Below are 144,179 nucleotides of genomic sequence, written 5' to 3' on the forward strand. Positions count from 1 at the left end.
TGGTTAATAAATTGTTACGGTTGCATTCATTCTAATTTGCTCTGTATTATTGACTCTTCTAAGTTACTATAAAGTATTACGATATCCTTTGTTACCACATATCTTTGATCGGGGTTAATTCATGTTAATTAAGTTCTACCTCTAACTAAGTTGTTACGCAGTCGTGTTTATATGTGGGCCATCAGGGTGATGAGTCATAACCTCTAATCATTTCCTTTACTTTGATTAAGTTGTATATAGTAATATGATTTAACTATATTCGGCTAGACGGTGCTATGCCCGAACCTCTGATCATTGTAAGGCTTTGAATTAAGTTGTATATAACATATTGTGTGAGGCTATATGGATACGTTTTAATGAGAGTCCGTACACATGAAGCGGTATTGTTAAAATTGCTTTAGTCATGAACATCTAGTTATTGCATGGTAGATTAATTATTTAACTTTCACTAAGTTGTTGGGTAATCGTATTTGTATGTGGGCTATCGGAGTGATAAGTCATAACCGCTGGTCATGATTTCTGCTATAATTAAGTTGTATATAGTAATATGATTTAACTATATTCGGCTCGATGGTGCTAAGCCCGAACCTCTGGTTATAGTGTGAATTTTGTACTAAGTTGTATACAAACGATTGCATGAGGCTATTTTGGGACATTTAGCAAGAGATTGCGGGAGCGGCATTGTTAAATTGTGTTAGTCATAACTTCTAGTACGGTCAAATATGTGTTCGGAATCTGCATAACGGCCGATGTGGACCGATACGACATGGGTAATCGAATGAATGAGTTCAATGTTAACATGAGTTAAATAGAATGATCAAACGTTTATCCAAATTCTATATTTACATCAATTTGATTCATATTACAATACGTTTCATATCTTTGGAGTCAGATATTAAGTTGCGTAATGTTAAATCTACAAGCACCGGAAAAGACCGAATGCGCTATAAACCGGCCATGCCGTCTGGATTCCGTCGTTGGGCCAAACGGATGGGTGGGGTCACATTTTTCCCCCTTACACAAGCTTCTAGTTGCTCAGCTGTCTTAGGTCTTCTATGTCGCATCTTCCTCTTTATGATGCGCCAAATGTTTTCTGTGGGTGACAGATCTGGACTGCAGGCTGGCCATTTCAGTACCCGGATCCTTCTTCTACGCAGCCATGATGTTGTAATGGATGCAGTATGTGGTCTGGCATTGTCATGTTGGAAAATGCAAGGTCTTCCCTGAAAGAGACAATGTCTGAATGGGAGCATATGTGGTTATAGAACTTGGATAAACCTTTCAGCATTAATGGTGCCTTTCCAGATGTGTAAGGTGCCCATGCCACACGCACTCATGCTGCCCATGCCACACGCACTCATGCAACCCCATACCATCAGAGATGCAGGCTTCTGAACTGAGCGCTAATAACAACTTGGGTTGTCCTTGTCCTCTTTAGTCCGGATGAAATGGCGTCCCAGTCTTCCAAAAAGAACTTCAAATTTTGATTCGTCTGACTACAGAACAGTTTTCCAATTTTAAATGAGCTTTGGCCAGGGAAAACGCCTGTGCTTCTGGATCATGTATAGATATGGGGCTCTATCTTACACCCGGCACAATGCAGCGCAATGCGCGACGACGCAAGTGTCTTTTGCTAGTTTCCACCCTGCGCAATTATCATTTTCACGTTTAGCGCCACGTTGTTTAAATAGCAAATGGATTTGTGCTCCCTTTTGCGCCCATGGGCGTTCTGGTCTGAAAACGAGGTGTGTTCAGGCGCATTGTTGGCGCGTTGCTATTTTGAGGCTACTAAATCGTGTTTTTTGTTATTTAAAGAGCGCATTAGTAATATACGCCTTTAAACGGGACATACGGGATGACAACGCGGGCGATAATGGCAGCAGCACAAAAACGCTTTTAAATATGAAAGATTAAAGGATTGAATGTTAAAAATTAAATATTGAGTCTCTTGGACATAAATGAGGACTGATTATGAGATGTTAGACGGCGCAAAGAGCTGCTTCACCTGTAGCCGTAAGTAAATAAATGCTTTGCTTTAAACAAATGCATTTGTTTAAAAAAAAAAAAAATTTAAATGCTACCTCACGGATTTATTGTATATGATGACTCTGTACCTGTGGATATGGTGAGATGAGAAACATTTTAAGTAATGCTTAAAAAAACTGACGCTGTTCAAGTGCTGAAACGTGCAGAGAGCCGTTAGTAAATTCTTTATCTCCTGTTTGTTACAAATAAAGTATTTTTAGAGTACAAACCTTTTCTTACATTCTTGTAAATTATGTTTTGATGATATTGGATAGCCATACATTTAAGCAATTAAAAGACTGCTTTTTTACTTCCATGACTAAAAGAAAACCGGTTTTAAAGGTTTTAATAAAAAATAACAATTTCAATACAAGTGAAAAACAACACAATTATTTAACATTATTCTTAAACTGGGGGTCTTCTTCCGCCGCTTAGTTTTTCGGTTTACAAAGTCCGTCATCTAAATAGATATTAGACATAGCGCCTGCGCAACTTGCTTTTAAAGGGGATGAGAGGTGAGACTCTCATAGTTTTATTGCACATTACGCCCAAAATACTCCCATTACTCATTAAAAAAGAAGGACCAACCCTTTTCGACCATGTGGTCGGCGCACAAACCATTTTTCCCGTCGTTAAATTAGCAAAAGTGGATTCAGACACGCCCATTTAGACATTGCGCTGTGCGCTTTAGACAATGCGCTTAAATTGTTAAAATAGAGCCCATGGCTTCTTTTTTGACCTATAGAGTTTTAGCCGGCAACGGTGAATGGCACGGTGGATTGTTTTCACTGACAATGTTTTCTGGAAGTATTCCTGAGCCCATGATATGATTTCCATTACAGTAGCATTCCTGTATGTGATGCAGTGCCGTCTAAAAGCCCGAAGATCACGGGCATCAAGTATGGTTTTCCGACCTTGCCCCTTTACACACAGAGATTGTTCCAGATTCTCTGAATCTTTGGATGATATTATGCACTGTAGATGATGATAACTTCAATCTCTTTGCAATTTTTCTCTGAGAAACTCAGAAAACTATTTTTCGCTGCAGCATTGGGGGAATTGGTGATTCTCTGCCCATCTTGACTTCTGAGAGACACTGCCACACTTTTTATCCCTATCACGTTGCCAATTAAGTTGCAAATTGGTCCTTTAGTTGTTCCTTATATGTACATTTAACTTTCATACTCATATATATTTTATATATATATAATTTTTTTTATTTATTATTTTTGTTTGATTAGCTCACTGATAGCATACGAAAGATTTAGCCTCAAATGTTCAATACAATGTTCCTGTGTATTAATTTTTATACTTGACATATACCTGTGTATATATATATATATATATATATATATATATATATATATATATATATATATATATATATATATATATATATATATATATGTATATATATTATAGTATGATGTTAAGTTCATTTAAAGTAAAGTTGAGTAAACTACTAGTTAACTAAAAGTATAGTAAAAGAATACTTGCAAGTATACCTGCAGCACAAAATTAATAACCTACTAGTTAACTAACACTAAAGATTCTCCATAAAGATAATATACATTTGTACACTACATATACTTTCAAAATTTACTTAAAATATACTGTTTCTAAAGGATGCTAAATAATGTATTTTATAAATATGCTGTCAGTGCATCATTATAATGATAACTTTAACAGATAAGGTATACCTAAAATAAACTTTAAAATAAGTTCAAATTAGTATACTTTAAAAATTGCATAGAACTTTAACTCCAAGTATATTTTTTTAAAGTATACTTTTAGAAATTATACTAAATTATAAATATTTTGAAATATGTTAAAAGTTTAATTGTAAGAAAATATGTTGTAAGCATATTTCAATATATTCAAAGATGGTACATTTCTTTCTAAGTATATTTGTAATCAGGGTTCTAAATTAACACCCGCCAACCCGCCAAATGCGGGTTAAAATTCATTTTTGGCGGGTATTAATAAAAACTTACTAGCCACTTTGGCCGGTGATGCATGAGGCATTGCAAGCATGATACATAAAGCTGCGTTCTCGGTCATTTATCCCTCTGGCAGTACTTCCTACATTTCCCATAAACACTGTGTAATGCTACGTGATAATGTTTCATACGCCCATTGGCTGCGCGCAGTTTGCAGCGAAACCAGCGCGAGAAACCATGGAAACGAACTGAACGCGTCCACCAGAACACAAAAGAAAGAAGGAGAATGAACGGGCAGCGCAGGGAGGATAGACTAAAAGACAGCGGTGTCGCCACACCCCTTTACTGAGGCATGTGCCCCAGTGTAAATCTTTTGTGCCCAGGTGTAAATCTCAAGTTTAAATTTTAGCAGTTAACTAGTGTATTCAGATCTATATGCAATGTATTTACCCAATTTACGCTTGTAAAGCGACGAAGCGTCGCACTGACGCGTGCACGCATGTATCCATGTCCACGCGCGTCTTTGCGTTCATCCGCGCGCGCAACTGCATCCAAAGGGGACGCCACGCAAATGAGTAATTATGAAAACATGACGAGAAGTAAGTTTCTAAATAAAAATGATAATCTTATTTTGACTCGATCATTATTGGCTTCTGTAAATGGACATCATAAATGTTTTGTGCAAAGCAGGGAAAAGGAAGCAGAAAGGAGATATGATGAGATTAAGGGAGGTGAGACAAACTACATCCACACTCAGTCAGTTCTCAAATATTAGAGGAAAAATCTCAGGAAAACCTCTTGTCAAGTCTTTTGAATTGCAATGTTGCAGATGTATGTGTTATACTGTTCTGTATTTACAGATATTGAATTAATATTTACTTTACTAATATTTAATTCTAGGACACTAACTTACATAACAGTTAACAGTAACTATGACTGAGATTATTTAGAATAGCAGTCGTAAAATGACTGGTTTCTTGAAATATTATTGTAAAAATAAGTTATTAATCATTGCTGTTATTGTATAATGTAGAAAATATTTCTCTGCTGTCATTATTACCAAACATTTTATGTCATTAATGTCTCCAAACATGTTAATAATGTTAGGTATGATGAAGATTATACTTAAATATTTTTAAATACATATTTATCTTTCGCAGTACCTGTTGCACTGTAGAATAGTGGGTTAAGCAAAGGACATTGCATAGAACTGTTGCACACTTCTTGCACACAGCAGGCTTTCAAAAAGGCTTTCAGCACAGCCTGTGCCCCAGTTAAGCTTTATGTCTATCAACAGAGAAATGAAGAAAGCTTATGTTTCATCACAAAAATGTTGTCATGTTTTGTCAGGATTGTCGCATGCACGCGAAGGAAAAAACAAATCATTGTTGCATTCAGTGGCACTCATAATTTCTCTTATTTTCACCGGGAAAAAAATGGCTAGTGGAAATGCTGATTGGCTGGTAACTTTAGAAAGTTACCAGCCACTTTGGCTGGTGGTCAAAAAAGTTAATTTAGAACCCTGTTTGTAATGTACTATTGCAAAGTTAAATATACTTGAAATACCATAAAGTATATTTATTTTTCACCAGAGCTATTCATATGGCTGTTTGCAGCTTTCTTGATGTAGCTTTCGTTGATGCATTTTTACTTTATACTTTTAAGTATATGTCAGTAAACAAGTATAGGGCAAATATACTTAGACATTTCGGTCATTATAGGTCAAGTATAGTTTAGTACAATTTATGTATATTTCTGAGAAGTACCTAAAAAGTAAACTAAAAGTATACTTTCTCATTTTAAGTTTAAAAGAAGTATACTTATAGCACACTTGAATAAACTTCTTTTTCGTAAGGGTTATCAGTTATTGAATCCAATCATTAAATAAATACACATGAATTGTTTTGCTTTATTGAGTAGGCTAATTCCATTTTATGCCACTTTACACATTTATCACTATTATTAGTTACCAACTCCACTAGGTATGAAATATATTTTGTACATATTAATCCCCTGGATCCAGCTACAAACATGATAATCTTATAGAACATGATGCATTGCTATGAATATAACAAATGAACATGAATATAAAACATTACTAGAACAACTTATTACATAAGATCATGTTTTTTCAGTAGACACCCAATGACATGAGCGTGAAGGCTGGAAAGAAGGTTTAGGGTGCAAGAATTTGTGATGATGAGATCAAATTGGGTGGAATTCATGTAAACAGCCCCACCCAAGAGAAAAATGCAGCTTAATGGCACCACCCAAGGTTACAAGTTTTCTTTAGCATCATTTTCACTTTCATTCTGTCGCACAAACAATTGAAAAGGATTATCTAAAGTTCAAAGAATGTGTTTATTTATGGGTGGCGTTAAGTTGTGTTTTCACGCAGAGCAAGATAAAAGTGAAAATGTGAAAAGTGCTTTCATTTTTAGTGTGTTGGGAATACTGTATTATTCTTTTAATCTGTGATAATGTAATTCTGGGAAATTCTGAACAGAATAAAGGAATTCCACATGCTAAAAACATTTTTCACATTTTTACTTTCATTTTACTCTGGTACTATAAATCAGTTTGCTGCAGATAACTTCAGACACTGTGTTGAGTTTACAACTATAGGAAACATTAAATAAACATTAAATAAATTTTCATAGAACTTGCATAAACATATTTTTTTTCTGTTTGGAGAATGGACAGTACAACTAAACCTTACAGCTTTCTATCTTTTCTCTCACCTGGTTTTTCAGAAAATAATTGGGAAGATGACAAGAAAGGGTAAGACAAAAAATGTATATGCTTTATGATATTTATTTACTTTATTGGCCTCATATTGTTACTTGGTACCTCTATGATTAGTTTTTAACAAATTATTAGTTTTTTGTGTTGTCCAATAAGATACATCATTAGCCCAGGTTCACTATCCATGAGTCTAAAATCTTATATTGTTAAAGTTATTTATTATTATGGTCCAATTACCTTATTCTATAAGAAAGTAAATTGAATTCCTCCACACTGTGAGAGAGGATTTGATGTATTGACATGGGAAGGTGAGTTGTCTTTAATTTTTGGGTTGATTTGGTCTGGAGGTGTAATTGGCACAAGGAGACAAGTCTCTTTGTGCTTGCTGGTGTTTTTGGGTGGTCGGCTTTCATTTTATCTTTTTATAGTGCATGTACTCAATTGTAATCTATATTCTAAAATTGTCACTGTAAAAAATTATTTGCTTAATTTTTTCTTTAATGAACTCAGATTTAAAAGTCATTTCATCTTGATATTATTTATCTTGACAAAATATAAGTTGCTACTTATAAAATGCAACTTATAAAATGAAGTTGACACATTTTAACTATTTTTCATTAGTAAAAATAACTCCTCTCTAGTTAAGATAAATAATAGAAAGTTGAAAAGATTTGGCAAAATGTAAGGCAGCAAAGAATTTTTTTACAGTGCATGCATTCTTTATTCCTTGATTTTTCTGTAATTTTCTTTGTTTCTATTCCATGTAAAGTTAAAACAACTATATAAATACATTTGAATTTAACTGAAAACAGTACCTACTGAATTAACGGTATAAATTATTCTGTATGAGGATGAAATTCAGATGTATTACATCCATCATGATGATACATCATGTGACATACGTCGTCGTAACAACAAATGAGCTGTTAACTTGAATGTTAACAACTTGACAACATGAATAACCACAAGGAACAGCTGTTTCCTTATTTATTTACATTTGAATAGAGCTACAATACTATTTTCTGACATTTGTTTATCTGACAACGCCTCTCATTCTTTTGCCTTCTACTTTTTCCCTATTGTTCAAACACTATGGGCCCTATCTTGCACCCAGCGCAATTGACTTTGTCAGTGACGCATGTATCAAACCATCCCTGATGCTATTTTGCAGTTTCAAAAAACAATTGCGCCACTGACCAGAAAAAACTAGTCTAAAGTCAGTGGCGCGTTGCGCGTTATTCATTATGCTATTTTAAGGGAGCATGCTTGACCATAATGTATAGCGTGCACAATGCACACACACTTTGCTTATCTAATCTACACAGATGCAACAGTTATTTTCAGAGGTGTAAAAAGTTCTCAAAAATGTTACTCAAGTGAAAGTACAAGTACTGAGTGTAAATTTTACTCAATTAAAAGTAAAAGTATCTGTCCAGAATCATACTTTAGTAAAAGTAAAAAAGTACCACATTAAAATTGTACTTGAGTATTAAAAAAGTAAAAGTAACAGGAAGAATGAAAACTAGAGATTCTTGTTTAAGCTTTTAATCTCTAAAATCAAACTAAAAGACTATCTAATTTCAGTATGCAACATGCTATGCAAAGTTGTAAAACCTTGAATTTAACGTAAAATTCAAGATCTATCAAGCCTCACAGGCAGCCGATGCAGGAAGAGGTGTATTAGACCTTGTTCACACTGTCAGTCCAAATCCAATTTTGGTGCATATCCGATAGGAATCCAATCACATTTAGAACGTGTGAACGGCCAAAAACCATATGAAATCCTTTTTTTCCTAATCCGTTTCAGGCTACATCCAAATTTTTTTTTCAAATTGCATTTTCGGAAATCCATTTCAGTGTGACCGCCCTGATCGCATTTGTGTAGCTTTTCGATTACTTCATGCTGTCACGTCATGTAAACACGTCAGACGTCGAGGCAGCGTGACGTCATTGCAATAGAAACCGTGCAGATAATACGCACAGATCATATCTAAACAGTTGAAATACACAATGTGGACAAAGAGTGTAAAATTGGATGTGCACCAAAATCAGATTTGGACTGACAGTGTGAACAAGGTCTCAGTCTTGATAGTGAGGCTACATATAGCAGGGAACGTGTTACACGGGAACACACTTCATGTGTTGTCGGTTTAAAGAAGCGAAAACATCTTCATCATCAGATGAACTGTTGTCCAATTCCTTATTGTGGTCCAAATGCTCCAGTATATAGACCATTTAAATTAAACTGGCCATCAGCACAATTCAATTGGTTTGGTAAGAGCAAGGGAAAATAGAATGAAGTGTTCTCTAAAAAAGAAGTACTTTTTGACTGTAAATAAAATTGTAAGGAGTAAAATGTACTTTTTTTTTCTTAAAAAAAGTAATTAAGTAAAAGTAAAAGTTTTGATTTTTAATTGTACTCAAGTAAAGTCAAAATCCCCAAAAATAATACTTAAGTACAGTAATCAAGTAAAATTACTCAAGTACTTTACACCTCTGGTTATTTTTGCAAATCATAAATTGTTACAATAAAAAATATTAACACATGAGATAAGGGAAATCATTGTGGTGATAGTTTTTATTTATTGTGTGGCTGCGTTAAAAAATTATCATGCAAATAACGATTAAAATATTTTCATAAGTTTGTTGTGTGGCTGTATTACGTTTATTTTATGTAAATAATAATTAAAATGTTTTCATAAGAAACCTTAATGTATGTGAACTTGATTTGTAAGTGTACTTTGGGGTTGGACTGCTTGCGTTTCTTGGCTTTCAGCGGTGAGGGTGGACGCAGTGATGTCCTCTGCTGGCGTCAGGTCCTGAGGCAGATCCACCTCCCGTTACACGGCGTGCCCGATTTATACTGGCAAGCTTGGGATTCCCCGTCTCCTGACATCATTGTAGCGCTTGCGGCGCAACGTCCTGGGGATGCCAGCTGATGAATAAATTGTGGCTATTTCCTCTCACGCCTGTTTAACCGACGCTGATTTGGGCGGGTTTCTCACATCCCCATACAAAACAACTTCTCTGTCTTTGACTGCTCTTACAAGAACGTGGGTCTCCTCGGCTGTGAACCACTCCTGGTGTGCGCCTGGTAAATCCGTCATAATAATAGCAACCCGCCATGGAACTTGCGCACTTGCGTTTAAAGGGAATGTTGGATAGCGTTCTGATTGGTTTATTTGACATTACATCCAAACCACACCTATGAATAATGAACCTACTTCAGACCAACCCTTTATTGATTTGCGCCTGGCGCAAGAGTTATTTCTCCCGCCGGGAAAATAGCAACAGCGCCCAAGATCCGCCCACAAAGTCACTTGCGATTTGCGCTTCGCACTTGCGTTTCAGATCGTTAAAATAGGGCCCTATGAATTTGTACATACTACTCACCTTGCCTATTGCTTTTTGGCTTCTATATAGGAAGTAGGCTATTTCAGCAATTCTGTTTACCATTTTAGCCAGTTGATTGCTCGTAGGCTATGGTATGAATAGTCACAATTAAACCTATTGTTGCTGAGAAAGTGCATTATCCCTGTGATTGTAACTTGCAGTATTCTGTACTAGAAGTAAACTTCAACAAATGTTCTGTTGTTGTGTGCATCTCTTAATACATCCATGAGCACACACTAGCCAGAGACAAACAATATTTTACTGATGCTTTAGAAAACATTATACAAATACAATATTTAAATTATGATCTTTACAGGAAGGAATTGAGAGGACTGATTCAAGATCATTTAGAGGAGAGAATACGTCCATACATTAATCTTATTGACACTCTGCGGTCAGTTGGCATTCAGAATGATCTGGCCCTGCCAACTATCGTAGTAATTGGAGACCAGAGTTCTGGAAAAAGTTCTGTGTTGGAAGCACTGTCTGGTGTTGCCCTTCCTAGAGGGACTGGTGAGAACTGTTTTTCTCTCTTATAAGCCATACAAGATATTTATGTTCATAACATGAATGCTAATAAATAGCTTAAATAAGAAAACTATTGAGTTTATTTTAGCAGCAACCTACATTACTATATTAAACATGTAGCCTACTAATTACTTCCCCAGTAGGGTCTGATTGATATGTTAGTTGAAGTGTCAATTTTTTATTTTTTTTCTAGGAATTGTGACTAGATGTCCACTAGAACTGAAGTTACGGAAGGTAAGGAGTGGAATTAGCTGGAAGGCATCGTTATCTTACCGTGACAAGAATGTTGAAATCAAGAATCCCTTATCAGTTGAACAGCTCATTGCAGATGGTAAGTAGTCTCAAGTACATTAGGTGCTCAACCAAAATGCCTATTCCGCTATGATAAATAAAATCCATTTACATGTGAAACTCATTGGTGAAAATACAGCCAAGTGGAGTTAAGGGACAGTTTGCACCTTTTAGTCAGAACAGGTGCTGTTATTTTAATATCGTTTCAAGTTCTTGGAAGGTATTATTTTTAAAAGTTCAATCTTGTATTCAAAAGTGTTCTGATTACATTGATATTGCTGAACAATACTGACATTATAAAATTTGTTTTTTGTACTGGAATACATTTTAAATAAGGTATTTTAATGCATACAGATTATGAAACTTATGAAAATTATGTCATTATTTACCATTATTTAAAAACGCTATATGACTTTCCTCAGTGTGTATTTTCATGTGTGTTTCACAGCTCAAAATGAACTGGCAGGGAAAGGGGTTGGAATCTGTGATGAGCTCATTACTTTAGAGATTATGTCACAAAATGTGTGTGACCTCACGCTGATTGATTTACCTGGAATAGCAAGAGTCCCAGTAAAAGGACAGCCAGAAGATATTGGAAATCAGGTTAGTGTTAAATGTCATTGGTTCCCAAACTTTTCCACCGGGCCCCCTTTTCTTACAGAATTTTTTTTTTAATATCCTCAAACCCCCCACCTACAAGCTACCCTTATAAAGACACTCTCAGATATATCCTACACTGGTAAAAAATAAAGGTGCAAAGCTCTCACTGGGGCAGTACCCTTTATAAAATGTCCTAATATGTACCATTTAGGTACAAATATGTATCTTAGAACTGCCAATATGTTCCTTTGAAGTACTAATATACACTCTTTGGGTACAAAGGTGTACCTTTTTAATAGGGTACTGTCCCAGTGACAACTTTTATACCTTTATTTCTGAGAGTGTAACCCTAACAGAAGCTACACTATGGGAACACAATCTATGTGATCTTGAGTGAAATCAATCCATTGGTCAGATGACACGTCATGGGGCATCAGGGGAAGCCAACTTCAACTTAAATGTGCCAAAGCAAGGCATGACAGGGATGCAGGGAATATTGCAGGGAGATGCACGGAGACGTAACAAGACTCCATCTCAGGGAACAAGGGCTACATACATAACCTGAGACATTCCTTTTCGAAGGAATTCGCGCTGTGTCAATAAAGCTATTCCAATAAAGCTATTCTATGGGAACTATGGTTCAGGTGTAGCGCCGCCAACTTACTTAAAGAACCAAATGAATGTGAGCGGAGAGGACCAGCCGGCTGCATCACAGACATCCTGAACTGAAACCCTTAGCCACAAGGCCCTAGAGGCTGCCATACCCTTAGTACAGTGTTCTTTACATCCAACCCCTGGAGAGCCGGTGCCCTGCAGAGTTTAGCTTCAACTTTAATCAAACACACCTGGGCAAGCTAATCAATGTCTTCATGATAACTAGAAAATCACAGGTAGGTGTGTTTGATTAAGGTTGGAGCTAAACTCTGCAGGGCACCGACTTTCAAGGGTTGAATGTGAAGAACACTGCCTTAGTATAATGAGCTCTGGCGGCTATAGACAAAGGCTGTCCAGAGGTCTTGAAAGCAAGAGAAATAGCCTCAACTATCCACTTACTAAGGGTTTGCTTGGTTGCCGGAAGACCTTTCTTGGGTAAGATTCAAGATTCTTGAATGTGTGGTGTTCGACCAGCTCTCCTCTTTCTTCACACAAAATAACCTCCTCATTCTGGTTTTAAAAGCGGTCACTCCATTGAGACTGCACTGCTCTCGGTCATGGAAGCCCTAAGGCAGCCTCCAAAGTATCTGTGCTGATCTTACTGGATCTGTCCGGCGCTTTTGACATGGTCAATCACCACATCCTCCTGTCGACCCTCATAGCTATGGGTGTCTCTGACACAGCGCTTCTATGGTTCAAATAGGGTATCCTGAAAAGGTGATGACTCTAAACCCCAACGTCTCGATACCGGGTTGCCTTAAGGTTCAGTGCTTGGACCACTGCTCTTTTCGATATATATGACATCCCTGGGTTCTGTCATTCATGGCTTTTCCTACCACTGCTATGCGGATGACACTTAACTTCACTAGTTTTTCCACCCTGATGAACCCACGGTTTCTGCCCGCATCTCAGCATGCCTGAGGGACATCTCACTCTGGATGAAGGATCACCATCTTCAGCTTAACCTTGCGAAGACAGAACTGCTTGTCATATCATCTGAACCAAAGATTCATTACAACCTTTTCATTTAGCTAGGTTCCTCGACCATCACGCTATCCAGGACAGCAAGAAACCTGGGAGTGGTCATTGATGATCAGCTTAGCTTAGGAGAGTTATGGGCTGGTCAGATAAAAATAGTGTGAGATGTATGACACGTCTCACAAAATTAGTGTGTATGATACTCCCCCTATGTTTCTTGTGTCAGATGTAGTCCACACTGACTGCACCTGACACAAGAAACAAACGGGGAGGGGTGGTGCCTGTTAAGAGATGATTGGGCCAGCCCAGTGTCAGTATGGAAAATGTACCAATGGGCCGCTGTCCCTGCTTTATGGGCCAGTCGTTGGCCAATAAAAAAATCATATTATAAGTGCGTCGGCCCACCAGGCATTTGCCCGGTATGCCAGATTACAAGTCTAGGTATATCGTATGGAATTTTGAGTTTTTAAAGGTACACTTATCTACTGCTAACAGAAATGAATCCCTCCATGTATTCATTCCTAGTCCATATTCATAATATGGCCTGGAATAGAGTACTACTTATTACATTATCTAAATAGACTTGATTGACTTATGTAGCTTGGAATACTCTATCCTAAACTTTATTTAAAACTGTCATGCTTTGTTTTTCTTTGCTCTTCCTTGTTTTCTTTGTTTCTGTTTTATGTGAAGCTGCTTTGTATAAGGAACAATTTTTAAAAGCGCTATGTAAACAAAATTGAATTGAATTGATGGTCTGCTGCTACGCATTGGGTCATAACCTTTCAAATAAACTTGTTTCTCATTGTACACATATGGCACTGTAATGCGGGGTTAACCCTGCAAAAGCGGTGCTAACCCTGCTTCAGAGATGTGGTGCTTAGAATTACCTGACCTAACAAATTACTTTATATGTTGTAGATTAAACGTCTTATCTTCAAATTTATTGAGAAGAGTGAAACAGTAAACATGGTGGTCGTCCCTTGTAACATCGATATTGCAACAACAGAAGCACTAAAAATGGCACAAGAAGTGGATCCTGATGGTAAAAGAACTATAGGTAAGTAAGGGCACATTCATATACTTAACCAGACCAAATGTAGAAGTAAACCTGTCCCCACTCCCCAGTTTGCATGCATTCACACTACACTTTATGATCAGTACCAGAGTACACTTACGATATTAAATGATGCAATTATTTTAAAGAAATGCAATAGAGTTCATCATAATTATAGGTTGAGGCTTATTAGGTGATTTTGAAAACAAACCATACTTCGGGGTCAAGCCATCCAGGTTTGGGTACCGTATGCCTAGTGTTAGCATGCTCTAATAGATAATCAGTTTACAAACTTGTCTTTAAATGTCATAAAAAGTTAATGCAAAAAAACATCATGTGACCATCATGTTAGATAATGCTAAGACTTGAGTTGTGTCCCAAAGGACACATACTGTGCGTTCACACCAGCGCGGAAGAGGCGGGAAGCGCAAGTGATATACATGTTAAGTCAATGCAAAGACACGAATTGCCAGATGCGGCAAGGTATGCACGAATTGAGTGTTGCCACGAAAAAATGCGCGAGTTGAACAACTGAACTTTGCCAGATATTCGCGTCGCGTTAACCAATCAGGAGCTTGCTCTAGTAGTGAGGGGATTACAGGAAGCGAGCCAAGTCGAAGAAGCCCCTCCCATTACGCAAATTCCACGTGCGGCTTCACATGTGGATAACGCATTTTTGCCACCTCTACCGCATCTGGTGTGAATGCACAGTTACTGCAAAAACATGTAAATCACTCGCGCTTGCCGCCTCTTCCGCGTATGGTGCGACTGCGAGCACACAGTAACGCTGTGCTCTATATACTGTACCAGCTAGTGTATGAATTTTAGGGTAACACTTTAGAATACTGTATCTTACTTACTGTATAACTAATAAGGAATTACTGCAGAATTAATTGTTAGTTCTTCATTAACACTCAAGTCACTACTATTAACTACTAAGGAATATGTGTTAATTAATCAGTATGTCATAGCGTTTTTTAATTATGTTAAGTAACTATTAAGTAATCAGTAACTAATAAATTCAGTCATGCCTCCTGAAGAACTACGATTAAGTAACTACTAATTTCGCTTCAGGAGGAATAACTATTAAGTAACTATTAATGAACTGTGATGCTCAGTATCCGGTTATGGCCTGTCTTCTTCACTACTAATGTTAGTGATTTACTTAGATGGAGCCATGACCTGCCAATACCTCAGGTATGTTTATGGCCTTATATATATATATTTTGTGTGTCTGTTTTTACTCAAGATATTTCACATCACTATTATAAAGTGATGACAAAGAATTCTGTATTTAAAGCGTAACTAAACCCCCGGTCAGAGCTTGACTCCACCCATTGCAATATTTGAAAAATGCAAGAAAAGTAGGCAGATCCCAACGGAGAAAGAGGGGATGAACTAAGCTTGTACCAAGTGTGTGGTGAGATCGTAACAAGGGCGTGGTGAGCTTGAACCTGCTTACGTCACGAGTTCTTTTTTGGACCCAACATCCAATAGAAAAATTCAACTGCAGTAGCCACCGTTCAACCTGAAGAGGGCAGCACTCAGACGTTTTTACACCATATTGTAGTATTGAAACACTTTATATCCAAATGTCAAAAAACTTACTAAAATCAATGAACAGCACTAATAAAGCATCATTCTTTCAGATCATTAACTAAAAAAAAGTTGGTTTAGGGTTTAGTTACTCTTTAAGGCAACGATCAAATAATTACTTTGAACCCATTGATAATTAATGTAGAATTACCACATCATTATCAAGGAATTACTAAGAACCTGGAACAGTATTCTAAAGTGAAAACAATGGGAACCCATTGACAATAAAGAATTACCACATAATTCTCAAAGAATTACTTCAAACCCACTATTAACCCATTTGCGCCTGATGCTGCATGCACCAGCATTAGATGTAATGTTTCGGCGCGCAGAATCAGGCGCAAATGGGTTCATTAATAAAGTAATTATTTGAGAATTATGTGGTAGTTCCCATTGTTTTCACTTTAGAATACTGTTCCAGGTTCTTAGTAATTACTTGATAATGATGTGGTAATTCTTTATTAATTATCAATGGGTTCAAGGTAATTCTTTGAGAATGATGTGGTAATTCTTTGATCATTGCCTTGAATACAGAATTCATTTGTCATCACTTTATAATAGTGATGTGAAATATCTTGATTAAAAACACACACAAAAAATATACGCAACTTTCTTTCTTTCTTTTTTTTATTGGAGAATCAAAGATGTTACATTTTACAGAAAGTGAAACAGTTCTCCAGTTTTATTTTATCTTAAACAACTAAGCCTTAGACAACCCCTCCCCCACCAAAAAAAGCAACTTTCTTGTACTTTTACAGTTCATTAATGTGGTATCTACAGTGTTTGGTTTAATAAGGGTCGACAGCGCATTGTTAAAATGCGATAGCGATGCACCTCTCCGCTGACAGTTGGAAACCCCCAGTCCCATCTCTCTTACAAAGTGGGAGATATTACAAAACTCACAGATATTACCTGTGTGCGCTCAAACTTTAACCTGAATGTAATCAGTATAGTAGGCATACATCTAAGTAAATCAACTAACATTAGTAGTAAAGAAGAAGACAGGCCATAACCGGATACTGAGCATCACAGTTTATTAATAGTTACTTAATAGTTATTCCTCCTGAAGCGGAATTAGTAGTTACTTAATCGTAGTTCTTCAGGAGGAATGACTAAATTGATTAGTTACTGATTAATTAATAGTTACTTAACATAATTAAAAACTGCTATGACCTACTGATTAGTTAACACATATTTCTTAGTAGTTAATAGTAGTGACTTGAGTGTTAATGAAGAACTAACAATTAATTCTGCAGTAATTCCTTATTAGTTATACAGTAAGTAAGATACAGTATTCTAAAGTGTTACCGAATACGCTTAGAACATGTAAAAGAAATGAAAGTAAACACTTTAAACACCTGTTAACTCTGCTTACAAGATGGAATATAGTAGATCTTGCAAGTTATTTTGGCAAAAATGGCATGTAACCAAATTCAAGGTTATTTAGGGTAGGAGTGGGTAACTTATAACTGGACTATATTGGGTTTATATGGAAGAAAAATAATGACAAAAGTTTTTGAATTAAAATAGCCTGTTGAATTGTACTACCTGAAAAAAAATGCTTTGTATTAACCGTACTTGAATTTTAAAGCATTGTATTTTTGTGTTTTTGAATTAAAACAGCCTGTTGAATTGTACTTCCTGAAAAAAAAAATGCATTGTATTAACCGTGCTTGAATTTTAATGCATTGTATTTTTAGGTTTTGCATTTTTAAGGGCTGATTCAACATGCGTGTATATTTTCTGTATTAAAAATTCAATAGTCCACATTCACCTTTTAGATTTCACTTTAAAATATTCGGTCTGTTTAAAAATACAACGTAAAATATTCAGCAGGCAATTTTCAGTCCATTTAAATTCGCGTCCAAAAATTCAAGTCCAAAAATTCAGTCGTACAGATTTCAACATTTAACATCCGGGAACTGCAGGAAAAGCAGTAGAGTATCGAGTATAATCTCATCTGCTGTTAATCGATCTGAACAGCAGGTGGTGCACGTGTTCGCCAAGACTTTATAAATGTAAAATGATTTATCCACTGCAGAAGTGATGAATGTTGGCTTTTATGTTCAGTTTTAGTAAAACAACTGTTATTGTAACACTCATACAGAGAGTGTATTGTTTGGTTATGTTATTGACAGGATACTTAACGGTTTTAATGCCATATAAATTAAATAGGGCTTTCTGCCTGCTATTGGCTTCGTTTCTCAAAAGCTAAGTTGATATTGGTGGCAATCTACCATCTCCTTATGCCTACGAGAAACGAACACGGTTTTATAATTTGTCACCTTAGTATATAAACCATACTCAGATTATTATTAATTTACAAATCGTGCGCGCGAGGTCCCCAACCACGGGGTCGTGGACAAGTTGCCACCGGTCGCAAGAACATCCTGAAAAAATGTGTATAATAGCTACGTTATAGTTTAATCAGGTGTTTTGTCCTTTACGAGCCAACTTCAAATAACATATCAAGGTTGGGGACCCCTGCACTGAACCGTAGTCCCACCCTCATTTTAGAAATCGCTTCCATGCTTTTATTCATGCTTTCAGGAATTAATGAAGTTTATACCAAGCTTGTACTTTCCTAACTGGAAAGTGATTTACATTGTGTGTAATGTTTACGTAATATTTATTTTTATATGTATTTATTATATTTTAATAATATAATAATTTAAATCCGATGCAACTTTCCATCGTGCATTTAAACATTGCATGCAATTTTTAAAGACTTATTTGGTTAATATGTTATTATTAAATAACTACGTAAAATTGCATTCAGCCAAAGACAAAATCAAAGAATATGTCTCCTCTCAAGTTGACACAGTAACGTCATTTAACTCTATAATGTTTTATTAAATTTTGCCTTTGCGAAATGTGTAACAAAGTAAAGAACAAACAACAATGCATTAGGAACATTAATAATTGCTTAATTTATAGTATATTTTCTATAGATGTGTAAAACCATATTTTGGCGGATTATGGTTTTACACATCTATAGAAAATAATGTGCAGTGGAGGAGAGGAGAGATGCCAGAAGAATTGCGGTTGGGCGCGGAGTCACGGGACTCGCGTTTATGCTTTTTGATGATTGACACATGACTGTTTAGTTTCCTTTCAAACCAGTGGCGGCGTTTCAAGAAAACCTAGGGTATGGCAAAAATTCTTCGTACAAGAAGGCCATTTAAATAACGAATCTATGAAACCATTTTATCCATACGTGTACATACTCCACCAACCTGTATAAAATCATATTATAATTGGACGGATGTACACTTACTGACAACAATACGGAAGTATTTGCAATACAAATGAAAAACAAAAATAGAAATCATGGTTGTTTAAAATGCTTTTCAAATGTTGTCATTCTTAACTAAGTGCAACTCCAGCAACAGATAAACTTAAACAAGATAATATCAAAACATACTGTAACATCCCTTCACAAATCTTGTCATGACAGCCGCCAATAAACACTTATAAAAACACAATAAAGACTTTTAATGATGTAAAAGAGCACACGTAGTTAACCCAGCCAGCTAACCAAAGACTAAAACACTAAATAAAACTCTTAGTAAAACAGGGCTAAATGCAAAAACAAGTCTTACCTTAATTGTCGTCGTGCAGTTTTTATTCCACAAGTCGCCATATTCAAAAACGCGCGCAAATAATTAATACACTTCGACTGGGCTACAATTTCCCAGTGCATGTTTATTTATCCACAGAGAACAAAACATATTACGTTTGGAATAATGTATGCAATATGCATTGCGCGAGTGTGGGGGAGAACCATGAGTCTGTTTGAATGTTAAAACAAAAAAAAGGAGTTTACTTGCGAAAATAAAGATTATAACAACAGCGGTCATCATGAAACCTCCTGCACAATTCAAGCTGCGCTGCAAGAATGACAGGCTGATGACATCAAAGTACCGCGAGGGTGAGACGAAAAATCATGGGAAGAGATTGCTTTCAAACCGCTCTCGCGGCACGTTGATGTCATCCACATGTCGGTTCCTGTATTATAGCATGAAGTCGAGCACACGCGTAAATTATCCATATTAGTGATTTACCAATGTTCAGATATGTTCTACTGAAAATATTTAATATTATTTTTAATGAGCTTCATTATAGCCTGTTGATTTCTGGTGTTTTGTCTGACTGCTAGGGTATGGCAACTGCCATACCCTGCCATACGCAAACGCCGCCCCTGTTTCAAACCTACATTAAAAGTGTATCCGTTAAAATATTATTACTGCAGTAAAAGAGTTTAAGTATAATTAATTAAGAGTTTAAGGGTAATTTTTAAGTTTTTCAGAAGCCTGCAATTAGTTTCATTTGCGATATCAAATGAACGTCTTTTTATAAAGTCATACCTTTGCAATTCTTTGATTGTGTTTTAGAAGTACTGTGCGCTTGAACTCTAATGACAGCATTGTGATCGCCGAAGCGCTGGTAGAGAGAGAGAGCGAGAGAGCGGCCCTGTATAGAAGTGGATTGATATGTTATTTGAAGTCGGCTCGTAAAGTACAAAACACCTGATTAAACTATAACGTAGCTATTATACACATTTTTTCAGGATGTTCTTGCGACCGGTGGCAACTTGTCCACGACCTCGTGGTTGGGGACCTCGCGCGCACGATTTGTAAATTAATTAATAATCTGAGTATGGTTTATATACTAAGGTGACGAATTATAAAACCGTGTTCGTTTCTCGTAGGCATAAGGAGATGGTAGATTGCCACCAATATCAACCTAGCTTTTGAGAAACGAAGCCAATAGCAGGCAGAAAGCCCTATTTAATTTATATGGCATTTAAAAACCGTTTAGTATCCTGTCAATAACATAACCAAACAATACACTCTCTGTATGAGTGTTACAATAACAGTTGTTTTACTAAAACTGAACATAAAAGCCAACATTCATCACTTCTGCAGTGGATAAATCATTTTACATTTATAAAGTCTTGGCGAACACGTGCACCACCTGCTGTTCAGATCGATTAACAGCAGATGAGATTATACTCGATACTCTTCTGCTTTTCCTGCAGTTCCCGGATGTTAACTGTTGAAATCTGTACGACTGAATTTTTGGACTTGAATTTTTGGACGCGAATTTAAATGGACTGAAAATTGCCTGCTGAATATTTTACGTTGTATTTTTAAACAGACCGAATATTTTAAAGTGAAATCTAAAAGGTGAATGTGGACTATTGAATTTTTAATACAGAAAATATACACGCATGTTGAATGCCCTTAAAAATGCAAAACCTAAAAATACAATGCATTAAAATTCAAGCACGGTTAATACAATGCATTTTTTTTCAGGAAATACAATTCAACAGGCTGTTTTAATTCAAAAACACAAAAATACAATGCTTTAAAATTCAAGTACGGTTAATACAAAGCATTTTTTTTCAGGTAGTACAATTCAACAGGCTATTTTAATTCAAAAACTTTTGTCATTATTTTTCTTCCATAGGTTTATACTATAGGTAGCGGTCATTGAATTGTCTTAGTTATTGCTTGCTGGATAGTGTCAACTCAGAAGTATAACCGATTTCACAGACGAGGGTACTAAAAGTGCACACATTTATTATTGTTAATAAAGGTTCAATCACAAAGCGCTGAAACTTATTGTAATTGTGCGGATTTTTATTAGAGGTTCAGGTTGGCCTGTTACGTTATGTGAAGGAATTTTCGTCAGGGCCAGCCCAAGCTTTTATGGGGCCCTTGCTTTACAATTATATTGTGTTTGTAAAAATATTTGATAACAATTTCTTTACTTCCAATTTTAGGTGAACTGTCCCTTTAAAATTTGAGCACAGGCCACACAGGGACTTATACTGTACAAAGGTTGTAGACACTTGGGAGATTTTGTCAGAAATAGGCCTAAAGAAATGGACGAATGAAGATAAAGAGTGTCTTTATCAGAATTTAACTAAAAAAAAAGAATTCTATTTTTATAGACATACCACCACCACCCATAAACACACTTTCAAAGCCACACAGTTTATCATTTTATTAAAGATAGGAGAGTGATTTAATAATTTTTAACAATTTTTAAGCGAAAGTATTTACTTGGTACCATTAAATTTATTCACATTCACACATTAATTCCTATAACTTTTTCTTTTGAACAACATTACATGACATTACAACGTTACCTTTCTGTGGAGTGAAAACAGTATCAAAACCTCCCACAAATGCACATAATACATCTCATATTCAGGGGCAGACTGGCCATCTGGAGCACCAGGACATTTCCCAGTGGCCTGGCGGTCGTTCTGGCCTGCCGTGCAGTCAGCTCAAATTGACGTGATATGGGCCGTTTCTCAATTCGAAAGCTACAGTCTCCAGAGGTCGAATATGCAGGCTACATATATCATCAAGCCTGGTTTATTTAAGTTAACTGAGCATTACATTCGCAAGTCATACGCACATTACAATAATTTACGATTAACTAAGAATAATAGTCAACTTTATAATTGTGTATATTCTAAAATAAGGCAGTCTTGAGGACGTATGCAGCCTACATATGTGACCTTTGGAGGCTGCTGCCTTCGGATTGAGAAACGGCCATGATGAATAAATGACAGATCTCTTAAAATCTATGAATCAGGCAATTCCGGTGCAAAAATGCCACCACATGACTTTACGCCAGCAGCGCACTGCCTTTTTGGCTAAATCAAACCAATATGCAGCGCAAACGCTAAGGAGAAGAGAGAGAAAGCAAGTGAATATAAAGAAAAACCATGGTCACAGGTGCAGCAAGATCACAGAAATATGACATATATGATGTCAACAAGTTACCAGTAAAAGCATCTAACTTATGTATATTGCTAACTGCATGTTTTAAATCAGCTGCAGCACATTATTGGGTTTTTCAATAAGTCATGCAACCACAGTGAAACACCATGGGTGATATGTGAAGTATATAACTTTATAAAAGTTTGAAAAACTGTAGCTATCAAACATGCAGATCATGCTTTTTACAGTCATTTCACCTTTTAATTTGGAACTCTTAAAAAGGTATTACAATTTTTTTATCTATTAATATAAGTAAAATATAGATTATTAAATATTTTTATTTAATTTCATTTAAAATATACATATTTCAACATCTGAACTGTGTCTCATCACTTTTAAAAAGTGTAAGCCAACTGTGTATTTGTCTGTGCACTGATTCTTGAAACTTTGGCAAAAACATGTCCCACTAAGAAAAGTGCTAATTCTGTTATTGGAAATTAAAAACATTTTCATGAAGAAATAGAATCAATGTTATAATCAGGGGGTCCTTTTCAAATATGTAAGGTTCTTTTATAGGTTTATTTTTATTTTTTATTAATTTAATGATTATATGCTGGCCTACAAAATCAGCTGTCCTCGGTTAAGAGATAATCATTTCAACTTGATTAAAAAAGCCAAAAGTAATAATTGAATTGAACAATATATTTACCACATGAAAGAATACATTGTAATATGTATTAAAAACTACAAACAGTGAGTTTTGAACAATATTTACTATTATTTTGTGATTGCTCAAAATGTGTCCCACATATTCGTCACCACCGTCAGATATTAATAAAAAGCAATAAAATCAGACAATTAAAGGGTCAACTGCATTCCTGAGGAGCCCATATTCAAACCTTCAGCTCTACTGCATGCTTCAAGATCACTCAAGCTCCTGTATGTTTACTATTTTCTCTTAAAATTGTTCATATTTTTGGACACTGCTATTGTGACAACCATAACATGTCAACACCGTCATCTTTGTAAAAAAAATTAGATTAGATTATGAAATAAATGTATCAGGTCTGAAGTAGCAGCAACAGAGGGGAAATAAGATGGCTAATGTGAACAACTCATCTATTTTTTTTATCTATATTAGGTTTTTGTCACCACCGTCAGGTTTTCTGTCTTTTCTGTCAGGTTTTATGTATTTTAGGAAGTGATGATTTGATATTTGTTCATCACAGTGCTCAGGATTGTTATTTTTTGGATCAAATATTTACATAAAGTTTAAGCAAGAAGCCATTGACTTGAGTGGTATACATTTTGGAATAATGAGGCCAATGTCACCACCGTCAGATTAGTGTCACCACCGTCAGAGTTTTATTTGCTTTAAATGAATATGCTTACAATATGTTTCTTCAGTGCTGCTGAGTTATTAAATTAATAGTCTATATTAATAAAAAAAATCTTTATTAAATAAAAAAATCATTACTTCTTCTATTTAGGCTTAAAGTAAATGTTGTATGAGTAATAACTGGAAAAACGCCTATTTTATGGAAAAAATGCGAACAGGGGAGGTTGCACCGGTAAATTGCTCATCAGCCAAGACCTTGGTCTATAATGATATACCTTCAGATTTTGTAATTTAACTAACTTTTTTTCAAAATTTAAACCCTTTTTATCCAAATTCCCAAGAATCACTGTGTGGTATGATATGAACTGTGTATTCCTATTAAGTTTTAAAGGGGATTCACCTACAGTCATATAATGACAACTCGTTATTAAGATAGATCACTTGTTGGTCTTTTCTATATTTTAAAGGGGCTGAATGTAAGTTATTACTTAAAAAAATCTTTAAGATAGAGTTTTCATTTGTATATTTATGAGGCAACCATAATGTAATAGAAAGAATGACACCTTGAGTGTCCTCCACGGTTGTCTCTATCAGCCTGTAGGCTCTTTTCTGTGTGGAGAAGTCGGGTCCGAATTGGCGCGAAATTCAAAATGTGACGTTATGCGCGTGCTCGTCTACCTGGGCGTTCCATATAGACGCGTACGGCAGTCATTAGTAAACAGCGGCAATCGCTAGAATGTTTCAAATGGACTCTGTAGACGGAAAGAAGCGACCAACTTCCAGCACAATCCAGACACTCACGGAAACTCCTCGTAAGTTTTAAAAAAATCCTTATCTAGTGCGGCCAAAATAGTGCGTGACCGGCGTCGGGGAAAAGACAAGAGTAAACATCGGATTGGCATTTGATTCTTGGAGGGAGCTCCAGTCAGCGCTGGGTATGAAAACAGACCTTGAGCAGGTTTCCTTTTTACTGCAAAGGTAAAACATAGTTACAGGGCATCTGTAATATATTATGTTATTGTTTTTGTGGTGTAATGCTAACGATAGCATTTATTTTGTGGTGTAATGCTGACGATAGCATGTAGCACAGGACCGTTTCAAAAGTTACTTTCTAATATGAATTATCTTTATTCAGAGCATGAGTGCATTAAGATTGTGGGTGTCGGGAGTGTGTTTTACAGTGTCGTGTTACAAAACTTTTAGAAGTAGACTTCTGTTGAAAATATAAAGTAGCACTGCAACATTTTGCTAAAATATGGTCTGTGAAACAATAACCTTACAGTACTGTAACTTTTCTTACATTTGTAAACATGCTGGTGAATCTCAATGAGCTGTCTATGTTGCTACGGCAACTCTGGTTGTTGTGGTCGTGCTCGTACGAGTGTGACCACCGAGAACGAGCATCAGACTGGCTGCAGTTTCTATAACGGCCACTGGTGTCAGTAACGGTTAGAAATTTCTCAACGAAAGTACTGACGTAATTATGCGGATTTAAAATCCTAAATATCAAACATGTTTGATAAGATCGGGGCGGCCCCGATTTGCTTGAGAGCATATCGCAAGGTGTAAGTTTAGACTTTTAAACGTCTCACATTACAGGATAATCTGGGCCGAACTTCGGAGCCGATCAAGGTCCATTGCCCGATTTTCCCTCGGATTCTCGGGAGGGGAAAATCGGGGTAAATTCGGCCCGATTATCCTGTGGTGTGAGCCAGGCATTACGGAGAGCACCTTTAAATCTGCATGAATTTGTTCCCAGTCAGATGAACACAGGGGTTGAGTTTATAATTCATCTGGTAGTCTACCTGTTATATCAACGAATAATATTAACCGATTAGCTAGTCTGGTGCATGGTGACGACAGCACCCAAGGGGGCCTGGGATGGAGTCAAATTCCCGGCCTGAATTATTGTCCCCTGCTCATATTCCATCTCATATGCTGGCAATACAAGCCCTCGTGCACTGGTGTGTCTCACAGCACCCGCACATTCACCCCAACACTTGCACACTGCATCCTCTCTCACCTGCTTCTTTTGCTTGCGCGAACACATTTCTTTTGGTCTTGGGCCAGGACTTATTATTTTACATGTAATGACATTTGAGATTACATTTGTGGCAGCCCTGAATATATCATATATATATATATATATATATTCCATCTTTATTTCCATTGTGGTGATTTTAAGTGACTCAACTGCACCGTATTTATAGTTACCATCTTCATTCATCCTGTTTGTAGTGCTGCATAAATAAGCTCTATTTATAAGCTATTATTATGTAGCATCTATTATTGATTTTAAATTAAATTACAAAGACAGCAAATTAAAGACAAATATATAGACATATATAGTTTGTTTTATATGTTTATTAAAGCAATAAACCCCAAGAAGCAGTGGGTTACCAGTGCATTTTATAACAGCTAAGGGGCGTTGTTAGGCACGACGTTTTAGGAGTGCCTAAAACCCCCTTAGCTGTTATAAAATGCACTGTAACCCCACTGCTTCGAGGGGGTTTATTGCGTTTATAAAACGATTACTTCATATGCATAACGTTAGAGGGATTTTATGAAATAAAACACAAATAAGTTGTAATTATATTAGTACAAATATTACTCTTCCGCCAAACAAAGTAGTTCCTCAGAATCAAGTGTGACTGAAAGAGAGCGCAGTTCCCAACCAACACAGATGCAGCAAAGACACAATGAAAATATGATTTAAGACTGTGGTGTTTATTTTATAAATCACCATTTATCTAATTTATACATTAACATTTATATTGTGCTGTTGAAGTGATGATCAAATATGTTTGGAAGTATGCTGAACTCTTTCCCCGTCAGCGTTTTTTTTTTTAAGTTGCCACCCAGTTTTAGTTTAATGCCTTGCAGAAAAATTATCTTCTTAAATAAACATAAAATATCAAATGAAAGAACAGACCATCCGCTTTCAAACAAAAAACGTTTCATCCTACCTTCATTTGTTCTCTTATCACCTCTCAAATTTTCAGCTAAAAGCAGAGATAATTCCATTTTTGTGAATAACTTTTGTAAGAGATCAGATTGAGCCATCAAAACGTACACACTGTGTTTTCAGTGTTGAGTGAATGCGTCAGTGTTTAAGTTGGGTAAGATCGCCACTCAGTAGATAATAGCGGACGTATGAACTTGAGTTATAAACTCCTCAGACAACGTTTTCTCTTTATCGACGAGATGACTCAACAATATTTATTGACAGTTATCTGGATATCGCCATTAATTGTGCAATTGTAGACAAATTAAAAATATGATACAAGACTGTGGTGTTTATTTTCATAAATTAGTACGCAGCAACAGTGGCGCAGTGATACTTATGTAATGTGGTCTGAACAGTGAGGTTTCCGGTGTATTTTATCACAGCTTAGAACGCGTTTCAACCAATCAGAATGAAGAACCAGAACTGCCCGTTTTATAATGATAATTTTATTTATACTGGACACATTGTCAGTAAGACTGCAAGGTATGGTGCTTACATTTTCACAAGCCACTGAACACAGCAGAGTCGTCATGAAGTAAAAATAAGTATTTATGCAACCGTTAGCTATGCTAACTTCAATGCAGTATACCATGCATTTATTATTAGGGATTTTTTCAAATAATTTCGTTTTTAATATTTACAATATTAGGAAAATTACACCTTTCCTAAATGGGAATGCTACACTAGTCCTAGTCCAGGCTCTTGTCCTGTCCAGATGACTGCACTATTGCCATGGTTACCCAAAGAGGGTGCACGTCCCTACACTCTTTGTCAGGTTACACTGGCTTCCTATAGCAGCTCGCATCAAATTCAAAGCACTGCTCCTGGCCTTTAGCCACCACTGGGTCAGCACCCCCTTACAAACTCTCTTGATCTCTGCACACATTTCATAATTAATTAAAATACAGTAACGAAGGAACGCCGCACAGTGTAAAGAAGTAAAAGTATGTTTTATTTTTTTTCACCTCGTTACATCGATTCAGAGTCGACTCCTTCTTTGGAAAGATTTTAACTTTATTAATTGTGCACAGTAAATGTGAAGGACTATAAGGTTAAAAGAATTTGTTCTTATCAACAAAATAACTACTTATCTGCTATCTGTTTAAAAGTATTACAAAATAACTTTTTTCCATTTAATACAGCAATTTTGACCAAGCCGGATCTCATAGACAAGGGCACAGAGCAAAACATTCTGTCAATTGTCCAGAACAAAGTTATCCCTCTCAGCAAAGGTTACATCATGGTGAAGTGTAGAGGCCAAAAGCAAATTGATGAGAAAATGTCTCTGGAGAAGGCCACACAAATGGAGACAGACTTCTTCAAAAATCATGAGGTTTTCAGGTAATAATCTGGAGAAAAAAATGTTTTTTCTTTAAATTAATGTTAAATTTACTTTTTTGTCCTTTTATTCTTGCCATGATAACTCAACGCACAAGGCAGCAACCGAATTCTGCATTTTTTAAACTAGTTGATTGGTTTCTATTGCTGTTAGCTTATAAGCAAGGTCAAGTTAATGTTTAAATCAAATTAATTTGTTATCAGATTGGACTAAAACACTATACAAATGTGTATTTCTTCAGTTGTCTACTAAATGAGGACAAAGCTACAATTAAATGTCTTGGAACCAAACTGTCCCAGTATCTTGTTGATCATATCAAAGTAAGTATGTCTTAAAATCTCTCCCGCAGTTCCTTGCATATTAAAATTCCTCAATGTCTTTTCATCTCCATTTCCACTCCTGCAATTATTTCAGCCATTTAGTCAGTCCACCTTCTTTTTGTTAATAAATCTTTTGCATGCTTCTTTTTTTATAAATATATAAGAAAAAAAGATGAGGGCGTAGAAAATCTTGATGAAGTTGTTTATTGTGGTAGCAGTACCGAAGCACGTCGTACTTTGGGTTCAGCGGAGTCAGATTGAACCCTGAGCAAAGTCTTAACACTTTATATAGTTTCAAACCTGTTTTCCCACCCTTAATGCTAATGAGGTTTAACTAATGCTGCCTTCACGTGCTATGGGAAAGATGATATTTTCCATTTGTGAACTGGTATTTACCAGCGTGTTGTGTTCAAGTGCATTTTCCATTTGTGAACTAGAATTTACCAGTTTGCTGCGTTCAAGTGCATTTTCAATTTGTGAACTGGTATTTACCATTGCTTTTGTTGTCATTCAACCATTCACGACATTGCTGCTGCTCTCCGCCATTTTGAAAAGGTCAAAGGTAATCTCATCTCGGCAACTCGGGCATCAAAATATTTTACGAGTTGCCCAGTGGAAAATACCACATGAGGGGTGTTCATGTGCATTTTCCAAGTGGGATTTTGGTATTTACCATAATTACGATAGCACGTGAAGGCAGCATAAGACTAGTACTAGTACTTTTTTTTTCATAAATTTTCTTTGGGGGGGGGGGGCGAAGGAATGCAGCGTACACAAGGGGGGCCGCACGTTGAAAAAGTTTGAGAACCACTGGCCTAAGACTTTTGCACAGTAGGCTACTGTACATCTCAAAGCACTGTACAGAAACAATTAAAGCAACAAACATACAGCACCAAGGCTTTGAACCGGTTCACGGAACGGAAACGAAAACCAGAAACTTTCGATGTTTTGCAAGAAACAGAAACGAAGCCAGAAACTTTCAAAAAAGATATGTTCCGGAACAGAAACGTTTATTTAAAATAATGGTAACCGGTTAATAACGTTGTTTTTTCGTACTTTGACAACATTTCTGTGCAATACTCGATGAAGTTCACTTCCGGTCGTCGTTGACTCATCGGAGAAATGAGAGCTTGCCACCAGCAAGTAGCCTACTCAAGCCCAAGTCTCAATCATAAGAGGTTAATATTGTAGGCTACCAAGTATCTCAAGATGTTTGTTTTTTAATACTAATTAGTGGTCTAATGGATCGCAGTTGATCCATGATCTGTACAGATCACAACCGACAATTCGGCTCGCATGCGATTCGCCGATTAATACGCAAATTTAAATAGGGTGAAAGTTGATCATTTGCACGTGCTTCAAAAGCTTGTAACAATCTTTAAACAATTTAACCGCTAAAAGATGCTAAAATGAGCAATTTACACACATGCGGTTGAATGTGTCCAGTCCAACTCTGCCCTTCAAAGATCAGAACTCTTGATGTATAAACTTGAGAGAGAGTTGCGCTACTGTGTCTCATACTGTAGTCCATTAAAATACATTTGGTAAATAAAGCACTGAAAGACAATGTAATTTGCATTTTATGTGGAGCGACTGTTTATGCTGCATCTTCTTCCCAGAGCGCCGTTTGGAAATGTGTGTGGGCGTGTTTAAGTGCACTCATGTCAGAATTACAGTTATGCCGCTTACATAATGTAGCCTTTTTTAATTTTTGATGACAAGATAGAGAGTTAAGGAAAATTATGTAGACTAATAATTTAAGTTTAATGTCCTAATGATCAGCCTACTTATTTGTATGTCCCACAGCTGACATGAAACGTTATTAACCGGTTCGGGAACTTTATTTTTGTTCTAACGATTCAGGAACGTCAATTTTAGGGTTGAACCGAAAACCGGAAACGTTAAAATACTGTTTCTGTTCGGAACGAACCAATTGGGAAAAAAATCTGGTCCAAAGACAGGTACAGCACACAAAAAAAGATTAAAATTAAAGAGACACAATACACTGGAAAATAAACAACACAATTTTGGGGCTAATGAAGAAAAAGCGCACAGATCCCATTTTGGAGTGGATATGGTTTTGGATATGGAATTAAACGCTCTGTCAAATATTAAGGTGCCAAACCATGTAACGCCTTGTAAGCATAAAACATTTAAAGTCCACCCTAAACCTAATGGGAATCCAGTGTCAAGACTAATATGGTCTCGTATACTAGTTCTAGTAAGGATTCTGGCAGCCGAATTCTGCAAAACCTGCATTCTGTTTATGGTAGCTTTTGACACACCAGCTAACTAGGCATTACAGTAATCAATATGGGAAAGCACAAAAGTGTTTATCAATCTCTCAGCAGTAATAAACGACAGCATTGAACGCAATCTGGCAATATTTCTAATATGGAAGAATGAATAGGAAAAAGAAGAATCCTCAATTTTGTTTGAAACTTTCCATTTGAACCATCAAGAGTTTACGTAGTTACATTTATATTTAGACATTTAGCAGACACTTTTATCCAAAGCAACTTAGAAAGATAAGAAAACAATCAAACGATTTGTCGTAAGGAGGCAATAATACAAGAGGTGCTTATACCAAGTTACAAGCTTTTACAATTCCAAAACAATACCTGTTGAAAGAAAAAGAGAGTTAGTTAAAGTTTTTTTAGATAGAAGAGGTGTGTCTACAGTCAATATCAATTTGGAAAAGATGAGTTTTTAATTGTTTTTTGAATGTAGCGAGAGATGTGGCTGATTGGACTCCTAAAGGAAGTGGGAGTAGTGAGTAGTGAAGGAAAATGAGCATGATTTAAAACATGATTTAATGCCCGTTTGTGAAGGTAAAACAAGGCGCCGCTTCTTTGCTGAACGTAAGGTTCTGGGTGGGGTGTAGGAATGCAGGAAAGTGTGAAAGTATGCCAGTGCAGTGTCAGTGAATGTTCTTTAAGTGAGCAGTAGTGACTTATACGCCTGACCCATGCTTCAATTTGTAGCCAGTGAAGAGAGATGAAAAGTAGTGTTACATGAGCCCTTTTGGGCTCTGAATATGAGTTGAGCTGCTGCATTCTGAACCAGTTGGAGTGTTTTGATGCTCTGTGCAGGAAGGCCAGCAAGGAAAGCATTTCAGTAGTACAATTTAGAGATTACCAGGGCCTGGATTAGGAGTTGTGCAGCATGCTACGTATCTTACTGATATTGTTTAATCCAAATCAACATGATCAGTTGGTGAAGAACAGTTGGTCATCAAAGATTATGCAGAGGTTTCTGGCAAGTTTGGAATGAGTAATTGTTGTGTTGCCCAGTTGAATGGATATAGCTTTCTTTATCTTGGGTTTTGCTGGAAATACAAGCAGCTCCGTCTTTGCAAGGTTCAGCTGGAGGTGGTGTTTCTTTCATCCAAGCCAAGATGTTGGCTAAGCAGGCAGTAATGCATGCTGCTATGGTGGTATTGTCTGGGTGAAAGGAAAAGAAGAGTGTGTCATCAGCAAAGCAGTAGCAGAAAAATGTCATAAGGATGTTGTGTGGATGGAGAAAAGTAGTGGACCAAGCACTGATCCCTGAGGAACCCCAGTGAGGATCTGGTGGGCTGTGGATAATGTGCCCCTCCATGACACCCTGAAGGATCTATTGGAGAGATAGGATTTAAACCATTGAAAAGGAGTACCAGTGATCCCTAGCGATGATATAGGGTGGCTAGTAAGATCTGATGGTTGACTGTGTCAGAGGCTGCCGACAGGTCTAGCAGAATCAGAACTGAGAATTTGGATTCCGCCTTCGCTAGCTATAATGCTACAGTGAACGACAGCAGTTCTGTTTCGGTGGAGTGGTTGCATTTAAAGCCTGACTGCTTGTCATCAAGTAGGTTATTCAATGATAGAAAGGAAGATACCTGATTCAAAACTGCTCTTTAAAGTGTTTTGGCAATGAATGGAAGGAATGAGACAGGTCTATAGTTGTCTGTGAGAGAGGGGCTGAGTGTGGCTTTTATAAGCAATGGTGTGATCAGGGCCCGTTTAGAAGTGGATGGAAATGTACCAGTGAGCATGGAGGTTGAGGTTGTGTTTGAGTGTCAGTGCAAGTGTATCCAAAATGGCCTGTTAGAGATGGGTGGGAATTGGGTCAAGGTAACAGGTGGTGGGGTGGATGGAGAGAAGTTTAGAAAATTCAGTATCGGTCAGCGGAGAGAAAGAGGAGAAACAGATGTTAGATGTAAGTGCACTTTGTTCTGATGTTAGTGGTGTGGAAAATTGGTTGCTGATGGAAGACGTTTTGTTAGTGGAAAAACTTAGCAAAGTCATCAGCTGACAATGAGGAAGTGGGTGAAGCGGGAGGGGGGCCTGGCAGAGAATTGAAAGTTTTGAATAGCTGCTAAGTGTTGGGAGCGTTACTTACCTTTGCGGTGAAGTATGATGTCTTAGCGGTGGTGAAAAAGAAGACACAAGTGACTGGTAGTAACAGAGGTCAGCGGGATTGTTAGTTTTGTGCCATTTCCTTTCAGCAGCCCTGAGCGTACTACGTTACTCACGGAGGATGTCAAACAGCCAGCTCTGCCCCATAAAATCCTTACTAATCACACCCGCGCCATGGTTTTTGGTATGATTTATCGCAAGAGAACAAAATTATGCTAAAGATGCTTAACATCGGTTAATGGAAACGCTATCATTTTGCTATAGGTTTCTACCGACATTTAGACAATATTGCATAATTTTTGCACAAATCTGTAAAGGAAACGCAGCTTGTGTCAGCTTAATGCTTTATAGTAATAGTAAATTTAGGTGACTTGATTCAGACACTGGTCAGTAAATTCCTGCATTTCACACATGCACATGAAAGCATTCCCATAGCATGAACACCATCGAAAGCAACTAAACTTACCTCATTTATTAACATTATGCTGCTTTCTAAGCACCGCTGTTTTTGTTCAGAAAATGCAATTCTAGTTTTTATTTTTGCATTGTTATTATATTTTATGTGATTTTCACCTACTAGAAATCACTGCCACTGCTCTCTGAAAAAATTAAGAAGCAGTTGTGGGAGCTAAGGGGTGAGCTCAAAGAGTATGAAGTTGGACCACCCCTTGAACCTCAGGAAACAAGAGCCTTTCTAATTACAGTAAGTTTGTTGAATTTAATAATTTAACCACACAAAAGATTATAGACTTACACGTGGAGAGTTTTCCAAAGTGCTATATGTCAGTAAAACAAAATGTTTTAAGTCAAAGGTCTAGTTTGCCAGAAATAAAACTCTAAAGTGCATTAAAAACTCAGACATTAAATGTATTCTTACTTTGTTGATTATGCTAATTAGCATTTGGTGTCATCTACGCGAATTCTGATGCTTTTGATTGGTTATTTTGAATTTATAGCACATCATGTCTGCCAATTACTGCAAATCACACTGCAATGCAAATCTTTAGGCTATAATCTGATATATTCTTCATATATACTGATATATTCAGCAGTTCTTTCAAATAATTTTTATAGAAGCTGGTGTTTCGTGTCATAGCTATGCAAAGATTCGAAGAATCAAAATAATCTTAAAGACGCAAAAGAGGATGTTTTTGCTGACTGAGAATCCAAAGACCATTACTGAGTTTTAGAAATGAGCGCATGCGTAAGAACAGCCCCCCTCCTTCACAGTTCATTTCTAGGGAACGCCTCCCAAAACTCGTGCACAAGATGATGTATATTAATAATATTACTTTCAGTGAAGACAGTTTCAAGTAATATTGCAAAAATGTATAAAGCAAACATCCTCTTTTGTGCCTTAAAAGTAAAAAGAGCTGCTAAATTATGATTTTGTGGTTGTTGTGCTTTAAAATGTTATAATCTTAATTCACTTGAAGTATTTTGAAAGTCTTGGAGTAATCAGTGTGTTGAGTACTAATGTAAGGGTAATCCTGCCTGGTCTAAATGTTGAAAATGATTAACAGTTGCAAACCTTTGTTAGAAATGTAGAAAAGTAATCAAATATAATTAGATGCATTATCGCATGTCAAATCTAAATGTTACATTACTTAATTAAAGTAATTGAAATAGCTACACAACTTAACTACTTATTACATTTTAAATGGTGTAACTTGTCATTTGTAACCTATTACATTTCCAAAGAAACCACTACATTGATGGTTTTTGCCTACAAACAGTCTCTAAACTCAGTATGTTGAGTCCAAATTTCAAGGTTCACCGAAAGGTTTTATTTTGCAGGTTTTCACATTATGGGCTTGAGTGTAAATTTAAGTGTAAACGCTCTTAAGTTTTGCTACACTTAATAGTGTTTCAACCAGCAGCATCTGAGAGCAAACTAGCATTTTAGTTTTATAGACATTTGCCCCTTTCACTTGAAATCCATGTTATAAAAATGATGCTATTCTCCCAGATGTTAATGGGTTTCAATGAGACGATCAAGGACTTGTCATTCGGGGAGTTGATCAGTGAAGATAACCTGTTTGTCCAGCTTCGGGCTGAATTCGAGAAGTGGAATGATCATCTTATCTCTACTGTGGATTTCTGTCAGTATACACTTGACACATTTCAAAAACATACTGTTAGGTTAAGAATTTACTGCTTTTATATATGTCTTGTATTTTAGTAGCCCATCTTGTAAGTGCTTGTTAAATTGTCTAATGAAAATGTATCTTGTCCATAAACAAGTTCACAAGACAATTGCAGAGTTTAAGGTGCACCGACAGAAATTCAGAGGAAGTGAATTGCTTGGCTTCAGCAACTACAAAGTGTTTCAGAATATTTTGCGGCAACATGTAAAAAATCTCAAGAGGCCTTCTATAGAGACACTCGATGTCATAAAAGGTAGAATCATACATCTTTATTTTCAATGAGGAGTGATGATAAAAACCAAAGATTTTAATGGAACAAACTTGCTTGGCTTAGTGGAACTATAAAACGTAAAGCTTTTGAACATGTGCCTCTTTGAATTTCTTTAAGAAACCATCCACAAGCAGTTTGCTGACGTGGCTCGTCAGTGGTTCCAGAAGTATCCTTTTCTTCTAAATGTCACTTTGGTAAATATGAAAAATATGAAGAACGGTCTTGCAATTGTTTTATGTTCTTATCAGTTGGTATATACTCATATATTTCTTTTTTTCACTTTAAATCATAGAACAAAATTGACAACATTCATTTAAAGCAGCAAGCCAAAGCAGAGCAGAGAATCTTGGAGCAGTTTGAAATGGAGAACATGATCTATACTCAAGATGCTATTTACTTGAAGTTCTTGAATGAAATTTGCCAAGCGGATGAAAAGGAGAAATTTTCAAAAGAAAACCTTCCTGGCTTTGATAAAAAATTAATGTATACTGAAATGCTTCAGGCTTATTATCAGGTGTGACAACAAATGGTTAACAATGTTTGCCATTTTAGCATTTAAAAAAAAGTTGTTTTATAGCAGTATCAAATTGGACATGTCCTATTAAGCTGTTTTCAACCATGTCTAAACACTTTCTTTCAGATTGTGGTGCAGCGGATGGCTGACCAGTTGCCCATGATGATGCTCTTTTTCATGCTGAAGGAGACGGCTCGCCTCCTATGCACTGAGATGCTGACTTTAATGGATGGTGCACAAGTGAATGAGATCCTGTGTGAGGACTCTGATGTCAGTAGAAAGCGCATCGAAATACAGACACGTCTGGATCGTTTAAATATCGCTCAGGAAAAAATTTGTAATTTTGTTTGAGGGAAACAGTATGTATTTTAACTAGGGCTGTCAATCTATTACAGTTTTTCTTAGTTGCTTAAACACATTTCTTTAAACTATGCCTCATATTCTCAAAACAGTAAAGACAATTGCATAACATCTCACCCAATACTCCAAACATCATATTTTCAGATCAAAATGATTCTCTACACTTAAAACCATTCACTCTTAATGAAAAACCAATCTTTTCCCTCAGACATCACACACAAGCTTTCAAAAACACACACACACTACAACATAGTATTACACACTGGTGCAATAAATTCAAAACAATATATCCAAAACTGGAAAGTTGCTTGTGGTTCTCCTGTTCAAAAACCTTTGCACATTACCAAAAAATACACAATCGATGAATTCATCAGCACATTTATATTCATTCATGTGCTACACAGCACAAATGTAAAACATTTTTTTTTTTAATTATTCAACATCCCGTCTTAGTTCTGGGTCAGGGCAGCGAATCTCATCCACATCACAGGCTATATTGGTCCTATAGCCAAACAGCGAAGGTAAAATCCTCTTGCATGATCCACCCCTGGCATTCATCTACTGATATGTTGATCTGTATGGAAGGCAATTTGATGCATTTCTTTATTCCAGTAGCATAGTCCAACAGTGTATGCACACTAAAGTTACTGTACAGAGCAGTCTTACTGTAAGTACACCTATCTGTTTCCTCCCTGAAAGCTCTGAAGATGGAGGCAACAGTGAAGTGACTCAAATTAGGCTTAACTCGTTGCTCAGCCTCCCTCATAGTCATACCATGGACAAGGACGTGGACAACTAGAGTGGCTTGAATTTCAACTGAGACTGCTTGTCACCTTGCCCTTTGTCTCCCTCCTCCTCTCCCTCCTCCTCCTCCTCTTCGACCTATTCCTTCATTTCTCTGTGGATCCATTGTTCCAAAGCTCAGTGAACTGATTCAGGCCCTTTTATCTATCTATTAAAGGATCTGATTGAAGTGTGTTCAATTTTGACTCTTAGTGTTTCCACCTTGGTAATTCTTTGCTAAGTGAGCCTAAGCTGTGCTGAATTGAGTGAACAGTATTGAATGCTAGTGCTTTCCGTATGATCAGATTGTGTAAGCACTGAGAAATGTAGGGATTTGTGTGTAGAGTTTTGAAGTAAAATGTCAACAAATCTGAGTGATGTGTTAAAGCAGGGGAGTAGTGTTTATAGTTCAGCAAAATGATTGTGCTTCTTGAAAAATGGCATTATGGTTTTAAAATTTTAGTTCAAAAGCCTGGTTATAGTGTTTTAGCAATCAAGAAAAACTGTAAAATATTTATTCTAATCTAGATCAGTAGTCGCCAACACGTCAACCGCGATTGACCAGTCAATCTTTGACACAAATCCCACAAGTAAGAGAAAAAATTTGTTGGTCCATGCCCCGATCATTGGGATCACTGGGACATTTCCTGGCAGCCTTCTGACTAATTTGCCCTAGCTTTTTGGGGGCCCTAAGCAGATTTCAAAATTAGGTACCCATCATTTAATGTACAAAACATGTACTAACCTTACACAGATTATATCACAATCTGACAATGTCAAATTAAGAACACAATATTATTTTAATATGCATGCTACATCGATGTATTTAGAATACATACAACAACACAACTAACTAAACTGTGCAAATATTTGGGTACAACTCACATATATTCATTTAAAATACTCGTAATCAGAGTAGTTACTATTTTATTGTTACAGATTCTTTTACATGGATTACGTTACATATTACTTTCTTATTTTTCCTACTTTTAAAATGTTAAAAACTTGTATAAGCCAACTGATTCACAAGGGTGGGCCTGACGTGTTTCATGTGTGTATTCTAATAATCTTCACTTAATGTATAAATAGCATTGTAAAGATCAAAGGATTTAGTATAACTACACTGTGTGCATTCACACTTATTTTGCCAGCATGGGTCACGTGCTTAGGAGCTTAAGTTTAAGTGAATGCTTTGTTAAAGAGATGGGTCTTTAGTTTAGACTTAAGATTAACAAGCAATGTTTGGGAATCAGCCATACTTGTTCAGTTTAAGAAATTTCTTTAGTTAAAAGTGTCTAAAGAGAAAGATTTATACTTTGTCTCTTTAAAAGAACAAGATAGACTTGATAAGCTTTGTTGATGCTTTGATTTGGAATTAAATGTGTAATGTTTTCAATATCTGAAATAAGGAAATAAACTATAACATTTCTGCACTTTTCATTTTTATTAGTACATTGCTATTTTTTACAACTGTACTGTATGTAAGGTCTTACATCCTGAAGTGCATTGATGTACAGCCAGCTAATTATCGTACATTAATCCCTTTTGCGTCCCCACCCTGTAGAGACTTATTCTGCCTGTACATTATCCCTATCCATAACCCTTTATGAAGACAGTATTACATTTATTCAGTCCATTATTCTGGAATCTTTGATATGAGTTTTCACAAACAATTCAAACGAATAACTGAACCAAAATGTTTAATGGATACAAAGCAAAGTGGGTATTACAATTCAGTGCTGCTTTAACAAAATCTCATAAATAAACCAATCGACTGGAGGGGAGATGTCATAAAAACAGACATAAGACGGGTGATGAGGGATGACAGGCTGGACAGGACGTCTGCACAGCTTCTTCTGGTTCTCTTGACCTCTTCATGTCGATCTACATTAACCTTTGAGTGAAGACATCCCGGCCCTCATGATCTCGTCTACCAGAAGGATGTTACTGGCGATTACAGTGCTGTGTAGTAAATAAGAAAGGGAAACAGAACAAGTTAAAGCCTGACCCTTATTTCAGTAGAGTCCTGTTAAACCTGCTGATGAATATCAGTGACGATAAACTCACGATCACTGGCGTGATGAGACGATCACGTGTATGGTTTCTGACTGCATGCACTATAGACTGAGTAAGACTACGGTGAATTATAAACAATCTTCAGACTCACCATGAGTGAAGCAGCTGTTTTTTCACACTGTAGTTGTCCCACACACCTGCCTCTGCTGCCACCATCGGCTCTCCTGTAGACATGAGGTACAACAACATTAGAGAACCACACAGATGTTTTCAGCTATATAGATGTTGTTCATTTTACACTGCACATTACTTGCATGACGATTAATTGCCCATTTTAGGGCTCCGACGTTTAATTCTCATAGATTTTTTGTTTGTTCATGAAATAATTTACACACATTGTTGTGATTATTTAAATTAAATCTTTTCCAAGGTTTACCTGGCAGTAAATATTAATACACATAACACTTATTTAAAAGTAATTATTTAATGAATATATCTTTTCAAAAACTGAAAAACAAATCACTAAATTAGAAATTGCTGTTTTGGAAATTTCATTTTAAATTTTGTTCATTCATACTGCTTATCAAGCATTCGTAGCATTTCTTTAAATGCGGTTTTTCCTTTGTATTAAATGGCTTTGCAATGTATCAAATTACACTGTCAGTCAAGTAGCATCATTAGATACTGTCACATTTATACAGGCGCTGCAGCTCCCCCTTGTGTTTTTTGGAGAGAAATGCAATCATTGATTGAAATAATCACGATGAGGTCAAACAATCACAATGAGACAATTATTTAATCATTGTTACATCCCAAGTGTGTGTGTGTGTGTGTGTGTGTGTGTATTAGGGTCACGTGCCTGTGCTCAGGTCGACGCCCACCACTTGTCCAGACTCTTTAAATTCACTTTGAAGCTTCACAAGTGTCTCTTGTGGGTCGTAACCTGAATTCTGAGCCAGAACCTTTAAAGAAAATTAAATAGTTTACAGATTTAAATTCTGCATACATTGCAACAGATTTTAGATTCTTTGGTCTTGTATATGACAATACCTTAGGGATGACTAGGAGTGCATCAGCAAACGCCTGAACACCCAGCTGGGCTCGACCCTTAACCTTCGGCTTGTGTTTGACTAGAGCGTCAGCTACGGCCACCTCGAACGCACCGGCGCCGGGCACAACTGAACCATCTTCAATGGCGTTTTTGACCGCCCTGAGTCCGTCTCTCACAGCATCTTTAATCTGTGTCAGCGTGTGTTTGTTGGGCCCTTTAACCAGCAGTGTCACCGAACGAGGATTACTGCAGTCCTCGATGAACGTGTATTTCTCCTCTCCCTGACGGAAAAAACAGAGACGAGCGAATGTGAACTAACATTCAAACACTTTCAAGGGATACATATAGAAAGTGTGAAAGTTCAGTCCTCACCAGTGTGTGCTCGTATACAAGTCCAGCGTTTCCCAGACATTCAGGTGTAAGATCATCCACAGAGTTCATGGCTATACCACCACATGCCAGTGTCAATCTAAAGCAAAGATAACAAGTTACACTTCACTTAAACCTGTAAAAACATAGGTTAGTAAAACAACTGCAAATCTTTACAGTTATGGAGGTTCAAGAGCCTTTTTTAAGAGCATCAAAACTCCTTTTAGACCAGAGAGAAAGATTTGCATTCAAAAGACAAGGCACATTTGATTTCTAATGATATGACCGTTTTAACAGCTAGTAGCTTTCTTGAATCTGTGTGGCAGCTCTCATTTATAAACAATGGCAATGGTTTAATGCCATCATTGAATGACATGAGAGGTGCAGATGATGTTGCATGGTGTCTGACTGAGTTTACCACTGACAGAGTAAAACAGAATTCGGCCATGCCAGTAAGTGGAGGAGAATCTCCAGGCCTCACCTCTCCATGTTCCTCCTCTTGGCCCGGCGCAGTGCAACTATACCCTCTTTAGCCAAAGCGTCCAAAGAGAACGGATCGATACCCTGTCACAGATTAAACATTTTAATATGAAAATATTTCACATTTCTTTGATGCAAACATTTGTTATGTATTTTGTAAAACATCTACAACTGCATTTATCACATTAAAACAACAATAATTGTGTGGATTATTCAGGGACTACCGAATAAACAATAAACCTTAATAAAGCTGCATGAACTAAATGAATTCCGCTTCTGAAAGTTTCAGATAAGTGTAGATAATAATCTTTCAGTTTAATTTGTGTGTTCATTTTATTTAAAGAAAAACTTATAATTTTAAGCAGCCTAAATAAAAAAAATAGTTTTGGTGCAAATTGCTGTTGCTACCTGGATTAACATTTTCACACTTGCTAAATCCCATCAGGTGAATAATTCAACATACATGCTTGGGATGCTTCACTAATTGGCTTTCAATTTTAATTTCTTTTTTGCTTTTTTTGCTTTTATTCTCTTTTTTGCTGTTTATTTCTTTTTTTGGCGTTTATTTCTTTTTTGCTGTTTATTTCTTTTTTTGCTTTATTACTTTTTTTTATTGAAGTGGCAGCAAAGAAACTCTAGCAATCAGTAAATAAAGCAAGCCAAATACCAGATAAGAATGTTATTATTGTTCTTTCATATACTGGCTAAAAAACCTCACGTTTCAATTTCATGTAACTGATATAACCTTTTAAAAAAAAATCTCTTACCTTTTGGTTAATGAGCACAAAGCCCTTTTTGTTATCCGCACAAACTTTGTTCTTGAGCTCAATGATCTTCACCACACGATCTTCAATGAACTTCCTCTCAGCCTTCACCAGTTTGTCTCTTTCATCTGCACTCTTATAGAAGAATCCAGAGTTGACCTCTCTATGAGAAAACAACAAAAAGTTTCAGATTTATACTCCTCAATCAGAAATACCCAGCAATCACTTCAAGTTTATTACTATAGCTCTTATATATTTTTTGCTGCATTACAGTCCATGCATAATAGCTCAAATAGTCAAGAGAAGAGAGGAAGTGAAATATGTTGCACATTCATTATGAAACTATGAAAATAACCAAGTTTGTAATAAGACCTAAAGTAAATCTTAAGATAAAAAATATCTAAGGAAGAAAGCCTACGTTTTTTCATATTCAAGGGATACATTGCAGGTAAGGATGTAAGCGTCCTCCACCCTCTTCTTCATGTCAGGATGTCTGGCTCCATGATCCAACACCAGACCTCTGATCAGCCTGAACATCAAAAAACAAACTTTAACCTAACATCTGCTGTTGTATAAAAGCACTACTAACTTATGTTTTTTTTTTTTTTCTGGATGTGTCCTGTGATCAATGATTACGGTCAAATGCAGATTTCTTCACAGCGCAGTAAAAAGAGGAAAACATTCAATCATCTCACTGTGTATCACTGTCTGTTTTGTGTCTCATCTCCATGATTTCCACCATGTACAGATCGATGGACTCATTGGGTTTCCTGATGGCAAGCACAGCATCCACCACAGCCTTAAGAAAAAGAAAATCACATTTTCTGTCAAACATTATTTCGACAAAATAAATGGCAACTTACTTTAGATCATTTCTCATCTACACATCAAATGATTTCAGTAAAATTATTTTTAATTCTGAGGTTTAATGCCACCAAACAAGTTTTTATTACTCAATAGACAAATAAATAGACATAGTGAATGAACTTGATTGTTGTACTGTCTGAATTGTTCATATAAGCATTAAACTGAAAGTGACAGTATGAATAGATTCTCATTGGCTGTGATTTTTACAACAATGAGATCTTACGGGTGGGCGTGGCACCCCGGTCAAATAACAAAAACACTGTAGATCAAAGGATCATCTCTCACCTCCGTGAGCAAATCAGCCAGCTCTGCGTGGACCTTGGTTCTGAGGGAGGTCCTGGCTACATGGATGAGCGTCTCTCTGTCCATCTCCTTTGTGACCTTGACCTCCTCCAGCACTTCGAGGGCTTTGTCCTTAGCAGCCTCAAATCCCTCTGCTATTACCCTAGGGTGAAGACCCTTCATAGAGCAAACAAACATTGGTGTGAACTTGACTCTCATTAACAAATCTTGAAATGACTCTGATCAGGAGCAAAAAAAAAAAACGTGATCGGGACATCACTAATACAGGTGCACATTTACCTCGGAAACGTAAAGGTCGGCCTGCTTGAGAAGCTCTCCTATGATGAGCACATTGGACGTCGTGCCATCGCCTGTGATGTCATCCTGGGCCGTGGCCACCTTGGCAATCAGTGAAGCCGTGGGGTGCTGGATTTGCTGCAAAATACACAGTACACGGCTTAAATAATCAGATTTTACATCAAAATGGACTGTAATGCAAAGATAACATGACCATTAGTGTTACTTTCATATCCACATTATGTGCCACAAGAACATAGTATTCATCTATCTTACCAAATCACAAATGCCATATATGGGCTTTAGGTTTGAGCGGTGAATGCAAACCTCTCACCATCTCATGCAGAAGAACATTGCCATCTTTAGTCAGCTTGATATCTCCAGCACCAGAAACAAGCCTGCGAAGAAAACATTACAATCATCAGCAACCGTGACATCGCATTTAGCGAAGCCATTCAATAGAGATCCATTTCAAATAATCGTCAAACATAAACTCTCACTAATAAAACATAATATAGTAGTTATTTAACCACCACAGCACATTTAATAACAGGGAAAACGTTAATTTATCAAGAATCCGCAAGTTTACTATAATAATGATTTGCTGCTAGCTAATAATGCTAATGTCAAATACGAGCCCTAAAACACTAAGTTTTATTGAACTGATTCACTATAATGCGTTAAATGTTAATATGTGATTATAACGTGTAACATGTGATTTAGGGTTGTGTCGCACGTGTATTTGCGCTTATCGTCTGTTAGCACATTAGCACAAAGCACCGGCGGCCGCATGGCGTCTCACTCACATCTTCATGGTTCCTTTGGGTCCGAGATTACTCTTCAACACATCCTGCAGACCACGCGCCGCGCTGATATTTACCGCCAGAGCCGCGTGAGCTCGCGCCACCTCCGCCTTCGGGTTTAGAGATTTTACCGCCGACATCCCGTTGCTGCTGCACCTCAAACACCGGACAAGAGCTGCACGCGGATAACGGAAGACAAGAACTTCCAGAAAGCTCCAGCTCACGCGCTCAGTCCGCCCCTCGCGCGCTCTCATTGGTCAACTCACTCATGACGGGTTCAGATGTCGTTGTTTTATTGGCTTGCTGCAGTGTCTGTCTGAAGTGTCTGTCTCAGTCCAGCCCACTGTCTAGCCTCGCCTTATGCTCTGTTCAGAATAGTGATGGGAGAAACGAAGCTTAGAAGCTTCGAATCAATTGAACCAATGATTCACTGTTTCCAAGCACTCGAAACACCTAAATATGGAGCCACCTGATGATGGCGATCCTAAAATTTCACACTTTATGCTAAATAATTGCAAAGGTTTTTCCTAAAAATATGCTTTTAAGAAAATAAATTAATTATCTTAAAGGGGACATTTTAGAAGACCTTTTTTTAAGATGTAAGATAAATCTTTGGTGTCCCAGAGTACATATGTAAAGTTCTAGCTCAAAATATCATATAGATCATTTATTATAACTTTTAGGTGTGAGCAAAAATGTGCCGTTTTTGGGTGTGCCCTTATAAATGCAAATGAGCTGATCTCTGCACTAATGGCAGTGCCGTGGTTGGATAGTGCAGACTAAGGGGCGGTATTATCCCCTTTTGACATCACAAGGGGAGACAAATTTCAATGACCTATTTTTACACATGCTTGCAGAGAATGGTTTACCAAAACTAAACGTTACTGGGTTGATCTTTATCACATTACCTAGGTTGGTAGAAGCACTGGGGACCCAATAGCACTTAAACATGGAAAAAGTCAGATTTTTATGATATGTCCCCTTTAATTAAGCCATTAACACACAAAACAGGTCATTAATACTCTTAAGGGCCGTTCACATCATAACCATAACTATAAAAATATATTTTTAAAAATCGGGTTGTATTCTTGAGTTTTAAAAACCTGTAAAATTAAGATTAATAAGAATAATGGAGAAAAATGATGGAGAAGGCTACGATCATATCATGATATGAGCAGACAACATCTTCAGTAAAATAGTGTGTGATTGATTCCATGCATGGTTTTCTAAGCAGTGTTGGGTGTAAGTTAAGTATTACTGTAATTAAATTGCTTTTCCTTAAAAAAATAAGGGATTACTCATTTTTCCAGTAATTTAAAGGTGACATAGAATGATTGAACGGGGTATTTATCCTTGTTCTGTGATGTGACATCTAGACAAAAATATTTTTTTTGTGTCTGTAATGCCTTAGAAGCTTCCTAAAAACCTCTCTCAGATAGCTCTATTAGGGTGGGTGATTTTAAACAAGTGGTTTTGCACCTATATGGCTCCCCCTACTGGCTTAACTTGCAATCTCATTACTGATTGGCTGACTTTGCTGCCACTCAAAAATGTAGCCAATTATTTTAAAGTGGAGGGGCAGTTAGTTGCCTGTGATGTCATAAGCATCAGTTTTTCAGATTGGGCTGTTTTCTGGCTGACATTTCTAAAAGAGGAATTTCTATGAGACTGAGATGTTTAGCATGTCTAGCACTTTTTGTATGTTTGTGAATGCGGGTAGACTACCATTATTCAACAAAGACAAGGTAAAAATGGTTTTTCATTCTCTGTCCCCTTTAATAACAGTAACTACTGATGTAATTAAACTAAATACTGTGTACGTACTGTAGATCAATTATATATAATGCTATAGTTGATTTAACATTTAATAGAAGTCTAGGTTAAAATGCATGCTTTTTATATATATCCTTCTCACATTAAATACTTTGGTGAGTTAATTAGATTAATGGTAACACTTTAGTGTAGTTTGCAGTTCTCACTATTAACTGGTTAGTTATAAGCATTAATATTACTGAGATATTGGCTGTTTATTAATACTCAAGAAGCACATATTAATGCACGATTCTGCAAAACCTTATTCTACGTTATTAACCCTACTCAATTTCTACTAATACTTACATTTAACTACTTTACTAAGTATTAATAAGCAGAAATTAGAAGTATATTGAGGCAAACATAGTTAATAGTTAGTAAATAGGGAGAATTGGACCTTAAAAAGTGTGACCAGAATAACGTATGTACTTTTATATGATTTATTCAAGCCGTTCTGTGTATCATTTTATATGTAGGATTCACAAAGTTATTAGTAATAAGTAATTAAATACTTTTTGAAGAACGTAATTTGTACAGTAATTATTAATACATGATTGAAGATGTAACAAGTAATAGTAATTACTTTTTTTGAGTAACTTCGCTGGTGTTTTTTGGTGATGTAACAGAAGACAGAAGCATTCAGATGATTCTTTCACTTCTCTGGACATTGTAAATGTTTCTTCTTTATCATGGAGATGATAATGCCATCATCCACCACTGTTATCCTATAGCATACAGGATTTGTATGTTGCTGAGCTCACCAGTGTGTTATTTTTTAGTCAGGATGTAACAAATTGTTGATTTGGCATCTACTAATTTTCCTCCTGTCTGACTGATGGATTTGTGGTGTTTTTCAAACATATATATATATATGGTCTCTATCACTTGTGTGGATACCTCCCTGCACCATATGATGTGGGTTCACAGCCACAGCTTCCAAATGCAAATGGCACACTTAAAATGAACTCCATAAAACAGTTTTAAGTCAACTGTGCCATTACTGTTAAGCTCTTAAAAAGGGGAGGGAGTTACATATTAAACGCATGTAATTCCTAAACCCTTAAGCCAATCTGAATGCAAATATCCTTAACTGGAATACATTTCGGTAAACAGCCAAAATAACACAAATTGTGCCTCTGTTACAATATTTATGGAGGTGACTATATGTGTACAGTATGTATGTGTGTGTGGGTGGGGGGGGGGGTGCACAAGCATGGGATGGGCACATGTCCTAAAATGTTTAAAACCCCTGCCTTATATATAAAATATGTCGAAGATGTTGTTGTTGTATGATTCGTTGATATAAAAGTATTTGGCTCCCTGTGATATCTGGAAATTATTGCTAAAAAGTCTCTGCTAACTTTCGAAAAAATAAAAACAATCACGTTTGAGCTAATTTACTGATTTTATTGGCATATCAATCATTCCTCTCCAAAATCTAATTTACACAAAGACTATTATTTATACAAAAAAAAACACTGACAGAAACGCACGCATGTTTTCACACAGAAAAGCATTCATTTAAGTGGAAGCAATAACTCGTGTAACATTATCTGTAAGGTGAGCAAATTCAATTTCAATGTGAACTACTTTCAATATTAAAATAACCAAAGGCGTTATATAGTCCACAACATGCTTTGAAACTGCTTATTATGAGTATTGGTGAGCATTTAGAGTCTCCTAAGACTTTCTTTAAAGTGCTTTTCAAAACATTAGCAAACGTTTCATTAAGACACAAGAGTTAATCTTAAAACCATACACCCAAATCATTTCTAAGGCCATTCACTGATATTAAAATAACTAATATCAAGCTGTTCATTTTCATTGCATTACCAATAGACAAACATTTTATTTTTACTATTTAATCACTGTGTCCTTAACTGGCAAGAAAGCTTTTCCATAGATCCATTTATTCAAATCACATCATGAATGCCATGCCATAACCTTAAATTTAATTCATAACTGCAGTAATAGGAAAACAATCAGTGGGAAGATTGAAAATTAATAAAGACTTTTGAAAATGAAGAGAACCGTCATTGATCTTTGGATGTTGATGAATCAAACAGCAGCAGCTAGTTTCTGTCAGGTTACTTCAGAGGTGAGCTCTTCAATGGGATCATAATTCTTGACTCCATATGCTGAATCAGTGGAACTGGAAGACAAACAAAAAAGTTCATTTCTTTACCTACCCATAATCTATGCAACAGATCTATGCAATCAAAATGTGATTAAAATTGAGAATTGATTTTGAATTGAATACCATTTTTATGAACTAAGCATGTATATGATTAACTGCATTTTACTCTGTGCAGTTGGCTAGTTTTCAGTATTTAAGAGCGTGTCTGCAACACACCTGTGTAATATACAATCTCATCCCATCCCTCGTGTTTCCACGCTGCATTTCTGGTTTCCTCTCTGGACTGCAGGTCTTTGTATGCTAAATGAAAGAAGTAAGACATATAATCAGCTCAGATATAGGAGGTCATCATGTGTGCACAGTGAAAAGTAAAAAAAAAAACAGTAATGTAGAAATTCTACAGTAAAGCCTATTAGTTGGTTAACTGTAGAAGTTGTTTGTAGTAGTGTAGTTGTGTGTTTACCCACCCCAAAGGTGATGCACCATGTAGAGATCACCAATCTGAGAGAAGAAACCTCCAACAGCTTCCTGATTATGCTGACGAAACTCAATGGCCCGAGCCCTGTCGACAGACAACACCTCAGAGTTCACCACTTAGTATTCCTTTTGAATTTTTTTGTGTTTTCTGTATTTTCAAGACGTGCAAATCAACCTTATTTTAAGAAACATGCAGAATCTTTAAGACGAGGATCCCTGCTGTTTGTAGATATCATACCCCAGTCTTCACCAAATTATCAAATTAAGTCAGGCACAGCTAAAACATCAAATCTGTTTGTACAGTGGCCCAAACTGTATTTAGACATGTTAAGATACGTAAACCCAAAATAAAGAAAAGTATTACATTTAAATCACCCTCACGTGTCCTTCTGAACCCACAATTCATTTGTTCAAATGTTGATAGGAATAAATCACAGTGAATTGAAACTGAAGGTCGGACAAATCTCTTGCAGTTTTCAATATAAAGTCACTTTTTACACTTTTAAAAATATTAACATGGGTGTCATAGCAGAAGGACAACAGGTGTAGATCATAAGATTAAACATAGACATGATCTACTAACTTTTACCAACCAGAAAAAAACATAATATCATTTCAAATCTAAATTTCAAATGTTTTGCATATAAACAGGCTTGTGCCGTCTTGACAATAAATAATTTTGTATTGTAATAATTCAATATTTTTATGTGTACCTTAATGTCACATACTTTTGGGGCCCACTGTATGTTTATTTAGGGTGACCATACGTGCCATTCTTCCTAGTTGCATCCCGTCCAGGATTTTGTGTTTGTCTTCTGGAAGTCGTATTTGTCGACCGCATACGTCATAGAGGATTATTATTATTATTATTATTAGAGAAAAGCAACCATTACATTTTAAGGTAAGAATGAAACTACGATTGTATATCTTATATTTTTAACTGAATGGCGTATGCGGTCAGCAAATACAACTTCCGGAAGACCCACCGAAATCCTGGACGGGATGCGTCCGGGAAGAATGGCACGTATGGTCACCCTAGTTTATTTGTCTTTATTTATTTTTTTTTCATATATTTTTAATGCTTAAATCCAAAGCGTTACCATCACGTTCTCACAATTCAGCAACTACAATCTGTAAAAGGCAATGAAATGTCAGTTTATAGAATTATGAACCCTGCAAAAATAACCAATGCAGCGTAAAACTAATTTAGTTTTTATCATTTTTAGAGCTGTTGTCTTACCAGTAATTTCCCCACTCGATCATGGTTCCAGGCTATGGAGAACAAACAAACAAAAACAATAAATTTCTCAGTAATCTAATCTCAAAAAAAAAAAAAACATAAATGTAAATACCATCCAAAGGTTATCAACTGATTTTCTTATACCCGGTAAATAAATGATACAGTTGTCTTCATGTGGGCTATATCATGTAATTTCAAAGTCTTTCTTTTAACTTTGAAGTGTTACATCATATTGAAGATCTCTTTGCAGAGAGCTATAGATTAGAAATTAACAATCATAATTTTTAGTTTGCATCTATGAATTTCCAAAAAAAAAGATAAATTAATCAGGATAAAGTACCTTCCATTCTACTGGATTATCAAAAAATAAACACAACACACATAAACACGTGTTTAGTAAATAAAGAAACCATTTTAACTTGAAATTTCCATCAATAAGTTACACAGTGACCTTTACTGTGAAGTTATTGTTCATAAAGTCCGGCTTACTTCTGCTAATGTGTAATCTAAGTTTGGAGTTTGGGGATCTGTTTATTTTAAATTCTCTGTTTTTCTACTTTTTGCTTCATCTGTGAAATATTTGGAAAAATCTGCGGAATTCTGTGGAATGATTTTTAATGTTTCTAAAAGATATTAGAGAACATAGGCTGTAAATATTACAAAAGTGCATGTAAAATAATTACTTTTTAAAGGCTTACAATGAAAATGAATACACCAAACCAATGAGTCCTCTGAATTAAACTAGACCAACATAAACCAGATAATGTGCATGTCAAGATAGTATAATAGTTTGTTTATAAAATGACATTTATTATTGTTTATAGTGTTATATATTATAAAGTTTGTGTTAATGCGTTCTCATTATGAATTTAGCACGTATCAAGATCATTTAAACATTTTTACAATGCAATGTAAACTTTACACTTAACATAACTAGAGCATTCGTCTTGTAAACAGATTTGAAATGATCATGCGGAGTGCTGACTGTTGCGTCACATAGAAGACAGAGTCAAGTGAGATCTGCTTAAATCAGAGGTAAGTTTTATTTCAAATATCAAATGGTTTGTGCTGTCTATCATTAAAAACATCATGTCACAGCAAACAGCACGCGCAGGGTTTATGTTCTGCTTGTCAATGACGGCTTACAAACACGCGCAGTATGGGGCTGTTTACACTTGGTATTAAGATGTGTTTTTTCGTCAATCGGATCACAAGTGGACTTTGAGACGGTGGACGAGTCTCTCATTTGAACGCGAGCGGGAGTAATGATGAGTTTATATGGACGCAAACTTATATGATGTCAGAGTCCGCTGCTTGTGTTTAAGTAAACATGCTGCACAGTGTTTTGTACGTGTGTATGTTCGAGCTTTCTCTGAATTTTCAGAGCAATTGATGAAATAGGATCGCGCAACTTTCACATGCTTTCAAAACGAAACTGCAGAGATCAGTCGCTTTAGTTTGATCAATGAAAGGCTTAAAATAGCGATTTTCATCGTTTGTTTGCGCCAGAAGTCAGAAAAGATTTAAAACATTGTGTTTAATACCTCAGATTAGATAAATGGGTGGAGAGAAGGCGGTCGCGTGTGGCTGTTCGAACACATTCAACCACATGTGCGTTTACACTACAAAAGCAATTCGATCAAAAGGGTTTTCGACTACCTCTGAATGTGGTTGAAAGTGTTCGAAAGTGGACGAGCTCAAAACGTTTTGAACACCCTTTACACCTGGCATTAACGTCGTCCACTTGTGATCCGATCGATGAAAATGCATGTTAATGCCAAGTGTAAACAGCCTATGTGTGCTTGTCATGCTGCTCCTGTTTTAATCTTAAACAGGTTCTCCCTGCTTCGCAGTACACTGTCTGAAACACCTGTTACAAGCATCCTGGTTATAGGTGATTCTATTCTCAGGAACGTGTAAATAGAGGCACCAGCCACCATAGTCAAATATAAACTGGGAGCCAGAACGTCTGACATTAAATACAAACTTAAAATGCCAAGCATAAGTTTTCTAGATGGTTATTCAAGTCAGCAGGCTACCTGCCTACCGGGGTGATGAGACATAGTAGATAAGTGTTACTTCTAGGCCTGTAACGATTAATTGTGTGTCCTATTAAAAATGCCTGTCTGAAATCGATTCTGAATCACAAGGCTGCGATTTTGTGTCTCATGCACAGCTTGTGCATGTACTATGGCATGTGGTCAGTAGGAAGTCCTTATCAATCTAAAATCATTATGAGTCTTAGTCGTTTATAACGTGCATTTAAAAAAGCAATGAAACAATCTGAAGAACAACAATATAAATATTCCTGTAGACATTTCCTGGAATAGCGTTTGTAATGCTACTTCTTCTGTGGCACAAAGGAAGTTTTTGCACAAGAAACTCCCCTGGCTTTGGGATGTGCCAGGATTTCACCGTAATTCATTAAAATTCATTAATTGAGAAAAGGCGCATTTGCACGATTAATCGTTACACCCCTAGTGCAAACACACCTTGTTCTTTTTGAGTTTGACCGAGAAAAGGGGTGTATGTAATCTCACTCCCTCAACAAAGATATTGGACTTCCTTTTTTCAATGATGCAAAATGATGATTTTTACATCATTGAAAGAAGGAAGTGCAACACTGAAATCTGTATTTCTCCTGTCTTAGCGGCAACTGAGAAAATGATGCATGACCATTCAAAAACATATCTGGGGTTCTAACTATACAAAGCTTAAAGACACACTATGCAGTTAATTTACCTTAATATAACAGCTTCAAAGTCATTTCGATGGTAAACGAAGTCATAGTATGGCGAATCATCCTCCTGTTGAAGCTCGGGGAGGACGCCGCTACCAAAACCAGCAATGCAAGCTTGAGAGAACCGCCCCTGACAAATCTCGCGAGAATCACGACTTGCTTTACGGCAACGACGTCACACACGTTAGGCTTGTTCGACTTCGTGCAGCGCTGCAAGAACCGGCAGTCGGATGACGTAAAAGTACCGCGAGAATGATCCGAGACGGCATTTTGACGTCATCCGGCTGTCGGTTCCTGCAGCGCTGCATGAAGTCAAACAAGCCTATAACAACAACTGCACGCGCGCATTTGAGACGTGATGCTCGATGAGGGAAACAGCTAAGAAAACCCGTTCGGAAGAGAGTAGAAAGCGAAAAAGAGAATCTGACCGAGTTAGGAACCGGACAAGAGTCCCACGCGGTCAGGTTTTTACTCGTTGGCGTGAGCTAATACACAGCACTGGATGCAAGAGAGATGCGGATCTGGCGATCTTGTTGATGGACAAGTAAGTAAATCTCTTATTTGTAAATTTGTTTGCGGTCTATGTTGTATGTGGTTGCGCTTGCTTGCGTATTTTTTGCTGTTCATTCATCCAGTGTTGATAATTAGACCAGTAAAATAACTTCAACATGGGTCTAGCTAACTTACGATCATAAGAGCATTTAGCAGACTTGCTAACAAACACTCGTTTCTCTTACATGTTTTTTTTTTTTTTGCCATCTAAACTCAAGTGTTGTGTTGTGATGTGTACGTAGTCATTTGTCTAATTTCGATTTCTTATGGCCAACGAATAATGGCCAATGTTATGAAATAATGCAACGTATACATGGGTTTCAGCTGGCGTCACTCTCTTGTCTTCCGCCATTTTGAGGACCTGAAGTGGTCGCAAAAGAACTAGAAGCTATGCCTTCAATATGTTGTGAGCATCAAAATCGCTATTTTTACAACACTTAGAAGGCTCGACAAAACATGATATTTTGCTCGAAGTATCGCCTGTGTCTCTACACGTGAACTCGAGCATTGAGAACATTGTTTGTGAACACAGAGTTTACTAAAAAGAAGGTTTTGAACAACTGACTTTGGTTGATTTGGCTTCCGCTCGCCGCCATCTTCCCAGTCTAGATGTATCGATCTGCGAATGGAACGTAAGGAGGGAGGAGGGTAAAGATGGATAGCTCCTAAAGCATAGTTCCATATAAATGCACAGATAATTTGTTGTTTTGTCGCAAGTGATAAACAATATTGACCTTCTAGTTGAAAAAGGAGCCTCATATGAGATTCATTCATTCGCATTCAGAAATCGATTATTTCCGTCTGGCAGGGATGACGAGCAGACACCATAACAGCCAAAATCAGTTGTACAAAACTTTCTTTTTATTAAACTCTGTGTACACAAACAATGTTCTCAATGTTTGCGTTCATGAGTAGAGATCCAGGTGATACTTCGAGCAAAGTTTCATGTTGTGACGCGCCGCCTTAGTGTTGTAAAATAGTGGTAGTTCGGTAGCAGCAAACAGCAGCTGGAAGAACTTATCTGCGATTGAGTAGGCATCACACCCAAACCAAGGTATATTTTTTAAAGTCGCGTTTCTTTTCATGACAGTCGAGGTGCGACATGTTGTCTTTCGTAGCCATTTCCCGTATCCATAAGAATCATAGACAGTAAAAGATAAGAAATCCGTAAATCGTAGCAAGCCAGCCAATGCTTGTCAGTAGCCTACTGGTACTCGGTAGGTCCTCAAGATGGCGGCATAACGTAAAAAGTCACATGAGTGAAACCCATGTATACATTACAATTAACTTTGTCAATGCATTTTGTAATGTTTACAATTAAATAACAAATGAAATTATACAGTAGACATAACGTTAGACTATAGACTGTTTACTTGTGATTAAGCTGCAATCTTGTTAAAACGTAATAAGCCAGCAAACGCGGTAGGCTACTTTATTATTATATGCCTATTCTACACTTGGCATAAACTTCATATTATCCTATTACTATCATCAGTAGTTTAGTAGACATGCAGTAGCCTAATATTTGTATGAAATTGTGAAACATTCCCTGGTCATTATCTCCAGAGTCCATCTCTGCATATTCACGCCCAACACTATCCTTACAGGTACGTACAGAGTGGGGGTGCGAAATTACGACAGTTGCAAGTTTTCCCCAGTGACTCTAGGGGTCGCTGTTTGACAAAAACGTCAAAAACCGCATGGAATGCCTTCAATGCAAATGGGTGAAGTGTCCCTTTAATTGCAAATTTACTGCAACATAAAAATATCTAAATGAGGTGTCTTTACTTGGCACTTGAAATAATAATAATAATTATTATTATTATTATGTTTTATTTTTATGGAAAAGTGTAATATTTGTTTTATGTACAATCCCAATTGTAACGTGTGGGATAATGTGTATACTGAAAATTCTTACGTAGCCTATATCAGCCCAGTTATTTATCACATTTTAAAGTCTTTCATGTCATTTAAGGGTTACTATTAACTCATTCACCGCCAGCCTTTTTGAGAAAAGTTGCCCACCTGCATTTTTGTGATTTTAACAAAAGTTTCACAAAATTCCTTGCAGGAAAAATTATCTTCTATAAATATATAAACATACAAATTATATCAAATTAAAGAACACACTCTCTGCTTTCAAACAAACAACAAACAAACAAACAAAATGGGGAAAAAACGTTTCATTATATATTTACTTTTTCCACTTAATTTGACCACTGAAATATGGATATTTCTCTTCAAAAATACAACATTTTGAGCAAAAAGGTTAAAAAAATTTGTTTTTGTAAAGGAATTTATGTTAGAGATCAGACTCAGAATGACTATCAAACATAAAGGCAGTTCAAATAAATCATCAAATCTTTTTAACTTCCGTTTTTGATAAATTGGCGGTTTGGCGCCATCTAGTGGATAAAGCGGTATTACACTTTCACTTTGAAATTCGTCCAGAAAGGCATATTTATTAGTTAAATATTAACTCATAATTGACAAGATAACTCATCAATGGCGGTGAATGAGTTAAACACAAAATCCTTATACAACACTTATAGCAGCTGTCCACAATGTTAAAATAGTAAGGTTTGTAAGGTCTAAACATTCTGATTTTAAAGGTTCTGATTCTAAATTACTGTTCAGCCACTATAGATAACAATGTTACAGACGCTTTAGCTCTCTAAGGTTGCCTGCCCAAATGTCAAAGTTATGCTGCATGACGTCAAGAGCAATGTGAAAAGAGCTATATAAATAAAATTTAATTGAATCAAATTTAAATAATGCCCATATCAACCCTGATCAACGTATATATACTTTCTGCAAAACAAAACTATAAATTGGTTGCATTCAACAGTGTCTGTATGATGAAAGTTGAGAAGCTACACACCCGGAGTTGATATGTCCTGAGTTCATAGATGTTTGGCCCTTCTCTGGGCACCGGCTCATTCCAGAAACTGAACTCCAGCAGCAGTTGGTTTCGACGTGACAGCAACATCTTCCCCCGTTTCTCTCTGTACTCCAAAAACTCCTGAAAACACAGGGCAGCAATCACACATCATATATTTACATATATCACTCCCATTTGCTCCACAGAGAAATAAACAGCCATGCTTCTGTCGCACAAGTCACGGGTGTGATTTTTAAGTTCTTAGACGAACACATTTCTGGGGTAAACTACACTACCAACATCTATGAAGAGCACCACTAAGTTACCATGGCAACAGGAATTGGAGCAATTAGCTAAACAGAAAAGTTAATGTGACTATCGCATTATGCGTACCGATTGGATGTCTGAGTACTAATATACAAAGACTAAACAGCCCTTGTGTTGGTATGAACAGACCATCAAGCCACAGTCCTGTTACTTCATAGTGACTTTAGTGACAGGGCTGGTTTGGCCCTGTGTCCACCAAACGCGGCTGAAATGGAAGATGCTCTTCTAAAAATGCCAACTCTGGGCTATGATACAACCGTTTTGTTTATCAATTATGCGCTGGTTGCTCAGTGTGCTATCTGTGCCGCCCATTTCTCCACTGTGATTGGACGGCTGAGAGAAAAGTGACATTGATGAGCTCATTTTTCCTCAAATTTGATTGTTTTTCAACTCTTGGTGAAGATGAAAATGGCAGAGCTCACAATGCAAAACGCTCATCACTTCACCAGCTGGCCTCAGGAAAAACGCTTTGGTGAACACAGGTATTGTTTGGTTTTTGTTCCTTAGGGTGTTGTACCACACAGCACTTTGAACCTTTGTCCCGCACGTCGCATATAAGGGAAAATCTTACCAGTGTTGGATTTTAACTGTACATGCACGTATTTAAATGTCTTAAATATGTGGCGTAGTTTCTCCACTATTTGACAGCGATTAACCTCTGAAAGTGACATCAATCCCTCACTTTACAAAACTGTCAAGATAATGTCCACAAACTTGACACCGAGTGAAGAAAAGCTACACAAAATAAATAGGGCTGTGATGATAGATCATGCAAACGAGCATTTTCTCTATGAATGAATTTTAATGAATTACGGTGAAATGCCGCCACATCCAAAAGCCAGAGGGCGCTCTCGTGCAGAAACGCTACTTGTGCCGCAAAGTAGCATTCCTTGTGCAGAAGAAGCATTACAAACACTATTCCAGGAAATGTCTAGAGGCATTTTACATCGCTGTTTTACAAATTGTTTCAGTTATTTTCATGATAATAAAGAATATTTTGAATGATTGTGTTTGACGAGTTTTTCTTTTTTAAATGGACGTTATAAACAACTCAAACTCATAGTGTTTTAAATTGAAAAGGACTTTGATCACAGAGCCAACACACAAGTTGTGCATGAAACACATAATCGGAGCCTTATCAATCTAAAATCATTATGAGTCGGAGTCGTTTATAACATGCATTTAAAAAAGCAACGTTAAACAAAATCATTCAAAATATCATGAAAATACCTGAAACAATCTGAAAAACAGTGACATAAATATTCCTGCAGACATTTCCTGGAATAGCGTTTGTAATGCTACGTCTTCTGTGGCACAAAGGGAGTTTCTGCACGAGAGCGCCCCCTGGCTTTGGGATGAGCCGGGATTTCACCGTAATTCATTAAAATTTATTGATTGAGAAAACGCGCATTTGCACGATTAATCGTTACAGCCCTAGTGCAAACACACCTTGTTCTTCTTGAGTTTGTTCATGACATCAGTCAGGGCTGGATATCCTCCTCTGTATCTCCATAGATGTACTAATGAACACACACACAATCAAAATGAATTATGATACAGTATGCAATGCTCAACCTAAAGGACAGTTTATCCTCTCGTCAAAATGTCAGGCCAGCTGAATTTATTGCTTGATAAAAAGTGTGATGTTCTTGTCTTTAGTCTCATATATCCATTTTAATGCAAGTTTTTTTAAGCCATTAACTTTTAATCAGAGCATGAAAAACAGGGTGAAAAAAGGGTTAAATTTGTTATTTTTTCTGCAAAAACGTTAGTAACATTATACGTAAATCTCAGAGAACTTAATAAAATAATACAAAACACATGTCAGCACCCCTTTAATGCATTTATGCACTACAGAGAAAGTGTCCAAATAATACTGCAGTTAAGGGGTTTGTTTATATCACTCAAAGTATGTATGAGCAAGAGGTGCTAAAGTTGTTTTCCCTACTCAAAAATCAAGGTAAGACCAGCATATGATGGAGAGTTAATTTTAGCTGGTCTCCCAGCTTGGTTTTAGCTGGTTATGCTGGTGTAGCAAGCTGGTCTAGTTGTGTTTTGGTCACTTTTTAAGCTGGTCAGGGCAGACCAGCTGACCCACTTGCTTTGCCAGACTGGTAGGACCAGCTTAAACCATCTACCAGCTTATGCTGGTCTTGGCTGAATTTTCAGTAGGGTTGACATAAGCTCTCTTTAATGGGTTTGTTGCTAATGTGATTTGTAGTTATGATTTTAAAACTAAAAGACTCCACACACACAGGCTATCATCTCTCTAAACCGCTACCACCAGATAGACAATACAAAGACATCTCCTCTTACACAAACAGAGTAGCTGTGGCCGCTCTAAATAAAGCTTGAACTTACAATGTAACTAACCATCCTCACTATCTGCTAACGCATATTGTACACCAATTCATGAACACAAGTGCAATACTGTTGTTATCACAAGATATCACTTTATAGCAGTATTCTGCTGCTCCACCATTGGTTAGATTTGTTTTCAACTACAATATACTGCTCATTCATTATAATGTTTACAATTTGGGAACATTGTTAAGAACACTGAATCATTATTCATGTATTAATGATGTTTTTACACTGCAAATTGTTATTTTGGGGTCTTTAAGAGCTCCTTACAATGTTTTGTACTACTGTTGGCATTCAGTGACACTAAAGATTCATTCATTATTTTATCAAACCCCACCAGTAAATATACATCAATCTTAAGGTTGTTGCAGTGACAGAATTTTCCCACTGGTTAATCAGCGGGTTATAAATGCGCATGCAGGTGTGCGCATTTTAATTTCACTTTTGAATTAGAGGCAACTGTTGAAATGCAGCACTTGCATACACTGCGTAAAATCCCTTATGAATCGTTCAGCTCCGCTCAATTCACACATTCAGTTGTTAGTGTTTGCTCTCTCTAATGAAACTAAATGATTTAATTATTAAAAAAGACGGTGACGCGGTTGGCAAGTGATCTAATCGGTGAGAGGCTGAACCCCTGGTATCACCAGTTATACCGACTATCGCAACAAGCCTAATCTATCTGTTATCTGTGCTCACCTGCTTGATCCTGTTCACCGTACCATGTGTTCCAAGTGCCCACTAGTTCACAGGAATAATTAGGATCAGCGTGAATGGATGGCAAAACCTCCTCACTGTATAAGCAAACACAGCAGAAGTCATTTTTCAACCAGCATCAGACTACAGAATAAAGCCCTTTAAAGGGATAGTTCGCCCAAAATGTATAATTACCCTCATGATTTACTCAATCTCAAGCCATCCGAGTTACATATGTCCATCATTTTTCATACAAATACACATTCAGATATCCTAGATATCAAATTTTTTATATTGTATGAATATGGGGTCTACCTCCTTTAAGAACAAAGAATGTGCATCCATCCTTCACAAAAATAATCCTAACGGCTCAGGAGGATAAATAAAGGCCTTCTGAGAGTAATCCATGTGATTTTGTCATAGAAATATTCATATTTAAAAATGTTAGTTACAATAACTAGCTTCTTGTTACGCCACAATCTCAGTCTCGTCTGCATTCAGGATAAAGTATCAGCATAGTGGACGTTTGTAGTGACATATGATGAATGCAGAGGCACAGAGCAAAACAACAATGGCAGTCACAAGTTAAAACGAGGAATTTAAAGAAAATGGAGGAGGATTTCGATAACCTCTAACAGAAGCTCGAAATATCCAAGGTCTAATAGTGTTTTGGAGCCCTTGGGAAGTTTGACCTGCACTGACATTTGTGCTTTTTTCAGTTGCTTAAAAACAACTTTTTTGTGCAGTGATTAAAAAAAGAAGAGGTAGATGTTGAAATATGGATATTTCTCTTACAAAATTGCATCGATTACCCTCAGTATGGGTTTATTTATCCCCTTAGATCAATGTAGATTACTTTTTAATAGGGATGCACCGATACCGATACTGGTATCGGCCTCGATACCACATTTTCTAAAGTACTCGTACTCGTTAAAAGTCCCCCGATACCTGGAATCGATACCACGGTCTGAGAAATGTCTATGTTTGAGCGGCGTGTAAGGGGTTAATGCCTCTGCCTAAAAAGAGGCAGAGTTTACAACAAACTGGAAAACAAGTCCTTTGTATTTTTGATAAATTATATGACTAAAGCTGTTACCTGTAAATTTAAATCATGTTTTTTTTATTAAGTACTCGGTATCGGTATCGGCAAGTACTGAAATGCAAGTACTCATACTCGTACTCCAAAAAAGTGGTATCGGTGCATCCCTACTTTTTAAAGGATGGATGCAAATTCTTTGAACTTGAAGAAAGTAAACCCTGTTTTCCCAAGTTATAAAGCTTACATTTTCTAAAATAACTAAAAAGGGGGTTTGTCTGAAAGATGATGTCTTATGTATCTCAGATGGCTCGAGGGTGAATAAATCTGGTGTAGTTTCTGGGCAGGCAAACTATCACTTTTAGGGCGCACTCACACTATCCAAACCAAAGCAACTACACACTTTCATTAAGCAGACGCTATTGTTCATAGTCATTTATATGATTGTAGTATAGCGGGATAGCATTAGCCTACTTTAGCTAATGAATGATAAAATTTTTAGAGCGTTGTTGTCTACATATGGAGCTTTTCCTTGCAAGTACGCAGCACATATCAACTCATTACACTTTTGGGGGCTTTGCCACTGGGTATGGTACGTAGTACCTGACAATCTTTAGTAAAGCAAACCAAGCCCAAGCAAGGTTAACTAGTTGTGCTGGATGGTACCGATCCAGACAATAAATGATTTGATGTAAACAAGTCATATAAATTACTTTCTGATACATTTATTGTCATTTTTTGGATCTTAACGATTAGCAACAATCGTTGATGCATTGTTCAGTCTGTAGAAATCAAGCAGTGTGATGTTTCAGCGACATAACTGTACAGCGCTAACATTGTTCTTACCAGAGTTTGTTATAATCATCAAGGCACTCAGGCTTGACATTGTGAACTGTAAAAAAAAACATTTATGGGTTATTCAAAATGACAACAGATTTACAATTTTACTTTTTTACTTTTACTCCCTTATCAGTCCAACCTGAGGTCTAACAATCATTTCACCAAATACGACCAATAAATGCATTCACTAAATTAGCGCATCTACCGGCAGCAGGTGAAACTTAATATATTAGGGTTTTAAATTATATTTTGGGGTATAATTTTGCTACGATGACATGTACAGGGAAAACATTTTCAATTTAAATCAACAGGATTAATTGTATTTTATTACATATTACACATATTCAGGCATTTAGGGCAAATAACATACCCATTTATTTATTATATGATATAAACACAGCATACAAAACAGTCACAACTCTTTAAAAATGTACTTAAAATATACCAAGTGTACCGAGGTCAAACAATCAATTTATTTGAAGAAAGGATGAAAAAGTGATGACAATCCACTGTAAATATCAGATCCGGACATACACTGATTCAAAAACTGCCGCGATGCTACGTCATCTATGATTGTGAAAAGGCATTGGCTTTCGTATGTCTCTTGACCAATCGCATCATTACGTCAGCTAAGAATGTGAAGCTCTATTGGCTCTTGTGACCGACTACGTCATTCTGGTTTATGTTTGAATGAGATCTGAGTGCGTTCTTCATATATAGTAATCGTATTGCTTCAGTTCTCAAGGTTTCCAACGCGAATGGTTTGTAATACTTTTATACTGTTTTATGCAATAAATACCTGACTCTACTTTTACTTGTGTGTTGTGTTGTGTTTTATATGGTTGAGAAGTGGCTGGGTTTAGGGTAAGGGTGAGGGTGGGGTTAGATGCTCCAAAATATCTTTACATTTTTATGAAACCGTTTCTACATTTACAAATTCATAAAATTGTATGTGTCTAATCAGATGTATAAGGCAAAAAACTTAAAATGTAACAACACATTGTATTTATAAGCTACTGCCGCTAAAGGACACTAATCCCTTAATACCTCACTTTACGTCGTAATAAGGTCCTTGCACAAATGACTTTTGAGGTTGTAATTTTTTGGAGGACAGTCTAAATCATTTAGCTGACACTTTAATACAAATCAACTTATCCAAATTGACACATAACAGATTCTGTCAATACACACTTTTTTCTTACAAATATCATCTCTAATAAGCCCTTTTCACTAAGAGATTGAAGAAAACAAACATCTAAAATTTCAATGTTGACAGAGTTTTAATTAACAATTTCTTTAACTGAAACTTGATTCAAGTGACTTAGGTAAAAAATGATTCAGTGACTTAGTTAAACCTGTTTACTACTCTAGACACCTTTCATTTTGCCAGCGATGTTACTCCCTGATCGAGGGAACACTCGGCACGGAGGCACTGGTGCACAGCTGGCCCCTTGTCCCCCAGTAAGTCAGGGAGGATAGGGTGCAATAAGACGTGGTTCCCAGAACTCGAGACAGCCCCTTCATTGCAAATTTTCCTGAGGAAGAACCTTCTCAGGGACAGGGCACCATATGGCACTGTACAGAGGTTCTAAAGTGGCTTACCCCAGTGCACACAATCACTTCGGCACAGGAACGTCTCCGAGACAAGCTTACGCCTTGAAGTGGACCCCGTTCAGCAAGTGGTGTTATTCTGGCGAAGAAGACCTCCAGAAATGCCCTATCAGCACTGTGCTATCCCCCTCCACCATTTAGAGACCTCGATATGCAGGAGAACCCTCTGCGGGTAATCCATATTGTAATCGCCACCTAAGAAACCTCTCCTTCGCTACCGCCGCAACGGGTGTGCTTCCTAAAGTTACTCAAGTAGTTTGTTTAGGAACAAGCAGTGACCGGCCTCCTTTGCATAAAGCCCTGTCCCACCTACCCTAAAAACAAGGGGTGGGAGGCTAATGCAGGGCACTGGAAAGGACAGGCTCCATGGCAATTTGTTAGGCTTCCAAATACGTTAGTCATTGACCAAGCGACCAAGAGGTTCCTTTTCAGTCGATCACTTCGACGGCACGTCGCCACTATTGTATGTATCACTGCTGAGACTGTCGGGTATTAGGCTCGGTCCTCAGTGAAAAAGCAATAATGCAGTCCACCTGCTGCCTATTTATACACGCACGGCGGGCAGCGTTAACAGATGCAAATACTGCAAGCTAACATCCATTGGCTCTTTTAGATACACTCAAAGTGAATTGGTCCCTCTAAGCAAGTTCCCAATCGTTCTCCATTCCCTTCCTTCAGGGAACGAGTGTTACATACGGAACCCAGACAATTCTGGGAACAGCCGAATTATTGAACTATGCTTTAATGCAGAACTCGTGACCATAGTTGGCTAACGATACCTTTGGGAAACGTAACCCAGGTGAGTGACCCCTAGAAAATTGCTGAAAACACTATATTGTGAAGTATCTGTACATTTACACCTAATCCATCTGAACATTAACTCTTTCCCTGCCATTGATGAGTTAACTTGTCAATTAAGAGAAAACGTATTCCTGCCAATGCCAGTTTTTCCGGCAATCCGTATTTCTGCTATTATCCACCAGATGGTGCTCTTACCCATCTTATAAAACCTGGAAGTATTCCCTTAGGGCAAACAGTTCAAACTCTGTGTATATTTGAATCATCACTCTGAATCTGATCTCTATCAAAAGTCCTTCACAAAAAAATTTAATTATCTCAGCTTTTTACTCAAAATCTTTTATTTTTGAAGAAACCTACCCATATTTGAGATGTGATAAAAGAAAACAAATGAAGATATGACGAAATGGGTTTTTTGTTTGAAAGCAGAGGGTCTGTACTTTAATTTGAATGTTTGTATATTTAAAGAAGAACATTTTCTGGAAGTCATTTTAAACTTGATTCAGCGAGATATTAAGATTTAACAGTGGGCTGGATAAAAACATACATTGAATTTTGTAGAGGTTGTTGTCTTCTTTCTTAGCGAGCAGATGAGAATGTGCATCTTTTCTGGGATCCACCTTTCGTACAAAAAGAGACTTGATTGTAGATGCACTCCTAAAATCAGAAAGACGTTTAATCATTATTACCCTGTACATCAGGGGTCCTCAACCTTTTTGACACTGTGGACTGGTGAAAGCTTTAAAAAAATTACGTCCGGGGGATAGGGTTTGTGGTCAGTCGCTGAATTGATGTTCGAACAAAGTGCTAAAAAAACTCCATTGCGAAATGTATTCCCTTAGGGCAAACCATGTTTTGTTATTTTTTGCTCAAAATGTTTTATTTTTGAAGAAACCTACCCATATTTAAGAGGTGATAAAAAGGGAACAAATAAAGGCAAGATAATTTTTTTTTGTTGTTGTTTGAAAACAGAGAGGGTCAGGGGGGCCCGGTTGCATAAAGAACCTTAATTTTCCCTTAAATTCACCCTTATGTTTTTCTGTTGCATCTCCATGGCAAATATTATATTATAACAGCAAACCTACGTCAATGTCATGAAACACTTAACAATTACCCTTACCTAATGCTGTACACACCAAACGCAGAGCATCGCGTTACTCGCTTTAGGTTACTCGCAGGATTTAACTTTGTGTCATGCAAATTTTTCGATTGAGTTGAATATTTTCAACTTGGCCGAGAACGCGTATGAGGTGAATACCGTGTGTTTTCGCAGCAAATGCACTGCCCATATCGCGTCATTCGCATCACCCCACGCGAGGACGCGTCTGATCACGTCTTTGCATTGACTTTGTATGTAATCTACTCGTACAAATCGTTGAACTCGCTTCTGGTGTGAACCCACAGTAAGAGAACCGTTTTAGGGATTATACTGTATGCAACACCCTTAAATTATTATCTTAGGTAAGGGTAAATTTACCCCTTAAGTGTCATACTTAAAGGTATAGCGCAAGATTACATTTTTCCGGTGGATCATCAAGACTATTGGTCATCCCAGTTGTCAATCATTCTGATGATATTTTGACGCAAGGCTGTCGTACGTGCTTTTGGGAGAATATTTCACACGCTGGTGTGCGCTAAACGCACAGGTTAGGCTTCCCACGCGAAGTTTCTACTCGACAGGTAAAGTTTGACATGCTATTTGGAGAAATCCGTTTAAAATCACTGCTAGTAAAAGTTAATGTAAGCTATGATTAGCGATGCTTGCCCTGGCATGAACTGCGCAGACACTGTAAACATGCGGAGAGCAACTTGTTAACTGAGCGAAGAGAAGAACTAGGCTCCTGCATGCTCTCTCTCGTGCACGCGTTTAATAGGCGTTCCCTCTCTGTAGCAGGTAGAGTGTTGCGCATGTGCAATTTTCTTTTTTAAGTGGACGGGCGGTTCTTTTCAAAATTTCGGGAAAATCTTCCACTATACCTTTAAGGGAAAAACTTAAGGTTTATGCAACCGGGCCCTTTTATTTTATTTTATTTTATATATTGTATGTTTATATATAAAGAACAACATTTTCTGGAAGGCATTAAACTTTTGTGAAAATCATAAAAAATGCTGGCGCTGGCTGGCAACTTAAAAAGAAAAAAAAACGCTGGTGGGAAAATAGTTAACGTCCCCCAACCTTAGAATAATTTCGTGGCTAACCAAAAATCAAACCTTGGAAAATATCGTTATGAAAACCAAAAACTAACAAACAAAAATTTGTTAGCTAGCTGTGATATACAGATGTTGTCTATTACTACACTGTAAAAAAGGAGACAAATTTATTGGCTAAACGTGCTCACAATTTACCTGAGACATGTGCTGCGCTATAGCCTACTGATAATAAATCATGAGATTTTTCCCTGCATGTCTTGTGTAGAATTGCACCGTAAAATTGCACCCTTTTACAGAAAGCTTGAAACCAGATCAATATACAGATGAGAGGTGTATTTATCTACTGCAGCACAATAAACACATAGCTTCAAACACAACGACGACAATCATGTCAGTGTGTCGTTCAGCTCGGTCACTGCAGGACATCAGTTGTAAACACTCATAAATCAGCTGAATGATGACCAGACTGTACAACTGCTGATGACCTTCAGCTCAACACACCTCAAACACTTTGACTAACGGTATAGAAACAACATTAGTCATTAAAGTTGTTCACAGTAACACATTATATATTACTGCTGAGTGAGTATGAAACGCAATAAAGACATTTAGTATGTAAACACCCATCCTTTAAACGCATAAAGAATGCATTTATGAGTGATCTGTTAAAAGCGACGCCTTACAGATGATTTATGAAAATAGATTCATGTTTAACGGCGTGTAATGATGAGATTGTGTGAGTTTCACCTGACACAGAGCCGCGGTTCAAGCGCGGGTCTCAGGCCGCTTCCCAGCGCGTGCAGCACTCGCGCCGCCATCTTTTCTCCTCCCTCCTGCTGTGCGGTTAGCGCGCAATGCGCGTCCACGCCGCTAGAGGGGTTTTTTTACCGCCACCTCCCAAAACACGTTATTTTTATATGATATGTGGCTTTATTAAAATATTATGGAAAATTAAAAATCACTTTAATATATTAAATTACAATATGTGTATATAAATAAAGCGACAGTTTTAAGCTGAGGTATGTGGCACACAATGTTTGCAGAATGTGACAACATATCCTAAATATAAACATGAAAGTAAATATGATGATTATAAGGAATTGTTGACTGATTACCTCATTTACCTAAAAGAAAATATGAATTGAGAACATGAAACATATCACAGATGTTTCAGATCATCGCAAGTAAAATATTGATTCTACTATGCTGAAGGTGCAGGTTTTGCTTATTAATGTAAAGTAAGTCAAGATAAGCCTCCCAATGGCGGGGGCTGAGTTTTAATATTAATAAGTTCATGCAAACGTGGCTTAAAATTCTTCCAATGGCGTTCGCTCTTGCTCATGAATATTCAACGAAAAGCCTTGACCGTAGTAGAGTTCGTGACTCGAGCGGCTGTGGGGACCTCATGAACACGCGAACACAATGGCGAGGATGAAAGTGAAGTTTAATGATTAATGTTAACGGATATATAAGTGGCAAACAGACATTAAGTTAACGGAGTAGTAGTCACACAGGATCCAGAAGACGTAAGTCATCTCGCAATCATAACTGAATCACTATATTACAATATGTGTGTACGGTTGTGTTGTTATAACAATGTATTACACCAGGAGTTTGTTTTCTATCAGATCATGATGTCTTTAAGGCGATTGTTTACAACGTTACGTGGACGCGGGAAGCACGAGTGTCATACTGCAACACGTGCAACCTCATGCAACTATCAGCTGCTGCAAGACTGCATGGGTGAGATGCACTTTACTGACACACACATACACATACGCACTTCACTGCCAGACACAAGAATGAATACAAAAATATACAATAATTAAGAGAATACAGCATAATAATGCATCTCATTAACAAATTACTAGAAAATAAGTGTACAGTGTAATTGATCAGCTTTGCATATACGTTGATCTAACACTTTGACAAACGTTGGTTACAGTACTTTATTTGATGGTGTACTTTCAGCAGCATAATTGTATGTTTGAGTACAGAGAAATAATAATTTAACAGCATGTACTTACTTAAGCTTGGGGTCAGGGTTTGGTTTATGGTTACATGCATGTCATTATGCCTAATTTACTATTTTTTAACATTGCAACCTGTCATGTGCAGGGTTCCTACATGTTTTGGAAAAGTATGGAATTTGATTGGAGTGTTTTCCAAGTCTGGATTAGTATGAAAAAATCTATGGAGAGAAATATTTCCAGCCTATTTAGTTTCCTAAAAAATAAAACCAAGAATTTCTAATTTTAAATTTATTTTATATTGTTTGGAGCTGCCGTAAGATCAGTGTTAGACTAAATCCGCTGCTGGACTGTTTGCTGTGATTGGATGTCACACAGTTAACATGACAGTCAGGTGCCCCCAACTTTTTGACTAAACACATTGAACTTTGTCAAATTGTGCATTGAAGTGTATACCGAACAATCGGCCGCAATGGGTAAATGTAAGTTTTTTGATGGCTGGCTTGACAATCCTGAATATAAATACTGTCTGGCTAAGGATCCCAAAACAAAAAATGAAAGCTAAATGCAAACTTTTTGCATGGGAGAGGCAGCGATTGTAAATGGGGTTGAGTACTGAAACCGGGTGCCAGAATGTCACTGGTGCCTATATGGCCGGCATAATCACACCAGCACAAGGCACATGCAGAGAGGGAAGCGGGGGGGTGCCCGTGCACCCTTGGATGACCATTTTTGTCAAGGCATTTTTTTTGTAATTAAATGCCCTTTTCTTAAGGCCTGCCCAATCTAACTATTATTAAAATTAATGAAAAATAATTTATCCATAAATAAAATGAGTGACATAATGACCTATTGACCTTTCACCTGACAATCTCTTCTGGGACGATCCCTAGCTCAAAGCGTGAGCACGCTCACATGCTTTTACTACGACACAGGGCACAGTACAGGGAGGATCCCCCTCGAGTCGGCACTGAACCGAAGCGGTATGCTTGTTACTTATTATTATTTTACAAGAACAACATGAAGAGAACATGCACAGTTTTTGTTTATTGCTGTGTGTGTTAACTTCTTTAGACTGTTAGATGCAAGTAACGTTAGCTACAGCAGCTAAACGTCTACACCCAGCATACAATATAAACAATGGTGCATACAGGTTCACTCACTTCTGTTTTTTGGGGGGGATTCACTTCCTTTGAGGGGTTTGGTCTTTGTTTTATGACATAAAACCTAATAAACCATGTAAACTTAATAATATCTTAATGTCACAATATATAATATCGTATAATATCAAAACTGCATACTGTTGACACACACACACACAAAATGTATACATTTTAATGCACTGTAAGTCGCTTTGGATAAAAGCATCTGCCGAATGCATAAATATATAGATATAAAACTAAAGGAAATATTAGACTTAAAATTATCTTTTCTTTTCTGCTTTGCTTTATTATTGGTTTCAATTGTGTGCGTGCGTGACAGCGAGGAATGTGCCCTTTTTTTTATACTTTGTGCTCCTGCCCCTCCAAAGGTCTCCAGTATGCACGGCCCTGACCAGCACCACACATGATCGCTAGTTAATTTATACTGCACTCATATGGTGTAAATAATTTCCTGACTTACAAAATTCACATGAATGTGAAAGTTGAAAAGCTTTAATAAACCACAGGATTTGTTGGCCATGCATAGACCTTTGGAGTGATTGCATGTTAGTCAGGTGCCCCCAACTGTTTTACTAAACACATTGTCAAATTTTGCAATGAAGTGTAAACCAAACAATCGGCCACAATGGGTAAATGTAAGTTTTATGATGGCTGGCTTGACAATCCTGAATATAAAGACTGACTGGCTTAGGATCCCAAAATAGAAACGAAAGCTAAATGCAAACTTTGTGTAAAATATTTTGACATCACCAACATGGGTGAGGCGGCAATTGTATGTAGGGTTGGGTACAGAAACCCAGTGCCAGTATGTCCCCAGTGCCTATATGGCCGGTATCTATGGGACCAAATCAGAACACAGATTTCGGTGCCTCTTAAATGCCTCAACGGTCGACTGAAATCCACCCCCTTAGTTACGGTTCCGAGCTCGGACAAACCCATGGTTGCTGCTAACTGTTTTACAATGGGAGCTGTCAGTTCTAAAACCTTGCCCCAGGATGTTTTTGATATATTTTGAACATTGAAGGACCACCAAATGGGACTTAAATTTGCCATAGAGAGATACATAAAAGATTTAAATATAAATATAAAGGGAAACAAGATTAAGCGAGGGTTTACAGATCACAATGTAAGCGTGAGAAGCATTGTTACGGTCGTCATCAGTATTAATACCGTTTATGTACTGCTGGGTAAAATTAAATTAATTTACATTTAGCCAGTTTAATATGGAGAAGTATTGAACTTAAGCTAACGTTAGCAATGATCCTTTTGATGGGGATATGCCGATATACGTTTACATGACCAAAATTTCGGGTTAGAAAAGGGGTAACCCAGGGCTAATATTCGGGATTTTAAAAACAGGAATATAAGCATATTCGTGTTTTTGCCGGTGTTTACATGGACGTGCGCGACCGGGTTATTGCTAATATTCCAGATTTGAATGGGTTATTGGCTGCGTGTAAATGTACTCAATGATTGTGATTAAATAAGTTTAGGTGACGTTAGCACAGATTAAAACATTGTTTCTTCAATTGACCTTAGAACAAATGTATACATCCTTGTTAATCTGGACATTACGTGACATTTTGCTCTGTCTTGTTTGGGTTTAGAAAGACTTTGACTGTATACTCACAGGCATGGAACAAACGAACAAGCACAGAGCAACAAACACAAGGACCCTAAATAGGGGACAACTAATGAGGGTAACAGGTGACATGAGTTAAACAGTAAAGATGAGGATGACAAGAGAGCAGGGTAAAAGTGACAGGACACGGAAAAGACGTGGTCTAATAACAATACTGAGACCACATGATCCCACACAAAACATGGGTCGTCATGATCCTGCCTCAAGACTAGATTAAACAAAGGACAAGAGGGCAGATTCATGACAGTAGCTCATGTTGTTTACATTTATTTTATACAGTAATGTTAGCTCAGTGTAACGGTTGATACGCTTTAGCTATGATTTAAACTAATGGTTATTTACTGGTTATTTATTTAGCTTGTTATCAGAAAGAATTCATTGATTATTGATTCTTTGCGAAGGTCTACCAGAAGTTATGTTTGTGCCAAAAAAGCCATTATGTTGTTGCCGCTAAAACTGTCTATACAAACAATAAACGAAAGTGTGACCATACCTATAGTATCCTCATATAACATATTAGGAAGTGATGCATTATGTGAATTTGATTTGGTGTTCTCCAGAAGACGTTTTGGTAGGTATAAAGAGAGTAAAAACTGAAATGAAACTAACCAAGCCATGAGAACTACTTTGCATATGGGGCAGCAAAAACCACAACATAACAAACTGGTATTTCTGAATATTGCATCTGAGCTTTTCATATACTGCATTGAAGTTGTTGATGCCCTACTACATGCATTAAAGTAAAAATACCAGAAGTAAAAAAAAAATTAATTAACAAAAAACTTTTTTTGCATAGAGCTGAAGTATGGTGGTGTTGTAATGCACTTTGACTATGTGTGGCTGAGAGATCATTGCCGGTCAGCTTCATGCTTCAACTCAAAAACCAACCAGCGAAACCTGGACACAGCTGGCATTGAACTGAACATCAGACCTTCAAAGACCAGAGTGGATGAAGAAACCCTCTTCCTAACATGTAAGTGGACACAGCAAATGATATAACTGTTGAATAGAGCCAGACAGACAGATAGAGGTTTTTCGAGGCTTAACCAATATAAGGGAGCAAAAAGCCTGATAACAATAAATAAGCCAATATTCTTTATCATCCCTTACTAAGTTACAATTACAATATTTGGATTTGCATTGTAAATACTCATGTTCAGTAAAATACATCATGGAATCAAACAAAATTGTAACTTCATAAATGATTTATTTTTCACTTCTGCCAACCGTGTTTGTACTGTTTGAAATTTTCCATAAAGAGTGCATAAAACAAGCTTAACATCCAACAGACTTCTCTCTGAACACCTCCCTCTCTCTTCCTCAAACACAGTTTACATACAACATTAAACTTTGTTACATTTCTCCTCTCTCTCTCTCACACACTTCCTGTGTCCCCATAGAGCAGGGTTTCTCAAAGTCCGGACTCCGGTCCGGATCCGGACCCGACGGGAACTTGATCCGGACCCGCGTCCACTTCATATTACAAGTGCATTAATTTCTATGTGATTGATTAAATGTGTGCATTTGCTACTTTACAGATGCACATTAAACTTGTAAACTATTCGTTTAGTTTTTTTTTCTTTTTAGATTTAAGAGTATTCCTGGTCCGAAAATAAAACGAATTATTTAAAAATTTTCTGTGTGACGCTGTAGCCATCAAACCCAGATATTATGCACAGCTACTTCATGTACTACGGCTTTTGATCAGTAAGTCCTTATCAATCTGAAATCACTGTTGGTTTGAGTCGTTTAAAACATGCATTTGAAAAAGCAACACTCGTCAAACATAATCTTTATACATATTCTTTATTATCATGAAAATACCTGAAAAGGTTTGAAGAACAGGAATATAAATATATCCTTAAGACATTTCCTGGAGCTGCGTGTGTCTAGTTCTTCGTCTGCAGTGCATATTAAGTTTCTGCCCGAGAGCGCCCCCTGGCTTTTGGATGTAGCGGCATTTCACAGTAATTCATTGAGAAGCATAGCAAGAATCATAAGCCAATTTATAGGCGCACCCCTAATTTTGGTCAGTGTCTCTGCCTACCAACCACACTTTTTTGCCGTGGTTTATGCATCTGATGGAGAACAAACTGTGCCATTTCTCTAATTAGGTTGCTCTGTATTTTGCACCTGGTTACTTTTGGCATATTTCTTGTGTTTATGTTAATTTTTTTTTTACTTTAAATGCAAAATACACTTATTTTTTTCCCAAACTATTTGTGTTGATTTGTTATATAAACAAATGATTTACATAAAGTTTTTCCGGACCTATGAAAATTATGAGAATTCAGATTTGGACCTTTGAATGTAAACTTTGAGAACCCCTGCCATAGACCATGGTAATAGCATAGTTAACATGTCATTATACACTATTCATGTCCCCATAAACCACATTTGCAAACACACACACACACACACACACACACACAAATATTCTGAATTACACGAACACAAGGTTAAGGAGTTGTTTTTTTCACCCACTAAAGGGGCGTTTCACATATCGCGGGTGCGGATGCGCCCAGAAAAAACGAGCGCGACGCATCGCGTGCGCGTCTCTTCCGTTCGCGCGTCTACATTTAAAATAACGAACTTGAGCGTGCAAAAGATGCGATATGTGAGCTGCCCCTAACATTGTAGAATCGAGTCATTTTTCTCTGTGTGTGTTCAGGTGGCAAACTTAGAAAAAGTAGCCAAGTCTCGTACCACTCAGATCAAGGAAAGTATTTTTAAAAAATAAATCAAAATTATTTTGCCCACATTTGTCCACAACACATTATGATGAGGGTTAATGGCTACGTTAGCTATTATTACATTAGCTAACTACCAACTAACCAGATATTAACAAATTGACAAGCACTTGCTGGGCAAAATGGCTCTTCAATTAACGGAGGAAATTGGAGGTTGTCGTCTGGCTGCCTGTGATTTTAATGTTGCATTTCTTGCAACGCACTGTTCGTCTTTTGCCATCTGGTTGAAGCCGAAGGCGATGACCCTCCGGCTGACATGTTGATATCTGTTCTAAGTGGGCGTGGTGTGCGTAAGGTATGAGAGGGCATGACTGATGATAGTGTCGTGATTCAGTCATGACAACGCCATTCTCAGCCTGCGCTCCAGATGGGTCAACTTTATTTTTAAAAATGATTCATATATTTTATATTCAAACTGAAAACATGATGTGATTAACACTCAAGTCATTCAAGTCATCGTGTCTCAAGTCAAGTCAAGTTCCGAGTCTTTAACTTCCAAGTCTGAGTCAAGTCTCAAGTATTTTATTTTTTGTCAAGTCACAAGTCACAAAAATAGCGACTTAAGTCGACTCGAGTCAAAGTCACAAGTCCAATCTGGCCAATCACATGCCTGCATATGGCCTTTCTCAGCAAAAATTGTCTTAGAATTTCTAGATCAATATATTGTTTTATGTGAATGAGTAGGCAGAATGATTTTCACATTAAATTTAGAAAAGTCTTGTGAAAACATGTTTAGTATGGGTTTTGTGGACTTATATCAGTGACTCAACATTTTTGCTTTTTGAAAAACCACACACAAACATTTTTCTCTCAAAAATACAAACATATACATACATGTTGCCCACTTGATATAGTAGCCCTGTCTGTGCTGAACACAGTGTTATGAGACTTTTGCCATTATTATGTTTTTAAGCAACTGAAAAAGCACAAATGTCAGTGCAGGTCAAAACTTCCCCAGGGCTCCAAAACACTGTTAGACCTCAGTTTTTAAAATAGATTAAAAATAAAATGTGACATTTTGTACTATTGTCTCATTTTTACCCTTTAATGTTTAGACATTTCTTGACTCTGCGGAAAACACAATACTTATGGAGGGAACTAAATATAAAAGATAAACCTAATTTAAGAAACTATTTATGTTTCACAACTTTCTGACAGTGCAATCTTACTTTGCCAAGAAAGGTTGAACAAAGATATCTGTTTCCTAATAAAAGATAAAACTGTGAGAACTTTAACTGTTACGAAACTCTCTGTAGGGCTGCAGGACCTCCCGTGAGATTTAATTTAAAGACAACACTATATAATTTCAGGTCTAGTTAAACAGTAACTGTTCTCATGCTTTACTACATGGCACTTTACGTTGTTTAGAACTTCACCCCCCACAACTGAGATTTGCACTGTGATTAAGATTTACATTTATTCATTTAGCTGACCCTTTTGTCAAAAAAAAAAAAAAAAAAAAACGATTTAAGTTCAACTAAGTTCCAAATTGACTTCTAATTGCATGTTCCTTACCTTGCTGCACAATTTGACGATAATATTATAAAATATTTTTAAAATATTTATGTAATATTTTATTTAGATTAATAGTATTAATGTTTGTGATCTGCAGGGCCAGACGGTCACGTTACGCGCTATAATTTAGCATGGCTGGCTCAGAACAGCTACGAGGGCCAGAAGAAAAGTGCCGTACAACCTCGTATTCTGTGGAATGCAAACATCTACAGTGATGCTAAAGTGCCCTCTGCTAGCTGGGAGAAATTTATGAGCTGTGATGAGGAGCTCAAGATCTTCCTGAATAATTTCCTGCTTTATGGAATTGCCTTTGTGGAAGATGTGCCAGCGACCCTGGAGGCTACGGAGATAGTCAGTCAAAGAGTGAGCCTTATCAGGTCTGTATCAGCTGCTGTATTGCCTCTCAAAGATTACAGATGTTTTTTATGTTTATTGAAAGGTTTAATAGTAATAATGTTAATAATAAGAATAATTTTTCCAAACCTGTATGACGTTGTGTGAACGCAAAAGGAGATTGTCCCGATAAATGCCATTTCTTTATACCCGTATGACGTTGTGTAAACTAGGGATGCACCGAATCCAGGATTCGGATTCGGATTCGGCCGAATACTGGGCTTTTTGACGGGGTTTGGGTTCGGCCGAATCCTAGATTTTTTTCCCACCGAACCGAACCCTAGGCTTGCGCTACGCTGGTCGACGTCACGCGGCCGTTGATTACACACATCGGGTGCTGAGGTGGAGATGAGCTTTTTCTTTCGGTGAGCCTTCGAGGGGCTGGACACACCAAAACTTTTAAACACGGCTGCAAACAGCCAAATGCCAGCTGTTTTTCAGCCGAGCGCTTGGTCGCAGTGATGCTTCAGCTGTGAGCCGGTTGGTTGCTGTGGTAATGTCCCGCCCCTCCTCCACTGTAATTGGACGGCCGTGTGAAGACTGTGACATTGACGAGCGGAGCTTCTAACTCAAAGTATATAGTTTTCAGCGCGGAGCTGCTTGCTTATTGGAAAAACGAGCGTGTCGCAACGCATCGCTTTTATTATGCATAGGCTTATGGTAATTGTCAAAATAGTTTTCCAACTTGTCATCCTGGCATAATGTACAGTTAAAATTAAATAAAATGAAAAATACACTGCTGTGGACGTTGTTTACTTCATTAATGTGCCTAACTGTGTTAATGGAATAAGGATGCGAGTAGGATTCGGTATTCGGTTTCGGATTCGGCCGAATCTTAAACGGTGGATTCGGGATTCGGCCGAACCTAAAAAATCTGGATTTGGTGCATCCCTAGTGTAAACGCAAAAGGAGATTGTCCCGATAAATGCCATTTCTTTATACCCGTATGACGTTGTGTAAACGCAAAGGGTGATGTCTCTTCGTGAGAACCCCTGAAGGATGGTCTGTAACCTGCTGTAGAAATCTTCTTTAGCTTGATCTTCACTGTCATTTTTGTGGGGCATAACATTGAATGGCTCTGTCCCAAATGGTGCACTTCATTTGTACTTTCGGTCTCGTTTATGAGTGGGAGAAGGGGAGCAAATTTTTCAGGCGAGTTGAAGTACTCCCAAAAGTGCTGTTCTGCCATACAATATAGTTCCTCTTTTAAATCCGCTTAGAAAAGCGCTATGTTTTATTTTGTACCACCAAACTTGCTCGTATAACTACTCGTCTTAAATAGGAAAAACGTTGATGTGTTTGGTCACTTCTAACTTTATCTCTGAGTGGTACCATTGAATGAATGGGGCTAAGCTAAATGCTATCGAAGTGTAGCATCGCGCTCCAGCGCTTACGTGCATGCACTAAGATGATAGAGGGATGTATCAACTCTTCTTAGTTAAGGTAATAACATATTTTAATATTGAAAATAAGTAGACTATTCCTTTAAATTGCGTATGCTCGCTTAGTCTACGAGTCCGTAGGGTGTCCCATTTGTCATTTTTACGCTCCGAAGTGTGCTCATCAGCGCCCCCTTTGAACCCTTGATGCGGTCTTCGTCGAAGCACTCTACCAACCCGGAAGTCCTTGCGAAAGAGAAATCAGACCAATCAGATGACGGAAGGGAGGAGTTCACACTGATAAGCAACTTATCTTCCTATTTGTGGCGTGACGCTTGAGTCTTTCCCAAAATACAACTTCGGTGCACCCTCTTGGACACGCGTCAAGGGTCCCTAGGGTCTGCACCACATGATGTCATCAAAGTGTGGACTCTGAGGAGGTCCACAAGTCTGGAGTGTGCCATTTGGGACAGAGCCAATAATGTTCATGTTGATCCTCCTCTTGTTGGTTCTAAAAGCAGCAGTGATAAGTCTTGGGCCATGTGCCTCTCATCCAATGAGTGATCCCTGGGCAGCCTTTGAAAATATGAAGGCCACTCCCTGTGTATGTGGTGCTTTCTCTTCCTCGTGTCCTGAAAACAGAAGTAGTTCTCCTGTGGCGAGCCTCTTCTGACCGAAATCAGTCCATCTAGACTCATTTCTGCTGCCACTTGTGCTGTTTTTCTGGCTTCGAACATGGTACGCACATTTCATGTTCCAATGATGCTGATGGTCCTGGCAGAGATAATTGTCGTCAACCTGGCAGCTTTCCGAGGCTGGCTTTCACTACCTGGTGTCATCACACCCCCAACTGGAGATCCATCCTCTCCCAGTACCGAATTGTCTTTTGAGATCCTTGTTAGTGTATCTCTAGCAGCTGAAGGTTTTACGGGGAGGGGGTGCTAACCCCTTGCCCAACCTTCCTCCTTTCTCATCCGTCCTTGGGACCGGCCATGGCGGAGTTTTAAAAATAACAGCAGATTATAGTTCTGCCTAAATGGATGAGTTAATTACATCTACATCTTGTAAACAAGGCCTTGAAATGTCTCCTTCAAGATGGTGTTTACGGATAATGGCCTGAAGTTACCGCTAACAAGGCTTCGAGATTGTATACACAAATATCTGGCAGCACACCCCGATAGTGCCTTTATTGAGGCGGGTGATTTTAAACATGCCAACTTAAAATCTGTAATTCACACGTTCCATCGTAATGTGAAATGTTCAACCAGAGGGAACAATATACTGGATCAGGTATATACTAACATAGCGCACGCATTCAGAGCTCAGGGGTACCCCCACCTGGGTCTCTCTGATCAGGTTTCACTCCAGAACCATCAGGCCTGTAGTCAGGTCTGTCAGGATATGGCCTAATGATGCAATCCTCAGACTCCAGGACTGCTTCGATTCTACTGATTGGGACATCTTTAGGGGCCAAGAAGAGGTGCTGACACGGTGGTCTTTGGATGAATTCACTAAATCAGTTCTGGATTATATCACCTTTTGTGTGGATATCGTTACATTCTTGAAGCAGGTCTGTGTAGCTCCAAACCAAAAACTCTGGATGACACCAAAGCTAAAATCATTAATTAACACCAGGAATATAACATACAGATCAGGGGACATTAAGGTATACAGTGCAGCCAGGGCAGCTCTCAGAAGAGGCATCAGAGATGCCAAACTGGCATACAAGAACCGCATTGAAGCACACTTTTACAACTCCTCAAACCCCCGGCAGGTGTGGGAGGGTATTAGGGCAATCACAGACTATAAGGGGATGTTATCCCGCCTGTCAATAGTTGTGCCACCCTGGCTGAGGAATTAAACATCTTTTGTGCCCGCTTTGACAGAGATAATAAAGACTCTGTGTCACCCCCTCTCCCACCCAACGACACGGCGCTAGTTCTGTACACCCATGAAGTCAGACTTTGCCTATGCAATATCAACCCGAGGAAAGCAGCGGGACCAGATGGAGTACAGGGTCGTGTGCTCAAGATTGTGCAGCTGAGCTAACACAGGTCTTCACTACCATTTTCAACGTGTCTCTGGCGACCTCATGGTTTCCTGCATGTCTGAAATCGGCCACAATAGTCTCAGTCCCCAAGCAGTCTAACGTTACAAGCCTTAATGACTATAGGCCAGTGGCACTCACTCCTATCATTGCAAAATGTTTCGAGAGATTGGTCATTACACACATTAAAACTGTCATACCGTCCTCGCTAGATCAATACCAGTTTGCATACAGGAAGAACAGGTCAACAGAGGATGCCATAGCTATTGTGCTACACACCTTGCTGGAACATCTAGAGCATAGAACACATATGCACCGCTTCTCTTTGTTGATTTTAGTCCAGCATTTTATACAATTCTGCCAAACAAACTACAAAATAAATAACATGAACTTGGACCAGGTACCACATTATGCAATTGGATACCGGATTTTTTAACAAATCGTACACAATATGTCTGAGTGTCCCACTTCTCTGCACACTGTTTACACATGACTGCAGCTCTTCCTCCCCATCCAACTATTTAAAAAAAGTTGCCGATGACACAACAGTGCTCGGCCTCATCACTGAGAACAATGAGACTGCATACAGGCAAGAGATCCAACTACTGACGGCATGGTGTAGCAGCAATAACCTGATCCTCAACACAAAGAAAACTAAATAAATAATTGTGGATTTCCGCAAGACTGGACAGCTAAACCACTATCCACTCCTCATTGGGAATGAGGTGGTGGAGAGGGTCTCTAGTTTAACATTTTTAGGTGTGACTGTGACTGAGGATCTGTCGTGAGGGAAAACCATTGCCTCTGCCACAGCGAAGGCCCAACAGCGCATCTTCTTCCTCAGAAAACTGAGGTGGGCAAAACTGTCCCAGAGACTCATGGTTAACTTCTACCATTGTGCAGTGGAGAGTGTGCTGACCTATGGGGTTCTGGTGTGGTTTGCATCCTGCACCAGCACAGAGAAGGAGGCCTTACAAAGAGTGGTGAGAGCCACAGGAAAGATCATTTGGGTTACTCTCCCAGACATTCCAGCTGTGTATACCTCCCGCTGCATGAACCGAGTAGAGAACATCCTTCAGGACCATTTACATCAAGCACACCACTAGAGATGCTCCGATCAGCATTTTTGGGGCCGATCACCGATTTCCGATCAACAAGATTATGATCTGCCGATCGCCGATCAGTGCCGATCACAGAAGGCAGTGGAATGGGAATCTTTTATTTATAAGCTAGCAGAGTTTGCACCATTTGTAGAAATGAAACTAACTATAAATTAGGTATATTATTGTTTTAATAGAGAATCAAATAAATAAGCACAACAAATATTTCTTCTTGCAAAGAGAAATGTAATATGCCTTTAAAAAGGTTTATGTCTGTTAAAAGTAATTAAAATAAAACACTTCACAGTCTTAACTGTATGAATTAAATATACACGCATTCGTATGAAGTACAACAGTTTTTCACAGATGAGCAGAGAGTAATTTTATTGAGAGATGAATTAGGATACTGTAGCTTTAAGACGTGGGAGAGATCGTTCTCTTCACGTGCACTGATGACCGGCTGCTGTGTATGCGTGCGGCAGGTGTCCGCAAACAAGAGCAGCTGTGAGGAAAATGGAAGTTTAAACCTTCAAAACTTTAAAACGAATGCAAGTAATAAGCTTTCGTCATGAGGATGCAGTTGTCTGCGATAGATATGTGTTGTATACGCTGTTTGATAGGGATGTGAAGACACATCGCGCTGAGGACCGGAGCGCGTCCTCATAGAAAATACGCATATCTCTGTAAAGGCAGAGAGAGAAATCCAAATCTGCATGTGACAAATGAGCAACGGATTACAAAATGCTCGCACTGTGTAAAATGGTCTCTAATTGCAGCCGCATCAGGAACGCTATGATGACAAAAGTAAACAGAAAGATCGTCTCATGAGATCGGCAAATTTAGCAAGTGGCTACAATCAAAATAAAGTATATGTGCGCCAAAAAATGCAAAATTTTTATTGCCCCTAAGGGGGCTTTTTATTAAATTTTAAGTCTATTTTCTGTATGTTCTGACTAATGCAAGGCATTCTCTTGTTTCCAGGGAAACCATGTATGGACGGATGTGGAATTTCACCTCAGATTTTTCGCGTGGGGATACAGCTTACACAAAGCTGGCATTGGACCGCCACACCGATACATCATATTTTCAGGAACCCTGCGGGTAAATCCTGGTTTAGCTTTGATTAGCCAAAAAATCAGTGTCAGAGCCAGTATTTTATTTTTGGAGGTTGGATCTTAAAATAAGGGGGTCACTAAAAGACACAAATATCTGGTTTATTATCATCATGCGGACATAGACGTAATGGATTTAACCCCTAAACCTTACAGGAGACATTCTGTATTTTTGTTGTGTGTGGGGCTCAGGCAGTCTACAGCAGTGTTGAACATAATACTACTAATAATAATAATACTATCAATCAATCAATATAAGCCTTTTTTTTTGTCATTGTACTTTACAATACAACGAAATTACAAACCATCAACCTGTCCATACATACAATACATAAAAAACAAGGGGGTAGACAGAACAGGTCGACAGGGCATTGAGAAAAAGTTCAGCATTACATTAGGTAAGGGAGGAGAAAAAAAACAAACCCCCAGACTATGTTCCAAAGGGAGTACAGTTTGGGAACAGGGAAAAAACACCTCAGCAACATAAGCATATAGTCAGTACACCTTACAACATGAACAACATATGACTTGCACACATTAGGGGGGACTGGGGTTTGGAGATAGCCCAGCTCAAGCAAACAGCCATCCGGTCCGTTGGTCACAGACCGGCCTGTCAGGCTGGGGGGTACAAAGCTGCGAAGGCTTGGGATGTGGGTACTGGGTGGTGATTGCATATATATATATATATATATATACACATATGTGTGTGAGAGTTCGTGTGTGTGTAGGTCTGAAGAGAGTCGCTTCACCTGGGATCCAAATCTCGGTGCCTCAGTCCGCATGAGTGTTAAAGCGTCAACACAGCAAATTGCCATGGAGACAACTAGAGGTCAACCGATTTATCGGCCGGCCGATTTTGCTGCAAAATTAGGCTGATTAATAGGCAGGCGCATCTGCGGGTACCTAAGCGTTGTTGTAGAACTCGTGACGCTGGCCTAAAAATCTGATTTCTAAAAATCGGCATCGGCCAGAGAAAAAGCCATATCGGTCGACCTCTAGAGACAACCTTGATTAGGTCCAAACAGAGTCAACAATCAGCAGTTGTCTGTGTGAGAGGGTTAAGGAAAGCAAGAGCGTCTCGCTGCATTGCTCTTCCGGGGAGATGTTGTTCCAGCAGTGGCCTTGGCCAAGGCCAGTGCTGGATAAGGGGGTCCGAAAGCAGATAAGATTGGAATTATTTGGTCTTGGGGCGAGTAGCCGCATTCCTTTACACCAGGGGTCCCCAACCTTTTTTTCACCACGGACCGGTTACAGCTTTAAAAAAAAATTGCGGACCGGGGGGGTGAGATTGGGGGGGGGGGTTTGGGGTCGCTGAGTTGCGGTTCAAACGTGCTGAAAATCCTCCTTTTCGAAATTTACGTTTTAAACGGAAGTAAAGATAACAACCATGCATTAGGAAATTTAATAATTGCTTTATTTAGGCTATAGTATATTTTCTATAGACGTGTAAAACCATATTTTGGCGGATTGTTTTTTACTTTCATTGTTTTTACTAGTTTGACTGCCCATTTAGTCTTAATAATTAATGGAACCTAAACAAACTTGGCTTGCTGTTCTCGAAGGCAGCTCGAATCTTGGTCGGGCTCGAGACCCAATTCCAAGTAACAGAAGAGAAGAAAAATGCAGTGAAGGAGGAGAGATGCCAGAAGAATTGCGGCTGGGCGCAGAGACACGGAGACGCGTTTCCCATGATTAATGATGATTGACAAGTTTAGGTTCCTTTCAAACCTATGTTAAAAGTGTAGCCGTTAAAATATAATTAGCCTAATAGTTTATTTTGATCATGGTGCTACGATCGATGGATAATTCTGAAGTTGTTTTAAAGAAGAATAAAATAATTACTTTTCAGTCATTTGCGCTGTCACACATTTGAACGTCTCCGCATATGTAGGCTACATCATTGCGACGTACATTTGAAAATGATTCATAAAGTCATACCTCCGCAATTCTTTGATCGGTTGTGTTTTAGAAGTACTGTATGCTCAAACTCTAATAACAGCAATGTGATCGCTGATGCGCTGGTAGAGAGAGAGAGAGACGGGCGGAGAAAAAGAGAGAGAGCGCGGCTCTGTTCAAAAGTGGAAATGATTGATGTTATTTGAAGTCGGCTCTTACAGTACAAAATACCCGATTAAGCTATTACGTGGCTATTATACACATTTTTTCGGGACGTTCTCACCGACCCGGTGGTTGGGGACCTCTGCTTTACACGACTACTCTCTTAGTCCATTCTGATCCATCAGCTTTTTCAAATCCGTGAGCATCTCTTCGATTTTATCCATATTGCGGCTCATTTACCAGTTGTTATCCAAAATCCGGTAAATAGTCCCAGCCTGATTGCTGATCGTTCTGCCCACTGCTTCAATCATCCCGGGCAGCTTTTTTGGGCTTTTGGTAGCTGTCACCAACTTCTTAATTTCTCGATAAACCAGGGCAAAGCCTAATCCAGTCAGCAAACCCATGTTATCATGATTCCAAATAGATAGATATCTTCAGTGTCCTCCACGGAAAGAGCCGCCAGACACACGACCCGCCACCTCTCCCATGCGTCCATCGTGTAGCCAGCTGCGAACGTTCTGGCAGGGCAGACAGGTTCCCCCGAACCCAAGCTTCTCGCCGAGAAGATGGTGTCAATTGCGTTGAGAGACCAGTTGATCAAATCCATGATTCTTTAGTTTCGAGAGCAGTGCGGAGAGAGTCTCTCAAAGTTAAGACACAAGACTATACAACACGAGAGGACTAAAGCAGGGAAGGTTACGGGGAGGAGAGGAGATAAAATGCTACCGCCTTCGCTGTGAGCCAAACGAGAACTATAGGGCTGGGTATCGATTCAGATGTTCCAGATCGATTCGATTCACAAGCTATCGATTCGATTTCGATTCTCAATTCCAGTTTTTATACTCAATTCGCGATTCAACTCAATGAATATAGATTTAATACAAATAACATATTAATAAAAAAGAACAGTGAACAGCAGTTTAAAAGTGGGTAATTAAAAAAAAGAAATTAAAAGCCACAACACTATCGTCGTCGTCTTGCCAGTGAAATCTAAAATGCTTCCATACCTCTGATTTTTTATGTGAAGGTGGCATCAACGTCGATGAAGCACCTGAAACTGCCATTTTAAGCACTGATTGAATGAATGAATGACAGGCTCACCTCTCGCTCCTTGGTAACATCGCGCAAGGCAAAAAAGAGGGTGACATCTAGTGAAGAAGACTAGTAATTAGATTAACATTAATCTTACGTTCAATGTTTGTGGAAATAAATATGAAAAAAAATTCTGCTCTTTGAGAGTCGATTTTAAATCGACCACATTTAAAAAAACGATTAATCGAAAAAAATTTGCCCAGCCCTAAATACTAAAAGACAAGAAAGGGAAAAAAACACAATTTTAAAGATAAGACAAAAGTAAATAAGTACAATAAAATAAAAAATAAGATATAAAAATATGTAGTATTCACAATAAAAGATAGCAGTGAAGAAGGGAGGTGTGATATTAAGGAATATTACAATGTATTGAAAGTGCAGATGCTTAGGTTGTGCAGAATTGTGCTTGATTATTTATTTAGTGAGTGTAGATATAAGTACAGTAGTGTCAACACCATGGAGGATCTGCAGTCATTTTAAAAGTGACATTAACACCCAGGGGTCAACGTTATCACGGGTGAGAAAGCCATGTTTTTTTTTTTTTTCTTATCAGTACAAAAGAGACATGCACGGTCACATGCTTCACCAGGCTTTACTTTGTGCTTCTTTCAAACAACATGTGACAGAGTAATGGCATCCATAAACAAACACGAAATATTGATAAGTTGACCACACTCATTCCTTACTAAATTAAGCTTGACTTACTATAGTATTTGTAGCTAAACCACGGTAACCACAAATTTTGTGAAGCGCGCACCTCTGGAGCAAAGTTTCAATATGGGGCTTTGACAAGAAAGATGAGAAAGAGCCGCAACAGTAAAAGTCTGAGGAAGACAAACCTGTGCAGTAATATTAAACATTGAGGATGCAACACATCGTAATGCATCACAATGCATCGAAATATCGGATTTAATCGAATTGTGAGACCAGTGACGATTGACACCCCTACTTAAAAAATGATACTGGGCAGGGTTTTGTGTGATGTTGACCTGTGAATGCAGCAGATATGATGGCTGAATTGCTTTTTCATTCCACTAAGATTCAATCACAACTGCATCTGGACATACACACACGTGTCTTTTTAATGTGTATGCGGACAACATCCTAATATAGGTCAGATGTTAATACCAAGTGTAAACGCAACATATGTTATATTAAATAATATCCTGGCTATTTTTGGCTTATCTGAGAAGAGCACCACTTCGTGGAGAAACTACAGCCTAACTTCATTTTCTTAAAATCTATGACATTCGTTACGCTAAGCTTTAACGGCAATTTGTTTTTGTCCAAACCCTTACATGTATTTAATCTGAGCAAATTTATGAAAGATCCGTAAATATTGTTAGCCTATTTAAAGAATGAGCTCTATAATTCATTGTGCCATACTTTGTGCTGTTGTGTTGTTGGATTTATTATTAAAGGTGCAAAAGAGGATGTTTTTCGCCGACCGAGAATCCAAAAACGGTTACTGAGTTTTTTAAATGAGCGCATGCGTAAGAACAGCCTCCCGCCTTCACAGCTCATTTCTAGGGAACGCCTTCCTAAACTCGTGCACGAACGAGTGTTTGTTTGCCACAGGCATATGCTGTGTCACGTCAGTGAATTCCTTGTGTGAAATGATATGATAATAAACACATAAGATGTTAAAACGTTAGATCAGTCGACGCTAACTTACTCCCATTTCAACTAGCAGCATGTAGCAGACTGGTCACTGCCTTAAGGGCATAGGTCCTACGGCGTAGCAGCGACGGCGTAGGTTCCGCGTCGATTTTCATTTATACTTGTGCGTCGCCGTCCGCGTCGACGTGCAAACACACGCGAAACCGCTGGTTGGCAGTAATCACGCGTGTAACCACAGTAGCAGCAGAAGTCGTCACAGAAGAAGAAGCTAAGCAAGTTAACCCACAAACGAAGAAGAAATAGCAACTTGTTGTGTATAATTTGAGAAGACCAGCAATGATGGAAGTAAATAAACAGCGACTTATGTTGCAGTTTGAGTTAAATCACTCCTCAACTTGGCTCATCTTTGTTTTCACCGTCTCAAACGGAAATACCTATGACGCAGTTTTTTTACATGACGGGAGGGGTTCTGGTGGACCAATCACAGAGCTTGCGGTCCGCGTAGAGCCGACGCGCTGTTAGAAATTTTGTGAGGTGCGCGTCAGGCTACGCAGAGCTACGCACAGGCTATGGCGTAGGACCTACGCACGACTATAAATCGCCCTTTACAACTACAGTACAATAACAACGTCAATATACCTGAATAACAGTACAACACTAATTACATCCACAAAGAAAGAATAATCACTGTTACCTGTTGAGAAGATTTTTTGCGAACTGCGCGTCTGTCTTGACACCTCTCTGTTCATTCATTGCTCTCCAGCGTTTAAATGTTTCTCCATTAACGACTCTGGTTACATTAAGTTACGTTCTTCTGACAATTTTCTCCTTTTCCCAGCGGCTTTAAAAAAGTCTTGTGCACAGATGACGTATATTAATATTATTACTTTCAGTGCACCTAATAAATAGTTTCAAGTAATATTGCAAAAATGTATAAAACAAACATCCTCTTTTCCACCTTTAAGCATACAGGTGTTTCATTGTCTGAGACACGAGGGCACGGGCGGCAGGACTCTCCTGGTAGACGGTTTCCATGCTGCCGACAGAGTTCTCCAGCAAACACCTGAGAACTTCCAGCTGCTCTCTCATGTGCCGATAAAACATGAGTACATCGAGAACGTCAGTGATCATCGCAACCATATGATCGGCATAGGCCCGGTGCTCGATGTTTATCCATGGAACAACGAGGTTTACATGATAAGGTAAGATACTGTACTGTTATGGGTCCGTTTGAAGTTTGTTTATTCAGGATACAAGATGTTCTTCATCATTGTATGTTACTGTACAGCTCAGGTACAAAATGTTTTTTACACAAGTTTTCTGGATTCAATCAACATGCACTCACCGGCCACTTTATTAGGTACACCTGTACATCTGCTCGTTATTCAAATTTCTAATCAACCAATCACATGGCAGCAAATCTACTGCATTAAGCATGTAGACATGGTCAAGACGATCTGCTGAAGTTCAAACCGAGTGTAATAATGGGGAAGAAAGGTGATTTAAGTGACTTTAAAGGAATAGTCTATCCATTTTCCATATTAAACTATGTTATTAACTTATCTTAAGTCAGGAATTAGGGTGGTGACACCTGAAAATCTATGTTTTGCGGGAGGATCAGTCAAAAGCTAATAATAATTGAAATCTGTCTTCCTCCAGAATTGTGTGCAAAGCAACAAAGGGTTGTTGTGTAAGCACTGTGACGCGGTGGATAGTGCTTTGGACTTCTAGATTACGAGCTGAGGTGTTTTAAATGTTGTGGGTTTGAGTCCCACCAGAATTGCAGGCTTTTAGCTCCGAAGATCCTGCTCAAAGGTTTTCATCTAACATTATTGTTCTTGTTCATACTGTGACTCACCCCTCCACAATCGGTCAGCAAAGGGTGGCGCCATGGCTTAGCCGGTCAAAGCGCCTGTCTCGTAAACAGGAGATCCTGGGTTTGAATCCCAGTGGTGCCTCCTGGCAGTGTTTAAGGTCTTTGTCCCCCACTCAGTAAGTTTCTTGTCACATTGTTGTATCTCTTTACACTGTGACTCATCTTCCTCAAAACAGATTTTAAAATCCCAGCGGTGCCTTCAGTCTGTAGCCTGCTAAGGGCTTTCTTTGTTTCTGTTTATCAGATGAAATACAACCTCCCTATAATTCATGGTTGTTATGAACGCTGTCATAACTTTTTTATATTTTTGGTAAACAGACCAATTTGATTAATGGACAACCTTTACCTTAAAGACTTTCACTAATAGGAATTAATTTCTTTAGGATTTCCTGTTAGGACGCCATGTCTTTTGCCTGGCTTTAGTCTTAAGGGTGTCCATGGCCAAAGCACCTGTCTTGGATGGACAAGATTTTGTGATCAAATCGCAGTGGTGCCTTTTATCAGTGGTTGTGGTCTTTGGCCTTCATGAAAGGCAGAATGGCATGAAGGAGATTAAACTTTCTTTTACCTGTCTAAATGAAAAGTAAGCCGTGCAATTTTAGATGCCCTGGCATAGCTGTCCAAGGACCATTTCTTGTAAATGAATTGTTCGAATCCCAGCGTTTCCTTCCTTTGTCAGTCTCTGCTCTCCCATCTACATGAAAGGCAGGAGGTCCGGGCAGAAAATACGACTGAAATGTTCCTGTTTTCAATAGACCTGGGGCCTCATTTATAAAGCGTGCATACGCACAGATTTGAACGTAAAGTGTGCGTACGCAAAAATCCACGGTGAAGTCCATATTTACAAAAACTGTCTTTGACTTGGAAAAGTACTTAGCGCCACATCAGGGTCTGAGCAGACGTACACACTTTTGCTTGTCCGATTGCTGCAGGTTTTTGGCAATATAAGCCATTCTTGATGCTCAAATATGGGTTTAAACATTGACAAGCGCTCTTTTATATGTCAATGGCATTAATTAGGCACAGTTTAAAGGCTGAGATCTGAAACTGCTCAGCTGTGCACAAGTTCAAGATCATTTGCGATTTATACATTTCACATCTGAAAGAAAGGGGTACACGCATTTTCTGTGGGTAATTCGGTTTAAGAATCACACGTACGCATTTTTGATAAATCATCGTAAGATCAAATGTAGGATGGTTTCTAAGCAGCATTTTATGAATGAGGCCCCTGAAGCCATGTGACGTTAGGGTGCACAGCATCAGCCGGTCAAAGGGCCTGTCTTGTCAACAGACTGTTGAATTCCAAGCCGTGCCTTGATTTCAACGGCTGTTCTCCGGTTTACTTTGGAGAAAAGAGGTCCACAAGGAGGTTTGACTTTCTTGTACTTGGTTTAATTAAAATATAGCCATGGAGTTTAAGGATGTCCTGGCATAGCTGTTCAGTGATCATGTCTTGTTGTAAACAGATTGTTCAATTCCCAGTGATTCCATCCTTTTAGTTGGTGTTTCTCCGTTCCACATGAAAGGCAGGAGGTCCAAAAAGAAAATATGACAGTCTTGTTTCTGTTTTTAAAAGTTTTGAAGACTTGTGACGTAAGGTTACATAGCATTAGCTGGTGAAACCTCCTGTCCTTTCATATGGAGATACTGAATTTGTATCCCAAAAATGGCTTCCATTTAACAATTGTGCTCTTTGGCATGTGTAAAGACCAGGAGGTACAAATAGTAATTGTAATTTTGGGCTGAAATGTACAAAAGCTAATAATAATTGAAATCTGTCTTCCTCCAGAATTGTGTTCAAAAGAACAAAGGGTTCAGGCATAGGCTCTGTGGCGCAATGGATAGCGCATTGCACTTCTATATTATAAGTTGATGTGATTCAAAGGTTGTGGGTTTGAGTCCCACCAGAGTTGCAGGCTTTTAGCTTCGAAGACCTTGCTCAAAGGTTTTCATCTCACATTGCTGTTTCTGTTCATACTGTGACTCAACCTTCTACAGTCGACAGACGGAGGGTGAACCATGGCTTTTCAGCTTTGATATGCATTGTCAGCTGTAAGGTCTTTTATAAAGATGTGTGTTTCTTTCCAGCTTATCTCCAATTAATTTAGTTTACCACAAGTGGAAACCATTCAAGGTGTAGAAACATCTCAACAACCATCAAGGGAAATGGGACAGACCTGAGCTAAATTTCAAGTGTTATTGCAAATGTTCTGAATATTTGTGTAAATGTGATATTTCAGTTTATTTTTTGAATACATTTTTAGATATTTCTAAAATTCGGTTTTCACTTTGTCGTTATGGGGTACAGAGTGTAGATTGAGAATTTAAACCATTGCAGTATCAGGCTGCAACAACATAAAATAAAAAACCGTGAAGGGGGTCTGAATACTTTCTGAATGCACTGTAGATGTATTAAACACTACTGAACTTTAAAACAAATGCTGTATTTTATTCTGCTTCATGTGCAGATATAACAACTATGACCGTTCTGCCATTAACACGGTCCCTCATGATGTGGTTCAGCGCTGGTACGTAGCTCACAGGCATCTGACCACAGAACTGAGGAGAGCAGAGAATGAACTGTGGGTCAAACTCAAACCAGGCAAGGTATGCAAGCGCATCTGCTACAACTGTTTTTATGCTGAGGGTGCCTGAATAGGGTGACATTAGGTGCCATTCTTCCCAGACGCATCCCGTCCAGGATTTCGGTGCGTCTTCTGGAAGTCGTATTTGTTGATCGCATACGCCATTCAATTAAAAACATAAGATATACAATCATAGTGTCATTCTTAACTTAAAATGTAACGGTTGCTTTTCTGTAATAATAATAATAATCCTCAATGGCGTATGCGGTCGACAAATACGACTTCCGGAAGACGAACCCAAAATCCTGCACAGGATGCGTCCGGGAAGAATGGCACGTATGGTCACCCTATGCCTGAACGTAAACATGTTTTATTTTTGCTTTGTCCCTCCCTCTCCTGCTTTCATTCAGGTCTTATTCATTGATAACTGGCGTGTGCTGCATGGCAGAGAGTCTTTTACTGGTCTTCGGCAGTTATGCGGGTGTTACCTGACCAGGGATGATGTGTTGAACACTGCCCGCTCTCTGGGTCTCCAGGCCTGACAGCTCAAACATCAACTACAAATGTGTATATTTCTCAAGAACAGCAGGAGAGGAGACCACAGTTGGACAGGACACAATATCACTTTTAGACTTTGATAATGAAGGTTACAGTTTAGTTTTCCATTTGTAGAAATTAAAAAATAAGACATGCTGTGATTTACAGGGATGATCGTATAGATTTAAGGGGCCTCATTTATAAAGCGTGCGTAGGCACAGATTTGATCGTAAAGTGTGCGTACGCAAAATATTTATAAAAACTGTCTTTGACGTGGAAAAGTGCTTAGCGCCACGTCAGGGTCTGAGCAGACGTACGCACTTTTGCTTGTCTGATTGCTGCAGATTTTTGGAAATATAAGCCATTCTTGCTATTTGAAATTGTGTTTAAACATTCACAAGCACTCTTTAATATGTCTATGACATTAATTAGGCATCGTTTAAAGGCCAAGATCTGAAACTGCTCAGCTGCGCGCACAAGTTCAAGTTCATTTGCGATTTATATATTTGAATGGGGTACGTGTGTTTTCTGCGCGTATGTTCAGTTTACGAATTACACGTACGCATTTTTGTTAAATGATCGTAATATCAAATGTAGGATGGTTTTTAAGCAGCATTTTATAAATGAGGCCCCAGATCTGGCAGCAAATGACATGTTTGGTATCAGTCTTTGTCAGTCACATGTGTTTATTATGTATGACGTCGCCCATTTTGAAGGTATTGTTACTGACAGCAGAAAAAGAGAAGTCGTTACAGATAAAAAGTAAACATAAAAATGGAGACGCGCAAAAAAACATCCGAAAATCCAATGGCATGATAAATTAACCAAAAATGTCAGGGACTGTTATACGGATAAACTGGGTTCCATTTAAATCCATATGAACTGACTGTATTAAGTTAAGGAGTGCCTATTCCAACCTCATACTTGGATACCATTGTTTACGGTGCAAGTGCATATACCTGTAAACAATTTAAAACTTATAAATCTCTTATAGCCCACAGAGATTTCACCAATGGCTGGGTACAGGCTTTATTATTATTTCGGCCTAGGGACTCATCAAAGTTGAGACGCTGTAGAGATGATAATATCATATAATATACAGATATCATCTGTTGCTGGTTATAGATCGTTTTGTTATTTCGAACATGTTAACATTAGTGTAGGAATTTCCGTGTCATCCATAGCTTTTGTTCCAAGTGGCAAACTTATTTCTTAAAAGCGGGATAAAATCTTTCCTGGTGGCAAATGTTTTTTTGAATGTTTTTATCATGTGACTTAGTATTACCACCTTTCAACACAACAAAACCGTACCATTTTATCTCAGAAATACAGCAAATGAAAAAGACAATTCTCCAAATACATGATACCCATATGCACCCATAATGCACTTCGACTCTCACAAGTGTGATGTCACCTGACAAAGACCAATATACTGCTCTGTTTATGATTCTTTATTGTGTGTAGCTTTTTAACATCTTGCTTTTGAAAATCATCTCAAATGATTGTTTGCACAACAAATACCAATGTTACCTCTTGCAAATAAATTCTTTGCATTTGATTTCTAGTTGCTTACATTTACATATAAATGTTTTTATGAGGCACAAATCAAACCAATGAAACACAATTATTCTTATTGTCATTTTAAATGTGAAGAAAGCAGAAATGTTTGCTTTTCTATTTAAAAATGGGTATGGATACTTCTGACATTACAATAGCAGTTGCATTATTACTGTTGTATTAGATAGAGAATAGTTTTTTACATAATTGTATACCACAGGGCTGTTGAATGCTTTGTTCTGATTGGTTGATGGATTCCACAGGTTTTAATAATTTTTCTGTAAAACCCACACCTGACCTGTTAAATGTCTTAAAATAACCACCACTAGAGCAATGTTTGTGGTAACTCCGGTCCTTTAAATTATTTGTAAATAATCCACACCTGTGGTTTAATGGCACGTCGTCAATTATTTCTTACATAAAACACACACATCAATTTGGAATTCTAATGTTTTGGTTTGGGCACTTCAGATTTACAAAATACATGAAAATTAAACAAAAATAATATGGTTACTGCAGATCACCAACCTTTTTACACCCAAGATGCCCAACTTTGGCCTTGATGAAAGGCAAGATCTACATATAAAAGTGCCCAGGCTGAACCTTAAAGCGTTTTATTTAGTGTAGATCAAATTGTGTTAACAGTGAAGAGACCGTGGGTGAGCAATGGTCTTAAAATTTTGCACAGCTGAACTGTCATTGACATACCAAAGAGCACCTGTCAATGTTTAAATCCTTTTCAAGCAGCAAGACTAGCTTACATTTTTAAAAACCTGCAGTAATTGGACTAGAAAACGTGTGTCCATCTGCTCAGACCCTGACGTGACACTAAATATGAACGTTGTCATGGATTTTTACATACTCGGACTTGGAATGCAATGCTTATAGATTTTGTTATATGGTTATAGTCTGATGAGAAATGAGGATTGTGCAATTATCATGCATTCTTTCATTTTACCACATTAACATATAAAATCACATGAACACACTTGAACAATTGTTTAATTCTTTAAAAAATAACCTGGATGGCTTTTGACTTGGTCCTACCTAAGTAGTCTTCTGCGAGTCATTTTTACAGGTGTCGTTTAATATTACAAATAAATAATTTATACATATTAGAGCTGGCAACGTTAATGCGTTAACTCATACTTTTAATTCATTAATCATTAACCCATTCAAATAATTTAACGCAATTAATTGCAGTCAGAATGCAAGCCGTCGGCAAGAAGTTTTTAATGCTCTAGAGACAGATTGTAGTGTGACCCTGTTTCACACACGCATGCAGGCACACACACAAACCAGATTCACGAACAACCAAGAGACGCTTTACGTGCCAATTTTCTTTTGAAATGCTATTGTGGAGCTTTGTCATTAGGGCTGCATAACAACTAAACACAACTAATCGTTAGCAGAATAAAAGTTTTTGTTTACATCATATATGTGTGTGTATTGTGTATAATAATTATGTATATATAAATACACACATGCATGTATATATTTAAGTATTTACATGTGTATGTACTTTTTGAGATTTATATCTAATTTGTATTATATATTACTATAAATACTTAATATGTAAACATATTTTTTTCTTAAAATTAAACATGCATGTGTGTGTGTATTTATATATACATAATTATTATACACAAATTACACAATATAAATGTATAATGGAAATGTCTTAACCTCCTAAGACCTGGATCACCTATTTTGTTATTTGCACCATAATACTTTGGTTATTATATTTATTGGTTCTTCCTAACCCCAAATGGCTGGAAGAAATCTGGAATAAAAGACAAACCAAACCTTCCTAATCTTCCCATTTACTATGTTTTTGTTGTCTTATATTAGATAAGCATATTAATCTAAACCTTTTTTAATTATTATTTTTAAAATAATCAAGATCATGTTTGGTAGTTTTGCGTTGCTTTTTTATTTCCTAAATAAATAATATGCATTATAATTGGGTTACCCTTATTTATATTAACCCTCTGGGTGATTTACATGTTTGTTTTTAAGTCACTGATATAAGTCAACAAAACCTATACTGAACAAGTTTTCCCAAGACTTTTCAAAACAGGATACTCATTGCCTACTCGTTGGTGGACAGCCATTTTCAGGTCTCTCCAGAGATGCTTAACTGGATTTAGGTCAGGGCTCTGGCTGGGCCAGTCAAGAATGGTCACAGAGTTTTTTCGAAGCCACTCCTTTGTTATTTTAGCTGTGTGCTTAGATTATAAGGTGAACTTTCGCCCAGTCTAAGGTCCAGAGCACTCTGGAAGAGGTACTTGTCCGAATTCATCTTTCCTTCAATTGCAACCAGTCGTCGTCCCTACAGCTGAAAAACACCCCCAAAGCATGATGCTGCCACCAACATGTTACACTGTTGGGATTGTATTGGGCAGGTGATGAGCAGTGCCTGGTTTTCTCCATACATACCACTTAGAATTAACACCAAAAAGTTTAATCTTGGTCTTAGAGGATCTTATTCCTCATAGTCGGGGAGTCCTTCATGTGTTTTTTGGCAAACTCTATGCAGGCTTTCATATGTCTTGCACTGGGGAGAGGCTTCTGTCAGGCCACTCTATCAAAGAGCCCCGACTGGTGGAGGGCTGCAGTCATAGTTGATAGTTGCATCTCTGGAGCTCAGCCACAGTCATCTTTGGGTTCTTCTTTACTTCTCTCACCAAGGCTCTTCTCCCACCATTGCTCAGTTTGGCTGGACGGCCAGGTCCAGGAGTTCTGGTCGTCCCAAACTTCTTCCATTTAAGGATTATGGAGGCCACTGTGCTCTTAGGAACCTTGAGTGCTGCAGAAATTATTTTGTAACTTTGGCCAGATCCGTGCCTTGCTTCAATTCTGTGCTCCTTGGGCAGTTCCTTTGACTTCTTGATTCCTATTTGCTCTGACATGCACTATGAGCTGTAAGGTTTTATATAGACAGTTGTGTGCCTTTCCTAATCAAGTCCAATAAGTTTAATTAAACACTCCAATGTAGGAGTAAACCCATCTCAAGGAGGATCAGAAGAAATGGACAGCATGTGAGTTAAATATGATTGTCAACAACAATCAGGCCGGTTTTATTTTAGTGCTTTTTGTTGGGGCCAATCTCAACCACTAGAAAACAATCCAAGAATGGAATTCAACATCAGCTGGGTCAGCTGAGATCACCAATGATGTGCCCTAGTAAGCATCAGATGATGCGTCACTGTAACTTGAATACATGTTTATCTGGAACTACAAAAAAGCAGGTTTTTAAGAGTGTTTCTAAGACAGTTTAATAATCTAAAATAGAAAGCATAGACATTTAATCTTAACATTTAATATTTCTAATTATCTGTTTTAGATTATGGTAATATTTTAAAGTCATACAAAGCAGACAGCTTTCAGTATCTTGCCTTGAGCTTTGTTATGACCTTACAGTACAGAAAAAGCCTTCACTTTTACACTGAAAAGAACATCACTTTTATATAAAATGTATATATTAACTAGTGTTGTCAATGTTTCAAATACTTAAATACCCATTTAAGTCAGTTGTCTTGTGTGTGATGCTACAGACTGAATAATTAAAGTTTCTTGGTCTTTATTCTGCAATCATTTATTAAAGCAATAATAACTCTGCTTCGCGTCATGCCTAACAATGCCCCTTAGCTGTTATAAAATGCACTTCACAGGGCTTATTGCTTTTATAAAACATTTACTTTATATGCATAACAGGATCATAAAATAAAAAACAGCAGATAAGTGAAATTAATAATTATTAAGTACAAATATTACTCTTCCGTCCAACAAAGTTAAGTAGTTCCTCAGAATCAAGTGTGGCTGCAACAGAGCGCAGTTCACAAGCAACAGAGACCCAGTAAAGACGCAATGAAAATATGATGAAAGACTGTGGTGTTTATTTACATTCATTAATTTTATAAATTATATAAATTATAAAGTGGTCTGCCAAAAGATGACCTAAACTAGGCAAGTGTTTATACAATCGTCACTTATTTAAGTAGATTTTTAATGCACTTGCAAAACTGATATCGGTTCTGCCATTCTGTTTTAATAACGTAAAAATGGATCGGTGGCTAAACCAAAGAGGAGTCAAAAGAAAAGATCAAGCATCAACTGAAAGCAGCTAAAATACACAGATCTATTAGTTTTGTAATGTACTAGTTTTTGTTCATGTGTAAAATCCCTGTAATTTCAGTGATTTTGGACATTAAGGGGAACATTTTTTTTCAGCATTTTATTGTTACCATAGTTACAACCATAGACTTCATATACCCACCACCTCAGTTTTAAACTAATGGCTCTTTGGAATGACATTAAGTGGGACCTAGGCTGTTACAGTATGTTTAATTGCAGTTTTTCACATGTGCAGTTTGTTGTTCATATTAAGCTGTAACTCATTTCACATTTACTTGTTCAAATGAAATAAAATTCATATAATAGTTTCTGAACATAGCATTGCATTTGTGTTTAAAAAATTAGTTTTTTGACTTGAAACAGTTGCTTATTAAACTTAAATTCAGCTTATCCTTCCTATTTTGTTGTTTGTTGGGGGCGTGTTAGAGTGGGATTCTGTTAGGTGGTCCTCAGAAAAAAATTGGAAGATAAAGTGGTCCTAAGTTGGGCTGAAAAAAATTGAGAAACACTGGATTAAACCAATAACTAAAAAGGTCAAACCCAACGTGAAAAGCCAACTTTTGGTTTCACATATTAAAAACCTTCTGTCTTCCTTGTTGATAATCTTTCCTAACATCAAACTCAGTGCTTCTTGTATTTCTTTGTAGACTAATCTTATTGACAAAATGTTAAATTAACTCTAGCTTTCAAGTTGCTGGGTCATTCTACAGAAACGTCCACTTTTGGTATGGCAAGATGTCTTAAAATGTATTTTTTTTCTAATATTTAAACTTAGACCACATTATTAGATTACTCTTTAGCTTTATAAGTACACATAAATGACAGCTTAATGATTTTTTATTTTTTGTGTGAATGCACTTAAAGACTGCATAGACCTTTTTTTGTCACTGGTGTTACCTTACTTTTTAAGCAATATTAAAGGTGTTTATGAAATATTATAATTTGTTTCAGCTTCAAAGCTTTAATCTTAAGTGTAGCAGAATTCAATGAATTAAAAATTATCATGTCACGTCACATGTGAAATATTTTATTTAATGTGAAAGAAAAAAACTGTAACACCAGTGACACAACAAATCACCAATCACTGGTGTTACTGATCTTCACTGGTGTTACCAATAGACCAATTTAGAGTAGACGTCACAGTTACGTCACTGCAAGCTGGGGGCGCAATGCGGTTGCAGAAAAACAGTGGAAATGAATTAGACACGAGTGAAAAGAGCAAGATAACTCACTGGAAAGTGTCCGGTTGTGCTGTGTCAGAATAAGAATGCCAAAAAAGATGGCTTTCATTTTTATAGAATACCATCGTCAAATACATCATTTGAAGATAAACGTAGGTGTTTATGATTACAATAAGCCCTTAAACGGACAGAATGGAGCGAGGAAATCATCTGGAAATCTTTTAATAATTAGAATAGAAAATAAGTAGAGAAGATGTCCGGTGTTCTGTCGAAGTCTGTTCCCTCCATGTGTTTCTTATAGCGTTTTTATCATGTTACAATTATAATTTATTAAGGAAGAAATAATAAAAACTGTAAAATATGAAATATTTAATAAACGCTATTATATATAATACATGATAGTATTGCTTTTACATGTACTTTAGCAAAACAGACTGTAAAAAAAATTTGATTTAGCAAAAAAGAACAATACATATACATTACATACATGCATATCAGTAGCCAAGCCATTTAAACTTTTTATCTATCTAAAAAAATAAACGTAATGTGATTAAAACGCTATAAGAAACACATGGAGGGAACAGACTTCGACAGAACACCGGATCCATAAAAATCACGGTTTAATGCTAAAACACTTCACAACCCTACTGCGGAGCAGTCACTTTCTGCAACCAGTTTGGCTCCGCCCACAAAAAACGTCATCTCTGTTTGCAAACACGAAATTGGTCTATAAGGAAGGTAACACAAGTGACAGTAACACCAGTGACAATTTAAAAGAAAACTGCATTTTACAAAATTTCTGCTGCAAAGTATCAAACCACATGTTGTCAATCATTGTATATTCACTAAATTAAGTAGTCTAATCCATTTGTATTCTAGTTTTTTGCAATTCCGTAACAATAAATGAGGTCATACCAGTGACTTAAACTAAAAGCTTCATATGAAATCATGAGATAAATGAGAAGATTTCTTATAACTGAAACGAGACAGTGGACTTATATGAGCGTCTCTTTATAGATCCACAGGAAATTGAAAGAAGAAAGTCAAGTGATGTCATCAGTGTGATTTTGATTTAAAAATAAGAGCTTTTTTGTTAAACGGTACCACCAGTGACAACTCCAGGGGACTACTACTTTCATTACATATTTTATAATTTTAATTTTGTTTTTTAATGTTATTTACATTATATATGTTATAGTTTTGAACCCATTACTGTATTTTACATGGATGAAAACCATGTATTTGATCTCAAAATAAAGCATTTTCCCTCTGTACGTGACTGTGGGGACGAGCACTTCTGTGGTGCTTGGAATTCTAATTAATAAAAATCTAATATTGCTACATCAATGGCTCAAGAAGGTGTAATTGTTCAAATAACATATAGTCTCATTTTAAAATATAAAAAATTGTAACCCTAAAGGGTGTTTCAAGTGTTATATTTCTGTAAAGGCTAGGGACAGAAAAATTGACATCTCTGTAGAATGACCCTGCTATGGATAACAGCGCATGCTGAATGAATTATGTAAATATAAACATAAAATAAGAGTACAACTAAAACCTTGAGTTTCTTTGTTGGTTATGGCCTTGGCCACTTCTTAAACACCACGCCGGCCATATATCAGAGTAGGCTATCCCTACTGAAAAACCCAGCAAAAACCAGCATAAGCTGGTGAGCTGTTTTAGCTGGTATTGCAAGCTGGTCTAGCTGCATTTTGGTCAAGTTTTAAGCTGGTCTAGCTGGACTTTCCTGGAAGACCAGCTGACCCACCAGGTTGACCAGCTACTGCCACCTTAAACCAGCTAATGCTGGTCTTTGCAGGATTTTTCAGTATGGAAAGCAATTGTTTAATTAAAAGACACCAAAATCAAAGAAAATGGCATCTACTCCAGTTAATGTTTTGGACCCACCCACATTGGTTCCAACCCCCAAGACCACGTGGATTAAGATTTTCCAAATAAGACTTCAGTTATTGTTGAAATACTCATCATGGGTTTTTAAAAATGCCCTATTGGTCACAATAACAAAAGTAGTTTAAAAGAAGAAAACCAGGAACAGAGAAAATGAGTCGTCGCTGTAAAAAAGTCAAGTTTCATTTCATGTGTTCAGGATTACAATTTCTATTTACAATAATAAAAGAAACACACTCAAATACATTAGCAGAGCCCAGCAATATGGGCTTCACTTTAACAAGTACAACATAAGAAAGCCTCAGACGTCACTTGACCATCCAGAAGCTTTAACCACAAGCACAGAGAGATCGTAACCAAATCACATTGTCCAACAGATGTCTGATCTCAATCATATCACACTGTACAACAGATGTCTGATCCCATGACAAACTCTCTTCATCAGTCCTACTGTTCATTCTGAACCACCATCTGCATCCTTTGACTTTTTCTTCTTTTTCTTCTTCTTCGTGCTCTCCGTGACCTGCGTAACACACAGCTTTATTCAGAACCGCATCAAGGGTAAATTAAATGAAGAGTTATTAATGCTGGTGAAAGTGTGGAGGACACACGTGGGCTGACAGTACTGAAGTGTCCTGTCAGATCATTCATGCATCCCTCCTCTCTTATTTCGCAGAACAACTCCTTCCGAAGCCACATACAGGCCAGAAAGGGATAACTTTCTGCTGAAGGCCCTGAACAGACTGCAAGCAAAAACTCACCTCAGTATCATCTTCAGCTGGAGCTTCTTCAGGAGCCTCAGCTTCTGTCTCTGCCTGCTTCAGTTTCTTCTCTTTTTTCTTTTTCTTCTTTTCCTTCTTCAGTTCCTCCTCCGTCTTTGATGTGTTTGCTGCATCATCACTGCCGCTGTCATCTCGCTTTCTCTACAGAAAACACAAATCCTCTCGTTTAAATCTGGCTGTAAACATACAATAAAAAAATGTGCTAAACGTACTTGTGCGACATACCTTTGTTCCCGCCTGTTCAGCCTCCTCCTTCACTGGTTTTGCTTTGGGAGTGCTTGAAAATAAAGAAACAATATATTCAGCGATATGATTCAAGCAAAAACCTAAAACCTCAAACACCACACATATATATTTTTGGCTGCACATATGCTCTTGCACATTATCATGGCAACCATTTCAAATTAAGACAATCATTCATAACCCAAACTGCAGGTCAGCAGTGTGACCGATTCAGCAGCTGCTCTCGTGTACTTAAGATTATTTGAAATGAAAACCTCCTTGATAAACTTTTCATCCTACACCATTGGTCTAATTTGGGACACTGCTTGTAAAAACCAGGCCAAAGTCCAAAAAATTCAATCAAGAGACAACATGCATCAAGGTTTGATTTTACCGGTTACTTCATTACAATTTCAAATATCAAAATTTTATTTTCTCAAGTTATCAAAAGCTTTTTGATCGACCAAACCATTTTCGTGCACCACATCAACAAATTCAACTAAACCCTGAAGGTTATTGAACCCAAGGATGTATCTTGGCAATGCTTGTGTTTGAGACACAAAAAGTTGGTTTGTGTGCCCACAGTCCATGATTCTTATGATAGTTTAGTCATAGCGACAATTAAAGGGCGTGTTGCAGGTTAACCACCACTGTTGATTAATGGGTACATAAGTCACTCAAGATATGTATATCATTTTTAAAATGTCTCAAAAAAGGTCTTAAAGACCCTTTTTTTAATGTTTTTGGTATTAATGGTTTTTTTAATGCAATTCGGCGATGACGTCACGTTGGGTAGAAGTAGATGAAAGCCTCAGCCAGAGCCATAGAGATAGATGAGACATTTATTGCCGTTTTATTAATACTTACGTTTATAATATGGAAATCATATATACATAATAGGAAATATATAATGTGGTATACTGCAAAGTTACCCTGCTAATTATTATTTATGATATATGTGGAGATAAATAAAACTTTGCAAATCTGCTGATTCAATCCATTCATGTCCTGATCACCAGGCTAGAGAGTTTTAAACATCCTTAATCCACACTTACTAGTCTATCATATAATATCTAAAAAATATTTTTATGTGAAATAAAAGGAAGTTTTGTTATATTGTTTATGCGATCATAACGAATCACACGATCATTTTATACACAGAAGCAGCGGTCAGCAGCGCATACTGCAATAAACAGGCGTTCGGCGGCTTTTTACATCAAAGGATGACAGGCTAGAAACCAATCACTGATCCCCGTATTTTTATAAATCCTGGACATGATTGGACCGGCCAAACGGGTTGAGCACTTTTATATTTGTTGAGCAGAGAGGCTGCATAGTTTGACCAGCGGGCTGCGGGAACCGGCCGCACATCAGACCGACAGACGGTGTTGCTAATATAACTCCCAATGTATAACTATTATCAGACCGGCCAACCGGGAAAGTCCCGATTCTCCCGACTGACACTCCGCTACTGGATGTAGGGAAATGTGTGCGTTTTGATCGGTGTTCGAGGCTCTTACCCCGCGACCAGATGTGACGACGTGACGCCTCACTCAGCTTCCAGAATTTGAGTCATGCTGCCTGAATTCGTTTGTGCTGAAGATCGCATACACCCATTTCAGCAGGATTATGGTCCCCCTCAAACCAGCACGCACGAGTATGTTAATTGTTTGTTTACTTTCTACACCAAGTTATGCTAACGCTATCTGGCTTTCTGCCTATCTCTTTATACTAGCCCATCTATCTGTCTGTCTGTCGTTCTGTCTGTCTGTCGTTCTGTCTATCTAGTCTATCTATATCTATGCATTTATCTATAATTTGCATTGATATCATCTGAATATTGTACTTTACTCATCTCTCTAGTCACTCTCAATGCTCTTAAGGCAAATTCTCTCCCCAACGTGACGTCATGCAGTGCGTTGAGGGGGAAAGGAGAATCCTTGCAAACCGCTGTACTTTTTCGTTTTGTATTCCGTTTTGTGATAACCAACAACATAAAATACAATGGATAACAATTTAAATGTTTATTATCAACAAGCAAATTGCCCAAATTCGTGGAAAAATTTTCCCTGCAAAACGCCCTTTAATGATCATGAGAAAAAAAAAGTAGTATCATAACCTTTAAATAGTTTAGCCAAAAATAATAAGATTGTCTTTGATTTTAGATTCCTTGGGCCACGCAGAGTTAAGTGTTAGCAAGTGTTTCTTGGTCGGCCATTTTGAGTGTCAGCCATTTTAAAATTTGTAGCACAATGCAAAAATTCATAAACGCAATGGCTTATTACTAGACATGGTGTGATTGTTTATCATATTTTGTGTTTTATACATTGCCACCAGAACCGGCTGAAAAAGCATGCCCGAATATAATCCCATGTACCAATTTCAATCAATAAGTAAAGGTAAACCTACAGAAAACCTCTGAACTTAATTGATTGGCAATTGAACACCTTATTACGATAAAACTTGCAGCATTTGTTTGTTTCAATTTTCTAAATAAATTTTTCTTTGAACCCTTAAACAGGATGATCTTCAGCCAGCATTACCTGTAATCCACATAACCCTCCTTCCAATTTGCAGGCGTGCTGCCATTGGGTTTGCCATGTTTGTCCAGAAGTCCCTTCTGAATCATCATCTTCTTCTGACTAGCCTGAAGAAAACAGATAAACGTTAGTCAAGCAAAAAAAACACACAAGACTTAAATAATAATAAATAAAAAAAATTTGCTACATTTGAACATTAATTCTCATGCAGTTATCAGACAATTTTTTACAAAATCAGTTTTAATTTAGCATTTAATCAGCTATTAAGAGCGTGCTTCTGCGCGTTCGAACCTTTGGCCCAAGGCCCCATTTGCGTGGATATGTATCTCGCTCCATAATGACCCTCTTGATTTTGGCAACAACACCGTGGTCACACGTGGATATGACCGCTGTGGTCATGAGAGCGACCGCTGTGAAAGAAATGACAGTCAGAATCTACAGAGGACATCGGTCTTCATCTTTACTGTAAAGTTAACATAAAATATCTGTCGTCACGTGGCTCTGAATGAAGCGCCCCTTGCTTTTACCTGTACAGATGGCTTCTCCTTTGGTAGTTATAACTACAATGTCCTGATTCACCTCAATACCATCTTCATATCGCAGAACACCTGGTAACATGATCTTAGCGCCGTAACATATAGCGTTAACCTGTTAAAAAAAACTGCTATTAGACACTCCAATCCAAAACGCCAGAGTATAAATACTACAAAAGTTAAGATTCATACAGCGCTGTCCTTCATGACGATCCTCTTGTGTGAGATGAGGAGTTTCTCCAGGGGGAAGATCACTCGCCTCAGATACGTCTCATCTTTGTTGTGGTCAAACTGCCACTGAGCATCCAGCACGTCATGCATGGTCACCATGTTATCCTGAGATCAGACACAACTCAATGACTACACCAACCGAGGGAAATGTCACTGACAAGCCTTCCTTGGGTTCGTTAAGTGAAAACATTTTTACTGATGGCATGAATAGTAAAAGCTAGTTTAGCTGAGGCTAAACTTGTCAGATCACACGTGTCAACCATTAGATGTAGGCTGAAGTTTGATGAAGATGCCACCAGCATGAGCTCTTCATGTTTTCTGGTCACTGTCAGCCATTTCCTTTACCAAAGATTTATTACCAGAACTGGGTAAAAGCCCAGTACCGAACTCAACACTTTGGCTCACATGATACGGGTGGGCCGGTTCTGAACGCACCTTTTCTCCCAGAACGCCAGAGCGGACCCGTCGCAGCTCCTGCATCTGACCGCCAACTCCCAGCAGTAGACCCAGATGAACACAAAGAGTTCTGATGTACGTCCCCGCTTCACAGCTCACCCAGAAAATACCTGCCAACGGTTTGAGATAACATCAGTACTCTTATACACGCACCTCTTAACCATATTGAACCCTAAATCACAGCCATCAGTCTTGGGTGATAGATAGGGAGTCATCTTTGCACAGTGTGCTAATGTCATCTAAATCACATCATGTGGCCTTAAAAAAAAAGAAACTTAAGTCAACATGAAACAGCGTTTTAACCCAGTTTAGCTTTGAGAAAAGATGCATTACTTATAACACTGGTCTAAGAGTCGTGTGACATCAGACAAAAGGTCACATTATAGAGGCGGAGTCAGTTATATCACATTTTCAAGACAAACACTAAACATCTTTTCTTATCGTGAACGATTCAAAGTAAACATGGCGATTTTGCTGTTCATGTTGACTTTTAGAACAGAAAATATAAAGACGCAAATTCCTACCTAATCTTCTCTCTGGGTCATATTCGATAAGCTTGCTCTCGTAGATGGTCCGCACTCGGAGCTGACGTTTGACGGCAGCGATGAGAGGAGGTCTCTGGAACAGAGCTCCCGTTAAACACTCGAGACCCTGTGGAAGAAACAAAACGTGATGAAGCATCGGATCTGAAATAACAAGCGTGTCTATCTTCACACGGTTCACGTGAATGTTTTCAGATATGTTCGCTCATCTTTGGTGAAACCAGACCTTCCAAACAGCCCGGACCTCCGAGATCAGCGGCTACAGTAAAACACTGCAGCAGAGATCAGAGGAGACCAGGAGCCCTGACGCTCGGCGTCAAAGAGAGAAAGAGTCGGGAGACACTCAGAGAATGGATGAACACTTTCATCATAATCACACATAGTAGTGAACCGTCAAAACAGCACCTCATACATTGGTGATAAGTTTGTGAAAGAAATTTTTGCATAAATGAGATTGATTCTTAAGTAAACAGTTGGAGAACACCAACTTTAATTTGAGATTTTAGCACCTGGTGTTATTTTTACTCCTATTCAAATGGAATTAAATTTAAACTTCTTGTAAAACCACATAACAGACACAATGTCAAGTCACCAATGCGCACTACAGAACACAAACTTACCCTGGCGAGCTCATGCTCGTTCTCTAAAGCATTGTGCAGCCGTACGATTCCCACATACTCTTTGCCTGAAAGACACGGCAGAAGAGGAGTAAGAGGAGGCTGCTGGTTTTTACTGTGAGGTCTAAAGCTCGACCATAAGCGACACGGTGGACGTACCTGCACTCTGTTGGGATTTAACCAGGCGTGTGGCGCGCTCCACACAGACGATCAGACAGCCCGTGACTTTAGGGTCCAGGGTGCCGCTGTGACCCGTCTTTTCAACACGAAGGATTCTCTTGATCCAGGCAACAACCTCGTGAGAGGACGGGTTAGCAGGCTTGTCCAGATTAATGAAACCAGTCCTGATGAAACAACAAATACAAGCTACTTAAAAAGAAAACTAAACGTATATAATAAAAATAATGTTTTTGTGCGAAGCCATCAGTCTTGGGTGATAGATAACAGGTCATCTTTGCACAGAGTGCTAATGAAATCTATATCACATCATGTGGCCTCTTCAAGTCAACAAGAAATTTTACTTTCATAATTTCATTTTTATGACATTCTCATCCATACTGGATATAAACTACGGGTCAGTCTCGTTTGTAAACTATACCTGACGTAATCATGTATGGTTCTCTTAAGTGGATTGGAGCCATGTGGCAAAGGTGTGTAGTGAGCCGTCCTGATGTTCAGCTTATCAAAATTCTGTGGAGAAAAAGCAACTTCATAAGTCGACAGAAACACAAGAACAGATCATGTGAGGTTAATATGCAAGCGTGAGATCAGAAGTGTCTGTTCGTCTTTGACAGGACCGCTCGGACCTCCGGCACCGGCACATTCCACCCCGCAGCAGCCGACCCAGTAGAACACGAAGTCGGATGAGCGGAAGCAGACGGCCGAGACACGCGGGCCAAAACGGACCGCAGAGCCGCCGGAGGACACGATAGGCAACACCGCTCAGCGAATGGATAAACACGTTCATCATGTCACACACATCTCATTCATCCATTAAACACATCTGAAACATCTACCTTTAGCAGTAATGGCCATTGAGACGTGTCCAAACTGGCAACCTTAGACTCCGGCTTGATGAGGAAGTCACCGCTCTCTTGAATATCCTAAAAGTAATAAATCAATAACTTTAGCAAACAAACTACAAAATAACATAACAACTGATTGTTAAACAATTATTCAGTGATTGTTCTATTATCCTTGCTATACAAGAGCAGTTGATTTGATTTATAATTCATGTATATGCATATAAAAAAACATTACCCCAACTTCTTCTTCAGAAATCTTCTTCATCTTCTTTTTCTTCTCTTTCTTTGCCGAACCAACTAAAAAAAGAACACACAAAGATTAACATGAGGAAAGTTTCAGACATCCGTGAAGAAAGTCTCGAGCACGTGGCATGGAGTCACCACGTGGGATCTAAAATCTAACAATTTAACACAGAAAACTTTTCTTTAATTTAACCGCTGTAACTACATAACATCAGATTTCTTTGCGTTATTTGAACACCTTAACTACATTATCTAAACTGATACTTACTGAGCCAGAATTTTAACGTTACACAAACGTTTGCATTTACATGAGTAACTTTAAAAGACTTTTCATCAAATAATCCGCATCAATATTAGCTAATACTACAGTTATCCCTTGATAAGCAAAGTTTTAAATCAACGATAATATTATTTTTGTATTCAGATAGAACGTTAGCTAACGTTACACATTCAGCATGAACACGAGGTATAAGTTTAGCTTAGCGTTCATTTCAAATTCCGTAAATTACTAAAGAATACAATGCATAAATTAAAAACATATCATATACTGCATTGCAGAGATTGTGATTAATAAAAATAAAGGGAAAAGGCGTTAAAAAATCTCCTTACTTTCTGGGTCCGCCATCTTCACTGCGCGCTTCTGTGGCAGTGCACAGGAACACGTGTGATGGTCAGCGCATGCGCATTTCATCATGCGTCAAAGTCTCAAACAGTGTTGCCAACTCTCGCGAGAAAAATACGTAACCATAGCTTAAAAACAACTCGAAACTAATAGTATTAATTATTTACATCAATGTTTTTCATTATAAATTATTTCTCATCAGTACATGTGTTAGATCTGATACATAACAATGACGACTAAAAACAGGTGCGCACACAGACACCCCATAAGGCTAAAAAACAAAATTCTCTGGCTAAAAATATGCTACATTTTCTAGAAAGTAAAGGTTAATAATGTATTTTATATATTTTGAAAATATATTTAGATTTAACTTTCATATTTCAACATTTCAAGAAGTATTTCGGGGAAACAAATACATTTCTAATTTTACAACCCATACAGTATGAAAAAATATATTTTTCCTGGCAAAAATATATTTTAAACATATGCTAAATTGATTTTATTAACAGTGAAGTTAATAAGTATATTTTTGGATTTATGGAAATATAATTTATACTTTGTTGTGTTCACGGGTCTGGTCACCTCCCCCTGGTGGAGAAAAGACAAAGAACACCCCCCCCCCCGTCACCATCAATGAGGCACCGGTGGAGAGAAAAAAATAAGATTCCAATTTGCAATTAAAAAACAGATAAAAAAACTTTGATGATCAAGCCTGTTTCATAATTATGCTTGGTTGGCTGCTGTGTATATTCTTATGAGACATAGTCAGAGATTATGTTAGGCTGAGCTACTCAGAGCCCATATGTATAAAACATCTCAGAAATGCTCTTAAGAATAGTTTTAAGCTATGACTTAAGTGTAAAAAAATTCTTAGTAAGGAGTAGGACCAGTCAAAGAAGCTGAAAGCAACTTTCAGTAAAAAAAAAACTCAGTAAAGTGTAAGACTCATTCTAAGTGCTGACTTAAGTGCTGCAAACTGAGGACTACAATGATTTGTAGAAATGTTAAACAATATAATAAATAAGTACATGCATTTATTTTACAAAATTTTGCAACATTTTTTATAAAAAATTGGATGATCAAGCCTGAACAAGATTATCATGTTAAGTTGGATTTCTTGCTATTGATTTACTCCCCTTAAACACAAATGTAATTTTTGCCATATTTGTTACTGTTGCCTTTGGCTTGCTCACTGCTAACATTGCTTCTGTAACATTATGTTTGGGTCAGGGTTTTATACTCTATTAATATCACTTTTCATGGAATAGTGTGACTGCAATCTTGTAGATACCTCACAAATTGTTTTGGTTAATAATGCTATTGTACATATAATTGACATTTTGTGGTATTTTATTTACCTGTCACTGTAAAACGTAAAATCGTCTCTACTTAAAACTTTTACTTTAGTTGGTATAACACCTACAATTTTAATTATTTCAATTAAACTGAGAAAATGCAAGTTATAAAAACCTCAAATTTTTAGGCATTACCAATATTTTTTAAGCTGATCCAACTTTAACTTTTTACAGTCTGTATTGTGCTTATTTTATATACCATTAAAGTATGCTGTCTTGATACATTGTGTGCTCATAAAAATACTGTTTAAGCACTTGAATAAGTTTCACTAACATCTTATCCATTTTATACAGTATTCTATATTTTGTAATATAATATACATTGTATAAAAACCCTATACTCTTTATATTTCATGTTATATTAATTCATATCTACTGTCTATATACTATATTTACTGTAAATTGCTGCTTTGCAACAATGCAACAAGAAATTTTGCTATAGAAATACATTTGAATTAAAGTAATTCTAACACATTATTTGTTGTAAAGTGCATGATCTCCACCTCTCTGCTGCCCTCTTGTTACTCTTAACTAGGTTAGGAGACCTCTCCAGCTCTCTTAAATAATTTAGGAGCTGAGACCTAGTCTTAACACTTAGGAGGCTTTATAAATCAAACTCATTCTTAAGTCTAGGAATAAGAGTAAAATTAACTTCATTCTTAGAATTTTGACACACTTAAGACTAAAATGTTACTCTGAGTATGTAAATGTTTATACATACAGGCCCAGGCGGGCCTAGGCCTCAAACAGACCAAACTTGGGCAGTCCGAGAAGATCTGCAAAATGTTATGGCTTTTCAGGGCTTTCGTACTTCTTTGAGTGGATGGTTAAAAACGCCTAATTCCAGTCTTAAAAAAAACCCAAAATCGTGAAACGCCCCTTTTTGTTCTGCGGAGACCTATACTTGAGGGCCCATTGAAAGACTTTCATGGCTTCATTTTAGAATTCTGCAATATTTTTGATAAGAAATGGGTTTTCGATGCACAGCAATTGTTTTCCCAGAGGGAAATCTTCAAAGCGAAATTTTTAATTTGCTTGTCCAGGAATTCTGCATAATTGTGATAGTGGGGCTTTCCTGCAGTCTTGGGAAGTGAAGCAGGTCCTGCTGTAAGTCACACCCAAACACCTTCAGCTTCCTCTGGAAAGCATGAGCAGCTGACACATAAGGCCACACACTGTGCTGTTTTGGCACTGGAGCTTTATATTAAGGTCACTGAGGTCAGTTAGAAAAGTAATTTCCATTTCCTCTTCATTCTCCATGAAATCCACAAACAGTTTGGCTTTGGCACTCTTCTGATCCAACAGAAATGTCTCCAGCGCTTTCTGCAGGGCCCAAAACTGCTCCAGTACCATGCCTTTACTAAGCTACAGGACATGGTTGTGAAGGAGCAAATCATTAAATGTTGCATTCATCTTTGTTAGAAATGACGCTTTGCATTGTGCCACATTACTGCCTTGGCTGTGCATTATCTTTGAATAATTCAATGGCCCGTCGTCAATTATTCCTTACATAATTATTACAAAATTATTCCTGAATAAAAACCACAAAATTATTGAATACCCTCCTCCACATTGTGCAAGCCCAGTCCGGTTGCCCCAAACGCACCCTCTGCCAGATTATACAAGTACATCCAGTTACCCAAAACCCTTTTCTAACATTACATAAATGTATAGTTCACCCTAAAGTCATTTCTAAAGTCCAGTTAGTAAGTTACAGAGTGCTGCTCCCAAAGCAAAGCTCTGTCAAAGCTCTGACCGCCTCACTAAACTCAGCACCTTGGGTCATTAACATATTCGCCTACTTGCATTTCATGGTTGTCAAGCTTTGTTGCATTACATTTACTTCACCAGCAGATGGTACTGTGTATTTTCTTTATAAATGAAGCTTCAAGTAATGAACCATTTTCAACACTGCATCGGAAAGGTATATGCTTCAGAGTGCTTCATTTGCCCATCACGCTCAACACCAGGGCTATACTCAACAAGGAAACAAGAAACACCTGGAAAAAATCACACCATGACCAATGAAACAAAAGATGGCAGACAGAGACATAAGTTACAGGACCGGGGAAACACAGAAGATCCAGATCGTACTGTATAAGAACCAGAGTCAAAAGAGTCTGTTTACACCTGTACAAAAGAGATTAATTAAAAGGTTTAAAGGTGAATGTGTCTTTTTCAACACTTGTGCATCCTAATACCAGGTGGAAACAGCTTCAAAGGGTGTTTCATTTTATGGGGCAGACTGATTGGCGTATGACATCAGAGTACCACGTATGTCACATTGTTATAAATGTTCTGCCTTTATCCTTGCTCTAGCTGTACTCTGATGTCATACGCTGATAAGTATGCGCAGCACCATATATAGTCGATGACAGGTCTGGATGAAAAGCAGGCCTTTCCGGTATCTCCATCTGCTGATTTTAGCGCCAGTCATTGACAAGTAGACCCTGCGTGTGTGTGTGTGTGTTTGTCAGCAGTAGAAGCCTAAGGCCCTGTCTCAAATGGCACACTCCAGACTTGTGGAGTCCACACTTTGATGACATCATGTAGTGCAGACCTCAGGGACCCTTGAAGTGAGTCCAATGCCGCATTCCAGGCAACCTGTAACCCGTGTATTTCCAACCTTCTACCCATGAAAGTGCACTGGATCGGCAGTCAACCCCGTGACTTCCCACCCATGAACTTGTACTAGATCGATGTGCTTCCAGTTCCCGAGCTCTGATGTCACATAGCCCGCAAAACCATACAAAACAACAAGGGCGGCCCCCCACGGATGCAGACTTTAGGAGAATATAACGTTGGAGTCAAATGAATAATAATATAATAATAATAGTAAATAATACACACGATTATGTATTACAATGTTATGTGTCTAAAACAATAAGTAAGTCGTGAAAGTATATCACTGCATGGACATGTTAAGGTTACGTAAATTCCTTGCGCTCAGGTAGTTTGGTGTGACTTGCCTGGGACACTACAAAGTCGTGAATCGTGGTTTGAAGTCGTAATTTACAGGCTCACAAACCTGCCTGAAACGCAGCACAAGAGGGCGCACCGGTGTTATATTTTGGGACAGACTCGAGCGTAACGCCAGAAATAGGAAGATAAGTTGCCCATCAGGGTGAACTCCGCCCCTTCGTCGTATGATTGCCCTTTAATAGAAGGAGGTAATAGAATGAGATGAAATAATAGACTATAAGCTCAACATTTCTGCATACTTTTCCAACAATTAAACACACAAATAGCAAATCCACGTTTATTAAATAAGTTGTTTGGCAAAAGGTTACTTTGAGTAAGGAACTCATTTAATAAACAAGGTAAACAATGTAGTGAAGGGGTGGGCATTGCTGGTCCTGAATGGCCACTGTCCTCCAAAGTTTAGCTTTAACCCTAAACAAACACACCTGGGAAATCTTATCAAAGGCTGCAGGATGTCTTGTAAATGACTCTCAGGTGTGTTTGATTAGGATTAGAGCCAATCTTTGCAGGACAGTGGCCCTCCAGGACCAGAAATTCCCAGGCCAGCTGTAGTGTGATAATGGTGTGCGGTGAGGATGATTTGGGGTGAAACACTTAACCTCTTAGCAGTGTCATGATCTACATGTCATTCTTGTCTATTTTTCTTCGTTTTGGGAAAATGGATATGTGTGAATGTCCTTCAGATCAATTTAATCATGAATATAAAAACACTTTAAGTAACTGTAACTATAATGTGAAGCAACTGAGAGAAACAAATCCATTTGTAATCATAGTTTAAATGTGATTTTAAACTAGTGCACCACATCAAACACTGAGATGATGTTTCAGGTCAAACTACAAACATGCTTTATGTATAGATCACATGCAGAAATGTTCACCTTCAAGGAATATAGTCCTCCATGTATTATAAAGTAAATGTTTTTATGTGTCACTCCAACACTCCATACTGCAGGGAATGTGCAGAATATTAAACAGGATCTGCTTTTGATTATGAATGTGATCCCTGCATCCGGACTCAAGCTTGACCTTGACAGCTGTCCCGAAAACACAAACCCCTCTCATTGTTTAAACCGCTTAACTGTCACTGTTCCTGTAGAGGAACACCTATAGGTTTACTTCAATATTTTGAAAGTAAATGTTTATTGAATCATGAGAAACTATATATTTTTGGAAAGGTCTAAGCCTCTAGAATAGGGATGCACCGATACCACTTTTTTGGAATACGAGTACGAGTACGAGTACTTGCATTTCAGTACTTGCCGATACCGAGTACTTAATAAAAAACATGATTTAAATTTACAGGTAACAGCTTTAGTCATATAATTTTACAAAAAAACAAGGGACTAGTTTTCCAGTTTGTTGTAAACTCTGCCTCTTTGGACAACACGAGGCATTAACCCCTTACACGCCGCTCAAACATAGACATTTCTCAGACCGTGGTATCGATCCCTGGTATCGGGGGACTTTTAACGAGTACGAGTACTTTAGAAAATGTGGTATCGAGGCCGATACCCAAATCGGTATCGGTGCATCCCTACTTTAGAATACATATTTCAGCAGTGTTTTATAAAATAAGTTATGTAGGGAGAGTAATTGATTAATTTATGAAGAGAGTGTGCTTAATTTATGTCCTGCTAAATGTCACTGTCCCACCGGTGGGATGCCTACAATTACTTCAGTGTTTTGCATATGAATTCTTATCCAATCATGACAAACTGTATATCAATGTAAAGCTCTAAGAGTGTAGTTTTCATTTGTCATCATCATTTTGGGAAAAGATTGACATAGTGAGAGCCATTTTCTAAAAGGTCACGGGCCCTTAAGCGGGCCCACATTGTTTTTACATATTTATAACACTAATACCCTATCCTAAACCTAAAAATCTTGACAAACTATATATCTTTGGAAAGCTCTAAGAGTGTAGTTTTCCTATTTCAAGGTCATCTGATGATTGAAATAATTTAGTGACAGTTTTTAGTTACATGACCCCACCCCCCATAGGAATGCATATTAATTTTATATATTCATAACACAATATCCTGGTATAAATCTACAGAAATGTTGACAAACTATATATCATTGGAAAGCTCTAAGAATGTAGTTTTCATATTTCAAAACGTTTTAGCAGTTATAATAATGTAGTGACAGTATTTTATTAATTTGTGAAAAGTGTATGTTGCAAACCGTTGACACCTAGTGGCCGTTGTTGGTAAAACCACTAAAAGTGTTACACAATCCTCATTTTTGTGATTTTAACTTAAAATTTGGATCACAACTGCTTGAGACATATGGCCTCATGTTTACATTATTACTTTAAATTTTAATTTTTATAATTTTATTTATCAAATTAATATGTTATTGCATTATTTTTAATTATTATAATAAATTTAAACTGCTATAACAATTTTTCTGTTAAATATTTTCACCTCCAGAAACATCAGTGAAAAACCTTACATTGTCGTCTTCAAGGGGTGGTGTGACGGGTAAGTGGTTGTAATGAAAACTCTGCATTGTTTTTTTTAGAGATGAGTGAAACTTTACTCATTATTTGCTCAACCATGAAAGAACGAGGCAATTATAGTGAAAGTAGAAGATTTTAATGTTAAAAAGACACTCATGTATTAACAAAATCAAATAATAATTTGAGAACCGCTTGCTGCTTTTCTTTATATGATGACTGCACTCATCACATGTGTATCCTAAAGGAACAGTTCAGCCAAAAATAATCATTCTGTCATTATTTGCTCACCCTTTTTTGTATGACATTTGTCCTTTTGTAATTTAGCTCAACATTGATGCTGAAGATTTTCAAAAGCAATGCCTATCTGAGCCTATTTAAACTTTTCATTATATTCTGAATCCCCTAAAGAGGTCAACTTCATTATTAGGATTTGAGAGCTACTGTGGCGTTTACATTGTGACCTTAATAATTCTGCCCTGTTCCTCACACAGAGTAAATATGTGAGTCAGTTATATGGACTACTTTAAATCATGTTGTTATTTTTGGAGCCCATGGTTTCTATTAAGTTTCAATAGTCCTTTTCACACATACAGTCTTTACTGGTAATTTACTGGTAAATTGCAGTTAACAGGTCATGTGTGAACAGAACATTTACGCTAAATCAGTGCTGCCAATTTACCAGAAAGAGTGGTTGGAGGATTACCAGCAATTTACTGCTAAGCGCTATGTGTGAACAACACAAAAATAGATTACCTGCATTTAAAACGGACGAAGTCAGACCGCGCTGACAGCTTCGGGCCAATTATAATGTTTTAATACAGATGACGCGTTTACCCCCGCACTGTTTATGGACGTTTCCAAACACGCGCTGCTTGAAAGTCGAGCACACCTGAAGTTTACGTCCACATTTCTTCACCAAGTTGTTTTAAAACAGCTTACCATCTATTTGCCGAATCGCCGATGTCCTTAGCATGCCCTCTGTGAAGCCTAATGTGCAAACAGTATACTGTTGTTTTAAACGCATTTTCGGTTTGACGTCCCCTAATGCAATGTTGTTTGGTCACGAGCAATTTCGCGTCAGCGTTTACCACAGACGTGAAAACAACAAAATGCAGGGCGTGGATATGAACGACGTGGACTGTTACAAATACAAGACTGAACTCGCCGCGCGCCACAGGTAACTTCCGCTTTCTCAACAAATTTCCCGGTATTTTTGGTACTGATGTGTGTATGAAGGTGAAAAGACGGAATGTCACAGCGTGTGTGAACAGCACATTTTTGTATTTACTGGTTACTTCCGGTAAATTCAGGGTAAATTACCAGAATTACTGTGTGAAAGAGGCTAATCTCCTTCTTAAAACGACAGTTTGTGGTCAATAACAAATAATCCAGGTTTGGAATACAGGCAAACAAACGATGACACAGTTTTAATTTTGGGGGGCTGTTCCTATAACAATTATAGTAAAACTCCTGCATATAAGAAAAATAAAATCATTTCTGTCATGTGTTCGTTGTTTAATTCCTTGTCAGTTTGTTAAATGATGATGTGTTAGCATTCAAACTTTTTACAGGTATCACAAGGAAGCATAACTTTGATGTATTGCAAGTTAAAAATAACACAATCCAATAAATCATTCATAAGAAGCAATCATTTGTCATCTCTTTACACAATTTACAAGAGTATTACCACTTAGGTGTCGGCAGCAAAGAAAAGGCAAAATAAAAGAGATTGAAGGTATGCTTTCTGTAGTTTATAATGATTCATCTGTTTATGGAGCCATACATAAATCTAATGGGGTATTCCGTGGAGAGATATAAAAGGCTGAAACAAGAAAACAGTCAACCTGTTATAGCACGAAAATGCAGCTGTAAATATCAAATTGCATTTGGACACATTTCAGAATTATGTGTAAAAATCTGCATCAAGTTTCTTACGTTACAAAGTGTTTGTATTCCTGTAAACATGGGGGTGGTTTCCTGGACAGGGATTCGACTAGTCCTAGACTAAAATAAATGTAAGAGCTGTCCAAACTGAAAACAACTTTCACTGACATATCTTAAATACATCAGTGCCCTTTGTTTTGCCTCAAAGTGCACACAGGTAATGTTTTTTGTTAGGCATGTTTGTTAAAACTAGTTATATTTCATAATTAAACTAAGGCCTAATCCTGGATTAAGCTAATCCTTGTCCGGGAAACCACCCGGAGTATATCTGGAGTCTGATTAAAGTCAATGTACACAGATGGATAACAGCATATCTGTTTCTGAAAAACATGAAGCTGCAGGGCTCAGCGCTAAGGATTGGTTAGGCCAGTGTTTAAATGTTTACTTGCCCTGCCCAAATTCCACAGTTAATAAGTAATAAATAAATAACATCAAAAGGGCTTGTTATTGTGTTTTTGTTTATAGGCACAGAAATAATTCAGGCAAAGTAATCAAATAAAAAAAAGTCCTCACTGTATGTATTACATAAAAAATATTTTTTATTAAAGCTTTAAAAAGTGAATGAGTCAAGAACAGTGAAAAAATGTGTTGTTGTTTTATTAACATTAAGAAGAACAGCAGCAGGTTTATTTGGTCGTATCTGTTCAAGCGCAAGAAGACACGAATGAGAACTCACTGGATTATATACACGCTGTCTAAGATGCGGCTTTCTTACAAATCTTCTTAAATGAAGAGCTATTAGCGCACTGATTTGTCTTTTCATGGCTTTAATGTTAACACTGGCAATACTGAAAACATGCAAATGATAAATTGTTGTGTGAATGCAGCACTGCTTCTGTCAGTTGTCCTCTGTCCACGGGCCATCGGTCACTCCTTTCTATTGAGAGCTTTGAGCTTGATTTGGGGATTGGCATCGGCAAAATTATGCACTTTTTGTCAAACATCAAGAGAGAATTTTCAGTCCGGCAGAACTTTCAGAGCATCAGTCTCTTGAGTGTTACTGGTATTTAGGTAGACAGATGTTTATCAAAGTATCTGGGTCATGGCTTTTTTCTTATATTGTTACCTTAGTTTGTTTATAAAGCAACACTACAATTGTTTTTTTTTTTTGTAGGAAAACCTCCTTCAGATCTATCAATGAAAACACAGCAGGGAGAAGTTGAGCAGAAAAAAATTTACTTCTCATCTTCAGGTGGAGGGCAGGATTTGGTTGATGATGTTGAATCCTCAATGGAAAGCGTTAGTGTGTGTTAATGTATGTGTTGGTATATGTGGTTTTTGGAGACTAGTGTATAATGACATGTTTATTATGCTATAAGCATGGTTTACGTGGACACATGAAGTAAACTGAACGTCTTAATAAACATACTTAATGGTAGTTTTTCAAAGAGTAAAGACTGCCAACAGGTTTTTGTGATGGTTGGGTTAGGGACTGGAATAGGTTAGGGGAATAAAATACAGCAATAATCCCCAAGAAGCAGTGGGTTACCAGTGCATTTTATAACAGCTAAGGGGCGTCGTTAGTAACGACGTGAAGCGGAGTGCCTAAAACCCCCTTAGCTGTTATAAAATGCACTGTAACCCCACTGCTTCGCGGGGCTTATTGCATTTATAAAACGGTTACTTCATATGCGTAACATTAGCGGGATTTTATAAAATAAGCTGTAACTATATTAGTACAAATATTACTCTTCCGCCAAACAAAGTAGTTCCTCAGAATCAAGTGTGACTGAAACAGAGCGCAGTTCCCAACACAGATGCAGCAAATACTCAATAAAAATATTGATTTAAGACTGTGGTGTATATTTTTATAAATCAACATTCATCTTATTTATACATTTATATCGTGCAACTGTTGAAGTGATGAACTAATATGCTGCTTTCCCCATCAGTGTTTTTTTTTTTAAGTTGCCACCCAGTTTTAGTTTAATGCCTTACAGAAAAATTATCTTCTTTAAATAAACATAAAATATCAAATGAAAGAATAGACCCTCCGCTTTCAAACAACAACAACAACAAAAAAACGTTTAATCCTACCTTCATTGGTTCTCTTATCACCTCTCAGATTTTCAGCTAAAAGCGGAGATAATTCCATTTTTGTGAAGAACTTTTGTAAGAGATCAGATTCAGAGCCTGATCAAAACACGCTGTTTTTTGGTGTTGAGTGAATGTGTCAGTGTTTAAGTTGGGTAAGATCGCCCCCCCCCAGTAGATAAAAGCGGAAATATGAATTTGAGGTATAAACTCCTCAGGGAAAGTTTTCTCTTCATTGACAAGATGACTCAACAATATTTATTGACATTTATCTGGATATCGCCATTAATTGTGCAATTGTAGACAAATTAAAAATATGATTAAAGACACTGTTGTTTATTTTCATAAATCAGTACGCAGCAACAGTGGCGCAGTGATACTTATGTAATGTGGTCTGAACCGTGGGTTTACCGGGGTATTTTATCACGGCTTAGAACGCGTTTCAACCAATCAGAACGAAGAACCAGAACTGCCCGTTTTATAATATACAGTTTGTACAGTATAAAATGCATTGCGTATAAATGGAATTGTCCCCGTAAACCACATATGCCAACATTAATGTGTTTGTGTGTTCAGACCAGTTCCACCTTAGAGTTGGGATACACAGCCACCACATCATAACCCTCGGGTGGCTGCACGCGTGCTTTAGCGTGGTTCTCACAATACAGATTGTCATCAATGAAGAAATATCCTCTCTGTTTCAGATTGAGCCCACAGTCATCACACATGAAACAGTCAGGATGGTAAAGTTTATCTCTGGCCTTCACGATGGTTCCCCTGTGGTAAGACATTGAAAACACTTTCATTGCTGGAATTTACTGTCACTTTATTAACATAATATAATTTTATAGATAAACTGATTGAAAAGATTGATTAAAACTGCTGAAACTGCACATCAGTATAAAAGTGAGCTCTTATTCCAGATATAAATATATGTGATTATATAATATATGCTGGTTAGACCCTACTCCTAATTGACTTCCTGTGCCAGTAGTCCCTCAAACAGGAACTTTGGATACTATGAAAAGGTTCCCGTGGTGCCAGTTTGGGTATCAGCATTTACACGTATTGCCCGTATCTCTGTTTGTCTGAGTCAAACCAATACAATACATTCACTGTTTCACTTTTCTGTAGAAAATGACATCATGTGTCATCAGTGTTTTATTTGCGGAAACTCTTGGGTCGTGTGGGAAAAATGACTTACAGTAATACTTGGATGAGTTGTGCACATGTTGCTGCAGGTCTCACTTTATTTGCCTGTTATGTCATACACTATGAATGTGGCACTAATATGAGTGTTCAGGGTTTTTTTGGGCTTTTGTGTCCTTATGAAGCTTAAAAAGCTACAGGCAACATACACTGGCATTGTAAAGACAAGAAACATCTCCATCTAATGAAAATGTTATCCAAAAAATGAGTTTTGCGTGGTTTATTCGAAATGAGGGTGAATCATGATACATGTGATATTAAAGAGATTTGACTCAAATGGAAATAATGGAGTACATGGGGCGTTTTCTCAGACAGGGATTAGACTAGTCCTGAACTAAAATAAATGTAAGAGTTGTCCAATGTAAGGTAAACCACCTGAAAATGTTTTATACTTGGTCCTGTCTCACAGTTTGTGGGTACACCACTCGATGAAAGTGACAGGCTTGTCAAGTATACAACCAATACTTGAAATGTGACCTCTGCATTTAACCCATCCCAGTGAGTAATGAACACACACACTGCAAGTCGTGAACAAACACAACCAGAGCAGTTAGAGCAATAAGGGTAAGGTGCCTTGCTCAAAGGCACCACAGTTGCAACCCACCGGCCGTGAGACTCAAACCGGCAACTCTCGGGTTACAAGCACGACTCGCTAACCACTAAACTACAACTGCTCCAGTATACATTCACATTGAACAATCTAGCTTGAGGTGACACAATGCAGTTTATTAACACCAAGAGATGTGTTGAAGAAAGAAATGAAGCACTCACACAATGCCATGTGAACAGCGGGTACACTGAGGCAGCTTCTGTAGACCGGGCAGAGACGTCAGAGGAGATGTGATGGGGCTGCTCATCTTCGGCACTGGAGATTTGACGGGTGAACACAAACCTCTTCCTCCGTGTCTGTCTACCGGTGAAATTCCTGAAAGTGAAACAATGACAAATCTCTATAGACATAAGAAACAGAATCTAAGATTGTGACGTCTGATGATATCCAGACAAACACTGTGCATTGATATTACTGTAGGGAGAGTCGGGCGAGTTTGAATCATTATATGGAAATAAGATACTGTATAGGTACGCACAAACCTCCTCAAACAAGGAAATCTTTCAAGACAAGAAACCTCCTTACTGCCTGAATGAATGAAGGCTCTTCAAACAGAAACTCATGGCTGTGTGTTAAATTCAGGGCTGAGGCATCAGGCCAAGGTTAAACCTCAGCTCTCCTCCTATCTCAAACTCTCAGAACAGTAACCATAAGCAAACATCCCACATTATCAACAACACATTTACGCCCCATTCAGACAGCCAGTGACCAGCAGTAGCAGAGTGACGCGATCTCATTAATTTCAATGGAAACCTGCCAAAAAGTGACCGTATTTGACCGTATGGGCGTGTCCAGCGACATGAGAAAGTTAAGAAAAGTTTAACTTTATGCAAATATTGAGCGAATTTCGGGAGCGACTGCCAATGAGAACGAAGCAATGGAGTTCACGTCATCCTTCTCTTGCCAGTTACTGGTGTGGATGGTACTCATTTGTTTATGACAAGCAGATTTAGAAACGCCTCATTGAAGGAGACGTGCGACACACAGGGATAACATTGCTGGCTGTCTGAATGCAGCTTTAAAGATAACTTCTGATTCAAACACATTTTTATTCTTTATAGTTATAATCTAAGGGAAATATCATATGCATATTCGATAAACTAGACAATTATTTTTTAATGATTTCTCATAATTCCATATATATTCGTAGTATTTTCTGTAAAACTACTTTGTAACCAGAGGAGGACTGAGACAATAATTCAGGCCGGGGATTCATTGGCATCATTTGTGCAAGCAGGGAATGCACAGTACAGTACATACTGAACACTTCAACACACCCTCCCTGAATCACTTAAAAACTGTTATTAATGATTAACATGATTTCAACACAACAAACTAACCTCCGTCCTCAGCCTCCAGGATTCCCTGCAGGTATTTGAAGGAACCTGATTGTTTGGGTGCTGAAATGGGTTCCTCGTGTTCCTGGAGCATCTTATAGACGTCTGACTGGGGATCAAATCCATTGCGGTTGCCCGATGAGTTCACGGGCGGCTCGGGGCTGAAACTGAGAGGAAAACACGCTCAGCTCATGTCATTCTGAGAGAGGAAGCCATGGATCATCACAGCTGTCATCTCCAGTTTCTGGCAGATGTACTCTTGGAAGAGCAGGGAAAGTTAACATGGTCCTATCGCGACTTATCACCGGACGTTATACCAAATAAAAACAACGTTTCTCATCACAATAGTTGATTTTGTGACTGAAATGTTCCTTTACTGCTGACATCGCCCCGCAAGCAAAAACCAAAAAGTGAAATGACGGCTAAATATAACCCTAAATAACCTTGAATATGGTTACATGCCGTTTTTGCCTAAATAACTTAGAGATGTACTATATTCTATCATCTAAGAAAGTTAACAGATGTTCAAGGTTCATTTCTTTTACATGTTCCAAGCCTTGCCTTGTTTTAGCCAAATTTGCTTGCTGGGCGCTTATCTCCCTCATGAGGATATTTTTTTATTAACTAATTGCAGATGCATAAAACTCATTTGGAAACCCCTATGGATACTGGTGGTCATCTCAAAGGGTCTGTGTGTGCGCACCGCACTAACATAATGGATGTGTGCATCTTGTATAAAATAACACACCTGTGCGGAGAGCCCAGACTGAGACCGGCCAACTGTTTCGGCAGGGCACCGTTGCCGCTGTTGTGTGAATACAGGCCGGCTGGGTTGTTGTACGTGGGTCTTGAGTTTCCGTTGTTGTAGGGCACGCCACAGGTAATGGGACTCTTGGGGGATGGACTCTTTGGAACGGGGCTATAACCACTGCTGATTGGTCGAAAGGTCTGTAAAACGATAGGAAATATATTTAAACATTCAAAGACTGCAACAACTCTCCAACAGCCTGAAGTGTGCAGTTAGGGATGCGTCTGACGCCTCTGTGAAACTTTTCCCTCCGGCAGGAGGCTGCGGCCCATCAGGAACGCCAGATAAACAGTTTCTACCCAACATCAACAACAAACCATGACACATCATGACCACTTACCCAACCCCATGAATGTAACACATTAGCAAAAACAAAAATCCCACATTATGGTCACATATGCACACAACTCGTACTGTCAAAAACTTAACACTTTATACATCCTGCACTGATGTACAGTAAATGTCCCTGGCCTTGACGATTTGTACATTTCTAAATATTTCGCTTTTTATTGTATTGTAGTTCATCAAGATAAATGAACTGCAGTACTTGTCCATCAAGTTGATTCTGATGTTTAAATAAAAAAGCTCTCCGCTACTGTGAAATATAAATAATGTGCTTACACAACAGCAGAGGTTTATAGGAATCCCTGCAGTCTATGATTAGAGGACAAACACAGCCTGTGACAGGTTTACAGCTCTGGCATGCACTTATTAAACAGCTTACACAGAGATGTGTAAATATTTACAGCTATAATCTCTCACATGTTTGCCTGTGGGCAGCTCTGGCAGTCGTGCTATGACATTACTGACAGCAGGATTTGACTCTGCTTTCTGTTCTTTCAGCTCGGTGACACAGAAAAATGAAAGCGATCTTGAATTCCTCTGCTTTACAGTACGAACTCTTCCAAAGGCAACAAGATTTATTGCATTTTTCATCTTCGAGTAGACAGAAGCCAGCTGTTCTTAGTTTTTCATTAAAAACCCAAAAACAAGAGCAGAGGTCTCGGGTCATTCATAATATGAATTAGACATAAGGTTATATTTAAGGGGACACATCATGAAAATCTGACTTTTCCATGTTTAAGTGCTATAATTGGGTTCACAGTGTTCTATCAACGTAGAAAATGTGAAAAAGATCAACCCAGTAACTTAGTTTTAGTCATTCTCTGCAAGCATGTGAAAAAATAGCTCATTGAAATTTGGCTCCCCTTGTGATGTCAGAAGGGGATAATGCCGCCCTTTAATCTGCACTATCCAACCACAGCACTGTCATTTAGTGCAGAGATCAGCTCATTTGCATTTATAAGGACACACCCAAAATGGCACATTTTTGCTCACACCTAAAAAATGGCAATTTTAACAGAGGTGGACACTACTTGAGAATTTTAAGTACATTTTCCAAGCATCTGTGCTTTATCGGAGTGTTTGTCTTAACTACATTTTAAAGCATAGAATCATTCTGTATATTCCTTTTATATTGCATATTAAAATTGATTTAATACCTAATTACATGAAAATTGTGTACTTTTACTTTTCTTGAGTAAAAGTACAAAAGTACTTTTTACTTAAGTAAAAAAATTACCAGATGTTTAATGTACTTAAATATTAAACATTAACCAAAAACTTGAAATTATAAAATGTATTGGAGTAAAAATTATGATAATATGCTTTGGAATCTATGTTTTCCAAATAAAAACACTGATAAAATACAAATACTTGAAAATTTACTTGTAATGTAAAAAGTAAAAATACTTAAGTAGTGTCCGCCTCTGAATTTAAACATGTTATAATAATATCTAGGGGGTATTTTGAGCTAAAACGTCACATACAGTATGTACTCTGGGGACACCAAAGATTTATTTGACATCTTAAAAAAGTCTTGTGAAACGTCCCCTTAAAGCATCATTTGAACTGTTAATAACCTAATAAAATGTAGCATTTAGTATCATCAAAAAGCAGTCAAATATGATTCCTCCTTATTAATATGACTTTAGTATTATTAACATTACACTACCCAACCTTTATCCCCACCAGAACATTGCCTCTGTAATAATTTGCTGTGGTAAAGAAGATGCTTTGCTCAAGGGCACCTCAGTCACTTCCTGCCGGCCGTGAGAATCAAACCTTCAGTGACTTCAGGTAACAAGCCCGACTATCTAACCATAAGGCCAGAACTGTTGCCATCCAGCATTTTGTTAGTTTTGTGCCAAGATCTTGTATTGACAATGTGGGAGTTAAGTCAAGCTCAGTCGAGTCTTCTTCAGCACATGGTGCAGGTCAATCATTTACCCTTTCTGAAACACATTAACATTTTTAACTTTAAAATTAAACACTGCATGAGTAAGGGTGAAAAAAGGATATTTGCTTATTTTTATGCACCCAGATAGCAATAGACTCCAAAGTCAGTATGTGTGGTCCAAATCTATTGTTATCTGGACAATATATTAACATGAGAATTCTGGGTAACTTTGCTTCATTTTAATTCTCTTTTAGGGTTTATTGTGAATATTATCTTGGCTAAAGGGTAACATTAGGCATGAATTTACCATAGTAAGCATAGTAAGGGTCGGGTTGGGGCAGGTAAAGAAATTATCACTTTATATGTGGGGTGGGTTGGGGTGTGTTATTAAAAAAAAACTTCCACATTAAAGTTGTATTCAGCAGAGTTGAATTGAAAGTATAATATTGTGCAGAGAGCATTCAGTTAATATCATTACATCACTTTTGAGGTGGTGTACTGGCTCTTGCATCTGAGCTCGTCATATGTGTGAATATATATTTAATATCATATTGAAAGATAAATTGTATTACCTGGCATGTGAACAGTAACAGCAGGTTATACAAACAGTATTTCATTGATGATATCATAGTTGTGATTAATCAGGAGTAGTGCTAGCTATAGTATTTAATCTGAATATGAAGTTTTAGCTTAAAATACCATATCATTTATAACAGCATGTTAAAATTGCCACTTTGTAGGTGTGAGCAAAAATGTGCCGTTTTTGAGTGTGCCCCCTTTAAATGCAAATGAGCTGATGAAATGCGAACACTGATCGCCATAATGGTGGTTTGTCGAAAACTCAATTATTATTGTGAATTATTTTCTCTTTCTCTCTCTGCACTAAATGTCAGTGTCGTGGTTGGATAGTGTAGATTAAGGATTGGTTTTATCCCCTCCTGACATCACAAGGGGAGCCAAATTTCAATGAGCTATTTCTTCACATGCTTGCAGAGAATGGTTTACCAAAACCACGTTACTGCATTTGGGACCCAATTATAGCACTTAAACATGGAAAAAGTCAGATTTTCATGATATGTCCCCTTTAAGTACTGTGACACGTGTAATCACATGCGAGCAATCCATACATTTAATTTCCCTCCACTGCAGGGATATAACAGGGCTGCATACCATAATATCCCACTTTCTCATATAAGTCAGGTAACCATGAAAGGCCATATGTCTCCAACACATCACTGAAAACTGACACTTCACAAAGCAGGAAGAAGTAAATGAAAACAGATTGGCAGCAGAAGGTTTGCAGATAGATAATAATGTTTATGGGTCTGCTGAGAGCGACACGGCCGGAGGCATGAAGAAAAAAACCTGAGAAAACTCCCGGCGTTACTCAAACATACAAACATACTTACTCCTTTAGTTCAAATGTCTGCCACAAACGGGTGTTAGAGCAGCACAAATGGCAGATTTACTAGTCCACACATCTGGTGTACAGCTTATAAAAGTGTCGGTTTTCTTGAAAAACATTGAAAGCCATTCATTTTGACATGCCTTACTATTTAACCATTCATTATATAAGGTTTCACACGTGAATGAAGCGTTTAGCTGGTTTTGGTCTGTACTGAGGAATTATTTCATCTGACTGAACTTTCGGCACACACCCTATCACTTCTGCTTACATACATGACAACCTTATCAGACAAACAGTGCTGTTGTTAGGTCTACACTCTTTCCTTCTCTTCATAAATCACATTTGGTTCCTTAAAATCAACTAAATTTTTCTGTTGTTGATGACGTCATTTGTATTGATCATTGGTTGAACTTATATATATATATATATATATATATATATATATATACATATACAGTGGATATATATATATATATATATATATATATATATATATCAAGAGTTTTTTCCTCCTAGGACTTTTCCTCCTTGCCGTAAAAAGTTGGGGGGTTTTCTCCTAGGGGGTTTTTCAACCCTGGGGAGTCAGCCGACATTGTCTTAACTTAGCACCCTCTTCTATACGTTAAATTATTAAAATTTTATTCATAGCCGCTGTATTTTGCTATTTATGTTGCCTGTCGATTTTTTTCTGTGTTTTCTCCTGCTTTTATTAAATGCTGTGTAAAGCAGCTTTGAAACAAATTACCAATTGTGAAAAGCGCTATATAAAATAAATTAAAAATTGAATTGAATTAACTATATAATCAGATGTACATTTATATATTCAATATGTTTAACTTAACTATACATTTAGTCTTATAACTATCATCATGTCCTGCCTTTAAATGAAGATTTAATCAAATTCTTGTATTACAGTAATGAAATTCACAATCGATGAGTAAATACTGTAATAAAAATCCTGCAATGCCAACAATCTCAATGTTCCCAACACAGGCTTAAGTTATTATCATTTGATTTTGGGATGAAACAAACTCAAATTGCATCCAGACAACATTAACATGTTTAAAGTATAAAATTGAAGGGTAAGGCTATAGTATGCCCAGTATTTTTGGTTAAGACACACCAGAAACGCAGAAATGTTTATGAGTGCTGCTTTTGTCTGCCCATAAATCCTGACCAGCATCAGATGATCTGTTTTACAATGGTATCCCAGCATGCCCTTTGCTTCTAGGAGCCAGAACACCAAAGGCTGAGAAATCAAGCTGAGCCCATCATTTTTAATAATAAGGAGTTGATGCCGATACAAAGCAGTTCATTTTGGACCAAACACTGCAAGGAAGATACGGAATTAAAGGGAAGACCTGATTGAAACCATGTGTCTGAAGATTAAAAAAACCCCATACAACTGCCATACCCCCAGCAAACACATGACATTTATTATATAAACCTAAATAATGACAAAAGCTTGCAATTAAGGACAAGGAAATTTTAAATGATTGTTTTAAATGATTTTATTTATATGCAATCACTGATTTGATTAAAAACTTAGAAATCTTAATTTTCTACATTTACAAAATAGTTTATAATTTTGAAACAGCCCCTTAAAAGCCCTTTGACTCATAGTTTGGGAAATGAAGAACTTTGTTCCATTCATAAAAATTCTGTCTGATACAGTTCATAAGTTATGTTCAGGTTAAATCCAGATCTAAACTCTCTCTCTCTATACTGCACATTTGGTCTGTCTGTTTCTTATGGAAATGACGTGATGTGTCCCACCGCTGTTCATACAAATTCTCAACATTCATACTTTCCAGTGAACACAATGCAAACCACTATGACCTCCATCTCGGCAGCACGAGTCAAACATCTGCTGTGGAAATCACTTCATATGAATGTGATCTTTATTAAAGATTAGTGCCATGTCTTCAATATTAGAGCCAAGAACCATTTGAGACCATCTGTCACATTTGCCACAAAATGGCTGACACATAGCAAAGCCAGTAAATACAAAGAAACTACAGCATCATCCTATAAATATACTTAGGTCGGATGAATTTAAAGGCATTGACATAAACTCATCTGCCTAAAGTACAAACATCTCTGACACACTTCAGATTCATTCAAGCCAGTAAAAAATGAATCCATTCTACAGTAAATCTCTTATCAACATTTCAAGGCAATTTACTAGATAATCTTTAGCACAGTGGTTCTCAAACTGGGGGCCAGGGCCCCCAAGATGGTGCCTAGGGGGGCCCCAGTTTTATGACATTTTATAAAATAAATACATTTATCATGAATTCTGTGCAATTAAACCTAAAAAATAAGGCTACTAACCAACATTATTACTTTGTATCATTCAATATGTTTTGTTTAATTAAACGTTTTTTGTCATATATTTTCTTTGGGGTGGGGCACAAAGGAATGCGCCGTACACAAGGGAGGCCGCACGCTGAAAAAGTTTGAGAACCACTGCTTTAGCAGACAACAATCCAATAATAAATCAAATCAATCTAGCAATTATTACTGTTGCTGAAATGTAACTATCATGTGCAATGACTAATAAACTTATTTCTTTTGTAAATAGCTCTGATTTAGGTTAATGCATTGACTGTCAGACAGTTTGTAAGCCTTCAGCTGAGATGTTTTATTCATACCTGTGACTCAAGAGCTCCAGTCAATGAACTCGTCTTGTTTTCTTCGATACCGGTTGGAGACCAAAGTTTTCCAGACCTGAGAAACAAAAGCAGTTAGCAGTGAGAAAAGCTGACGTCTTTTCAAATGAAACTAAACAAAAAAGATACATAACAAAGCTAAATCAGATAAGGTGAATTATTGTTAATCGGACCTAAATCAAATCACCTAATAAATAACGCAGAAAAACACACGGTAATAAAAAAGTAACACATTGAATGCACACTGCCAAATGCAGAAATCTCATTAAAATTGGTCAAAAACAAAATAAAATGCAAAAACGGTCCTTAAACATATATATTTTTTTTTTTGCTGTAAATACTAATTTTTTCCTATTTACTGTTTAAGAACCACAACGATGCGTGTGAGTAGTTTAAAATGTGAGTACTGAGTATTTTAAAATGTCAATGACTTATTTTTGCAAATGAAGGGACTTGAAAAGCGCTGATTGTTTTTTTCCCAGAATTTATGAGCGTCGCTTTTCCGTTTGTCATTTGGTGGGTGGCTGTAAATAGTGGATGAAAGGTCAGCGGCATGCCGAGCGTCTTTTGACCGAATGGACAGACATGAAGCATCTAAAGAGCAGAATCTGTAAAGAGCAAAGACGACGTCCATCTGTCCCACTCACCCACCTACATCTACACATGCAGCCGTACGGCTCTGAGCAACAAAGAAACCTCTGTGCTTTAATGGAAACTTTACTGAAGGAATGAATGAGGCGCTTTGATGTGAGGTCATGACTCACAACTGAATGCCACAGTGACTGTACTTCACAATGAGGATCTGGATTGTGCCGATCACTGAACGGTTGCCATAGGATATCCCAATGAAGAGATCCTCTCAGACTGAAAGAGCTCTAGTGGAAACTTAACATTACTCACACTGACCTGATCTAAACTAACTACACGCTGGGCTAAACAGTATGGTCATTTATAATGGATAAAACATGTGTCACACATAAGAGTTTATCTATTGTGTTTCAACTGTGGTGGGTACCGCATGTTTCTGCGATGTTTTTAGGCACGACATTCGTTACATTATCCTTTTCATATTTTTCAGTATAATGTGTAGTGCTCCCTCTCTCACATATACCATGTAAGCATTTAACATTGTGTGTGTGTCATTTTTAAAATGATAAATCAAGTTTAGACACCAAAAGGATACACTGCAAAATATGACTTTCTTATTTAGTATTTTTGTCTTATTTTAAGTACAAATAACTGTGGGTCACCCCAGCCGTTTGAGGTGTCAAATTCTTGTCTAGTTTGCCGCTTGAACATTTTGAGTTTACTCGCTCATTTGTGCGTGAAAGCCGCCGCGTGTAAGTCATCGAGAGATTCAGGCAGAAATTCGCGTCATGGGAGGGGCTTCTGCGACTCCGCTCGCTTTCTATAATCATGTCACTACTAGAGCAAGTTCCTGATTGGTTAATGCAGCACGTTTTTCCGCCAAAGTTCAAAATTCCTGTGGCAACGCTCAATTTGCGCCATTCACGTGAACTAAACACCTCATTCATGCTGCGAGACCTCCAGACGCGCGTCAACGCGTCTTCACATTGACTTAAAAGAGACATATCATGCTAAATCCACTTTCTTAGCTCTTAAATGCATTTTGTTGTCTATTTGTAGTGTTTAGAAGTACATAAAAGTTGAAATTAGTCTCTTCAGGTGCTTTGTTGATATCTTTATATTCTGTTTTGGTCATATTTTCCAACCTGTTCTGATTTTTCTATTATCTATTACGTTTTTTGAACAATTACGTCACAGTATTTGCAGCGGAACTGCCAAATAAGGACATCGACTCCCAGCACAAGACTTCGAGCAATCCGCCATTTTTTATTTCTCGCTGCGATATTGTAGTCCAAGCTCAAGGATGCAGAAGTTACGAGAGTGTAAGAAATGTACCCACATCTGTGAGTAAAGTCATTTTTGTGTGCCCGAAGCACTTCAAGGATAACTACTTCACCAATCTCCGCCAGTATAAAGAAGGATTTGCCGATAGACTTCGTCTGATTGAGGGGTCAATTACTTCTATCTTTGGAGACGATGAGCAGAGCACTTCGGTAAGCTGTAAATAACTTTAAAAAAAAGTAAAGTACACGGTGGTCATGGTTTAGCAGTGCTGTTTCTCAATCCGAAAGCTGCAGCCTGCGGAGATCGCTTTTGGTCATCAAGCCTGGTTTATTTAAGTTAACTGAGCATTACATTTGCAAGTCATGAGCACATTACTACAACTTACGATTAACTAAGAATAATAGTCAACTTTATAATTGTTAATAATCTGAAATATGACCGTCTTGATAACGTATGCAGCCTAGAAATGCGACCTCCAGAGGCTGCAGCCTTCGGATTGACAAACGGCAGTAACACACCATTGCGATACCTCCATGAAGACGTTGTTCTGCAGGTTCGTCACTGGCAGATTTTTTTGCTTTTTTATGCACAAATTCACTTAAATTTTATATCTTTTCTTTAAAAACTAGACTTATTTTCTTAACGTCATGTTGCTCATAAAAAATAAACATTTTGATTAGGAATGTTCAGATATTTGTTCTTAAAATAAGACAAAATCCTAAGTAAGAAAGTCATTTCTTGCACTGTAATCCAATATTTCACCTCTGTCACCAGACCATGCAGATCATTGGCAGCCCCTCATATTACCATTACAACTTTAAGACAAATCCAGACACAACTCTTTGTGATTCGCACTCCTGCCCTTGTTTTCCCTTTCCCTTAATTCCTCTTTTCTCCGCTCCACTGCCCTCTCATGACCCAGATCTCATGACTCATCCAGCAGGATTTGTCCGACATATTTGCGACGCGTGGAAACAAATCTTTTGTCTTGTGCACTCTCTGCCTTTTCCAAAAAGTTTTCCTTCAAAAGCAAGAGGAGAGAAATACCCAGAGATTCCCGACAGCTGAGGATATGCTGCCAGTCTCAGTTTGTATGAAAGTGAATGAGAAACACATCTGGTAACATCTGACACTGTCCTGCAGGGTTCATTTACTGTCAGATACCGTCTTACCAAGAAATCTGGACTGGTTAACCCAAACTTTGCTGCTTACTTAAGATCAGTCAACTTTCTGAAAATAACCCAGAGTTAACGTGCGTGACGCCTTTTCACTGAACAAAATAAACCACAGCCAATAAACCGGAGGTCATTCATTTTGCGGGGTTGCGGATGCCAAATGTTTGGATCTGATTTGAGGGAGAACAACGACAGCTGTGTGCTTGTCATGTTATGATACTTTATCAACTCATCAACAGTGTGGTACAGTATGTGAATGAGTTTACATTCAAACATACATTAAGTCATAAAGCATTCAACTTTTTTTCATATAAAGCTGCTTTGAAAGAATGTAAAACAGCGCTTTTTAAATAAATGTAAACTTTGAACTTCACTAAATAATGCATTTTCATCCAAGCAACTCAAATTCAATTCTGAGACACTTTTTTGCATTGTTTCAAAATCTATAGAATAGAGAGAATATAGAGAAAGTGTTTCCCTTACGCATGCAGACTTATCTCATATGAAGAGCACAGTCAAATACAAACGAATCATTGGCATATGCTAAAGGTCACATACCAATAGATATGGGAGGCCGTGTTTTTGCATTTGCAATGGTGACACATGACCTTCCCAGAGTTATCATAGCAAACCATGGAAAAGAGTTATGAATACAGCTGACAAACTGTTTGGACTGTGGATTGAACAAAGCTCAGACCCAAACCCTTTAGTAAACAATCTGTGCTACAGACACGAATGATACTTTGAATTGTGTGGCTTATTGAGATATTATTGTCTATTAAAGTACAGACCCGAGACAGATACCAGAATATCTCAGACACACCCTTAGTGGCAACCACCCAGCACAGCCTAGAAACCACACAGAAATGTTTTCAAAAAGAGCGCTTTAGCACTAGCAGAGAGCACCGAGATGAAACTTTGTGATGTGATCGTTCCCAGTAAACACAACCCAGAGTACCCTTAAATAAATGTACTGCTCCTATGCGAATGTACCACTTAGTCTCTAAAGCTGATATATGAGCAGGTCTGCCAAAAGGTCAGCGCTTTTCCAAATAACAGACGCTGCTCGCTCGAGGAGCGCAAACCAAATATGGCAAGATGTAGCATATGATGCTCTCTGGGAATCTCACAGGCAGTAAATGAATTTTGTCTTTTATAATAATGTCATATAGTGTCCATCTGCCATTTCACACTGATGACACGCTGGAATCGAAACAATAGATTTGAGATTTAAATCACATGCCCACACCCCTGCTGTTACACAAAACGTAAAACAAAAACGCAAGTAAAAGTACAGTCACTGGTACTTATTGCATAAATTGGACAATAAACAACATTTTAAAGGTATTACAAACCAAGCGACCTGAACCATACGATAACTTTATGAAGAAAGCAAAGCACACAGTCTCATATAAACGTAAACATTAGAGCATGATGCAGTCGCTCACAGAGCCAATAGACTGTGACCATATTTTTGTATGTTATATTTATTGTTAATACTCAGAACGTCTATGGTGCATCCAATGACCTCCCCTCTCTCCCACCGTTCCTCATTTTATAAGGACAAACTCATCAGCGGTAAAGTGTGACGCAGGCACCGTACAGAATGGTTGCATTAATTTGCATGGTCAAAAACTGTAGAAAAAAGACAATAACGAAAGCGTAACATGTACATTGTTTGCAGGGTGGTGCTAGGGCAGGAAATACCGAATTTGTAAAAGTGATTTACAGTCACAGTGTCAGTTAGACTTGAAAAATGAGCGATAGCGCCCACCACTAGCACGAAGGTCACAGATATTGTGTTATATTCTAATCTGTAAAGTATTTGTCATGTTCTGACTAAAAAGTAATACCATGATTAACTGTCTGGTTTTTACTTCTTTCATTCAAAAACAAAAATCTGCCTTTAAATTTGACAGCTATAAAGATTTGTGATTTATCATGATATTTATTGATATTGACGGATACAGATTTTTTTACGTGATACATTTTTTGGCAATATTGCCCAGCCCTAGTGGCAAGCATAACATTGCTTAAAGCGAGATGGCTTTGTCTGAGACACGTTTACTCATAACAGCTTACATAAACGACACCAAATGAGCTCAATTTATTGATGTTTTATTGTATTGCAGATACAATGATATACAAGAACGTGCACATACTTTATTCATTGACAGAGACTCAGATGTGTCTATCAAGCAGAGCCACATTATATTTGCGTGGGTAATTTGGCATATTAAGGCAGGACTCAATGTAAGTGCTTAATAAAACTATTTAAACACAGATAATGGAACATTTAACATGATTGTAGTTGTGTATAATGAAAATAAAAGTGTTTACTTAATGAATGATTATATCAGTAAAGTTAGTAATGAAAAAGTAGCATCACTTAGTCAGTGGTTCCCAAACTTTTTCACTTCAAGGCCCCCTAGTTGCCCACAACAATATTTGAAGGATGTTTATCCATAAACAAGATATTATGAAACATATTTAGATGTAATTTTTACTTTTGATAAGAAATTGTGACTATTTTGTATGCTGTGTTTTTAAAGCATATTTTTTATTATTTCCAAGTGGAGATTTCAGAACTATCACTTCGATAACAGAAAAATGTCACGTTCATAATGTTGTTTCTTCCTTATAAATGTGCATACAAAAATTACAATAAAATCTTAATTGTTCTTTAACGAGGTTGGGTATTATTTCTTTAGGTTTGTGCCTTTGAATTCAAAGAATTGCTACAAAGTTTGTTGTCTCCCAAAAACTATCTATAATGTATGCATGTTTCCCTCATCTAAAATAGAAAACGTGTAAATAGACGTAAATCTTTCTGATGTCTGGAGTCTATCATCAGGGGGTTTAGGAAAATAAATAAACAGATCCTTTAATACAGGGGTGGAGTGGGACCAAAAAATCTACCGGGAAATTTCGTAGACCACCTGCCCTCCATGGTCAAAAAAAATTACTAAGGTCTTGTATTTGTAGTAAAACTAGGGTAATACAAATCGTAATCAATCTGCCCCAAAAAAAATTTTATAATAAAAATAAAATCATGGCAAATTTTTCTAAATGAGTAACTATACAAAATGATACCTCCTGTTTGAAAGACAGGGATGCTCATCTGTCAATCAATTATTAGCCAACATAATAAAGTGAGGCCAGAGAAGAACGTGCTCATAAACAGAAAGTAATAAATGGAATAATGTGCATCTTTGATTAACTGTAAGAATACATTTCCTTTAAATATAATTTTAGTCATATAAAGTTTTGAGAGATAATAATGTTTTTTTCCACTATTGTTGCTTATTTAGACTTGTTAGTGCGGTTAACAGCGTGTTTGGCACATTTACCTCAGAGTTTATTACAGTTTATCCAGTAATAATAATACACTTTACATGTCAATCCTGCTTCCTTGTCTGTTTATTAATTTCATTTTGCTGTTATGTTAAGTTATACGTGGATATTTATTCCCATATATGACATTCATTGCCGATATGAATAGGCCTTCTCTCGTCTAATATTCAAATGATATGCAGAATAATGTGTGCATCTTTGAATAACTGTAAAAATACAGTTCCTTTGAAAATAATTTTTGTCAAAGTTTTGAGAAATAATAATGTTGTGAGGATATTTATTATGCAAAGTTACCATACTTATTTTTAATCATGATATATGTGGAGATAAATAAACCTTTGCAAATCTGCTGATTTGATCCATTCATGTCCTGACCACCAGGCTAGAGATTTAAAACATCTTTAATCCACACTTACTAGTCTATAAAAGTCTATTCGTTTGACGGATCCGACCGCATACTTATAGTACTGCAATAAACAGGCGATCGGCTGCTTTTTACATCTAAGGCCGACAGGCTTGCCATTTGGGGAGGGGCCGCTCAACGATCCCCCTATATTTTTGAAAAACCTAGACATGGTTGGACCTGCCAAACGCACTTTTATATAGGCTACTGTGTTGAGCAGAGAGGCTGCACAGTTTGACCAGCGAGAAGCGGCTGCACATCTGGCCACCAGACGGGGGTGCTATATAACCTCGCAATGTATAACTATTATCAGACCGGCCCTCGCGGCCTCAAAACACTACCGGCCCACCGGGAAAAGTCCAGACTCTCCCGATTGCCACTCCGCCCCTGCTTTAATATATTGCTAATAAATGCATTCTCTAAAAATTATGTTTTGTTTTGACTCAAATGTCACATTCATAACACTGAACTGCTCTAGTTTATTATTTCCATATTGTTCAAAAAGTTAAATAAATCGTATTTAGCAAATAATGCACTGAATGCAAAAGTGATGAGCAAACCGTAACTGAGATAAAGAGAAAGGCGTCTAAATTTAAATGCAGTTTTAAGTTTGAAATTATAAAAAAAAATCAACACACAACCCACTGACTATACATAGTACGAAAATGTACTATAGACGTCAATGGGTACTATCAACTGTGTGGTTAAAATATCTTTCTTTTTTTCTTAAACAGAATAAATATACTCTTACAGGTTTGTAACAACACAAGTGAATAAACAATGAAAGAATTTTCATTTTTAGGTTAACTATTTTTTTTAAACAATTTGAATATTAAATTCAAGCATAGAACATTATACTGTACTGTAAAACCCAAAAGATATGTACATCTGAGCAGATGGCAAAAAAAACATGAGGTTAGTGTAGCAGTACCTGCTGACATCCAGTCTGAGCCGGTCTGTGCAGGCCTTAATGCGGTTCTGTGCCTCCATGTGTGTCATGGTCTCAGTGTTGTCTCCATTGATTGCAAGGATAGTATCTCCAGGGCTCAGATCGCTCAACGCCGCTTTACTCCCAGGTGTTATCTAACAAAAGAAAACAGATGAGAGGTTAAGGAAGCACCGCACCCTAACCAAACGCTGCCAAGTCTGAAGCCAAAGGTGCTTTAATTGCCCGAGTGAAAGCTTTCTATGTGACAAAGCCCACAGCTCAAGAGATGACAGATGAGCAGATGATTCATGTGAGATACACCTACTGCTTTTAATGCAATTCTGTAATTATTTTAAACTCTAGTGTAAGATATTTCTAAGATCTTGTCTGTCAACATCCACTAGCATTATGCTAAGAAGAAGTGAAGTGAAGTGAAAGTGACATATTTGCCAATGACTGGTAACCCATTCATTGGAATGTGACCTCTGCATTTAACCCATCCAGCTATTAAAGAACACACCCACACCTACAAACAAACACACACACACACACACACACACACACACACACACACACACACACACACACACACACACACACACACACACACACACACACACACACACACACACACAAACAAACACACACACACACGATGATGAATGATTCTTTATACTATGGAAGGCAACTAAAGACTGGGGATTAAATGTGATGCACTGTCATTAAAATGTTCTTAACATCCCATAAAGAAGCAGGCTTCCTTTCATTTGTGATATGTGTCATGTTAGATGAGCTCAACCAATGCCGTATAGAGAGAGCAATCAGGAAAAAACATCAAATGGTTTTGTTCCATAAGTTCTAGAAAAAAGAAAACACTGAATTCCTTTAAGAGATAAAATGCATGATGTAAATTTCACAGAAAAAACAGCAGATCTGTTTCTGTAAACATTCAGGAAATCATCTCCTCCTGAGGAACTGTAAACCTCCAGCACTGAAGCTCTTTGATTATGTGGAGGCTGTAGGAGATCATCTCCTCCTGAGGAACCGTAAACCTCCAGCACTGAAGCTGTTTGATTATGAGGAGGCTGTAGGAGATCATCTCCTCCTGAGGAACCGTAAACCTCCAGCACTGAAGCTCTTTGATTTTGTGGAGGCTGTAGGAGATCATCTCCTCCTGAGGAACCGTAAACCTCCAGCACTGAAGCTCTTTGATTATGTGGAGGCTGTAGGAGATCATCTCCTCCTGAGGAACCGTAAACCTCCAGCACTGAAGCTCTTTGATTATGAGGAGGCTGTAGGAGATCATCCCCTCCTGAGGAACCGTAAACCTCCAGCACTGAAGCTCTTTGATTATGAGGAGGCTGTAGGAGACCATCTCCTCCTGATGAACCGTAAATCTCCAGCACTGATGCTCTTTGATTATGAGGAGGCTGTAGGAGATCATCCCCTCCTGAGGAACCGTAAACCTCCAGCACTGAAGCTCTTTGATTATGAGGAGGTTGTAGGAGATCATCTCCTCCTGAGGAACCGTAAACCTCCAGCACTGAAGCTCTTTGATTTTGTGGAGGCTGTAGGAGATCATCTCCTCCTGAGGAACCGTAAACCTCCAGCACTGAAGCTCTTTGATTTTGTGGAGGCTGTAGGAGATCATCTCCTCCTGAGGAACCGTAAACCTCCAGCACTGAAGCTCTTTGATTATGTGGAGGCTGTAGGAGATCATCTCCTCCTGAGGAACCGTAAACCTCCAGCACTAAAGCTCTTTGATTATGAGGAGGCTGTAGGAGATCATCTCCTCCTGAGGAACCGTAAACCTCCAGCACTGAAGCTCTTTGATTTTGTGGAGGCTGTAGGAGATCATCTCCTCCTGAGGAACCGTAAACCTCCAGCACTGAAGCTCTTTGATTATGAGGAGGCTGTAGGAGATCATCTCCTCCTGAGGAACCGTAAACCTCCAGCACTGAAGCTCTTTGATTTTGTGGAGGCTGTAGGAGATCATCTCCTCCTGAGGAACCGTAAACCTCCAGCACTGAAGCTCTTTGATTATGTGGAGGCTGTAGGAGATCATCTCCTCCTGAGGAACCGTAAACCTCCAGCACTGAAGCTCTTTGATTATGTGGAGGCTGTAGGAGATCATCTCCTCCTGAGGAACCGTAAACCTCCAGCACTGATGGTATTTGATAATGTGGAGGCTGTAGGAGACCATCTCCTCCTGAGGAACCGTAAACCTCCAGCACTGAAGCTGTTTGATTATGTGGAGGCTGTAGGAGATCATCTCCTCCTGAGGAGCCGTAAACCTCCAGCACTGAAGCTGTTTGATTATGTGGAGGCTGTAGAAGATCATCTCCTCCTGAGGAGCCGTAAACCTCCAGCACTGATGCTCTTTGATTATGTGGAGGCTGTAGGAGACCATCTCCTCCTGAGGAACCGTAAATCTCCAGCACTGATGCTCTTTGATTATGAGGAGGCTGTAGGAGACCATCTCCTCCTGAGGAACCGTAAACCTCCAGCACTGAAGCTCTTTGATTATGAGGAGGCTGTAGGAGATCATATCCTCCTGAGGAGCCGTAAACCTTCAGCACTGAAGCTGTTTGATTATGTGGAGGTTGTAGGAGATCATCTCCTCCTGAGGAGCCGTAAACCTCCAGCACTGAAGCTGTTTGATTATGTGGAGGTTGTAGGAGATCATCTCCTCCTGAGGAACCGTAAACCTCCAGCACTGAAGCTGTTTGATTATGTGGAGGTTGTAGGAGATCATCTCCTCCAGAGGAACCGTAAACCTCCAGCACTGATGCTCTTTGATTATGAGGAGGCTGTAGGAGATCATCTCCTCCTGAGGAACCGTAAACCTCCAGCACTGAAGCTGTTTGATTATGTGGAGGCTGTAGGAGATCATCTCCTCCAGCTACCCAGTCTCACAAAGTTTCGTGATATAGTCACGTATTTTTTTTATTCTTTTTTCGTGCTATTATCACGAAATTTCGTGTTTTTTCGTGATCGTATAACGAATTCCTGTTTTCGTGTGATTATCACGTATTGGTTACTCAACTGCTTTTTCCTATTTTTAAACCATTGTCGCTTCGGTTTAGGGTTAGATTTGGTGCTTGCATTAGAATGTCACTTTATATATTGGTTTATACTATTTTTTCTGATTTATTTTTTTATATGTCGCCTGGGGTTGGGGTTAGAGTTGGGTTTGGTTAGGGATGTCATTTTATGTAAATCTAACCCTAAACCGAAGCGACAATGGTAAGAAAATAGGACAAAACAGTTGAGTAACCAATACGTGATAATCACACGAAAACAGGAATTCGTTATACGATCACGAAAAAACACGAAATTTCGTGATAATAGCACGAAAAAAGAATCAAAAAAATACGTGACTATATAACGAAATTTCGTGAGACTGGGCTGCCTCCAGAGGAACCGTAAACCTCCAGCACTGAAGCTCTTTGATTATGAGGAGGCTGTAGGAGATCATCTCCTCCTGAGGAACCGTAAACCTCCAGCACTGAAGCTCTTTGATTATGTGGAGGCTGTAGGAGATCATCTCCTCCTGAGGAACCGTAAACCTCCAGCACTGAAGCTCTTTGATTATGTGGAGGCTGTAGGAGATCATCTCCTCCTGAGGAACCGTAAACCTCCAGCACTGAAGCTGTTTGATTATGTGGAGGTTGTAGGAGATCATCTCCTCCTGAGGAGCCGTAAACCTCCAGCACTGAAGCTCTTTGATTATGAGGAGGCTGTAGGAGACCATCTCCTCCTGATGAACCGTAAATCTCCAGCACTGATGCTCTTTGATTATGTGGAGGCTGTAGGAGATCATCTCCTCCAGAGGAACTGTAAATCTCCAGCACTGAAGCTCTTTGATTATGAGGAGGCTGTAGGAGATCATCTCCTCCTGATGAACCGTAAATCTCCAGCACTGATGCTCTTTGATTATGAGGAGGCTGTAGGAGATCATCTCCTCCTGAGGAACCGTAAACCTCCAGCACTGAAGCTCTTTGATTTTGTGGAGGCTGTAGGAGATCATCTCCTCCTGAGGAACCGTAAACCTCCAGCACTGAAGCTCTTTGATTATGAGGAGGCTGTAGGAGATCATCTCCTCCTGAGGAACCGTAAACCTCCAGCACTGAAGCTCTTTGATTATGAGGAGGCTGTAGGAGATCATCTCCTCCTGAGAAACTGTAAACCTCCAGCACTGAAGCTCTTTGATTATGAGGAGGCTGTAGGAGATCATCTCCTCCTGAGAAACTGTAAGCCTCCAGCACTGAAGCTCTTTGATTATGTGGAGGCTGTAGGAGATCATCTCCTCCTGAGGAACTGTAAACCTCCAGCACTGAAGCTCTTTGATTATGATTATTTCTCAACTTATAATTTATAAGTTATAACAACTCACCTGTAGTTATAACAACTCATCTCTAGTCAAGATAAATAATAGTAAGTTGAAATGACTTGTAAATCCGAGTTGATTCAACAAAAAAATGTAAGGCACTGTGTGCATTTTTTCAAAAAGTGGAGGGTGGTTCTTTTCTAAAATCCAGGAAAATCTTCCGCTATACCTTTAACTTACCAATCTGTTATGTTTTGCTTAAGCCGCGCTGGCATAGTTGATCAATCAACTTGGACATCTTCATTTTCTGGATCAAATTCGGCTTGTATTGATAAGATAGTAAAGACGATATTAACTCCTGTCAGTATTGCATTGGGAGCTAATCTTCAAAACATGGTAAGGAGCGTCACATTTCCGGCTCACGTCAGACGTATTCAGACCAATCACAATGTCTGGCCAATTGCAGGACACAGTGCTTCTCAGAACGAAGAGCTTTCTACAAATCTAAACGTTTTAGGGAGGCAGGGCATAGAGGAGCAATAATAATGTACGGTATGTGGAAAATAATGTTTTTTTAACCATAAACCACACAAACACATTGCATTACACTTAATACACAAAATAATGTTGTTTTTGGCAATGTAATAGGTGCTCTTTAAACTTCTAACTATAAATCCACAAAGTGACTGAATTTGTTGAGTCTGATGGTTGACTCTGTGGCATATAGTAGGCTAAATTATGATAAATAAGTTAAACAAAAAAAAATTTCACAATAAGGATGCGATTAATCACAAAAAATCATACAAAAGGGGTATGATTAATTCGATAAAAAAATTATTGATTGACAGCCCTAAAATAGTATATTATCTGCTTCCAATATCGACCAGTTCAAGAGATGCCAATGATTAAACTTCCCGATTCAAGTATATCAAGCATCCTTAGATCATACGTAATACAACTGAAGTACTCAGAGGCGTCGAAAGGATGACGTAAGGACTGACGGTGCTTTAGACCACCTGCGTGAAACATGAGCAGCAGTAATTACAGTGTGATTTAAGTCATTAACTACCATACACAACACATTTACTTTACCGCTCCATCAAACAACCTTTAATTATCCAAAGACAGATGTACAACCCTAAATATTTAACAGACAGAAGCTCCTGACCTAGTAAACAAGGCTAATTCATCCCATATCATGACTCATTACAATGTGTACAGCTGCACAAAACTACATTGCAAGAGTAAAGCGCATGGTGTTTTAACTTTGCTTACCCTATACTGAGAAAATGACAAGACAACAAGAACAAATGTTATATCTAGCCTTTATAAAACACAAGTCTCACAGCTATAGGTGCTTCTGTGACAAAAACAAATGTAAACTTAATTATTATTTCATTACTAATTAAAATAATTTTCCAACATTTGTCTAATGGACCTAAATTGTATATTACACATCTAACACCAGTACCAAAATCTTTCATTTTGCAAATTTTCCTCTTTTGGCAGTCAACAGTTTACCACAAATTACAAGTGAAGCTATGAGTGAGTTTGCTCAGTCATATGACTGCTTTTACAGAAACTTGAAACTAGGTCATATTTGCTTTTAGCTTGAATCATTTTATTCCTCGTTTTTAATAATATGTGATCCTTTCTGTGAAAACCCCTCTACCATCTCAAGTCATTTTTGTGTGATTTACTCATCATTGTGAAGGTAATATAATTCTGATATCTATACTGACTAAGGTCATGTCAACCATTAAAATCATAATGAAATTAATTGGTGAAATCAAATTTTAATGCTTGCAATCTCAGGATTTTAGGACTTAAGCCTGGTTTTCACAGGCAGGGTCAAAAATTTGCATGTCACACAACTTGTGTTAAAATGTTGTAGAGTTTGATTTAATTTAGGGGCATAGCCTTTGATTTATTAATCTTTTCTTGTCTTTTTTAAAGGCGATCAATCAGACAAACGTGGCACACACAGCTGAGAGACGCTGTACAGCCTGTAAAGTTTTAGTATTTTGTTATAACTATTGTGAGTCCCATGCTTCAGAATGTAGTAGCGACTTAATCTCCTGGTGAACCATGTCACATGGCTTCCAGGAATGTGGCTGTGTTACAAATAATTTTCAGGATGCCAGCATTACTGCATGACCTTACAGAGCAATAACAAAAGAAAGGTCCTTCATGTAATATATTTTCACTGTAAATCACACAGGGGTCATGACCAGACAATAAATATTAACAAGGTACATGGGTTTATAAAAGACAGTTTGTGCTTAAATGGTACATATAGACATGCTATCAAACCAGTTTGAATTATGAACGTGGTACTTTTTTTTAAACAGCAAAGAGCCAGCTATAACTTTTATTGTAACATTGGCAAAATACATTTTATATATAATTAACGCGTTAAGCCGACTGATTTACGTGTGGTTGGCCAAACATGTCTTTCTTTACAAACTACTTAGTTTATCATCTATTAAACTGAGTAAGAACAGTACTTAACTTGTCATGCTATTTATCATTACAAACATCAAAGGGTTTAGATTTGATATATGAGCGTATGAGGTATTATCCCCTTCTGACATCACAAAGGGAGCCAAATTTCAATGACTTATTTTTTACATGCTTTCAGAGAATGGTTTACCAAAGCTAAATTACTGGGTTGATCTTTCTTACATTTTCTAGGTTGACAGAAGCACTGGGGACCCAATTAAACATGGAAAAAGAAAGATTTTCACGATACGTCCCCTTTAATAAACTCTGTGTCCATCCCACCCACCTGCATCTGGATTCTGTCCTCTGCCAAAATTCCTGACAACTACAGTTTAACTAAAAAATATTTTTTGATATTTTAATATTTTTACGCCTTAAATTATAAAATATCTATTATAAACAAAACAAAATGGGTCTTCAGTGATGTTGCCACAGATTAATAAACTCATTTAAATCTTCAACATTAGACCTTGATGAGAATTAACATTATTCATTATAAAATAAATAAGCCATTATGATATGAAAGTGATATACATGCTTTGTTACAGTAATAAGAACCCTTACTTCAAAACAGATGCTTAGTTTGTGGTTCATTATTATTTTGATGAAAACCCAACAACAATTAAAGAAATACAAACTCACTTATATTAAAGGAAATGAAAGCTTTATTAACCAGCGTTCTTTTAAGCCTTTGCGTCCGTCATTGTCCTGTCACCTGGGTGATAAAAGTACACGTCTATAATGTGCTTGAAGTGCTCCATTTTCATGCACTAATTTTGTACTTAAAATACTTTAAATTCTTCTTTAGTAAGAAAATCTTAAGAACTTTAAATTCATGGTGTCTTAAAATTGCACAGTTAAGTACACTTAGATATTCTTACCTTAAAAAGTACTAAAGAAGAAATTTTATTAAATACAAAATTAGTGCATGAAAATAGAGCACTTCAAGTACATTATGAGAGTGTACTACTTTTTCATCTGGGAAGGGTTGCCAGATCCAAGTAAGAAAACCAGCGCAATGGCCAAAATTAGTCCAAAAGCATCCCAATGACTATTCACAGCCCAAATACCAACAATTAACCAACCAAATCCTTCAATATCTAGCCTGCAGAAAAACATCAACCTGTGGAAACTAGGGGTGTAACGGTACGTGTATTCGAACCGGACCGTTTCGGTTCAGGGCTTTCGGCACGGTGCACGCGTGCACCGAAAGGCCGAATGCATTTTGTGTGCGCCTGTGCGGAACATAATACGTGCGTTTCCGCACGAACATATTAAGTGGCGGAAGTCTCCGCGTTCAGCGCAAGTCTTCTGTCAAACATATAACATAATTCGGCCCGCAGAAAGATTTTTATTTACTTAGTTGTATATCCGTTTGATTATTGGTGTAAACGTTTACGTGTCATATCTAAAAGCGCATGTTAAACGCGTGTCAACGCGCTGCTTTGTTCTTTCAAAAGTGCATGAGAGGATGCACGTCTTTCGTTGCTACGCATTCATGAG

At 37.8% G+C, this 144,179-nt stretch overlaps 6 protein-coding genes, 5 non-coding genes and 1 pseudogene across 11 annotated transcripts in view; 3 read left to right on the forward strand and 9 right to left on the reverse strand.

Annotated features, from left to right (window-relative positions):
* Positions 1 to 6,480: 6,480 nt before the first annotated feature.
* On the forward strand, positions 6,481 to 38,568 carry LOC135776721 (interferon-induced GTP-binding protein Mx3-like). The gene is made up of 13 exons (XM_065287594.2): positions 6,481 to 6,746; positions 10,420 to 10,616; positions 10,825 to 10,962; positions 11,371 to 11,525; positions 14,076 to 14,214; positions 28,036 to 28,234; positions 28,474 to 28,552; positions 33,533 to 33,655; positions 34,922 to 35,054; positions 35,197 to 35,352; positions 35,488 to 35,564; positions 35,663 to 35,884; positions 36,011 to 38,568. Exons 1-13 carry the CDS (start codon positions 6,661 to 6,663, stop codon positions 36,233 to 36,235), a joined length of 1,929 nt encoding a protein of 642 aa, XP_065143666.1. The 5' UTR covers positions 6,481 to 6,660; the 3' UTR covers positions 36,236 to 38,568.
* A 142-nt stretch (positions 38,569 to 38,710) lies between these two features.
* cct6a (chaperonin containing TCP1, subunit 6A (zeta 1)) lies at positions 38,711 to 44,173 on the reverse strand. The gene is made up of 13 exons (XM_065287595.1): positions 43,960 to 44,173; positions 43,488 to 43,551; positions 43,157 to 43,291; positions 42,860 to 43,033; positions 42,403 to 42,506; positions 42,126 to 42,236; positions 41,711 to 41,870; positions 40,945 to 41,027; positions 40,467 to 40,563; positions 40,094 to 40,375; positions 39,903 to 40,005; positions 39,195 to 39,267; positions 38,711 to 38,989 (listed from the first exon to the last, which is right to left on the reverse strand). The coding sequence occupies exons 1-13, from the start codon at positions 44,094 to 44,096 to the stop codon at positions 38,917 to 38,919; spliced, it is 1,596 nt and encodes a 531-aa protein (XP_065143667.1). The 5' UTR covers positions 44,097 to 44,173; the 3' UTR covers positions 38,711 to 38,916.
* LOC135777019 (small nucleolar RNA SNORA15) lies at positions 40,779 to 40,913 on the reverse strand. Its single transcript, XR_010544292.1, has one exon. It is a non-coding gene; the product is annotated as a small nucleolar RNA SNORA15 (small nucleolar RNA).
* A 2,987-nt stretch (positions 44,174 to 47,160) lies between the features above and the next one.
* LOC135776714 (protein NipSnap homolog 2-like) lies at positions 47,161 to 66,488 on the reverse strand. The gene is made up of 10 exons (XM_065287585.1): positions 66,366 to 66,488; positions 64,015 to 64,124; positions 61,065 to 61,110; positions 59,186 to 59,280; positions 57,572 to 57,642; positions 55,796 to 55,936; positions 49,623 to 49,654; positions 48,373 to 48,467; positions 48,122 to 48,205; positions 47,161 to 47,920 (listed from the first exon to the last, which is right to left on the reverse strand). Exons 1-10 carry the CDS (start codon positions 66,434 to 66,436, stop codon positions 47,856 to 47,858), a joined length of 810 nt encoding a protein of 269 aa, XP_065143657.1. The 5' UTR covers positions 66,437 to 66,488; the 3' UTR covers positions 47,161 to 47,855.
* A 515-nt stretch (positions 66,489 to 67,003) lies between these two features.
* tmlhe (trimethyllysine hydroxylase, epsilon) lies at positions 67,004 to 92,014 on the forward strand. Its single transcript, XM_065287586.1, has 8 exons — positions 67,004 to 67,144; positions 67,247 to 67,361; positions 71,190 to 71,366; positions 74,756 to 75,035; positions 80,559 to 80,678; positions 86,425 to 86,661; positions 89,804 to 89,942; positions 90,331 to 92,014. The coding sequence occupies exons 2-8, from the start codon at positions 67,250 to 67,252 to the stop codon at positions 90,460 to 90,462; spliced, it is 1,197 nt and encodes a 398-aa protein (XP_065143658.1). The 5' UTR covers positions 67,004 to 67,144; positions 67,247 to 67,249; the 3' UTR covers positions 90,463 to 92,014.
* Positions 87,344 to 87,417, forward strand: trnat-cgu (transfer RNA threonine (anticodon CGU)). Its single transcript has one exon. It is a non-coding gene; the product is annotated as a tRNA-Thr (tRNA).
* A 2,210-nt stretch (positions 92,015 to 94,224) lies between the features above and the next one.
* LOC141280992 (uncharacterized) lies at positions 94,225 to 95,105 on the reverse strand (annotated as a pseudogene).
* Positions 95,106 to 99,405: 4,300 nt separating this feature from the next.
* On the reverse strand, positions 99,406 to 107,127 carry dkc1 (dyskeratosis congenita 1, dyskerin). The gene is made up of 15 exons (XM_065287587.1): positions 107,041 to 107,127; positions 106,424 to 106,485; positions 106,180 to 106,266; positions 105,762 to 105,853; positions 105,323 to 105,507; positions 105,167 to 105,231; positions 104,529 to 104,655; positions 103,984 to 104,114; positions 103,510 to 103,653; positions 103,312 to 103,432; positions 103,076 to 103,194; positions 102,788 to 102,891; positions 100,248 to 100,299; positions 100,002 to 100,163; positions 99,406 to 99,763 (listed from the first exon to the last, which is right to left on the reverse strand). Exons 1-15 carry the CDS (start codon positions 107,123 to 107,125, stop codon positions 99,695 to 99,697), a joined length of 1,605 nt encoding a protein of 534 aa, XP_065143659.1. The 5' UTR covers positions 107,126 to 107,127; the 3' UTR covers positions 99,406 to 99,694.
* Positions 103,813 to 103,950, reverse strand: LOC135777018 (small nucleolar RNA SNORA36 family). The gene has a single exon (XR_010544291.1). It is a non-coding gene; the product is annotated as a small nucleolar RNA SNORA36 family (small nucleolar RNA).
* On the reverse strand, positions 104,186 to 104,262 carry LOC135777013 (small nucleolar RNA SNORD83). Its single transcript, XR_010544287.1, has one exon. It is a non-coding gene; the product is annotated as a small nucleolar RNA SNORD83 (small nucleolar RNA).
* On the reverse strand, positions 105,582 to 105,658 carry LOC135777012 (small nucleolar RNA SNORD83). Its single transcript, XR_010544286.1, has one exon. It is a non-coding gene; the product is annotated as a small nucleolar RNA SNORD83 (small nucleolar RNA).
* Positions 107,128 to 116,373: 9,246 nt separating the features above from the next.
* The window catches only part of pdlim4 (PDZ and LIM domain 4), a 31,844-nt gene continuing 4,038 nt past the window's right edge, over positions 116,374 to 144,179 (reverse strand). The window contains exons 2-7 of the mRNA XM_065287588.1: positions 135,848 to 135,999; positions 128,095 to 128,170; positions 121,734 to 121,933; positions 120,989 to 121,152; positions 119,810 to 119,963; positions 116,374 to 118,606 (exon numbers count right to left, since the gene is read on the reverse strand). Coding sequence (XP_065143660.1) covers positions 118,402 to 118,606; positions 119,810 to 119,963; positions 120,989 to 121,152; positions 121,734 to 121,933; positions 128,095 to 128,170; positions 135,848 to 135,999 — 951 coding nt within the window. The 3' untranslated portion in view covers positions 116,374 to 118,401. The remainder of the gene's footprint in view (positions 118,607 to 119,809; positions 119,964 to 120,988; positions 121,153 to 121,733; positions 121,934 to 128,094; positions 128,171 to 135,847; positions 136,000 to 144,179) is intronic.

This window comes from Paramisgurnus dabryanus, chromosome 18 (genome assembly GCF_030506205.2).
Source record: "Paramisgurnus dabryanus chromosome 18, PD_genome_1.1, whole genome shotgun sequence".
NCBI lineage: Eukaryota > Metazoa > Chordata > Actinopteri > Cypriniformes > Cobitidae > Paramisgurnus > Paramisgurnus dabryanus.

Coding starts and splice junctions, on each gene's coding strand:
- LOC135776721 (XM_065287594.2), top strand. CDS start 6,661: ATGGACAGTACAACTAAACCTTACAGCTTTCTATCTTTTCTCTCACCT. Junction 28,235..28,473: donor AAAAATCATGAGGTTTTCAG/GTAATAATCTGG, acceptor GTATTTCTTCAG/TTGTCTACTAAATGAGGACA. Junction 28,553..33,532: donor ATCTTGTTGATCATATCAAA/GTAAGTATGTCT, acceptor TTCACCTACTAG/AAATCACTGCCACTGCTCTC.
- cct6a (XM_065287595.1), bottom strand. CDS start 44,096: ATGTCGGCGGTAAAATCTCTAAACCCGAAGGCGGAGGTGGCGCGAGCT. Junction 42,507..42,859: donor TGGCTGATTTGCTCACGGAG/GTGAGAGATGAT, acceptor CTTTTTCTTAAG/GCTGTGGTGGATGCTGTGCT. Junction 41,871..42,125: donor TCCCTTGAATATGAAAAAAC/GTAGGCTTTCTT, acceptor GTTTTCTCATAG/AGAGGTCAACTCTGGATTCT.
- LOC135776714 (XM_065287585.1), bottom strand. CDS start 66,436: ATGGCGGCGCGAGTGCTGCACGCGCTGGGAAGCGGCCTGAGACCCGCG. Junction 64,125..66,365: donor GAACCGCGGCTCTGTGTCAG/GTGAAACTCACA, acceptor TTCTGATTTTAG/GAGTGCATCTACAATCAAGT. Junction 47,921..48,121: donor TGAGATTGTATATTACACAG/GTGTGTTGCAGA, acceptor TTTGTCTTCCAG/TTCCACTGATTCAGCATATG.
- tmlhe (XM_065287586.1), top strand. CDS start 67,250: ATGATGTCTTTAAGGCGATTGTTTACAACGTTACGTGGACGCGGGAAG. Junction 67,362..71,189: donor GCTGCTGCAAGACTGCATGG/GTGAGATGCACT, acceptor TTTTTTGCATAG/AGCTGAAGTATGGTGGTGTT. Junction 75,036..80,558: donor CAAAGAGTGAGCCTTATCAG/GTCTGTATCAGC, acceptor TCTTGTTTCCAG/GGAAACCATGTATGGACGGA.
- dkc1 (XM_065287587.1), bottom strand. CDS start 107,125: ATGATGAAATGCGCATGCGCTGACCATCACACGTGTTCCTGTGCACTG. Junction 104,115..104,528: donor TGACCCAGAGAGAAGATTAG/GTAGGAATTTGC, acceptor AACCGTTGGCAG/GTATTTTCTGGGTGAGCTGT. Junction 102,892..103,075: donor AATGGGGCCTTGGGCCAAAG/GTTCGAACGCGC, acceptor TGTTTTCTTCAG/GCTAGTCAGAAGAAGATGAT.